Consider the following 122,484-nt stretch of genomic DNA (forward strand, 5'->3'; position numbering starts at 1 on the left):
CACAGAAGCAAGAGGCTGTAGTTATGCCAAGGAATGCAGGCAGCCTCTAGAAGGTAGAAAAGGCAAGGAAGTGGATTCTTCCCTAGAGCCCCTAGAAGGAACCTGGACTGCTGATACCTTAACTTTAAACCAGTGAAACCAATTTCAGACATGTGGCCTCCAGGACTGTAAGAGAATAAATCTGTGCGGTTTTAAGCCACAAAGTTTGTGGTAATTTGTTATAGCAGCGATAGGAAATTAATACATAAAGTATTAGAACAAGATTGATGTCTGCCTCATCTGGGTTTTAAAGGATGAATAGAAATGTTAAGGCATGGAAGAACAGTCCAGAGAAGACTGAACTGTCCATTTTTACTGACTTCCGAGTCTCAGAAGATAGGGAATTGGACCATAAAATTTATGATTTTCCACTCCAACTTTTGTGACTTATGCCTCAGTTTTTAAGCAATAAGAGTTGAAGATTTCCAACATTTCCACCTCACCTCTGGCTTTTCATTTTCAAATTTAATCTTTGTTTTCACAAAGTTTCCTACATCAAGAGAGAAGAGACTCTCTAGGAAAAATATTCTTTTTTTTTAATTCTTATTTTTTATTGACGTGTAGTTGATTTACAATGTTAATTTCAGGTGTACAGCAAAGTGATTCAATATATATATATTCTTTTCCATTACAGCTCACAACAAGAAATTGAATATAGTTCCCTGTGTTATACAGTAGGTCTTGTTTGTTTACTTATTTTATATAGAGTCATGTGTATGTAATAATTCCAAACTCCTAATCTATCCCTCCTCCCACTCTTCCCCCCTCCCCTCGGTAACCACAGTTTGTTTTCTATATCTGTGAGTCTATTAGCCTATTTATGGTTTGTAAATAAAATTATTATTATTATTATTTTAGGAAAAACATTCTTAAGAGAGTAAATGACAAAATTAGAGAGAGAATCTGATAAGGACACTTTATTATTGGAGGAAGCTTGGAAAGAAAGTGACAAAACCCTCTCCAAGAACAAGAAAAAGAACTCCTTGGCTGATTTGTTTGTGACTAAGAGAAACAAAACAGTGAAAATTAAAAGTTAGTAAGAGCTCTGGAATACTACTTAGCCATAAAGAAGAATAAAATAATGCCATTTGCAGCAACATAGATGGACCTGGAGATCGTCATTCTAAGTGAAGTGGGCCAGAAAGAGAAAGAAAAATGCCATATGATATCACTTATATCTGGAATCTAAAAAAAAAAAAAAAAAGGACACAAATGAACTATTTATTGTTTACAACTTAGGTGATTGATTTCTTGAATATGTGTAAGCACATTTGACTACCATTTATGACTGGATTACTGCATTCTGTTGATTCTTATTTTGTGGTTGGCTTTATTCCTTTGATAACTATGTAAGTTTAAAAAGCTAGAGCTCTAAACTCTTCTTAGAAACAATGAACAGTACATATATGTAAATTTTTAAAAATATGTGCAGTTAAAGAAAAAGTAAGAGCTCTAAACTGGGTATAATTGAAGAGAGAATAAATTAATTCACCCAAAGTGCAGCACAAAGATACAAGGAGATAGTTAAGAGACAGGATAAATGGAGAGCCCCAGCACGTATAATGAAAATTCTAGAAGGAAATAAACAGAATGATGGTGAAACGGCCTTTGAAAACATGAGATAAGAATTTTTAAATATTATTGAAAGACATAAGTCCTCAAATTTTAAAAATAAGTTTTTAGTGCTAATAAAATAAACACATGCTGAGGCGCATTATAGGGATATGTACACATTAAAGAGAAAATTGTAAAAGCTACCAGTGATGAGAGGAAAAAACAGATTACCTACAAAATAACAGTAAGAATGATAAAAGACTTCCCTGTAAACCTAGAATTTTATCCTCAGTCAGAATATCATTAAAGAGTGAAGGCAAAATACATTTTGATATACCAGAAACAATTAAGGACTTAAAAAAAATTACCCATGCAGTCTCACTGAAAAAACATATTTATAAATAACAATTTATAAAATTGCTTGGCAAAACTTCCACTTCTGGCCATGATGGTGCAAAAGGACCACTTTCACCCTCCTGCCTTAATCATCTAGAAAACTGGACAAAAAGTATGAAGCAATAGTTATCAAATATTGGACAACAAGCAGCACAGGATAGTGATCCCTGAGAGAAGGGAAACAAATGAAGTGAATTCTACGAGTACCCCAGCTTATAGCTGAGAGAGAGTTTTCAGGCCACTTTGTAGAGAGAGGAAACACAAATAGAGCCTGACAGTCTCACTGCATTGAGAAGACGGAGTTCAGGGAGGCCAAGGTGGCCAACATTTTCAGGGCAAAGTGCCAGAAAGGATGGAGATACATACAGAGAACTATGAAGCTCTGCAGAAGGATCCTCTTCAGATCTTGGCTGTGTACTAAGCTAAACATAATCATCATAAAACTATCAAGGTTGAGGAAAGAACCATTTGAGAGGAAAGAACCAATGAGCGAGCCATTTTGGTGGACAGGGTAGCAAGATTCCAGCTAGCAAGTTTCCTATTACTGCTGTTAGTTCTTTAGTCCCTAGGCAAATCATAGAGCCAAAAGATTACAAATGTAAGGCCATTCATTACTCTGAATGTGAGCCTCAGTTAAGAACTTTTGCTCTTGTGGTGACTACAAGAAGCGGCAGTATTTTTCTAAGCAATACTCTGTTTTTCTTGGGCCAATCTGTCAATTCTCAGGAGCCAGTAGAGCAAAGGAGTTCTCTTATTAAAGTATTTTGAGGAATCCCTAAGGAATGGGTCAGTGTGCCACAGATCCTCCCTAGAAATTACTATTGCTTTTGCCAGCTATCCCTGCTCCAAACCGCTGCAGCTCTTGAACTTTGCCTGCACCTCATTCAGGCTCTACACATGGCCCCATCCCAGGGGACATAGTTCTCCTCACTTGATCCCCCAAAGCATAGCTCAGTCCAGGCTACTTAACAAAACAGAGGCAGAGACATTACAGAGAGTAGCCCATAACTGCCACTAGAAGTGGCTATTCTTCAGATTCCCAGTAAGGCAGAGCCAGCTCAGCCTACCCACTATCCCCACAGGAAACTCCAGCCTGTGCCACATCTTGAAGTCTTAATGCCAGCAACAGGCATGAGTCCAAAGAGAATCTTTCTTTTCCAGTTCAAAGCCTGCTTATTTTCATTCTAGAGCAACTAAATGAAGGACTATCATTTTCCTGAGAGGGAAAAACACCTCCACCTTGGCCTGGTTGCTGCAATCCCAGAAATCATGGGCACTTTCTGGGCTTCAGATAATTTGGCTCTACGTAACACCACTTTGTGAGACACCAGCTGTTCAGATCAGTCTGTCCTTCTGTGTGAGGTGTGGAGATAAGATTGGCACATTCCTCAGGGAGGCTCCAGTTTTGTGATCACCTGTGAGCAGACACTTGCATAAAAATATACGTAGGTCTCCTAACAACAACAAAATATTTGAAGAAACATTCCAGTCTATATTCTTATTTAGGGGAAAAAACAGATCTCTCTCTCCCTGCAAGGTCACAATCCTGTCAAAGACACAGTTTATAATACTAGTAAATACATTAACCCCAGCAGCTCCATATGAAATATTTGAATTTTGGTTAATGGTCATTTCATGATTTTCTTTAGGATAAACATGGGTATTTGCTTTATGTATGTGTTGGGGGCTCATTCTAGTGACTTCCCTAAGTAAAGGTAGACTGCTTCAAAATGAATTTGCATCTTGCCTTCTAGAAATATAAAGCTGCAACTGTAAAATATAACACTTCTCTGACTTTATGTTATGAGTATAACAAGGAGTATAGGCTGGACCAGAACTTCAGAAATGGACTCCTTCTCTTTTCTAGTAACTTTGAAGTATCTGTATTCCTTCTTTCTTAGCCCTAAATTTTGCCCCTACTCTTTTTTTCCCCCTCCCTGGACCAATATGTCATCTTTAATCACACACAGGAAGGGAATAAAGCATAAAAATACTGAGCTTCCAAAGGCAATCTTTTAGGAATAGTATAATGTCATTAGAAATTGGATATAAAGGAAATATATGAATGGTAAAAAACAGAATTAGGAACCCTAGGAAAAGCCTGGGAGGACTTAGGTTTCAACTTATTACCCTTCTCTCATTCTCTCCTCACTTAACATCTTCCACATGTAGGTTAGGTTTCTCAATCTATGGTCTGTTACCCTCTGGGAGTTTTGAATTCTCAAGGCACTCTGAGACTTCTATGAGAAACTTTGTGCTTTAAGTTTTATGATATAAGCATGTTAGCATCTTCTGGATCACCTGGATTATCATTTTACATTTTGGGTTGATCTAGAGGTTATGTTTAAGTTTACAATTTAACTGGTGGCACATACTACTACGGAGTTAGCATTTAACTTAAAGCAATGTTGCCCAGCCTGGGTAGGGGGAGCGGTGTGTCCCTTAAATCCCTTGGGATCTGCAGGTATGTCTCAGTGATACAAAATTACTCATGCTTGAAAAACAGTAGTTTAAACCACCTGTTTTCTTCTTTCTCTTATGAGAGGTAACTGGAAAGAAGTTCAAGAGGGGCTAATAGAAACAGACAAAAAGGGTTTTAAAAAATGACAAGTATTTGTTATTTTCAATGTTTGATTAATTTGAGGGACAAGAAAATGTAAGTAATCTAACTTTAATTATAAAAATCTATTATTTTTTGAAAGAAGGCAACAGTAATACTGGGATATAATTGTGAATATGTATAGGACTTACCAAATGCTTAGAATTAGTTGTTTTCTATGCACAACAAACCAGCTCCATGCCTTTATCCCTTGTTGTTGAGGAACTTGCTATATATTCTAGAGACCCTTTATTCATTTAGGCCAGCCCCTAAAGTACATATTCAGAAGCTGCTTCTGCTACCATGTTTGATTGGTCAGATTTCCAAAGCTCAAGACAGACTCAGAAAAGTCAATCTGTTAATACAATGTTTTGGGGTATTTTCACTTAAATTTTTTTTCGCTATCAAAGCATGAAAACTTAGCATACTCATAAGTGTAACACAGTGGTTTTGGGGAAAATAGAAATGGAGTAAGGAGAGGATAATCTTCATATTCTTTGCCTCTTTCCCACCTCTTTTCTTAAGATCCCTTAATATCTTCATTTTTCCTGAGACACCACTGCCCTCCCAGTGCCTTACTTTTTCCTAGAATCATATTTTCTTTCCCACTTTTTTTCCTCAAGTTTTCTCCCACTTTGTTTCAGGCCATCTCTCTCTCTCTCTCTTTTTTTTTTGTGAACATAATGTTATTTTCATTCCATATTTACCTTGTATATGTATATATATTTAATAAATAGTAGACATTTGTTTGAGTAATAATACAACATTTATGCAAGCTTGGCATTTTATACTCAGCTCCCCTTAGCCTTAAAGCAATCTGGAAAAGAAGATGCTGTATGTCTGCTTTATAGATGAGGAACTGTTAAATTGAGTCTGAGAGAGAATAAGTAACTTGTGAAAAAACCACATAGGTAATATGTATCAAAACTCGTGCTTTTTTTTTTTTTTTTTTTTTAACAATGTCATATTCCATTCTTAGAGGAATGAAGGGGTCAGGGCTGAGTAATTTCATGCTCCCTTTACACTGTCTTGGTCAGAGATCGGATCCAGGTTCATGATGACCAACAGGCTTAATTACCATCTTCTACCCTTATAGTCTAATTTAGGGCCAATATTTTCAATGTTTGTATACCTAGTTGTCACCTTAACCCAACCTATCATTTCCTCCCAAAAGTAGCATGTACCTTGCCCTTACCCCCTCCAATACACCATTTTCTGTTAACAACTCCACCAATTTTTGTAATTCTGGGTCAAACTTTGGTGACATTTATTCAACAAGTATTTAAATGCTATTGAACACTGTGCTAGGGATGCTGGAGTATACAATGGTAAGTCTGCCAGAGTTTCCACCTTCCTAAAGGCTTATAGTCTAACAGGAAACAAACAAATGGGGACCCAAACCAGTGTAGGGATATTAGAGAAGACTTCCTCAAGGAAGTAATGATGAAGGTAGCTGGGTGGGAAGGTGTTTTCCATGGGTGAAAGCATAGGAAGAGAAAGCATGGCTTTGGAGGAACCCAAAGACATATTGCTGAAGCACCGAGTTGTAGAAATGGAGAGAAAATGGGAGAGACATGCAAGAATTGGTTAAAGCATGAAGGGTCTGGTAAACTGTGTTAAGGAATTTGTATTGTCTGAAGAGCAAGAGAAAGCCATGATTAGTTTTGTATTTTAAAATAATCAATCTGCTTAACCTTTGAGAATTTTCCCTTTCCTTTCCAATTTATTCCTAAATCCTGTCAATTTCTTATTGCCTAATTTGTTCCTTTATCTGTATTCCCAGTGCCACTACCTTAATCCCAGCCCTTATCTCATGCTTAGATGAAGAGCCCTTTAACCAGACTTTTTTCTCTCCAATCTACACTGCACACAAAGACTAGACCAACAGACCCAAAATGCTACACCAGGATAACAGTGAAGTCCAAGTTCACCCATTTTGGCTCTTAAGACCATCTCTATCCTATCTAACATTACCACTTAAAATCACTTTCCAACGAGACCAGCAGCTTCCTCAAAAACCCTCCCAAATGCAGTTTGCTTTCATTCCCGCAACTGCAACCTTGTTAACATTATTTCCTTCTTCCCCTGGCAAAACGCATGCCTGGGGCATCCTGAGGACGTCAAGCCACAGCTCTCCTACTCTCTTTTGATTTCTTCTGAGTGGGTCACAGATCAAGGTCTTCATTTACTTCTGTCAAAAACACTCTCACATCCTACTCGCACAGGCCTCACAAGGCCTGGCCAGGTACTTCATCAGCTCAGAACAAATATTAGTCAACTTTAACTGAACCGTATCGGGCGGGGTTTGCGGTATCTGAAGGCGCGGTGGTGAGAGGGAGCTGACACGCTGGAGGATAGACCGGAAGCGCCAGGTCCCACACAAAAGAGCTTCAGACAAAACGCGAGACGCCGGGGTAGCGGAGCGGAGGCGAGGGACAGCAGAACAGAGGTACAATGTACAAGAAGCTTGCTGGGCCGCCGGGAGCCTGCCGCGGCCGTTGGTGGGCGTGACCGCGCCAATCTCGCGGGAGCGACGGTTGGGCGGGCCGTTGTCCCCGCGGGCGGGGCGAGTTGCTAAGGAAATGACTGCCTACAGCGCTGCGCGGCGCCGCGCTGCGCCGCGCCGGCCGGGCGGGGTCTGAAGCGGCGCCGTTTCCGCTTCCGCTCCCTCTGCTCCCGTCCCGTTACCGCCTCCTGGCCCGCCTCGCGCCTTGCACCGGCACCTTGCGTCGGCCGCGCAGCCCGGCCCGCTCCTGCCACGAGCGCCCGCGGGGCTCTGGCTCCGGCGCCGGCACGGGTCACGCCTCGCTCACCTGCCCCTGAGGCCACCGGCCAGCCGCCGCCATGGGTGCCTACCTCTCCCAGCCCAACACGGTGAAGTGCTCCGGGGACGGGGTCGGCGCCTCGCGCCTGCCGCTGCCCTACGGCTTCTCCGCCATGCAAGGCTGGCGCGTTTCCATGGAGGTGAGGCGGGAGCGGCCCTTAGGCTGGCCGCTGCAGGGCGGGAACCCGACGGAGAAAGGGAGCGGGGGGATGGGGTCATCCCCCGGGAAGGGTCCGAATCGAGAGCCTGCGGCCGCAACGACAGTTTGAATAGACGACAGCGAGAGCGGGGCGTGGGGCGGGGGGAGAGGGAGCTGCCGGTGCTAGGGGACCGTGTGCCAGGGGCCAGCTTGGCGGGGAGGGCTGGGCCATGTGGGGAGAGGCACCTTCCGCCCACTGACCGACCTCCCCGTGCCTTCGCGCCATTCTCTTGTACCATCCCAGCCCTCCAGGCTCATAAACGGTGTGAGGTTTAGTGTGGGAGTATGAAAAGAGGGACTGTTTACCCAGTTATTTGGCTAGAAAGAGGCGAATAGGTGTGAATGACTGTACTTTTTTTTTTTTTTTTAATATGTGATGTGCGAGGTCTCTGGGCAAGGAGTTTGACAGTGAAAGGAAGCCCGGACATACAGATTGTTAATACCTAGTTGCCTGGCCGTGGGCAGTGCATGTTAATTTCAGAGGTTTGCCCTGACCTCCAAGAATTGTCACTAGTTTGTATTCTCTCAGGGCCTTTTTTTGGCCTTTGGAAAATTTGAATTGTGTCAATTATTATAATTACATCTTTATTTTGATTTTTTTTCTCACTCGGGATTTCTCTAAAACTTAGTAATTGTCATTTGCCTGTGCTTGTTGTAGTTTATAGTTTTCTTGATTTTCAATCATTTTATCCACTTTTTGGGGGGATCTTAACGTACAGAAAGCTGACTTTTCTTTTATAGTAAAATTCACTATGTATAAAGGGAAAATACAAAAATTCTGGATAAAAAGGAATAGTATTGGGCAAACGGATGTGAAACTACAAAGGAGAACAGAGAAAACTATGATGGGAAGGAAAGGGAGAAAGACATATGTAAGGTGCGTTTTTGTGAAGAGTATTGTGAGATCTAGGCAGAGGAGCCAGGGAAATGCTCTAATTATGGCTGGGATTGAGGGTTTATCCACTTACTAGGTGGGCTTCAGGTAACAGCCAAATACTATCTCCCTCGAGAATTTCTTCAAATCCCTCACTCCTCCCTGTGGTTAGCTCTGGAATGACAGTATAAGCTTAAATGGTTTGTCCTCAGACTCAGATTTCACACCCACAGCAGACTTTTATCATTAGATGTAAAATTTCAAGAATGGAGAAGATCCTATAGTTCATCTCACCAAGTTTGGCTCCCAAGTTTTACATCTCAGAAATTGAGGCCTGGAGGGGTTAGGATACTTGTGACTTGGAAAGAATCTGTAGGATGAAAATTGTTCAGGACACATGTTGAACACTGTTCTCATCTGTGTCAACCTGAGGTGAAGCATCCATATTTCACTGTGGTGTCCAGTATAGAGCTTACTGGGTGCTTGGTAAATGTGATGTCTGACTGGGAGAAATATCTGGATATAGCTTCCTAAGGAAAGCCATAATGTAAGGCTGGGGTTTGGGTTTTTAGGTAATTTAGAGATTCCATTTCTATGGCATTTTCTGTTAAAATTGTAAGATTTGAGGTGACTGTCTCATCTCACAGTAAGGCTTTTCCTTTAGGTTTCTCATTCCATATTTTCCACTTTCCTCTGCTGTGGTTTTTCTATTTTATTCCCCCATTTCTTTGGTACTCTTTCTAGTTTTCTTTATGAATTGAGTTGCCTGGATATTCAATTTTCCAAGTCGTCGTTTGCTCAGTGATTCTGTACTGTTTGCTTCTTGTCTGCAGGACACTTCCCTTTATTTTTGGTTTTTCCTCTGGTAATTAGAACATGATTGTTTTCATCAGGGGCTGTTTGGTTTGTACAGCTCTTGCTAGGCTATTTCTTAGATCCTTATCTTCCTCCTGAGAGATAACCACTTAGGGTTTTAAAATCTTATGTGGACTCTGAATTTACCTTTGTTTGAATAGTTAAATGTACCTAATCAAATCCTCTTGAAGTCTTGTTTGGGATCCTGTTCTGCTGCGCAAATACTTTTCCTTCTGGCTTTGTTTCCTTTCTCCCTAAAGTATAACAGTTTATTTCCTATGGCAAGAAAATAACTGACTTCTAGCTCTTGAGTGAATCTTATCTTTTCAGAAAATGTACTCCTGTTCCTCTTAACCTTTAGGGCTTTAATTCCACCAACTTATTAATTTTATTGACCTTATTTGCTTGATCCTAATGATTCAGTTGAGGTAAGTTTATCACGCTGGTACACATTATAAAGGCTGCTAAAATCCTGACTGATGCATAGATTCAGCCTTAGAGAGCACTGTTTTATCCCTTCTCTTGAGGCAAGGGTGACAACTATCAATAGCTGGCATTTTATACTTTCTGCCTCTCCAGCCCCTCTTGCTGTGGAACCTCAGGGTGTTTTGAGGAGGGGTAATCAAAATTCCACAGTTGATGTTCCCTTCTCTTCCTTCTCCATGATTTGGAGGGACCTTCAAGCTGGTTGAGGTATATATTTTGGGGGTTAACAGGTAGGTTGTGGAAGGGTGCCTGAGAAATACATATGGAAAGGCTCTAAGATTTTGGTGGCTAATGAGAAGTCCAATTTGAAAACAGTTTTAGTTGATGTAGTTTTAAAGGGACTAGGGTACTTTTAGTTTTTGATTATGAGGTTCTATGGAAGTGCTTCCTATGAGGAGTTAGGATTTTTTTCTATGAAGTTTTTTTTTTTTTTTGTATATTTGTCCCCTTTTAAAGGCAGCATCAATACCTAGAGTAATTTTGAGTAGGCTAGCTGTTTATTGCCACATAGAAGCTTGCTTATGAATGGTCAGAGGGTCATCTAGAATTAAGTATGGATAATGCTGAGCAGAAAGTTCTTAAGATACATGCATGACAGTTTCAATCATTATATTAATAGGGGAAATAGAAAATGAGGTATCACAAACGTGCTGTGGGGTTCCACTTGAGACAGGGCATCCGAGGCTGAAGAGCATGTATTGTCTGATCCTCAGCTTAGTGTCTCATCTCTGTAGCTTAAAGAACTTTTTGCTTGCTGAACCAGATCAGAAATCCTTTGTCTAGGATGTAGTTAAGCAACTTTCATAAAAGGATATCATTTGATTAGCATGCAGTACCTATTTTTCACAATTCAAAGGTAGTATGAAATGATATCAAATGTATGTCCATGAGTATGGAGAAATTGTTTTCTACTGTACTACTCCTTTATAAATTTTCAAGGAGTTACAATCAGAACTTATTTCTCAAGATTTCAAGAATATTTTACTTAAATTATTTCCATTGCTCAATCCCCTAGCAGTTGTTAATGCTACTTCTCAACCCCTGACTCTCTGTTGGGTTATCATCTTGGAATTGTACTTTGGGAAGTAAGGGCTTGAATCTGAGTGTAGAAGTTTAACTTTAATTTATCAGTAGTTCTTGCCATTGTGTACCTGCCATCAAAATTGTGCTGTCTGGAGGCACAAATCTTTTGATCTTAGAGAATCACTGATGTTTAATGACACACTATAAACTGAATACCAATTCTAGTGGAGATGTTTTCTGTTTACCTCTAGATCTAGTTGCAAGATGGGTTATTACCAACTTTTAATCGTATATAGTAATTAAAAATGTATATACATATCCCTTTGAAAACAACTTTATTGAGATATAATTCACATACCATATCCATTTAAAGTGTACATTGTAATCTTTAACATATTCAGAGTTGTGCAGCCATCACCACTATCAATTTTAGAATATTTTCATCACCCTCAAAAGAAACCTTGCAACTATTACCAGTCATTCCCTATACCCGCTCCTCTAACCCCTGGCTACCACTCATTTACATTATGTCTCTATGGATTTGTCTATTCTGAACATTTCATTAAAATATCTCACCTTTTATGTCTGACTGCTTTTACTAAGCATAATATTTTTAAGGGTCATCCATGTTGTATCTTGAGTCAATCAGTACTTCATTCCTTTTTATGGCTAAATAATATTTCATTATCAACCAGTACTTCATACCCTTTTATGGCTGAATCATATTCCATTGTATGCACATTTTGTTTATTCATTCATCATCTGATGATGTTTGGATTTCCATATTTTAGCTATTATGAATAATGATATTATGAATATTCATGTTCAAGTCTTTGTGTGGAAATAAGTTTTTATTTCTCTTGAGTATATACCTGAGAGTAGAATTGCTGGGTCATTTAGTGACTCCATGTTTAACGTTTTGAGGAACTGCCTATTTTCCATAGTGGTTGCAAAGTGGTAAGTGTTGTTTGTTTGTTTGTTTAATATATTCTGGACACAAGTCCCTTATCAGATGTGATTTTGCAAATATTTTCTCCCATTCTGGGGGCTGCCTTTTTGCTTTCTTGTTGGTGTCCTTTGAAGCACAAAAATTTTTTATTTTGATGAAGTCTAGTTTATCTATTAAGAGTTTTATAGTTTTGGCTTTTACATTTAGGTCTGTGGTCCATTTTGAGTTAATTTTTGTATATGGTATAAAGAAAGGATCCAACTTCATTCTTTTGCATCTGGATATCTGGTTGTCCCAGCATCATTTGTTAAAAAGCCTATTACTTTCCCTCATTGAATTATCTTGGCATCGTTGAAGATCAATTGACCATAAATATGAGAGTTTATTTCTAGACTCTTAAATTCTCTTCCACTCATCTATGTACCACACTGTCTTGGTTACTATAGCTTTGTGGTTAGTCTTGAAGTTGGGAAGTATGAGTCGTTCAGGTTTGTTCTTTTTCTTGTTCCTCCTTTTTTGGGTGCCTTGTATTTCCATATGAACTTTAGGATCAGCTTGTCAAATTCCATACAGAAGGCACCTGGGATTTTGATAAGGATCGCACTGAATTTGTAGATGAATTGATGAGTATTACAAAGTCTATAGTTTTCTTGTGATGTCTGGTATCATGGTAATACTGGCCTCATAGAATGAGCTGGGAAGTATTGCCTCCTCTTCTATATTTTGAAAGAGTTTGTGAAGAATTGATACTAATTCTTTAAATATTTGGTAGAACTTACCAGTGATGCCATCTGAGACTGGGCTTTTCTTTGTAGGAAGTTTGTTTATTTGTGGTAAAATGCAGATAACAAAATTTATCATCTTAACCATTTAAAACATACAGTTCGGTAGTGTTAAGTACATTCACATTGTTGTGCAACCAGTCTTCAGAACTATTTTCATCTTGCAAAACTGAAACTCTGTGCCCATTAAACAACTCCTCCACCCCTCCCCACCCCAGCCCCTGGCAACCACCATTCTACTTTCTGTCTCTATGAATTTGACTACGGTGGGTACCTCATATAAAGATAGATTTATCTTTGTGATTGGCTTTTTTCACTTAGCATAACGTCCTTAAGGTTCATCCGTGTTGTAGCGTGTGTCAGAATTTCCTTTCTTTTTAAGGCTGAATAATATTTCATTGTACGTATATACCACATTTTGTTTACCCATTCATCTTTTTTTTTAATCTTTTATTGATTTATAATCATTTTACAATGTTGTGTCAAATTCCAGTGTAGAGCACAATTTTTCAGTTATACATGAATATATATATATTCATTGTCGCATTTTTTTCTCTGTGAGCTACCATGAGATCTTGTGTATATATCCCTGTGCTATACAGTATAATCTTGTTTATCTATTCTACAATTTTGAGATCCCATCTGTCCCTTCCCACCCTGTTTACGCATTCATCTGTTGATGAACACTTAGGTTGTTTCTACTTTTTGGCTATTGTGAATAGAGCTGTTATGAATGTGGATGTATAAATATCTCTTTGAAACCCTGCTGGGAGGTTGAAGATCAGGGAGTCTGGAGGGGGCCCACTTCCTGGTTCATAGATGGCTGTGTTGATCTAGCTGTGTCCTCACAAGGCAAAGGAGCAATCTGAGGTCTCTTACAGTGGCACTAATCTCATTCATGAAGGCTCCTCCCTCACGACCTAATTACCTCCCAAAGGCCCCACCTCCAAATACCTTCACATTGGGGATTAAGTTTCAACATGAGTTTTAGGTGGACACAAAATATTCAGTCTGTAGTACAGTGGTAATACATGCATATAAATTTAAAAGTCAGCTAGTATTACTTGACTTTTTAAAACTAAAAATGTAGCTCCTTTGCCAACCACCTTCAAAGTTTTTGGTCTTGAATTGTAAAGACTTAGATAAATTTATGTATCATAAGTCTAAATGGTTGACCAGTGACATAGGAGCCTTTGTGGATGTATTTATAACCTTAGGAGACTTGACATCAGAAAGGATAACCAAGCCTTTATTAATACGGTTGTCTAGAAGGTCAGAAGGAACTGTGTGATATACAATTTAGTAAGGCAAGACCTAAGAACCCTGATTCAGGTGATCTATGTACTCTGCATCATCTCTTCCAGACCATCTCAATAGTTGTATTATGGTACATGTCTAGGTTTAGGGTAGTAAATGAAGGAGAAGTTATCCCTAAGATACTTGTTCTGAGGCAGCTGGGAACTCACCACCATAAGCAAGTGTGGAAGTCCTGCTATGTTACAGAACATAGTGTTAGGCCCCAGAGCTGTAAAGAAATTTAAGACAGTCTGTCTTCATACTGTTTTAGACTTAGGACTCCCCTTTCCCCTATGGGATGTTGGATTACAATACAAGATAGCATATGCTGAGGGCCAAGTTATTGGTAGAGGCAATAAATATTAAAACAGTTTAGAGTGGGGAATGATCACAGTATTAGTATGATTAAGAAAGATCTCTTGGAGGTGGTGAAACCTTAAGGAAATAATATAAATAAATGGGGAGGAGGAGAGTGGGAGAAGAAAAAAATATTAGAAGAAAAGCGGGTAAGATTGAGGCAGGCACACTTACAACTTTGCTGGGGTAGGGTGGTCAGTGTTGAGTGGAGTAGTGTCTTTCAGGGAGTGGTATCAGGTTATAGAGATGGGTAGGAATGTTGATTGAGTGCCTTAAATTGCCAATAAGTTGTATGGAATTACTCTAACAGTAGCAGTAGAATCCATTGAAGGGCATAGCAATAAGATATTATATTAGGGAGATTAATCTGGCAGCTAGATGTATGTTGGTTAGATTATAGAGGGCAAAGAGTAGAGACAGGAGAGGAGTTAAAATCCTATTTAGAGTAAAGTAGTCCAGGATCATAGTTATGAGGGAAAACTCAGCAGGACTCAGTGATGGGTGATGGAAGACAGCCCAGAAATCAAGGAGGACTGGTATTAGGTGTTGCCTGGGAGAGTTAAGATTCCATTGACAGAAATAAAACCTGTAGGGGAAGCTCTGATTTTTTTGGAGACAGCTGAGTTCCTGTTTACATATGTTAAGTTTGAGGTGGAGAAGGGACATCCTGTAGAAATAGGCATTTGGAGGTATAAAACTACAGTTCTTCACAGAACGCAAGAGAACTTTCAAGAAAGCTGACATGATTGGTGCTGTTTAGTACCAATTTATACAACGGTTGGGGAGAGTGAAGCCTGCAAAATGGCTGTTTGGATTGTTGTTATGGTTATTGCCTGCTCTGTGAAGTATGATCTTGGAGGAAAAGTGTTTGAGATTAGGAGTTTAGAGGAAATGTTAATCTGGGAAGAGAGGAGAAATACTACTTTTGAGGCAGAAGTGAAGGAGAGGTTAGATAAAGCTATGGAGAAATTTTGAGTTAGAATAGGGAAGATGAGGTAGATCTTAAAATATGAGCTTGATCTAAGTAAAGTAGGAGGTTAGGTTAGCTCATCTGAGTGAAAGAATAATAGCTTTGAGAACTTGAATAGTGTGGGAAACGTTGTGACTGGTTGTGGCTAATATATTTAAGAGTCAATGCAGAATAGAGAAAAAAATGCTAAATGGAAGTAGTGACTACAATCAACATGATTTCATGACATTTTATGTCTAGTAATACTTAGTAGCTCTGATTCAAGGGTAAAGAAAGCAATTGGTCAGGTTATACAAGGTTGGATGAGTTTTTCTAGATTGCTGAGAGACAGTGTTAAAATACTTAGCTCTGGCTCAGAAAGGGTCAGAAAGACAGACAAGGGTAAAGGTAGGGAGGCTATGATCCAAGATATAAGAGGGAAATTGAAGTACTTAGAAAAGGTAGAGCAGTTCCAGTGATACAGATCCAAAGCCTCACCAAGAGGTGGAGGAAAAATGTAATGTGGAGTAGTTCTGGGAACTGAGACTTCAAGGCATAAGGTGAATCTTTATTCTGGGCATTCCTCTTTGAGAAAAAGGAGAGAGAAGGAAAATGTGAACCAGTGCTTAATTTCAGAGCAGAATATATATACTTATATAACATTCCAGTTTACAAAGAAGTTTTACATTTTACATCATCCTTTCAACAGTCCTGTGATGATGTTAGTAATGTAGCTACTCTTATTCTGTATATTAGAGGGTAAAACAGAGGCAAACCAAGAGATAGCTGACCAGAGATCACACAGTGTATGGTAGTTTGGCAGTGTAAGGATAATTCATAGGTTTGTTGTGTTGTGGTCATTATTCAAAATGGAACAATACAGCTAGCTGTACAAAAATAAAAATCTTGAAAAGTAGGAAATAATTATTACCCAAATCTCACCCTCCACTAAATGTGATATGTGATTTTCCAGACTTCTAACATATACATACAGATTTTTTTATTTTTCGCTTTTTATCACTTAATATATTGTGAATTCATTTCCAAATGAACCCATATTCATCATTTCTAACAGCTGTGTATTCCATTGGAGAGATGTACTGTCTGTAATCCAATCTATCCATGGAAATTTAGATGGTTATAATTGTTTTTTATTATAAATAAGTCTGTAATGGACATTCTTTTTTCTTTTTTTTTTGTAATGAACAGTCTTTCATATCTTTGTATCCTTGTGCTATTACTCTCATTAAATAAACTTTTTGGAAGTCAAATTACTAGATTAAAAGATATACACATTTGAAATTTTGATACATACTACCAAGTTGTCCTCTGGGAAACTACTAATTTATATTCCTGTTCATCAAAATGTGAGAATGTTTTTATTTTCACTCTTATTACTACTGGGTATTGTTAATCTTTTTCATCATTCTAATTTACACAAAAGGATAATTCCTTGTTTTTTTATGTTCATTTCTTTGATTACTATTGAGGTTAAGTATTTTTTCATATATTCACTAAGGCTAGATCTTCTGTTTCAAAATCACATGGTCTTGTGAGGAATAGATGAGAAAGTCAAAAAGTTTTTTTGAATAGAGGTGTAGGTTCAAAAGAAATGGTACAGCTGTGGTTTAGAATGGCATTGCAGGGCAAAGAAAGACCAGTTGATTCTCTTGTTCCACTGGGAAGTAGTCGACAGGAAGGCTCCTCCTCTCTCCTTTACCAAAAAGGTAGAATTAGTTGGACCAGCATCTCAAATTTTGGTGTATATTGAGTCTTTTAAAAAATATTTAAATTACATTTGAAAAAGCTAAGCATTCCCATGGGTGTCCAGCTCCGATCCGTCTGTCTGTATCCTCATGCCCTCCCACAGTTTACTGCTTTTATTACTTTTCTGTGTATCTTTGTATCTATTCCAATGCTCTCTTACACGAAAAGCAGCTTACTAAATATATTATTGGGTACTTTGCTTGCTTTATTTAACAAAATATCTTGGAAATCTTCCTTTTTTTTTTTTAAGGAAGGCAGTATTTGTGGAACTCCAATATTCACTAAAATGATTTTAATTTAATGTTACTTAAATGTGTGCAAACATAGGACTGAACATAAATTCCATGCCAACAAGTCAAACTGCAAAATCAACAGAATTAAAATCAACATTAATGTGACACAACTGTTTTGCTGAAACTGATTAGATACTCACAGCATGACCTAGGTAGTGACTGCTAAGACAGTTTCTTATGGGTTTGGCATGCCTGTATTGAGCTGTGTCCTATGCCGATTCCCCAACTGCTTTTCTGTCATCCAGCTCAGTCCTCCTCACTTCGTTCTACTTTTTCTTTATTCCACAGCACTACCATTTTTCTATGTGAATTATACCATCATTCTGTATGATTTACCTATTTATTGTGTTTATTGTCTACATCCCTCACTAGAATGTTTTTTATGAAGCACATGTCTCTATTTTGTTCACTGATATATCCTGAGCACCCAGAATAAATACCAGCATATAATGGATACTCAAATATTTGATGAATGAGTAAATGAACAGATGAATTCTTAGGCACATTCAAGTCTGAGAACCACTGGTAGAGGATGCTGGGGCAAAGGACGATCATAAAAGAAAAGAAGGTGCTAAGATGTTGATGAGAGGAAAGGAAGGCACAGAAGAGGGAAGGGATGTCAGCATGGCTGGTTGTGGAGTGGTTGGAAAAAGGAGAAAGGGAGATGACCTTTGGTATGTGGTGCTCTCTAGATCCTGAGGATGAGGCTAAGAGGTAGTTGGTGATGATGGTCTTAGGCCATCAAGGGCCTTCTGTGGAAGCTTACTAGCTTTGGGGGCACTTTCTCCTTGAGACAGAGGGAGATACAAAGATAGCTTTTTTTTTTTTTTTTTTTTTTTTTTTTAATGAAGTCCAATGTGCTATCCATTGTGCTATGGAGCCACCTTTTTTTTTTTTAACTAGAGGTTAGGACTTTTTTTTTTCGCATGCGCTAGAGCTTGCCTATTTATTTGCATTCTTTTATTGAAGTATAGTCAAGGAAGTAATGTGTCAATTTCTGGTGTACAGCATAATGTTTTAGTCATACGTATACAGATATTCGTTTTCATATTTTTATTATAGGTTGCTACAAGATATTGACTATTGTTCCTTGTGCTATATAGTAGAAACTTGTTGTTTATCTATTTTATATATAGTAGTATCTGCAGATTTCAACTCCCAACTTATCCCTTCCCACCCCTCAAAGGTAGCTTCTTTTAAATGCTCTCCTTCCATACCTTAAAATAACTAAGTTCTTTTCTAGACTTGTATAATGATGGCATAGTCTTATTTAGGGACAACAGAACTATTGCACTCAAATCTCTTATCAATATAATTAGAAAATTTTAAATGCTAATACCTGAAAGACCAAGAAGAACTATTAACTTTACATAAGGATACTTAATCAAAGTAAATAGCTAATTATATCCTTTTTGTCTGTAGAGAGTACTTGAAGGTGGGGTAGTTTTCCAAGATGAGGCAGAGTAAGCTGTGGTACCCTTTTAACTAGGTCTGATGGTCTTGGCTGAACTTTGGCTTAGCCTGGAACATTAGTTTAGGGTGGCAGAGTTTTATTATTAGAAGAATTTGATCAAACACAGCCTTCCAAACAAAATGTTGATGTGGCAGGACCATTGCATATTTCTCCTCAGGTGTGCTGTGCCTTCAGAGTTGAATGAAGTCTCAGTTCCAGGTGGGGGTAGAAGGTGGGAAGGCTGATTACATGGGGCACTGTAAATTCCAGTTAACAAGTACTAAACAGTGTAGTTTAAATAACTATTTGTTGGAAGGATATTTGTTCTCCTGTAGATGTATCCTCCACCTAGCCTAGGGGTAACTTCTTAAGTGAGTTAAACTTTAAGAGAAAATGGGAATTAATTGTTTAGATGGTGCTTTTTGTTGGGGAGAGGGGGTGTAATTAGTGTATATCTTTTCAAATTTCTAGTGCTTTCACTCAGGCTGTCTTAGGACTCTAGAAACTTTTCAGGTTGGTGATGCCCTCTGTCACTTTTTGCTATCTTCCCTAACATTTTCTTCCTTGAAGTTCACTGATTCATAGAATGGGTCTGGAAGTGACTTTAAAGATCCTTTATTCTGGTTCTTCCCATAGTTGCCACAAATCCAAAAGGGTCAGGTCTAGAGTTCCAACATCCAAACATTCTGCCATCTGGACTGAGATCTCCTAGGCTGAGGCTGCTAGACTGCAGAGGTAGTGACCTGATTCATCTCTCTCTCTCCCTTCTTCCCTTCCTCCTTTTCCTTTTTTCCCCTCCCTTCCCTCCCTTGCCCCCCTTCCTTTCTTGTTCCCCTGTACTGTTCTCATTTTATCATCCCATCTTCCTTTCTTATTTCTAGGCCATGTGGGGCAGCCAGGGAAGGGTTAGTGAGATTAAGGTATGAAGGTGATCCTTATGACCTGAATGCACAAGGAAGAATATCCTTTGACTCTCAGAAATGCTGATCATGCTCTTCTTTTTCCTAGGATGCTCACAACTGTATTCCTGAGCTGGACAGTGAGACAGCCATGTTTTCTGTCTATGACGGACATGGAGGTAATTTCAGCAGATCATATTAGTAATATTTTAGGAACCCCCCCTCCCCCCAAATTTCAGGTCCTTTGTTCTTTTATTTTCTAGGGTTCTGGTCCTCAGATATCATTTCCTGCCTGGTGCTGTTTTTCTGTTCTGCCATTCTTTCTTCCCAGTAGGGTATTGTATTAGTAGGCCTTGGTTTAGTCTAAGAAGCTTCTTCCTACATTAGCATTTAACTTTATTTCACTGAAAACTAAGTATACAGGTGAGAAGAGCCAAGGGATGTATTAGCATGGCCCTGAGAGATATGATGGTGAAATCCATTTTCTGGGTCAGAACTTCCCAAAACATTGTCTTTCAAATAGGTTTCAGTTGTGCTAAGATATTTTATCTCCCCAACCCTTGGAATTCACTCTAATATGGTATATTGATACTATATCACTTTCTATGTGTGAGAAGCAGTGCTCTCTGGGTGACCTTACCTTTCTTCTAGGGGAGGAAGTTGCCTTGTACTGTGCCAAATATCTTCCTGATATCATCAAAGATCAGAAGGCCTACAAAGAAGGCAAGCTACAGAAGGTCTGTCTTCCCACACTGTTCATTCTCCACTTCTCTAGACTTTCCCTTGTTTTCCAGTCCTTGGCTTTTCCTTTTTCATTGCCACCTAGCTTCTCCTTACTGTACTTCCTCTTAAAGAATTCTGTGCCTAAAATGAGTTACTCCCACCTGGGCCTTTTTAGAGCTGCCTTATTGATTCCCAAGTCTCTGAGCTGTTTTTTATTTACCTATGAGTGTTTCGTAGTGTGGCAGATCATTCTCTAATTTGCATCCCATCCTTGTGCTCAGGATTGTATTTAGGCAATTGATTTTGTACTCCTATGTAATTTTTCCTACACTTGCCTCATATTATTTTGCATATATTCAGGCTTTGGAAGATGCCTTCTTGGCTATCGATGCCAAACTAACGACTGAGGAAGTCATTAAGGAGCTGGCACAGATTGCAGGACGACCTACTGAGGATGAGGATGAAAAAGAAAAAGTAGCTGATGAGGATGATGGTGAGTGTGGTGTCCCTTGTTTGAGAGGAAATCAGCATACTAAAGAACTATTCTATTTTTAGTTAAGCAGTAAAAAATTTTTTTCTTTAAAAAAATTTTTTTAACACTTTTATTGTGGTATGGTTTCTGTACAGTAAACTACACATTTCAAATGTTAAAGAACTATTCTTTAATATATATTGTTTATGTGCCAATACTGAGAGAAGATGGTTTCCTAGGGACCTGGGAAGTCCTCATGTACTACACGTGGTTATGAAAAGGAGAGAGAGAATTAACCTTTGTTGAGTGCATAGTGTAGTTGTGAGCATTTCTGTATACATTATCTTTTGTCTTTGTGATTGATCTTTCTGGTTCCTGTTAATGTTTACGTGATCTTTTTTCAAGACTGTATGCGCCAATACCCATAGCCGTCAGTCGTTAAGCCTGGGCCATAGGCCTGGACTAGTACTGTGGACTTCCTGGGTCCTCAGCCAGAGTAGGATTTCCACCTTACCAATAAAAAAATGAGAAGTGATAGGGAACATGTAGTAACTAGTGTTCCTTTGACTAAGAAGAGGGGTGAAAGACAAAGACCCAAGGAAGTCTCTGGAGGCTGATATGGCTTGAGAAGGAAGCAAAAGGGTATTCTTCTGAGATTTGATAAATGAGAGGAGGCTTAGGAGTGGGAGGTGGTGGGAAGTTGGAACTCAGGTCTCAAGGGCTGTGGAGGTAGTGAGGGACTGATTCCATGAGGAGTCTGGCATGGGGGCGCTGATTTAGCCTCTTCCCTACAGTGGACAATGAGGAGGCTGCACTGCTGCATGAAGAGGCTACCATGACTATCGAAGAGCTGTTGACACGCTACGGGCAGAACTGTCATAAGGGTGCTCCCCACAGCAAATCTGGAGCTGGGACAGGCGAGGAACCAGGTTCTCAGGGTCTCAACGGAGAGGCAGGACCTGAGGACCCATCTAGGGAAACTTCTTCAGAGGAAAATGGCCCCACAGCCAAGGCTCACATGGGCCTTTCCTCCAACTTGGAACGTGGGACTGAGGCAGGCCAAGGTGGTGAGCCTGGCACTCCCACTGGTGAGGCCGGGCCTTCCTGCTCTTCAGCCTCTGACAAGCTGCCTCGAGTTGCTAAGTCCAAGTTCTTTGAGGACAGTGAGGATGAGTCAGATGAGGCAGAGGAGGAAGAGGAAGACAGCGAGGTAAGGACCTGTTACGGGCAGATAGATGTTGAAGTTGTAGAGGAGGACTTGTTGGGTTGCCCTCTATAGCTTTGTACTCTTTTCTGTCTTTTATTTTGACGTCATCCCCCAACTATATTCTAAGCTTTTCTTGAAGTCATTATCTCCATCAACACAGGTACCATTAGCCCTCTTAACCTCTTCCTTTGTTCATATTATAACAAATAGATCTAGTTCTGGCCTTTCAGAGTCTGTATCCTAGATAGAAAGCAAGATGATGGTTGTTACTTTGGATATTTGGGTGTTTCTTTATGTGGGCAGTTTATTTTCGAGTCCTGTTGTTTGGAAGCTGCTTTTAGCTGACAGCCCTGACTTTTCCTATGGTTTCCTGCTAGTGAATTGCTGAACCTAGTTCAGGTTGTACCATCCTAGTCCTCTCCTCCTTCCTCCACATTTTCCCATTATTATCATATATTTGCATCTTTCTGTGGTTTGAGAATCTGTGTTCAGTCAAGGCCTCTTGGTTTTGACTGTGAGTTGGGGGAGGAGGGGAAAGGGGGTCAATCCCAGTCTCAGTAGCCTGGGATCGTCTGGCAGGAATGCAGCGAGGAAGAAGATGGCTACAGCAGTGAAGAGGCAGAGAATGAGGAAGATGAGGATGACACTGAGGAGGCTGAAGAGGATGAGGAAGAAGAGGAGGAGATGATGGTGCCTGGGATGGAAGGCAAAGAAGAGGTGTGTGGGGAACAGGAGCAGTGAGTCTGGAAAAGCTGAGAGGCCAAATGTGAATCCTCTGATTGTGATTTTGGGAGAGGGGTCCCCTTCCTATCTTATCACTGGAGTCATACTCATGAGGGGATTTATCCTGCAAGGGGGACCGGGTATTTCAGATAGAATTGTCTCTGAAAAGGGAGGGAATGTGCTGTAGTTTCAGAAGAGATTAAATCTATGCTCCTCTTGTCTGTTAAAGCTCTCTTGGTGGTCCTTGTGAGAGGAGAAAGCATAGGGGAATGGTTTGGGGAGCACTGATAAGGAGCTGGTGTCCAGAAGCTCCCATCATGCTCCCTTTCTTCCTTTTAAGCCTGGCTCTGACAGTGGTACAACAGCAGTGGTGGCTCTGATACGAGGGAAGCAGTTGATTGTAGCCAATGCAGGAGACTCCCGCTGTGTGGTGTCTGAGGCTGGCAAAGCTTTAGACATGTCCTATGACCACAAACCGGAGGATGAAGTGGAGCTAGCACGCATCAAGAATGCTGGTGGCAAGGTCACCATGGATGGGCGAGTCAACGGTGGCCTCAACCTCTCCAGAGCCATTGGTAAGGGCCAGGAAACTATTGGAAATACTTCCGAGGTCTTGTTCTCTGTTCCAGTCTACCTATAGTAAATTGTAACCTTCATAGCCCTTGTGTCTTTCCAGATACCTTTGTATCTACTACTTCTGCCCCTTAAACATCTGTGAAATAGGGAAGATAGGTATCATTTCTGGATGATGAAAAGTTTAGTGACTTAAGGCTCAGTAACCCAAGACAGGACTGAAAGCAGAAAAACTAGAACTCAGTTCTCCATTCCATTAAATTATGGAACTTTGTTAAGAAGGGAAGGGAATAGCAGGGTTTGACTGGCCTTGAACACAAATCAGTGCTCAAAGTATACATCAACCAACCATTCCTTTATTTCAGGAGACCACTTCTACAAGAGAAACAAGAACTTGCCACCTGAGGAACAGATGATTTCGGCCCTTCCTGACATCAAGGTGCTGACTCTCACTGATGATCATGAATTCATGGTCATTGCCTGTGATGGCATTTGGTGAGCACCAGCAGAACACCCTAAGATTCCCTTTTTTCCCCCGCAGCATTACTTCTCTTTTAGGGCTCTTAGCTGCTCTATCATCCTTCTAGTAGCTGCATTCAGTCCCTTTTCTTAAGCTGCTCTATAATGAGATCCTAGATAGGCAGCTTGGTGTCAAGACCCCCAAGCCTAAGGCAGAGCTGAGGACATTCTCTGTGGGTGTTTACCTGGCCCTGGCCATCTGTCACCTCTATCCATACTCCCCTACTCTGCCTTGGTGGGACTAAAAAAGATTCTAACTGTTGTTTTTGACCCCAGGAATGTGATGAGCAGCCAGGAAGTTATAGACTTTATTCAATCAAAGATAAGCCAGCGTGATGAAAATGGGGAGCTTCGGTTATTGTCATCCATTGTGGAAGAGGTAAGTCCTAGGGTGGAGGAGAGAGGGTATCTGGTCTGCGTATGCAAGTTTTTCTCTTTTGACCTGAGTTAAGGCCAGAGCCTGCGAGAATCACTAATTACTGACAAATACTAAACCCTGACTAGAAAATTCCACCTTCCCTCATTTTCCCTGACTTATTCTTACGCCTCATGGACTAGCAAGTGGCTTATTTTGTGATACCTGTTGCCCATTCCCCTCCTTCTGCCACCCTGTTTCAGCAGGGCCAGCCCTCTTGTGGGACTTTAGATTCCCAGAAAGGTATTCAAACACTGAAGCTGAGCTACCCCGTCCTTTTTGTAGCTGCTGGATCAGTGCCTGGCACCAGACACTTCTGGGGACGGTACAGGGTGTGACAACATGACCTGCATCATCATTTGCTTCAAGCCCCGAAACACAGCAGAGCTTCAGCCGGAGAGTGGCAAGCGGAAACTGGAGGAGGTGCTCTCTGCTGAGGGGGCTGAAGAAAATGGCAACAGTGACAATAAGAAGAAGGCCAAGCGGGACTAGCAGTTGTCCAGACCCCTGCCCACCTAGACTGTTTTCTGAGCCCTCCGGACTGAGACTGAGTTTTGTCTTTTTCCTTTAGCCTTAGCAGTGGTTATGAGGTGTGCAGGGGGAGCTGGGGGGCTTTGCTCAGCCCATTCCAAAGAGGGCTCTCCCTCCACACAGCAACCTGGGAGCCTCTGCTGTCCTCCCCAGCCTCCTCCTTGCTCTTTGGGGCTCTTCACCGGTTCTGTGCCTGTGCTCTGTTGTGTTGGAGGGAAGGACTGGTGGTTCTGGTTTTTACTCTGTGAACTTTATTTAAGGACATTCTTTTTTATTGGCGGCTCCACGGCCCCCAGCCGCTTGCACCTGATCTGTTGTACACTTTCAATCAACACTTTTTCAGACTAAAGGCCAAAACCTAATCGTGCCCATGGTGTCCTTTTTTCTCTCCTGCCATTTCTGTCCAGGCCACTCACCCAGGGTGCCCTGGCTCCATACTAACCCCACCCCCCCATCTACCTAGTGTATGTGCGCGTGTGCATAAAAGTGAGAGGGGGCCCGGGTATTGTAACTCCTCGAGACGCTGCCAGGCTCACGCCGTTCACGGCTCATCCTCACACAGATCAGGGATGATTTCCTCGTTACTGAAGTGAAAGGTTAGGATCGGATCGCCGCCCTTGTAAGACTGAAGCCAGGGCTGGGTTTCTCCTGCTCTCCCTGCCAGCCTCGTTCTAGCTGATCCCTGATTGGTTCGTCCGCTTGCTTTCGTCACAATCACTTCCTGGTCACGCTGTGGACGCTTTCTCTGCTTCTGCTTCCCACGGACTACGCGTCCCGTGTGGCTCTGCGGCAGCGGAAGCGGAAGGGAGTACGGAGGTACCAGCTGGTCTCCGTAGGGGGGGTAGGGGGCTCCATGAATGGACGCGGCGGTGGCGGCGGCGGCAGCGGGAGCGGCCTGAGCTGGGCGCCGGGGCCGGCGCCGGGGGCTGCCCGGGGCCCGCGCCGCTGCATGGGGGCGGCTCGTGGGCCCTGAAAGGAACAGCGGGCGGGCCGAATTGGGAGGGGCGGGGCCGGGCGGCCGCAGGCCGGAGGCGCGTCGGGCTGGAGCCGGTCACGATGCCCCGAAGGAAGCAGAGCCACCCGCAGCCCGTGAAATGCGAGGGGGTCAAAGGTCAGGGGTCAGGGGCTTCGAGGTGGGGAGGAGCAGGGGTGGGGTCAGTGGCGTGGGTTCAGGTCGGGGTGGAGGGGGGACTCTTGAGGGATGAGGTGGGCGATGTGGTCTCCTAGTTTCCTACTAAGGGAACCCGAGAGGGTCTACGAGTGTGGGAAGTACGGTCTGCGAGGGCGGGCTCGCTGGGTGCGGATGATGGGCACGGTTCCTGAGGGGGAATCTTCAAGCCCCTTCCCCTCTTCAGTGGATACCGAAGATTCCCTCGACGAAGGACCTGGGGCCCTGGTATTGGAAAGTGATTTGCTACTAGGCCAGGATCTGGAGTTTGAGGAGGAAGAGGAAGAGGAAGAGGAGGAAGGTGACGGCAACAGCGACCAGCTCATGAGCTTCGAGAGAGACTCTGAAGGTGGGTTTGGGGGAATTAGTTAAGGAATAATGACTGCTTTAACCCCAGCCTTTAGGTGGCGGTTTAGGGGTTAGTGCCAGTAAGCAAAACACCGTTTCCTACCACAACCTAGGGCTGCTTTAGTTTAGATTTGAGCTAGATCTCTTCATTTGCCTATTGGTCCATAACTTTGTTGAGAGGTAGTCCTGGGGCCTGGTCCAGAGGTGGTATGAAGTGGACAGTGGCAGAATCACATAGAGCAACTGGTTAAAAGTAAATGCTTTTTTAATAACCTTGCCCCACTCCTTAGCTCATTCCTTATATGAGTTTACTTTTAAAAAGTTCAAGGAAGCAACCTCATTAAAGCTAGTAATCTAGTACTGTCTAATCTAACTCTTTTACCTGCAGCATAAGCCCCTTCTGTGTTGAAGTTTTAGTCTCTACCCTTAAGTAGCCTTCCACGTTCCTCTTCCCTGTGATCTTAGCATCACCCCATCCTAATTTGCTGCACTCCTTAACCACTTATGCCACTTACAAAGGTGTTTTTGAGTCACTGAGGGAATCCACGTGAAAAAGAGAATCCATCCTTTAGGCTTAAGAGTGATATTACATGCATTACTCTTTCCTTTTCCCTCCAAATAATTTTTATTTTATCATCAGCTGCAAGAGACCGTGCTGTATGTAGCTTAGAAAAAAATCTCAGGTGTCTGTCTTGTGTATTTTTACTTTCTTATCCCAAGAATCAGTTAATTACTTAATTATTGATTCCACTGTGAACCCATGATCTTTTTCCTTTCACTGGACTTATATATAACTGTCATCAGTAGGTCAGTCCAGGCTCAGAGGTAGATAATTCACATTGAATTTTTAGGATCTCTGAAGCGAAGGGTGGATCCAAGCAAGTAGGGAGACCACAAGCGAGAAAGGGAATTTGGAGCCTGGTCCTACCCTGTGTTGATGTCTCTTCTCATGTCTGTCTCACCAGGAGACTCTCTGGGGGCCAGGCCTGGGCTTCCCTACGGGCTGAGCGACGACGAGTCTGGGGGCGGCCGGGCACTAAGCACGGAGAGTGAAGTTGAGGAGCCAGCCAGGGGTCCAGGGGAGGCCAGGGGTGAGAGGCCAGGCCCAGCCTGCCAGCTGTGTGGGGGGCTGACAGGTGAGGGGCCGTGTTGTGGGCCAGGAGGGCCGGGTGGGGGGCCCCCGCTGCCCCCACGGCTACTATACTCATGCCGCCTCTGCGCCTTCGTGTCCCACTACTCGAGCCACCTGAAGCGGCACATGCAGACACACAGCGGGGAGAAGCCGTTCCGCTGTGGCCGCTGCCCCTACGCCTCAGCCCAGCTCGTCAACCTGACGCGACATACCCGTACCCACACTGGCGAGAAGCCCTACCGCTGTCCCCACTGCCCCTTTGCCTGCAGCAGCCTGGGCAACCTGAGGCGGCATCAGCGCACCCATGCAGGGCCCCCCACTCCTCCCTGCCCGACCTGTGGCTTCCGCTGCTGTGCTCCACGTCCAACTCGGCCTCCCAGTCCCACAGAGCAGGAGGGGGCAGTGCCCCGGCCACCTGAAGGTAAAAAGCCAGGGACCAAAGAACCTGGGACATGGGTGGGTGGCCTTAGGAGTACTTGGATTCATAGTGCAGGTCTCGTTGTTCCCACAGATGCTCTGTTGCTTCCAGATTTGAGCCTCCATGTGCCACCAGGTGGTGCAAGTTTCCTGCCGGACTGTGGGCAGCTGCGGGGTGAAGGGGAGGGCCTGTGTGGGACTGGATCAGAACCACTGCCAGAGCTGCTGTTCCCTTGGACCTGCCGGAACTGTGGACAAGAGCTGGAGGAGGGGGAGGGTAGTCGGCTGGGAGCTGCCATGTGTGGGCGCTGCATGCAAGGAGAGGCTGGAGGGGGTGCCAGTGGGGGACCACAGGGCCCCAGTGACAAAGGCTTTGCCTGTAGCCTCTGCCCCTTTGCCACTCACTATCCCAACCACTTGGCCCGGCACATGAAGACACACAGTGGTGAGAAGCCCTTCCGCTGTGCCCGCTGTCCCTATGCCTCTGCTCACCTGGATAACCTGAAGCGGCACCAGCGTGTCCACACAGGAGAGAAGCCCTACAAGTGCCCCCTCTGCCCCTATGCCTGTGGCAACCTGGCCAACCTCAAGCGTCACGGTCGAATCCACTCTGGGGACAAACCTTTTCGATGTAGCCTTTGCAACTACAGCTGCAACCAGAGCATGAACCTCAAACGCCACATGCTGCGGCACACAGGCGAGAAGCCCTTCCGCTGTGCCACCTGCGCCTACACCACAGGCCACTGGGACAACTACAAACGCCACCAGAAGGTGCATGGCCATGGTGGGGCAGGAGGGCCTGGCCTCTCTGCCTCTGAGGGCTGGGCCCCACCTCACAGTCCCCCCTCTGTTTTGAGCTCTCGGGGTGCAACAGCCCTGGGTGCCACTGGTAACCGTGCTCTCCATACAGACTCACCCTGAACTAGGTCTTTCTCCCCCAGGCTCTGCGGATTAGCCCTGACCCTCCTGTATGTTTTATACAGATGGACCAGAAGCCACCTTCTTCCTCCCCCGCTGGCCAGGGGCTCCTCACAGACTAACCTAGGCACTATATGGACCAGCCCAAACCCCATGGGCAGGGGGCCCATATGGACCAGGGGGCCTTGCCTTGACTGATGCACATCATAAGCTCAGTGGGAAGGGCCCTGCATTCACCTCCACTGCTCCCAGGGGCAGTGGAGGAACTGGCTGGGGGACTGCCCAGCCTCACACCTGTTTATTTAACTTATTTCAGTGCTTTATAATAAAGGAGACACTAACAAAGCCATGTCTATGCTGAGTTGGCAATGGCAAGCACAGCTCGGCCTCACCCTTAGCATAGCAGTCCATGCTGGGATGGGAGGAGCAGGGGCAGTGAGAGGGAACCGGAGGTAGGCAGCAGTCAGGCTGAGTTTAATGAGGGGGAGCTGGGCCAGACCATACACAGACCTCTGCCCATCCCCTTGGCTCATGGCCCCAAGAAGCCAGAAGCAGCCTTGGGGGAGCTATAGTTCCTCCCCAGGCAGGTAGCCATGGTCCCGTGGACTTTGTGCAAAATACTAAATGCTAATTTGGCATTGAGGGCCAGCTCTGAAAAGAGGGGACGATCCTGTGTGTAGCCAGCCTCAGGGTGGGGAAGAGGGGGAGGCCCCTGGCCAAGAGGAGAAAAGAGGAAGATAGAAAGGAAGATACCCCCGGCTTGGGGGATGCAGGCACAGGGCAAGTTTCTAAACATTCCTCCGGGATAGTGGGCAGACATCCAAGCACTGGAGATCACAGATCCTCATCTCCAATGCCCTCGAAGGCGAAATTGCCGTGGACATCACTGGCACTGGCATCTGTACTGGGAGTGCCAATCCCCCGCAAGCTCACGGCACTCAGCTTGCTCTGTAATAAAGGCAGGGTGGGGGGTCAGAGGGCTCAAGCCTCCCTGAAATCCCCTACAAACACCAACCTCACCAACCCTCGTGGGAAACTCACTGAGAGTTTGACCATGGACTCCCGGCTGGCATCAGGTGACTCCTGAGGAAGAGGAAGCAGAAGTGTCAGGGATTCACTGGGGGAGGTGAGGCACAGGCTGGGGGCTGGGGGCTGGGTTACTGACCAGGGAGAAGTACTTACAAGCAGTGGTGGGGACTTCACTGCTTGCTGGCTGTCTGAGCGTCTCAGAGTGCCTCCTACCCGCCGGCGCAGCATCTGAGGATGGAGATGAGATGCTGATAAGGGTGGGTTCACTCTCTTTGGGATCCCAATCCCTCCCCCTCCCTCTCAGGAGAAGCATCACACCTAGGACAAAAGGCAGGGAGAGCACAACCACTAGGTGCTTGGTCCACACTTGTACTTACCTTCCTGATACTGCCACCGGATTTCTTCACCATCAGTTCATCTACCATGGACTGCAAGCAGATGCTCATCATGATAGCCTGGGGACAAGGAGCGAGCTCAGCCTGACTAGAGTGTCATCCTGAGCCCAGCACCCCTAAGACAAGGGCTCCCACTCACATGGAGTCCTGGAAGCCCTAAACTTGGGTATCTAAGAGAGATGGTGCAATGGGCTCCAGAGGAGGCCTGAGGGTGGGCTCACACCTGGGGGCTGGTGATGGTGACCCACTGGAGCCGGTCCTTGCTCATGAGGTATTCAAAAGCCAGTTCCAGGCGTACTTCACCTCGGCCCCGGCCTGGGCTGCTTGTGCCTCCACTAGGCAATGGCACCTGGGAGACGAAGGGAAATTTGGCTGAGTGCAATCTGCCTCTCTCCCTGAAACTCAAGCCTTGCCAGGCCTCCATCCCAAAGGCCTTCCCCTCCTACCCCAACTCACAGAGGAAGTGACCCGCCAGCATCGCATGCGGGTGACCCGGAAGGAGCCTTCACGGAGTTGCTGGCCAGGCAGGCGGAGCTGGAGGCTGAGTTCACTGTTGCCTGCGCTCACCACCACCGGACAGTCCTTCTCCGGGAAGTCAGCCACACAAGCATCAAAGCGCAAGTAGCCGTAGTGCCGCAGTGTCTGGGCCAGCCGCAGGAACTGAAACCCAGTCGCCATGTAGGATGGGTCAGGAGGGGAAGTAGGGCAGACCAGACCTCCCTTGGAGGGAGACAGGGAGGCAGGGCTCACCTCTTTCTTGGAGACCTTCTCTTGCAGTGATTTGAGCTGTCGGTGCTGCTCCTTGGTGACCAGGATCCACCCACGCTCAATGTCTGATACTGTCTACAGTGGAGACAAGGGCAGGGTGGTTCAGGGCTCCCAGTCAGAAGTCCAAAGAAAGTGTCCAGTTATCTCTGGCCAGCCTGACCCCTAACCCTACATCTGAGCATTGAGTCCTTGACCATATCAGCTTACAAAGTAGGGAGAGTAGAGGTTGTGCCAAATGCCCTGAGAGTAGTCTAGGAACTTCCCCATGAACTGGGAGTAAAGACATGAAAGAATTTTTTTGGTTGAGTGGGACATTCAGAATCATTCTCAGGGGAAGGGTTCTGAGGCAGCTCCAAGCTCACCTGAGCATAAAGCAGGTTCAGGCCAACCCGGTTCTCCATGACATCGTCATCATAGGCAGAGTCCCAATAACTGTGAGGCCAAGGGGTGGAAAGGGGTAATGGGGCTAAGCTGGGGGAAGGCAAAAGGTAGAATGGAAAAGGGGCAAAACAGGAGCAATCTCGAACTATCAGGCCAATGGTGATACAGTGGGAGGAAACTTGAGAGGCCTGGTAGAAACACCCAGCACTACCCACTTGTCCAGATTATTCTGTCTCAGTACATGGCCCCATAATGCAATCCAGCACCTCCCTCCTCCAAGCCCAGCCTGACCTCTTCCTTAGCACAATCTTATACTCTTGACTCCGAAGACTGGTAACAGACACATAAGGCAGCTCAAACTCTTGCAACTTCCGTACAACTATGATTTAAAAAAAAAAAAGAAGTCATGAGACTCAGGAGAGGGAAATCAAGACAGAAGCCCTGAGGAAATGCCACATTACTAGGGGAGACAGGGAGGCAAATTCACTACTGGAAACAGAGCAAAGCTGTAAAGTCCAGAGAAACTCACACGAAAAGGCTCCATCCTCTTTTTCTCGAACTAGAAAGAGACTAAAGTATCCAATCAAATCATCTGGAAGATCCAGCTTTGCAGCCACAGCCTGGGGACAGGGAAGGAAGTACGCTCATTATACTGGGTGGTTCCAATCACCCCAAGCCTGGGACCCTGGGGTGCAGGGGGTAGGAGGGGCAATGCAAAACAAGCACCTCACCTCCAGGACGTCCTCAGTCTGATCGGAAGTTAGCACATTGACCAGAACTTTCTGCCCGTTGCTGAGCAGCACTTCCAAGGAGACCTCTTCTGTGGGGACCTGCTGTGTCTCCTGGTTGTGAGCATACACAGAAATGGTTGGCACCTCCTTGTTAACAACATGTCCACCATCCAGCTCTGACCCCTTCCCAACTCTCTACTTCTAGGTCCCTCTGGTGCCTTTATTCTCATCTGCTTAATTACAGGTTGGGTTTCCTTGATTTAATTGGTACAGCAGAAGCCCCTTTCCATTAAAAAAAAGGTGCCAGGGTGACTCTCCTGTAGCCACCTCATTGAAATGTGGCCCTACAGAGAAATCTTTCCCTTAAATCTTTGTCCTACCCAAACCCTTACCTGCTGTGCCCGACGCAGGAAACTATTGAAGGTCTCACTGCTCCCAAGCAATGGGTCTTGCCGAACTGTGGGGACAAGAGAATGATGTTCTAGTAACTTAGGATTTTCTCTTGGCTTCCCCCAACTCTCTTCTTGGTTTGTCCCCCAGACCTCATTTCCTGGGCTGATGGTGGCCTGCCACATCTCCCAGTTGGCCTCACCTCACTCATTGTTTGCATAAATTCTTCACCTGCCCTGCCCTTGGCTACTATGTAGGTGAGTCCAGTCTACAAAACTAGGGAATAAGGTTCACCTAAAGTACATCATACAAATTAAGTTCTCCCCACTGATCGAAATTGCTTTAAGACTATTTAGTGTTATACTACTATTTCTCATAGATGTCAGTGCCCAAAATGCTTTCCTAGTACCTAGAGCATCCTTGCCTGCTATTTACTTTTGCTAATTAAATAATAGACCAAACAAGAGGCTTCCCAGATCTAGAAATTACTTTAGAACTTTCTATAGAACAGTGTCAGCCTAAAGTCCCCTCCAACCACTCACCAGCTTGCATGTACTTCTCTAACTGCTCTCTCCTCTGTTCTACCTCGGCAGGTGTCAGAGAGAAAAGCTTCTTTGGGGGAAATGCAGGAAGCACATTGGCCCCATATTCCTTCCGAAGCTATTTGGAGAAAGAGATACAACTCTTCACACAACACAGCAAATGAGAAGAGGCACTCCACACTCAAAATGTTCTCTTGGGCTCCCCTTCCCTCTCCTCAGTCCCTGCTCCCCTGCCTACCCTGGTCATCCAGGAAATGATTCCTTTGGCAGAGGCAGCATCCCAAGGGAGCTGTTCTTTCTGGTCTACAGTGTATAAATCAGCCCCTTCACAGCATAGGGAGGGTTTGTTTAGGCCAGGGCCTAGGGAACCCCTTGATTATCAAGCAAGGCTTTGTTCATTGAACCCTCACAGCAAGCAAAGGGCTTTGTAAGGGAAGTTTATGTGTACAAACAGTTAAGTAATAGCTAAGTATGTTCACAAAGTATCTTAGGACTTAAAGGGACTTTGCAGATCAAGGAATCCATTTTTCAGTTGTGGAAACTGAGGCCCAAAGAAATCAGGGAACTTGCTCAGGGTTGCACAACTAGTTATCAGTAGAACCAGGACTCTGTATCAAGTTAAACAGAGCTCACAATCTGGTGAGAACAGAGAAACATTACATCACAGACACATAAGAATAAATGAAACACCTACACCCACTCAGGTGAGTCAAGGAACACAGAAGGAAATTGGTGAATGGTTTGTATGAGCAGGGAAAAGAGTTTCAAGTTGCAGCTCAGATGACAGAAGGATGTTTTGGCAGCGGAGGGAGGAAGGTTGTCGTTTCCTCCATGCACAGGCAAAGGCAGTGTACAGGCTGTGTAAGATGGGAGCAGAGAAGCAGGAAGGAGGACGTGAGTATAGGGAGGAGCAGTTAAGAGTGGCAGACATTAAGCTTCATAGGGAGTTCCCCGGAAATGTCAGACGATAAGATAAAGCACCAGATCCTCCCCTGTGGCAGTGATTAAAGGGGAACTACATCCTACGGGAAAGCGACGAGGGGGAAAATGGAAACACTGATGCCCAGGTGTAGGAAAAGGCTTGAAGCTGCCTCAAGGCAGGGGTGCTAGTCCCACCTGCTCGTGCAGCCCCAGGAGCTGGCTGTAGCGCACCCGACAGTGCAGAACTCCATTCACGTGAATGTTATAGGCCTGAGGACACAAAAGCAGGCAAGCATTTTAGGGTCGCGCGGTCTGGGCGACCCCCTTGAGAACCCTGGCCGGAAGTTGCTTGGCACAGCTCTTCCTGAGTAACGTGCCGAGATCTTCCAAATGTTTGCCAGTCTGTTTTCCCCGGAGCCAGGTCCAAAAGCGGAAGGACCAGTCGAGAGGGAACCCCGTGCGCTCGAGCTGCAGTCTTCCTCACCAGGAGGCCCGCCAAGTCGCCGCGGCCCAGCCGGGGTAGGCGACGCGGCCAAACAAAGGACCTACAGGAGCTGGGGCGATCTCTGGACGAATATGAGATGTAATACAAGCTCCCGGTGAGGCCGTCGGGGTCGGCGGCCTGTGACCCAGGCCCGAAAGGTGGTGGCCAGACCTCGGAGGCCACTCAGGGCTCCGGCCCGTTATCCCCGCCCCTGCCCCGCCGGGCTCCGGCCGCTCCTCACCACGTAGGCGGAGCCGCCGCTGTCCCCGCTGCGGGACTCGGTTTCAGGAATGGAAAAGTGCATGTTCCCTGCGGCAGGGCCCGGCCGGGCTCCGGACTGTGAGGGCCGCAGCGGCTTTGCACGCTCGCCTCCGCTACTCAGGGCGTCCCCGCAGCCTCGCTCGCCATTTTGGGGGGGTTTGGGATCGGAGGTGGGAAGGGTGGGAAGGGACGTCGGCTCTGAGGCGTAGCGCCCCCGGTATCCTGGGATCTGTAGTCCAAACGGCTTGCGTTGACTGTCGGGACTGCAAGCCCAAAGCTGAGATGGCGCTTATCGCGACCCGTAGCCCTCGACGGCGCCCCAGTGCATGTCGGGGCTTGTAGTCCTTGGGGCTGCTCGCCGCGGGTGTCGGCCCAGGGGGCGCTGTAGTCCCTGGGACCGCGGCGGGCGGAGCTTAGGACGGAGGGTGATGGCTGCCGTGGCTGTGGCTGTTCGCGAGGGTGAGTGAAGGGCCGGGCACATAAGCAGGTACGCGAGCTGACGGGCTCCGGATGGCTATTGCTGGGCTCTGAGCCCCTCTGGGCCCTGTCGTTCGGTTCCCGCGCCACGCCGTTCTCTGGCCCGTACTGCCTCGGGCGCACTCCGCGCCACCCACTGGCCTGTTCCCGCGGGAATGGTGCGTTCTCCCTTCTCTCCCCCTCCCCCTCCCCTTTGATCTTGTCGCGCACTGCGTCCCCACGCGGATCCTTGGCTCGCCTCCCACCTGGTGGCGGAGCCGTGGTCATGCCGACCCAGCGGCCAGCTGCGCGGAGTACGAGTCCCCCTAAACCCTCCCGGAGTCTGTCCGGCTCACTTTGTGCCCTGTTTTCTAATGCAGACTCGGGATCTGGGATGAAGGCGGAGCTTGCTCCTGGGCCTGGGGTAAGTGAGGGTGCCCTCCTAAATCACCTGTTAAGCGCTACGCAGTAGGCTGTGTACTTGATTCCTCCACAGCCTTCATCCCCGCTTCACTTTATTTCTCAGTAAAGTCGGGAGATTTTACAGAGTTTTTTTCAACCCTAACGGTATGATTCTGACCCTGGAGGAGAAGCTTTGATTTCTGTGGGTTGTAAGCTTTTAACAGGTAGCCGGTGACAGGGAGGATTAAGGACCTTGTGGGAATCTTGTAAGTATTCAGTATTGTTTATTCATTTTTGGAATTGTTGGGGAAGAGCATTATTCTATGTCTGTGTCTTAGGCAGGAGGGAGGGAGATGACCCAAGAAGAGAAGCTGCAGCTTCGGAAAGAAAAGAAACAGCAGAAGAAGAAACGCAAGGAGGAAAAGGGGGCAGAACCAGAAACTGCCCCTGCTGTATCTGTAGCCCAGTGTCAAGGTGCGGCGGCTCTTTTAAAGGGCTGGGTGTGGAGCTGGTAAAGGAATATGGTGGGAGAGAAGAGGGAGAGATAGGACAAAGTTGGTTTGAGCAAGTGAAGAGAGAAGAAGTTTAGATAAACAGGAAGAGAAGCTTTGGCTGGGCATAGATATTACCTACCTGGGGCTGGAGCACTTCTTCCTGCTACCTTTAGTAGGCCAGACCAAAGACCTGCCAAGGCTGGACAGTCAGTTGGGCCCTGTCAAGGAGAAAGTTCCAGCAGGTCGGAGTAAAGCTGAACTTCGAGCTGAACGTCGGGCGAAGCAGGAGGCTGAGCGGGCCCTGAAACAGGCAAGAAAAGGAGAACAAGGAGGGCCACCTCCTCAGGCCTGCCCCAGCCCAGCTGGAGAAACCCCCTCAGGTATCTTCCCTTCATTTCAAGATCTTTGTTGATCCTCATTCCTATGTTAGCTCAGGCTTCCCCACAGCAAAACAGCTCTCCTCTCCTATTCTTCACCTTGGTCCCCAGAGTTCACAATTCTGTCCTCAACCTCATCCTACCCCTGTTTCTTCTAATACTTCTTTCTCACCTGTCTTCCCACCCCGAATCAAATTTTTCTTGGTGTCCTTTATGCCCTGAAAGTAAACTTCTCCTTATCACCTACAGTGTCTTGAAAACATGATTGTTGTCTTCTAGAAGTGAAGCGTCTACCTGAACACGCTCAGGCTGATGAACTCACACTTCTGAGAAGGCTTGTTAAAAAACCAGAGCGACAGCAGGTAGGAAGTGGCTTTGATGTGTGGCCAGAAAGAGCCTAGGGAGATGGGATAGAGGGAGGAAAGTTGCTTGGGGCAAAGTGGGATCCTGGAAAAAACGGGTATTTGGGTCAATGAGGACTGATTGTTTACTTCCTTCCCAGCATCATCCCATAGTTGTAAACTCTGGGCTGTTGGTCCTATTCCTCTGTTTTGTCAAGGTTCCTACACGAAAGGATTATGGATCCAAAGTCAGTCTCTTCTCCCACCTACCCCAGTACAGCAGACAAAACTCTCTGACCCAGTTTATGAGGTAGGATCTTATGAAATTTTAATAGCTTTTAAGTTCGAGAAGTTTCATTAACTGTTTTGAAAGTGACTGGAAACCTGAGATAGGATCTGTGGGAAGAAGCATGAACACAAGGCAGAACTAGAGGAAGTGGGGGTGTCTGTGCTAGTGAAGGGAGTTCCTTTTCATCGGGGGCGGGTGGGCAGTAGGTGCTCAAGTTCCCTTGCAAAGTATGTGACACCGCCATCCCATCAGCATCCCATCCTCTGTGATCCACCCAGCCATGGTGCGGCTCGGCCTGCAGTACTCCCAGGGCCTGGTCAGTGGCTCCAATGCCCGGTGTATTGCCCTGCTTCGTGCCTTGCAGCAGGTATGTCCCGCCCTGTTCCCTCTTATGACCCAGCCTCATCTTCCCCACCACTACCCCGGCTTCTCTCAGCCAAAGTAATTTCTGGGGGGAAGAGGGAATGACTCCACCCTCGGAAGACTTTGCTCAGTGAAGCTAACCCTATCCCCCTTTCAGAGACTCTTCTTAGAGGGCATTTTGCTGATCAGTTTGTGTCCCCCTATAGGTGATTCAGGACTACACAACACCTCCCAGTGAAGAACTCTCAAGGGACCTAGTGAATAAACTGAAGCCCTACTTCAGGTAAGGAGAACCACTGCATGTCTACTCCCATCTCCCACCTTGCTCAGTCCTTTTCTTAGACCTGTTTTCTTGCTCTTCTACCTCAATTTTCACTTTCCTGTTTTCTGTCTTCTTTTTTAAGAAATGTTTTTGAATGTGAAAGCTTTGTGAGTTGTGAAGAGTTGCACAAATGTAAGGTGTTGTTGTTGTAGCTTCCTGACTCAGTGCCGTCCCTTGTCAGCGAGCATGTACAACGCCATCAAGTTCCTTAACAAAGAGATCACGGGTGTGAGCAGCTCCAAGCGGGAAGAGGAGGTGATGAGTATGAGGAATGAGCAAGGCATGCACCCGGGGGATAGAGCTAGAAACATGTTCAGGACTCCCAGGAAGGGGCCACGCTCTGGTCTGCCTCGTCAAGGGTTAAGGAGGTGGTTGGACGATGTGACCTGGGCCCCCTTTAGGCCCATCATTAGACATATATTCAAGAATCTGAGGGAAAAAATGTGTCCATTTCTTGTCCTCTAAGTATCTTACTTCATTTAGGCTAAGTCAGAACTTCAAGCAGCCATCGATCGATACGTGCAAGAGAAGATTGTGCTTGCAGCTCAGGCAATTTCACGGTTTGCTTATAAGAAGATCAGTAATGGAGATGTGATCCTGGTATATGGATGGTATGGGCCAGGCCCTATGGCTGAGAAAATTGGGGAGTGAAGTGATCTGAAGAAGGGACTGCCCCTTTGCCCTTCAAGAATGAGCTGATCATCAGTTAGTGACATTTATAACTGAATCCTCCTCTCCATTCACTCCAGCTCATCTCTGGTATCACGAATTCTTCAGGAGGCTTGGGCTGAGGGCCGGCGGTTTCGGGTGGTAGTGGTGGACAGCCGGCCACGGCTGGAGGGAAAGCATACGCTACGTTCTCTGGTCCGTGCTGGGGTCCCTGCCTCCTACCTGCTGATTCCTGCAGCTTCCTATGTGCTCCCAGAGGTGAGGGCAGAGGAAAGGGTCTCCAAAGTTGGAGTAAAAGGGTGTTATAATGATAGACATTATCTCAGTTTCCCAACATTGTGATTATTTAGAAATATTAGAGTTTTATAGCCGTGTTTAGTAGGAAAAACATCTATGGCATATTATACAACATGTCTAGCTATTACAAAACATTATATTAAACTAGCAATCTTTAGAAGGGAACAGGACAAAAGTAACTTCAGAGTTTAGTTTTCCTGTGGGTGGTCCTATGGATCAATGTCAAGTGTTTTCCAAGGGCCATCGTTAAGATTTGTTACTCATTGTGTTAATATTGCTGTCGTGGGTAGGAGGTGGGAATCTTATTCTGTATTGATCACACATGACATTTTTTTTCCCCTCTCTACTCTCCAAAATAGGTTTCTAAGGTGCTATTGGGAGCTCATGCCCTCCTAGCCAATGGGTCTGTGATGTCACGGGTAGGGACAGCACAGCTGGCCCTGGTGGCACGGGCCCATAATGTGCCAGTACTGGTCTGCTGTGAAACGTACAAGTTCTGTGAGCGTGTGCAGACTGATGCCTTTGTCTCTAATGAGCTAGGTAAGGAGGCCCAGGAGGCAGAAGAGATGGTTCCAGGGACCTGAGAAGATTTGGGAGGGAGAGGGGAGGTTAAACTACAGATTGTTTTATGAAAGGACATAAAAGGGTACACCTCCCATTGCAGATGACCCTGATGATCTGCTGTGTGAGCGAGGAGAACGTGTGGCCCTGGCTAACTGGCAGAACCACTCATCCCTACGGTTGTTAAATCTGGTCTATGATGTGACCCCCCCAGAACTGGTGGATCTGGTGATCACAGAGCTGGGGATGATCCCTTGCAGTTCTGTGCCTGTTGTCCTACGAGTCAAGAGCAGTGACCAGTGAGTGGGGAGGGAAAGAGGTCAATAAATGACATACTCCCTGCACTCAGCATCTCTGCTGCCTTTTATCTCTTTTAGCATCACCACCACTTAGGCTAGGAGTCCACACTCCTCAGCCCTTCTTAGCACGTGCTCCCCACGTCAGACAAACCTTTATGTAGATGCTCTCAAGTGATTAGCTCCATGCCAGTGCTTTGGGGCCAAAGTGAAGGTCAGTAGGGAGACCAAAAACTATCCAAGTCATACACCATTTATTGAGCATCTGTGTGCCATCCGCTGAGTTTGATATGAGTAGGAGTATGATAAGGACAAAGAAGAATCCTGTCCTTAATATTATTATTATATTAATATTTATACTAAACCAATACATTGATGTTTATATTAAATGATTACGTGTACTTTGTATCCTTAGTATTGAGTACTTACTGCATATCAGAAGGTATTCTAGTCCCTTTCTTATACATATAGGAAGATTAATGCGACTCTATGAAGTGAGATTTTACAAATGAGAAAACTGAGGCACAGAGAGGTTGTTATTTGCCAAGGCAACACAGCTAAGGCACAGAGAGGTTAAGTTACTTGCCTAAGGTAACACACTAGCTAAACTGGCATGTGATGTCAGGCATTCTGGATCTAGAGACTGCCCTTAATTTTTATGCTACCTGCTATTAAGTAGCAGTCATGATGGAGGAAGACAGATTATGTCCACACAATGAGATAAATTCTACTAATAGTATGAATAGAGTTCCTTGGAAGCAACCAAGGATGATGCCAGATCTAGTGAGGTTGGAGAAGACTTCACAGGTAACCTCTGACCTAGTCCTTGAGGGATAAGAAATTTCCCAATTGGAAAAGAACCGGAAGGCAGATCAGCAGAGGAAATAGACAGAATAGGCCTTACAATGATTGGCCAATTCCATAATATCAAGTAGTGTGGTAAAGCTAGAACTGAGGCTTATGTGGAGAGTGAGTGATAAAGCTGCAAAGGTAGGTTGGATTGGGTCCAAACTGTGAGAGTCTAACCATGTGCTTAGCCTAGAAAAAGGAGAATCATCTGCTTTGTGTGTGTTTTATTAAAAAATTTTAAGCAGCACGGAAGTACAGTGAACTATACAAAGAATCCCCATCACTAAATGCAGTAATTACCAAGATTTGCTACAAATGCTTTCTTTTTGTTTCCCTTTTTTTCCTTGCTGAAGTTACCTTAGAGCAAATCCCAGTCGTTACATTATTTTACTCCTATAAACTTCAGGGTGTCTTTAAAAAATATGGAAATTTACCGTATCATTATTACACTTACTAAATTCTTCCTTAGTGTTGTCCAAGCTGTAATCAGATTTCCTTGTCTCAAAAATGGCTTTTTACAATTGGTTTGTTTGAATCACGATCCAAACAAATCCTTACATTACATTCGGTTATTATGTCTTACATTTCTTAATCAAAAGCAACCTCCCCAGCCCCCTTCTTTTCTCATGACATTGACTTGTTCCAGAAGCTAGGTTTATTGTGTTTCATACTGCCTCGCATCAGGTTGGTTGGTTCATTTTCAGTGATGAGTGGGTCCAGGTGTTTTAAAGATTCCCAACAGACTCATTTAGTGGTTTCATCCACTGTTGATTGTTGCCTGAATTACCTCATTAGAGGATGCAAAATGGTAATTTTTCCCCTAATTCTATCATTCCGTATTTATTAGCTGATAATCTTCTATAAAGAACTCCATCTTATCAGCTATTATTCTGAATTACAATTCATACTGGAAAGGCAGAATAAATGCTTAATTCTTTCCTTTTAATTGCCAGTTTTCAAGAATTGATCAGTGGTTACTTCCAGTGGCATATAATGAGTAGTTGAATTTTTGGCTTTCTCTGTCTTTATTTAAAAAGATCATTATGAATTCATAGTTTTTTCTTTTTTAATATTGAGTCTACCACTCAATCATCAAAGTTAAGCAGAGGTTCAGTGGGGTTAGCTCTGTGCTTTAGAAACTTAACTGGTAGAGATTAGAGGCAGAGAAACAGATCAAAAAAAAAAAAGATTGTCTATCAATCAAAACCACAAATGCACCTAACTTTGGTGTAGCAATTAATATAGGAATTTATGCTAGCCATATAGTTGCACATTTGAAGTAAGGTAGATACAGGGTTATTTATAGCAGCCTTGTTTATAATTGCAAAAGACTGGAAACCACCTAAATATCCATTCATATTAACAAGGGACTAACTAAATTATGCTACATCCATGCAATTACATACTAAGCAGTCATAACAAAAAGTAAGGTTTTTATGTACAGAAACGGAACAACCTCCAAGGTATGCTCAGTTAAAAGGTCCAGGACTGTGTATAACTGCTGTTTGAATTAAAAGGGGAAAAGATATACATGTATTTGCATGTGTATACAGAAAATGTCTTGGGCCTGTAACAAAAAACTGATTGCCTTTGTGGATGTGATCTAGGAGACTGGAGACAGGTGGAAGGGAGTCTTCACTTCATACTCTGTATTTTTGAATTTTGAGCCGTGTGAGTATCTTATTCCAAAAATAAATCCAAGTATTAATACAAAAAAGGTTTTGGAATAGTTCACATCAAATATAGTCTAATCTGAGGCAACAGAGTGGAGAGGAGTCATATTTGTTGATTACAGAAGTAAATGCTTGAAGCTGACAGCTGTCCATAGGACAAATATTGAAGATACGATTTACTAGAGGAACTGCAGCCTCAACAGCGCCCAGTTTTGCACTCTCACAAAGGAGTCGGTCCTAAGCCACAGCACAGCCTTGGCTTGTCTTTAAAGGCCCCTTAAAGAGAATGGGATGGGAGTCCTTTTGCTCCAGCTTTTAAATCTTAGCTAGCTCTTCCCATGCTTTTCTTTTAAGTTTTATGGAACCAGGGGGATTTCATAGGTGAGATTTGGGAAGAGAAAGATTGGTTTACCCCAACCCTTTCGTGTCCAGGTATATATTCACCCTGAACTCTCCTACGGCGTCACCATGCCAGGCTTTTCTACTCCTGCTCCTTCCCCTGCCCGTCCTCTTTCCAAACCCCCTTTTATTGTGTTTCTGTCTCGGATTCATCTTTGACTTCACTAGTGGCTGGATCTGCTGGGGGCTGCTCCGTGGCGGAAGCCATAGTCGTCCTCTGACTGCCCGAGGCAAGGATTCCTTTGTCTCCCAGTCTGTCTTCGGCTCTGACGGCGCCGGGGTTGCCGATAAAGACTCACATCAGCCCGGCCCTGCCCGCCACGGGCCTGGTAGTCTTGACAGAAAGCCAGGAGTCAGCGCTCGGGAGCAACACCCAGGCCTGGGATCCTACACTCGAGGCTGGTGTAGGGACCGCGTGGGAACCCTGGGGGCGCGACGACCGTCAACGCGCAGGCGTCAATCTTCCCTTCAGGACACTGCAATTCCCATAAGGCCGTGCAGCGTCCCCGACGCCACTAAGGCCCGAGAGCTGCGCCCACTCCAAAAGGGCTCGAGGACGCTCGCCGCACTGCATTGTGGAACACCCAGTCTAATAGAAAACGTCCTGGGGCACAAACTCCTCACCGAGCCCACATATTTACCTAGTGCACAGGGCGGGGGGGGGGGGGGGCAGGGAGGTGGGAGGGAGTGAGGGACGTCAACGAAGAGTAGCTACCAGATTTCGTCATAAAACGGCGACCAGACAGGCGGCGCCATCTTCGAACTTGGACTTCCGGAAGGACTTTGGTGAGGGTGAGTGTACCGCAGTGGGGTGTGCGGGGCCCCGCGATTACTCCTCCCCCTTCTTTTTTGGTAGCACTAAGATGTTGGGAACCAACTCCCGACTCCGCTTTCCCCCCCCTGCACAGCATCGCGACCTCCAGTCCCTGAGCGCCTACGGAAACCGTCATACTCCCCACCTCCTAATCCACTGGCAACCGTGCATCCCCCATCTCTGCTATCCGCGGGTCTTGCCTTCTTTCCCCACGCGGTGTCGGTAACACTGCATCCTGTGTCCCGGCCCCGGCGCTGCTACATTGCGTCCCTCGGACTCTGCGAACCTACTGTAGTCCTCAACCTTAGAAAACTCTGGGCTTGCCCCACTCACAGGCTGGTGGTAAAAGCTACCCCCAAGCCCAGGACTGAGGAAGGGCAGACGGTCACCCCTAGAGTGGTAGCGGGTCAGTCTCCTCATTCTGCTATGTTCCAGTCTCTTCCTCCTTGAGACTCTTCTAACCTTGGGGGTTGTGCCCCGCGCGCTGCAACCCCATTGGCGCAGACAAGGGCCAGTTATGTTTCCCTGTCTAGTCCTTTTATCCCGCGGCAAGTTGGCTTTCTGTTGGTGAAGTGAGAGGTGGTGACTTCAGCCTCTCCGTGGTAGCTCTGTTAATGGGTTGCAGGGTATGGCCAAGCGTCTTGGCCCCAGCGGCATATTGTTACACAAACTCAAGTCATTCCTATGCCTTCGTCCCTTTTTGCCATCACTTCTTATCAACTGCAGTATTTAAAAAAAAATAATTTTCTTTAAATTCATATAATTTTAAGGTTTAAGTGCTTTAGTCTCGATCTAAGTAAGCAACAGCAAACCCATAGGTTTCATGGGCTGATTATAGTTTTTAATGCAAGTTAAAAACACAATTAGTCAAATAAAATCGTTCATTTTTGTATCACAGAAATCATCTTTCATACCACCAGTTGTACCATAGGAACACTTTGGGAAACGATATATTAGACCAAACAGTGTGTGTATAGTAAAGTAATTCTGTACTTGAGGAACAATGTTACCTAGTCATTTTCCTTGTTTGGGAAGATCAGGCTGGCAGCCTTGGAGCAGCATGAGAACCAGACAAGTTGGGGGGCAGATGTAAAATTTTATGAACTCTAGTACACATTTACTTAACATCCTTTACTTGTGTGCAGAACGTGTGCTGTAAAGTCATAAATGGAAATTCACCACCACACCCTGCTGCTGCCTTCAGTGAGAAGTGATTCTTTATAGAGATTCTTTTACCTTGAGAAGTTGTTCGATCAACACAGGTTAATTATTGGACTTACCATGTACCAGATTCTGGAAACAGTAGTGAATCAGATAGGCAAGATCCCTATCTTATGAAACTTTCAGGGAAGATAGATATGAAATACGTAAATACTCATATCTCTTATCAGAAGGAAATTCCAGATGGACTAAAGCGCTACATGTGAGATTCAAAACTAGAAAAATTATTGGAGGAAAATAAAAGAGGATATGTTTGTATCAGTGGGGTAGGAAATGCCTTTTTAAGACACAAAACAAACAGAAGCCATAAAGGAGAAGATTGAGAAATTTAACTTATAAAATTCAACTTAAGTTTAGCAAGAAAGATTATAAACAAAGTTTTTTTAAAAAATAGATATGGAGAGAAAATATTTGCAATGTAAATAACATAACATAACTCCACAGATCAGTGAGGAAGAGATCAATTTGTCCTATAGAAATATGGGCAATTTATGTGTACAGGCAATTCATAAGAGACATAGATGTCCAGCATATAAAAAGAAGTTGCTAACTTCAATTGTTATCAGGACAGTGCAAATAAATACAACAGGGAAGAATTCTTTCACCCATCAGATTGGCAAAAATTAAAGATTGACATGTGTATGGTAATTAAAATGGGTAAAACCCATTTTTACAGTTAGTGGAAGTATAAATTGATTTTCATTTTGGTGAACTCTTAGGCAATATCAAATTTTGAAACATGTATACCCTTTAACCCAGTATAGTAATTTCACTTCAAATGATTATTTTAGAAAAATTTTAAAGAAATTTGAGTATGTAAGAGTTATTGTTTCTATTAAAACTAAGTCGAAACATGACAGATACACGAATGTGTTTTGTTTTTGTTTTTGTTTTTTTAATGGAAGTACTGGGATTGAACCCAGGACCTTGTGCGTGCTAAGCACCCACTCTACCATTGAGCTATACCCACCGCCACAGATTTTATTGTTATTCTCTATATTCTACATATATTTATTAGTATTTTGTATCAACTAAAAATTTTATAAAAACAAGTCTAAAAAAGAAAGCAAACTAAATTGAATACTTTGGAAAGACAAAAGTGGTGAGTTCGCAAACAAGCAAAGAAGCTGCCAAATTGATGTAAGACATTAAAAGATTGAGGAAATTTTGTAAAAATCTGGGAAGTTACTGCATTTCAGTTGCTTCTCAAGAAAGGAGAATGTTTCAAAAAATGAGTGCTAAATAGCCTTGGTTCTGCTGAAAGGTCAAGTTGAAGGAGAATGAGAAATGTCCATTGGACTGATTGACAGCAATTATTGAGTTGGGAATGATATCCTAGTTAGGATGAAGCAGGGTAATTAAAACATCAAGAGCAGGCAATTCTTATAGTTTCACTGTGAGGAGGAGGAGGATATTAGCTGGAGGAGAAATATGGGTTGAAGGATATTGTATTTGTGTTAAGATGAGAATTAAAAACGTATTTAAATCCTATTTGGAAGGAGCCAATGGAAAGGAAAAGGATAAACTACTCCAGTTTCCTTGGGTGGGCTGGAAGGGGACATGGGGCTAGAACACAAGTGGAAGATTTGGCCTTAGAAAGTGGATGAGGGGCTCAGAGGCAGGGAGTGTTAGGTTACTTGACAAGAAATTGAAGTATATTTTTTTGTTTTTGTTTCAGAAATCTCAGGCTAAGTCACCTGCTAAGAACCAGGTGATCAGACATTGGAGGATAAGAGGGTATGGGAGCTAACTAGAGACAAAGTGTAATTGCTGGTACTCGACAGCTTAGATGCACACATGGAGAAGACAGGTGGTTTGTTCATTCAGGGCTTGAATTTTGCCATGCCCGTGGAACAAAAAGGCAAAAAGAAATGAAGGTCATAATATGAACAAGAGTCTGATTAAAATAAAGGAGTCTAAGCTAGTGGGATGTGACTGACATAGGGAGAGATTGAAGAGATCAATGGTTGGTGTATTAATCCAATTGAGGAATAGATATAGTGATAGTAGTTGAGCAATCTAGCTATAATGATGGGAGGTTGTGATCAGATAGTGGATGTCTTAGTGATTTAGAGATTAAAAGGTTTTATATGATGACACGCTACAGGGGTCACAGTGGAGTGAATAGCAGTATTAGCTGAATGTTATGAGCTTCAAAGGAAAAAGGTTTTTACTAGATAGGGAGGACAATTGGTCAAGAAGTGGCACTGGAGAGGAATTGAGAAGACACTGATCCCACTTTCTACCCTGTGGTAAGTGGAGTATGAGAGAATGAGCAACCTCCACTTGAGAGCCTAGAAAGCTAGAAATTTCATTCTTGGAATTTTTCTATCCAAGATTCTGAATATGATTTAGATCCTGCCAATCAAATATGCTCTTGAGGAACTCATATTTGGACCTGAGTTTAGAGGGGAGGCAGGCCAGAAGACATGTATTTTCCTGGTGCAGATTGTGGCGGTGGTATGGTTCTGGGTATGGTTCTGGGTCTGAGCCAGAGAAGAGTCTCAGTTAGTCACCTGATTATTGCAGAGGCAGCTTGTTTATGGAGCCATCATCTACTACAGAGGCTTCTTGATTCAGCTGGCGGCTCCCCATCACAGCATAGGAGAGGCTATGTGGTTCTTGAACCAGCAGCTGTAAACAGCTTCTCAATTTGATGAGCACTTGTTCCTAAACTTTTTCCCCCAACCCTTCCAGTGATCCTCTATGCAGATCATTCTCAAACCTGAGTGTGCATCAGAATCATCTGAAAGGCTTGTTCTAACACGAAGTGCTGGCCCTATCCCAGAGTTTCTGATTCAGTAGGTCTGGGGTAGGGCTGGAAGTTTGCATTTAACAAATTTCCAAGTGATGCTGATGCTGCCAGTTCTGGGACCATACTTGAGAACCACTGATGTGAACCATTTGCTACATTGTAATAAATCCCTTTTGGCTTGAGCTGGCTAGAGAAGATTCTGTTCTGTGCAACTGAACTGTGACCAATATGGAGGTCAACAATCATTCACATCTTCTCTGTCCTTATCTACTTATCTCTCAATGATTGAAAGAATGATTAGGTCTTATATTTCCTGAATATTTTGCTTTGCATATTTGATGGTATGTTATTTAATGTTTAAAGGTTCATGGCATATATTTATATCTTTTATAGGATTTGAAGTTTTATTCATTATAAGGTACTCCCTTTTTGTCCCATTTAATACTTCTCCCCTGAATTCAACTCTGCTATTACTATAAAAACTCCTCTTTTCTTTTTGTTTACATTTACGCTATATATTTTAATTCATCATTTTTCTTTCAGCTTTTTGAGTTCCTTTGTTTTAGACATCTCTTAAAAACCACATAATTGTTTGGCTTTTTAAACCAATCCAAATCTTTATTCTTTCTGTTAATGGATGAGTTTATCTGATATGGTTATTGTTATAATGCATGTTTTATCTTGTTTCTGTCACCTTGTGGGTTTTTTCCCCCTTGTTCTTTTATCTGTGTATTTCCTTTATTTTCGATCTTTTGTTATGTGGTCTTTAAAAAAATTCCTTCTGGTTATTATTTTACTGGATATTTTGGAAGCAATATAGTATTACTGTTTTTAGTTCTATTAAACCCCTAAATGGTATTAATAAGCCTATATTTTTCAATTTGTCAACCTTAGAAGTGATATTAGAATACTTCTTTTGCCCTGATCTACTACAGTCAGAATATTGGCATTTTTACATTGTGGAGCATTGAAATTTTTTGGTTAGAATCTGTTTTATATCTGTTGTACCCACAGTTATTTAAACTCAAATGTTGTATCACTGGGTTAAATCCTTACTACAAGTCTTTTAATACTACAATTTCTTCATTGGGAACTTCTTTATATTGATTTATCTTTCATTGACTAAATTAGGTTTTCAAGTGGACTTTTATTTAAGTAAGTGGGCTTAAGTCTTGTAATTCCTAGCAACTTGCATATTGACAATGTCATCGTGTCTTTACATGAATGACAGTTAAGTAAAGAATTCTCTTGATCCTCAGTGTTTCTTTATCTTTTGGCATCAAATGTTTCTGAGAATTCTGAGGCTGAACTGATTTTTTTTTCCCCTTTTGTGGGAGAAATTTAGTATCTTCACTCAGATATTTCTTGGTCTTAATGATTCTTTATTGATTTTTGTTTCCTTTTACATCATAAGCCCTTTTGATCTATAGTCTGAGGTCTTCCTTTATTTCAGGAAAGTATGTATTCTGTTTTTCATTTTAGGAAGTTTTCTTTTGTTAGGTTTTTGAACATTTTTTTCCTGTTCCCATTTTTCTTCTCTCTTCTTTGTCTCCCCACTTTCTCTTTTCCATCTGTATCATATTCTCACTAATCACCTTATTTTCTCTCTTTGCAATCTGTGTGGTTTTTCTCAAACACATCTTTCATATCACTGATCTGTTTTAAGTAGTATAGTTTCAACATTTTGCCTCTCCTCTGGTTTTCATTTCTTTGATTTTATTCCTTTATTCTTTTTTTTTCCCTTATGACTGCCAGCTCACTTTTTACCTTGCCATTGTTTTATCTCTTCTTTGATCTCTCATTTCTTGGGTTCCATAGTCTCTTTGGCCTTTTTGAAAATACAGAAGTTTTTCTTGGAAAATTTCTTGTTTTCTGGAGTATTTCTTTGAAAGAGGATTTTTCATCTTCTTTCATTTGTTTATATCCTTTTTATTCTTTCTATAGTAACTATACATAGGTCCCTTTGGATCCTTTTTGCTTATTACTAATTTTGAATGGAGTAGTTCTCTCAGGGCTTGCTATTTATGGAAGAACAATGTAGGTGGATTCTCAGTGACCACTGTTTACTTTGGTATTGTTATGTTTTGTCTTTAGCACATGATGTTTCATTATATCCTTAGCACCTGAATTAGAGGGTTGGCTGTTGTTATAGTTTATAATCTGCTTAGACTGTAGCTTATTCAAGAGAGAGAGTTAGGAACTTTAATTTGTATATTTCTTGTGGTATTTGTATTAGCTCGTTTTCCCACTGAAGTTGATAAATTCTTTATCCTTTATAGACCTGTGGGGGTGTTCCTTTCAGAATCTGAGCTTTCTCCCCTTTTATTACAGACAAGTAGACTATTGTGGACCCAAACTGGGCCTTTGCAGAGTTCTGCGTTGCTTGGGTTTTTGGTTTGGTAATCAGTGCTTTGTGTATCTGTCAGTTTTCTTTGGATTGTGGTTGCACAGCTGATTTCCTGGGTTTGAAGAAAATGAAGATTCATGACCATTTTTTTAGTCCATTCTTCAATGTGGAAACGGTCTCTTAATGTAGTAGGATATTCCTTAACTCTCTCATAGGCTTCCACCTACCTCATCCTGCTGGAAGATTGCTGGCAGGACACTAAAGAACTCTTTTACTTATTATTTTTTTGTTTGTTTGTTTTATTGAAGTATAGCTGATTTACCATAGTGTGTTAATTTCAAGTATACAGTGAAGTGATTCAGTTATCCATATATATATTTATATTTTAGATTCTTTTCCATTATAGGTTGTTACAAGATATTGAATATAGTTCCCTGTGCCATACAGTAAATCTTATTGTTTATTTTATATATGTATAGTCATATTTTATTCTTAAATAAATCTGTACCTTGATTGATTCACAAAGATAGATGTTTGCTCAAGTCGTCTACCCTCCTTCAATTTGATCTAAACTTTATAGTATCTGGCAGCTATTCTTTATGGTCTATTTTAGAAACTTGTGGCCCTTCCCTAGATTCATAACAGGTGATCTTTTTTTTTTTTTTTTCTCTCTCTCTCTTTTTTTCTTTTCTTTCTGTTTTTTAGTTTTTTTTAAGTAGGAGATGGTGATTCATTTCATTGGGTTTCAGGGAGAGGAATTAAATAATTGTCCATTCACTTTAATATCCTTACAAGAAACCTTATGAGCTTTATTTAAATTAAACCATATAAATAAAGCAGTTAGTACAATACTTGGTACGTAGTAAGCGTTTACTAAGTGGTAGCTTTATTATTTATTGTCAGCTCCACTAGCATGTAAGTTTCTTGAGGGCAGGGTCCTCTTCTGTCTTGCTTACTGCCATGTTACCAGTTTCTAGAATAGTGCCTGACATGTAGAAGATGTTTCATAATTATTGTTGAGTAAATGACCAGGAAGCTTGGGTTTCTGGTTGGCAAGGAAGGTGGAGGGAGGTTGGGGGTGGGGGGTGGTTGTGAGAAAAGACAGGAAAGTAGAAAAATCTGAACTAGTGCAAATAGCTTTTATCTTCTACTCATTTGTATGTCTCTGTATGCAGGGGTGGCCATTTTAGGGGGTGCTGATGGATACCTGCGGGGTCGGCTGTGTTGCCCTGGGGGAGGCCGGCCCCGTGGGGAACATGACTGTGGTAGACTCTCCCAGACAAGAGGTGCTAAACCAGCTTGATGTCAAGGCCTCTTCAGAAACAACCAGTGTGGAGGCTTCCATAGAGATGTCATTACCTACCCCTTTGCCTGGATTTGAAGATTCTCTTGATGAGAGGAGGCTCCCTCTGGAGCAGCAAAGCTTCTCCAGACTGGAACAGCAAGGTATGTACTTTGACCCTTCAACTTTTTATCCCCCCAAGCTCAGCTTAAAATGAATGAGAGCAGGGTAACCTCATAGGATCTTACAAACCTGGTGTGGTGTAATCTATTCCAAAAAGGTCTGTGTTCTGGTCGCATCTCACAGATCCATATTCTTCTCTACAGATCTTTCTTCAGAGATGTCAAAGGTCCCAAAGCCTAGGGCCTCAAAGCCTGGCCGGAAGAGAGGTGGTAGGACACGGAAAGGCCCCACAAGGCCCCAGCAGCCTAATCCTCCATCATCCCCTCTGGTTCCTGGTCTCTTAGACCAATCCAACCCTCTATCCAACCCCATGACTAAGAAACGAGGTCGAAAGTCCAAGGCAGATGTGTTACTGCTGAAGTTGTCAAAAGACCTAGATCAGCCAGAGTCTCCACCTCCAAAGAGGCCCCCTGAGGACTTTGAGACTCCTCCTGGGGAACGACCCCGCCGAAGGGCTGCCCAAGTGTAAGGATTGTGGGGCACAGCTTGATGGAGGGGGGCTAGGGTGAAGGGATCAGGGTGGGGCAGATGTTGAAGAGATGAGAGGACTATGATGAGGTCTCAGGTTAGCAGGGGTGGTGTCTGGGTTCTGGGGACTTGAGCAGTCCTCTAGCTCTTACTGTAGCAACTTTTATCTGTTTCTAAATTTGTCTACCTAGGAGGTTTCTTTCTGTACCTCGTATCCTATCACATTTTTCACAGTTTCCTCTGAGTCTTCATTGCAGTTTTACTGCCTAGTATATGTCAGTACATATGTGCCTTTCCATTCTTTCCCTTTACCCTCAATGATCTTTGACTGTGGTAGGGTGAAAAGTGCTTTGGACTTGAGTCAGAAGACCTGGGTTCAGATTCCACAGATGTAATGTGAATCATCTTGGCCATGTCATGTAACTTTCCTGGGTTTCTGTTTCTTCATCTGTCAAAGGGGAGGGGGTATTAATAGCTGCTTCACAGGGTTACTGGGAAGGTCCAGTGAGATAAGGATTGGCCAAATGTCTGGCAAAGTGGGCTCTCGGTTAAGTGTCTATGAGTATGGCCGTAACTCTGCCCTGTCCCACAGGGCACTTCTGTATCTTCAGGAACTGGCTGAAGAGCTCTCAACAGCCCTGCCTGCTCCAGTGTCCTGTCCTGAGAGCCCCAAGGTGGGCAGCCCCACCAAACCGAAGAAAAGCCGGCAGCAGGCAGTCTGTCAAGGTAGGGAAGTAGAGGAGGACACCACTCGGGATGAAGACTTCGTTCTCCAGGTTGAGGCTGAAGATGGAGAAGAAAGTGAGGCCCCAAGTGAGAGCTCATCTGACCCTGAGCCTGCAGTTCCCCGAAGCACCGCACGAGGATCCACTTCAGGGGTAACCTGAACGGACATGAAAGTGAATGGGGAAGTAGTTAGTAGGATTATTAGGTGGTCAGCAAGGTGCCCAGAAGGAAAGCTTTGGCTTAGTACCTAGGATGGCCAAAATAGGTTAAAAAAGGAGCAACTTCAAACACAATCGAGATTGCGGGGGCTGAGGGTGTAATTTAAGATTACTTGTTCAGATATTGAGCATCTACTCTGTGCTAGGAAACAGAAACATGAATAAGACAGAGTCCTGCATCACAGAGCTCACAGTGTGACAAGTGCTATACCAGGAGCAAACAGAATGCTTTGGGCATATAGAAGAAGGATGATTAACTGCTTAGATTTCACCAAGAAACAATAGTTGAGCTAGGTCTTGAAAGGAACAGAAGTTTTCTGGAGAGGATGGTTTTCCCAGAAATTGGTTATGGCTGTGGCATAGGGCGGGGGGTAAAATGGTGAGGAAGATTAAATTAGAGAGGATGAAAGGACTAAAATTGGTGGGAGCCAACAAAGGGTGTATGTGTGTGTTTAGTTATGGTAAAATAGATGTAACATAAAATTTACCATTTTAAAATATACAACTCAGTGGCATTCAGTGCGTTCACAATGTACTGAAACCATCACCACCAGTATCCATTTCCAAAACTTCAGTCATGCCAAGCAGAAACTCTGTACAACAAAGGTTTTCAGAAAAGTAACATAATCAGTTAGGAAAATAGGTAAATTTGCAGTTGACGGTTGAAGACAGCTTCAGTTCTCCAAGTGAGAGGTAGTGAGAGCCTAAATTAAGCAATGAAGGGAGAGAAGGTGGGTGGCAGAAACGGGATGTATAAGAGAATTAACAGCACTTGGGAGCTGAAGGAAAGGAAGGAGTAGGAATTTCTAGCTTAGATGGTACTCTCCAACACTGAACTTGGGAAAATGGGAAGAGTAGGGAACACAGGACGGGTGAAGGTGATGAGTTTACTTTCTGACATGTTGAGTTGGAGGTACTGGTGGGTCATGGACTATCTTTCTGGAGATGTCTGGTTGCCAGTCGTATGTACGGGACCTGTGCCTTACTTCTCCCAAGTGTACCATTTCAGAGAACACCAAACCCCTTAGTAATCAAGATAAATACCTCAATACAGCATTTTAAAAACCAAAAATACTGTAACAAATCTATGATAAAGAAAATATCAAAATTTTAAATAAAGACAGGAATTGTATTACTGATACTTCCTTTTACCTCAGGCTCTAGTGTGGCTCGGTACCCAGTGTATGGGTCTAGAATTTGTAGGAAAGTTGAAACTGAGTAAAGTTTATATTTATTAAGATGTAAACTTGATAATCAGGCATAAAATTGGTGGTCAAAGCCATGGGACATGGGATGAGATTACCAGGAGTACATGTATTGAGGGTTGAGAAGAAGACAGAAGAACTCTGGGAAATACCATCACCTACCAAACCTATTAGGAGGGAGAGCCCGTGAAGGAATATTAGTGAGGAATAATATTATATTATAATACAATAATATTAGGAATAAGGAGAGACTATCCCATGGGACAGGAGTTTCAGGAAGAAAATGGGAGCCCTCTGAATCAAGTGCCATGGAGACATACCAAGGAAGATCAACAGAAAACAGGTTAACAGGTTTTTGTAGTTGGGATAGAGGAGTATGAGCAGAAGGTGGAGAAGTCATTGTAGTAGTTGAGATATAAATCTTTTAAGGGAAATAGGGAAAAAGTTAGAGAGGAAGTAGTGCGCAGAGAAGTAAAAGCTGGGAAAGCTGGCTCCTGGGGACTTTCTCCAGCCTTTGAAATTCTCTTTCCTTAACACTTTCTTCAATTTGATCCTCAGAAGCAGAAGCCACACTGCCGGGGAGTGGCTCCCAATGGCTTACCAAATCACATCATGGCTCCTGTTTGGAAGTGCCTCCATCTCACCAAGAACCTGTGAGACTTGGGGGGTGGGGGCTGGGGATGAAAGGGTGGTGGTGGAGTGCAAATGATGATCTAGGAGTGGGGCTGCAGAAAGGCGGAAAGGCACAGGGTAGAACACTGTAAAGACATTCATAACTAAACACACTGCTCTAAAGGCAAGAGCTCTAGAGCTGTGCTGTCCAATATGGTAGCCACTAGCTGCATGAGGCCATTTAAATTTAATTTTCAATTAATTAAATATAATTGAAAGTTTAGTTTCTCAGTTGCATTAGCCACATTTCAAGTGTCCACTTGCGGCTGGTGGCTAGTGTCTTAGCACAGATAGTAGATTGCTTCTATCATCACAGAAAGTTTTACTGGGCAGCACTGCTCTAGAATTTCACTCCTCCTTCATTAATGCTTCTTCTGTTCCTCCAGCCGAGACCAGAAGTATTCATACTGGGAGTTTGCAGAATGGATTCCTTTAGCCTGGAAGTGGCACTTGTTATCTGAACTGTAAGTTGAAGAGACATCTCTGAAGTCTAGAAGTGGGTGACATCACTGGAGATGGAATGGTGACAGAGGACTCTAGATTTATAATGGGAATCTTGGGATGGGTGAAACTCTTCCAGATTCAGGCTGTTCCTTTTGCCTACCCCCAGTGAGGCAGCTCCCTACCTGCCCCAGGAGGAGAAGTCTCCACTGTTTTCTGTACAACGTGAAGGACTTCCTGAAGATGGAACACTCTACCGAATAAACAGGTGAGGATTGCATCTCTTTTTCTCACTCTGGGAGACAGAAATAGGAAAAACGAATGTTGAAGGGGATGATAGTTTGGCCCTGTTCTTGCCTTAATGCTGGCCCAGTTGGTCCGAAGGGTAGGAGTGCTGGCTAAATCTGGTCAACCCCCTCTAACTTGCAGCACTCATCACTGTTGGCCAGACTGAGGGAGCCTAGGAAGACTGAAGGTTAAACTAGTGTTCAAGGTCACATCTACTCAGATAGACCTGGACAGACTGGCCCTAGAGAGAACACTGTAGTAAACCAGAATGTACAGCCTATCATCTTTGAAGATGAGCCTAGAGCTAGACAGACTTTGGGAAGGGAAGGAGGAAGATACAGACGGTGGCTAGGACTGTTCTCACTTGTGGACTGTGGTATCCTGGCTCTTGCTTAAGTTAGTTTACACTAGCTCCCTTTCTGTCTGCATTACCTTTTTTTTCCTTCAAAATTTTAAAGACAGGTTTTTTTTGTTTTTTTTTTAAAGAGTAGTTTTAGGCTCACAACAAGCTTGAGAGGAGGTACAGAGATTTCCTATATACTCCCTGCCCCGTACCTGCACAGCCTCCCCCATTATCAACATCCCCCACCAGAGTGGTACCTTTGTTACAGTTGATGAACCTATATTGACACATCATAATCAAAGTCCACAGCTTACCTTTGGGTTCACTCTTGTACATTCTGTGGGTTTGGGCAAATGCATAATGACATGTATCTATCATTATGGTATCATTCAGAGTATTTTCAGGGCAGTGAAAATACTCTGTGTTCCACCTATTCACCCCCCACCTTCCCCAGCCCTAACTCTGTCACTGATCTTTTTACTGTCTCCATAGTTTTGCCTTCTTCAGAATGCCTTATAGTTGGAATCATACAGTATGTAACCATTTCAGGTGGGCTTCTTCTACTTAGTAATATGCATTTAAGCTTCCTCTGTGCCTTTTGATGGCTTGATAACTCATTTCTTTTTAGTGCCAAATAATATTCCATTGTCTGGATGTATCACAATTTATTGATCCAGTCACCTGCTGATCCTTAGTACCTTTTATTAACTCCTTTGTTCATCCCATCTCTGACTTTTCTCTAGATTTAGCTCTATCACAGCACACCCAGAGCGGTGGGATGTGTCCTTCTTCACGGGGGGACCGCTCTGGGCTCTGGACTGGTGCCCAGTGCCAGAAGGGGCAGCAGCCTCGCAGTATGTGGCCCTTTTCTCCAGCCCTGACATGAATGAGACACACCCACTGAGCCAGCTTCATTCGGGCCCTGGGCTGCTCCAGCTCTGGGGCCTTGGGACCTTGCAGCAAGAAAGCTGGTGAGGTGGGGCTGGGACACTGCCATGGGAGGGTGGTTGAGGGGGAGAGAAGGATGGGGCTGGGCAGGGAACAGGGGAAAGACTCAGATTGGGTTGAGGCAAGGGGAGCACAGGCTTTGGCAGCTCCAGGCCCCTCCTTCCTACCCATTCTCCCCACATGCTTTCTCTTCTCAGTCCTGGCAACAGAGCCCACTTTGTCTATGGGATTGCTTGTGACCATGGCTGCATCTGGGACCTCAAGTTCTGCCCCAGTGGAGCATGGGAGCTTCCAGGCACCCCTCGGAAGGTACCTCCCAGTTGACTGTGAGAAGGCCCTAGGACTCAGAGCCAGAACAAAGAGGCCCTGGGTATTCCCAGAGTTGGAGAAGGGAGGTTGGAGAGTGGTGGGTGGAGTTTTCCCAGCAACTCCATATTGTCAGAGACCAGAACCTCAAAGTGTTCTGAGAGATGCCTGAAGGCAGCAAGCCTCAGCACAGACCTGGTTTTTCTCTCTCTAGGCCCCTCTCCTGCCCCGCTTGGGTCTCCTGGCTCTTGCCTGCTCAGATGGGAAGGTGCTGTTGTTCAGTCTGCCCCATCCTGAGGCCTTGCTGGCTCAGCAGCCCCCAGGTGAGTAGCACAGCGGGGAGAATGGGGCTGCTCTAGCTGTGGCCAGTGCTGAGTGGGGTCTATCTGTCTCCCCTGGAACTCCTCCGGGCCCAGTCTCTCTAGTACAAGGCCTCAGCCAGTCACTTCTCCCACTCTGACTTCACACACGTTGTTCTTGACCTCTCTTGGGCAGCCCTCTTGTGCTGTTCTCTTTTACAGTCTTCTAACTGCCCCCTTTCAGCACACTACCTTTTATCTCCCCTTCTTCCCTGCTCTCCTGTGCTCTCTGGTCTTCCCCCTCTTGCCACCACAGTTAACTGGATGTGTAAAGAGCTGCCGAAGGCTGAGGCTGGAGGCTGGGCCTTGACTCCCCTGCCATACCCTTCATCCCCCTAATTCTGTCCTCAGCCTCTTCTGCCCTCCCATCACACATAAACACTCTCTTTGTTGTGAAGAGAAGGAGAGAGTATAGAGCTGAAGATGAGCAAGAAGAGGCAGGGGTCAGGGAAAGGCAGCCCTTATTTGTTGAATTTATTTTTCAACAGTACTGAGGATTTAAAGAAGAGGGCACCCAGATTTGAACCCTGAGAAATCCCGTGTTTGGTGGTCAGGTGGAAGAGTGGGCTGAGGAAGGAGTGGGAGGTTGAGGAAGTGAAGACAATTCTTTCAGGAAGTTTGGCTGTGAAGCGGGTCATATAAATGAGGGTGGAGGATGGAGGTGAATAAGGGTTAAAGAAGGCTTTGATTTGTTCATTTGATTTAAATGGAAGACAAGAGTGCATGTTTACATGAGCATATGAGAGTGATCCAGTAGGCAGAGAGAAAGTGGACAGTGCAGGAGAAGGGGAGGATAACCCTATGAACCACACTCTGGAAGAGGGGAGGATGAGAAGAAAGCAGAGTGACATGATTAGCCATTCTGATGGGAGGAAGGGTAGAACAGGAGGAAAGAAGATTTTGGGGGGCAGATATAGGCAGGTTCATACATTTGGTGGTGGCAAGATAAGAGCGTAAGGGAAAGGCATTATTGAAAGGGTGGGGGCTGATCTAAGAGCAAGGCTTGATTAATTAGGACCTCAGTCCTCTGGACCCAGAGCTCTTCTTCAGTTACTGCTCTTCTTCCCTCACAGATGCAATGAAGCCTGCCATTTATAAGGTGAGTGAGGAACCTGCTACCTTGGCTGAGGCTCCATCTTCTAGAGCCTCCCTTACTGATTCCACAGTAAGTCTCCTTCTACCCCTGAAAAATCTACCCATCCTGCTGGATTAGTCACTGATTTGAGCCTTCGTTCCAAACAATAGTTATCCCTGACCCTAGTCCTGTCTCTTCTGTCCCTACAGGTCCAATGTGTGGCAACCCTGCAGGTGGGGTCTATGCAAGCTTCGGACCCCTCTGAGTGTGGTCAGTGCCTTAGCCTGGCCTGGATGCCTACCCGGCCCCACCACCACCTGGCTGCTGGATACTATAATGGTAAACAAAACAAAACAAAACGTAAGGAGCAATTGCTCTTTAAACTTTTATATATGCTTGTTTTTTGGCTGTTGTTTCCTTTTTGGTTTAGTGTTAGACATTATATAGTTACATGATTATTATGGTCATATATTCATGCAATGTGAAAAAACACAAAGAAGAAAGAAAAAAAGTCCCTAGAATTTTTCTGCTCAAAAAATAATTATGAGTTGATTTTATGTGATTCTCTATGCATGTATAAAGATAAAAAAATTAGATGGAGAGAGAACAAATTCTATAAAAATGGGATCATACTCTAGAAACTGTTTTAGATTAGAAAGTATTAAATTTAGAGGGAAGGGTATAGCTCAGAGGTAGAGTGCGTGCCTAGCCTGCACAAGGTCCTGGGTTCAACCCCTAGTACTGCCACTAAGGATAAATAAATAAATAAATAAAAACCTAACTACTACTCCCCCTAAAAATTTTTTTTTTTTAAAAAGGATTACATTTAATTATACTTCAATTTTATAGAAGAAGAAGGCAAGTGAAACTGAAAGGTTAGCTAAGCTCTCCATGAATGTTCCTTCACCATAGAGACGTTGTATAAAGATACTTTTAAGATTAAAAAGGAAAAAATAGAAGGTTATAAATAACATAAGCAATTGGCATTATTAGGTTGTAGTTGTTTCTAAATGACAATTTCACTTCTAGGCACATCAGTAGACTTTCTGCTTGGGAGGTAGGGAAATTAGCACTGCTTCCTGTCATCTGCCTCTCCATCTTCTAATTGTGTTTCTTTTGGTGGTATTATTCTTACATTGTCAAGGGATGTGATTCTCGATGCTGTTTTCCTTCTTAATTCCCAAAGTTACTTATCTTAACTCTGTATTGAAGTGATTGCACGTCTCTAGCAGTCCTTTCATCTCAGTCTCCCCCTCCATTGCTGAATTACCTACATTGCTTAGCTGTAATTTACTGTCAAGTTTTTTCAAGAAAGGCTCTTAGGTTCTACGTTTCCTGAGTTTATGTATGAAGAGAGTTTTAGCTTCACATGTTTTCTCCAACTTTTGTTTATTAAATTCTTACTGTTCTGTAATTTGTCTTTTATTTTTATCAGAGTTATACTTTTGATTACCTCATCCTCTGCCAGTCTGGTCAGGGGTCAACTTGTTTTAGGTCAGCTGAGTTAGTTTCTATTTGTCCATTTGTTTTCCTTTCCATTCCACTCCTTTTGGCTTACTTTTGGCTCCTTGCCTGTTCTCTTTGCCTTGGAGTGAAATTGGCAAACATTTCTGTAAAAGTTCAGGTGGTGAATATTTTATGCTTTGCAGGCTGTCTGGCCATTGTTGCAACTATCCAACTCTGCCATTGTAAAATGAAAGCGGCCACAGACATTGGGTGAACAAATGGGTGTGGTTGTGTTCTAAACTTTGTTTGCCAAAACAGGCAGCATGCTGTATTTGGCCCATGGGCTGTAGTTTGCCAACCCTGTCCTAGAGGGTTTATGCTTTAAAAAAGAAAAATCCCTTTACTTATATTTAGTAGAGAGTAGAGGCTACTGGGTGTATTCAACCTATCTTTCAACTGCAGATCCCAGACTGAGCTATTACTTTTTTGTTGATGAGAATTGGAACTGAAAATATCAGGTTGAGTCTTTAAACCGTGGAGGGAATGTTGGCTAGCTAATCATGGTCTCTATATCCGTTCCTAAGGGATCAGATCTAAGAGACCCAGAGGGCAGAAGACATAGATCCTAGAAGCCAGAGAAAGAAATTAGAGCAAGGAAGAGAGAACCTGACATTAATACCTACACATTCTGTCTCTATCTCAGGCATGGTAGTTTTCTGGAACCTTCCCACAAACTCGCCTCTGCAGCGGATACGGCTCTCTGACGGCTCCTTGAAGCTCTACCCCTTCCAGTGTTTCCTAGCCCATGACCAGGCTGTGCGCACCCTTCAGTGGTGCAAAGCTAACAGGTATCAGAGAATTGTGGAGGTGGGAGGTGAAGACTGGGACAGGCTGACTCTTCCAGACTTGTTCAGATTTGATCTTCTCCCATCTTCCCACAGTCATTTCCTAGTCTCTGCAGGAAGCGACCGGAAAATCAAATTCTGGGACCTTCGACGACCTTATGAACCAATAAACTCTATCAAGCGCTTCTTGAGTACAGAGCTGGCCTGGCTGCTCCCCTACAATGGTGTCACTGTGGCTCAGGACAACTGCTATGCCTCGTACGGCAGGGTGGAGAGAGGAGGGGCTCTGGGGACAGGCCCTGAGGGCTGGGGTGCAGTGTGCAAGATTATTTTGGGGAGAGAACGGTTGAGGGTTGTCTCACTGAGGGAGTTTGAATTCTGGGAAAAGAAATGAATCTTAGGAAAAGGAAGTTTTTTTTTTTTCTTTTACAGTTATGGACTCTGTGGAATTCATTATATTGATGCTGGTTACCTTGGTTTCAAGGCCTACTTCACTGCTCCTCGAAAAGGCACTGTCTGGGTGAGCCCCTCTCTTCGAAACCTTCATTACACAGGAAAACAGTTCCTTTACTCACCTAGTGGTGGTCATAAAGAGGCAGTAGTTTTGGATAGAAAGAGAAGATAGGTGTGTGGTAACTGTATCAAGGATATGGGTTATGATAAACTCATTTTTGTTTGTGTGAATGTTTCCCTCCCCAGACCAGTTCACAGAACTGAATGTATATGAATGAACGACTGAATGAATGAATGAATGAAAAAAAAATCTGTCTCTTCTTATTAGAGTCTTTCAGGATCCGACTGGCTTGGGACAATAGCCGCAGGAGATATATCTGGGGAGCTCATTGCAGCTATATTGCCTGATATGGCACTGAACCCAATAAACGTCAAGCGACCGATAGAGCGGAGATTTGTACGTATATGAATACTTAATAGCAGCACCATCTGTTGGGTCCTAATCCACATGACCTCCCAAATTAGTGCTACCAATTAGCAGGAGAGTACAAATTAGTACTAGGGCTCCCAGCCCTGATAGTCTTTCTGAAGTCATAGCACAGAGTTATGTATAATTTTTCCTACCCTCGTGCATCTGAACGTATGTTTAAACATACTACTTTCTTCCACCTTTGAGTCTCTCCTGCTCCAAACCAATTTTCTCTCTTTAACTTGTATTCAGTTTTCAGTATTATATAACCTAATCTCACGGTTTCCTTTCTAGCCTATATATAAAGCAGATCTGATGCCATATCAGGACAGTCCTGAAGGTCAAGACCACTCTTCTGCTTCATCTGGGGCCCCCAACCCTCCCAAGGCTCGAACTTATGCTGAAACTGTCAACCATCACTACTTGCTCTTTCAAGACACAGATTTGGTAAGTTGAGGCCAGGAGAATGGGTGTGGCATTAGAAAAAGTAGAAAATTTGAGTCCTTGTATAGTAGGAGTTCCAGCTCAAAGATGCAAAACTAAGAAGCTGCTTGCTTTCTCTCTCCTATCACACCCCTCCTTCCCAGGGTTCATTCCATGATCTGCTCCACAGAGAACCAATGCTGCGCATGCAGGAGGGAGAGGGGCACTCGCAGCTCTGCCTGGACAGGCTGCAGCTGGAAGCTATTCATAAGGTGAGAACCTTGTCTCATCTTCGCCATCCTTCGTCTCATTTTCTCCCAACTCTGGGCCTGTGATCAACGAAATGGGAGATGAAAAGGTAACCGAGATGGCAAAGGAGGGAAAACAGCTCCAGCAGCCTCATCCTCCAGAGCACGATAGACATACCTCATTCATGGTCTTCTCATTCCTACCTCTTACCCCATCGTGGTCCTGTCCTTTCAGATTGTGGCCCATTTTTTTTTGCTCTTACAGCTAGGACTCACCCTAAAGCAACAACTGTGAGCATCTCTCCTGTTTTTCTATTCTTTTCCCAGGTACGTTTCAGCCCAAACCTGGATTCCTATGGATGGCTGGTCTCTGGGGGGCAGTCAGGGCTGGTTCGGATTCATTTTGTCCGTGGACTCACTTCTCCACTGGGCCACCGTATGCAGCTTGAAAGCCGTGCCCACTTCAATGCTATGTTTCAGCCAGCCTCCCCTACTAGAGGGCCTGGCTTTTCTCCAACCAGCCATCGCCTTCTGCCCAGTCCCTAGTTGTGGTCCCCATAGGACCCTTGGAATGAAATCTGCCAAGAACAGTTGGCCCCAAGCACACAGCCATAGGAACTGGGGCCTTCCTGGACAGTGATGCTGCCAGGCCTGGACCTTTAGACCTGCCTCCCCAGGACTCCTTAGATCCCTCTCCTTCCACAGACTTCTCCTGTCATCACAGCTCCCCGCGGGCAGGGGGGCTCTCCCTCTGCTAACTCTCAAGGCTCCTCAGCCTAGAACCATGACTCACAAGAAACACTCAGGCCTGACCTAGGCTTGGGAGTCAGATTGCTCATATTGAGCATATTGTGAAGTGGGTAAAGCTAAGTAAAGGTACTGGGTGTTTTTGAGACCACATGTGAGTGGGTGTTTGGAGAACTGGAAAAGGTATCTGCATGAAGGCTCCTGTCTGACTGTATTCCAGGATCCAATATTACTGCCTTCCCAACTCTTTTGAGTACCCAACACACAGGCCCACAAGGGGGTGATAGTAATTTATTGGACTGAAGCTGCTCATAGTGCTTCCTTAACTAAGGAACACCGCAAACACCCTGCCAACAGAACAGTGGTTCAGATCTTAACTTGCTCCTGCTTATGAAATATTCCCAATTACTGGTCGTCTGACCCTTCTTGAACACCCCCAGTCATGTTTTAAAAAAATCTTCCTTTATATCAAGTCAAAGAGCTTACCTCTATAAATTTTACCGTGGGTGTTAGGAAATATAGTCATTCTTCCCTGTGATTGCCCTTTTAAGTATTTAAAAATAGCTATCATGTTTCCCAAGTCTTTTCTTCTGTAGATTAAATATCTTCAGTTACTTTAACCATTCTTTACACGTCATGATTTTTGATCCTTCGTGATACTATGGCATTGTTGACTTATTAAACATGGTTAGCTACTTTATTTCAACTATATAGGAGATGTTGAGAACCCAAGTAAAGTAGTGTATTATATCTCATCTTGTTAGAGCCCTCTTGTGAGATGTTGCAGATTCACAGTGACTGTAATATTGCCTCCTAAGCAAGGATAGACACCAGCAAGGAGTAGGCAAACCATAGTCTTAGAATGTATGAGTACAATCTGAGGTTTTGGGGGGAAGTAGTCAGATGACTTCAGGAAATAGAGAAAAACATGCAGCCTGTTCCTATTGAAGAGAATGGAGATTAGTTCAGTGCCTACCTGGAACAAAACTGGCACTCTAGACTGATTGGCCAAGTATCTGGAAACAGCTTTCTGCCTCTCCAGTGTAGGGAACTTATATGTTAAAATATCCCCTTTAAGAGGAAAAGAATCAAGTAGTTAAATTTCTTCGCTGTATGGAAGAGGAAACAGACCTGGAGGCAACCTAGTCTGTTAGCAGCAGAGTGACTGCAACCCACGTCAGTGCAAAGGAGCCAAGTATTGCACCATCCTGTTGTGATCCAGCTCAGGTTATGCCAGTTTTGTTTTTGAGAGGACTAGTGGGAAGTGCTTCCCATTGCAGAGCAGCTTTGCTCATTCTACACAGAGGCCCCTTGACACTGCATCATGAAATCCCACTCTCAGAGCTAGAAAAGATGGGACCTCAACATTTCACACTGTTGAGGTGGAAGGTTGGTGTAGGCAGCCCTACACCTGCTGCCGAGTCTCTGCCCTAATCTCAACCTCCAAAGGAAAATCAGGAAGATGCTTTCAGCCCTTGCACTTTTTCTCTCCCATAAACCCTTTTCTCCCCAGGCCACTCCCCATCCAATCTTCCCTCCCAATATATCCACTTCATATTATCCAAGGGTTCTTGTACTTCTTTGTGCCTTTGCTCACAATAGTCTCTCTTGGAGTGTACTTTTCTGCCATCTCCACCTAAATCCTATTCATCCTTTAAGGTCCCAGCTGAAATACCACCTTCATCAAGGAGCTTCCCAGATATCTCTGGTAAAATTAGTCTCCCTCCCATGTGTTCCCAAGAGGAAAGGAAGGAAAAGAGGATAAACAAGTGTTTATTAAGCACTTGATCTACTTCAGATACTTTAGCATATGTTATTTAATCCTATGAAGTTGGTATTGCTCCATTTTACATCGTAAAGATAAGATTCTGAGAGGTTAAGCACTTTGAATGAGGTCATATAACTACTGATTGGTGTTGTTGGGGTTTGAACCTAGACAGTCTGACTTCAGAATACAACTTTCCAACATAGCATATTTAGTCTCCTATTACATTTACTACTGTAAATTCACTCCTCTAACATGGTGTTTTTCATACAGAAACCTGTGGCATCGAATTCCCTTGCTTCCTTACTAGGTTTCTGCAGTGTCTGTGACGGGATTCTCCCTGCCTTAATCATACAGGGATTGAGTACATTGGAGCTGGAGCTAACCAGGTAGAGAGCCTGAAAGAGTCAGATATGGCTGTCTCCTAAAATGTGGGCTCCCTGGAGATAATTAGGCAAAGGCTGCCAGCCTGACAAATCTACTCCCAGGAGTTTCCACCACCCTAGAAAGGATGTTGCACTATATTCACAAAATTTTAAAATGTTAGAGCTGGAAAGGAAGTCACCTAACCTATTGGTTTCCAAACACTTTTAGTTGTGGGCCCCTTTGCTTAAAAGTGGCTCTTTATAGAAGCATACACATTAAAAGAAAAAAAAAGTTGAGGTAAAGAAGAACCTGTGATGCTTCCTCTCCAAACCTCTATAAACCTCCAAAACTGAGGAGTCCAGTTTCAAAAAATGCATAGTCCGACCTTCTCATTTCACAGGTGAGGAACGTTAAGTTCAAGGCTAGTGATGACGAAAGCTGCACAGCCCACTAGTTATGAAACCAGTACCTAAATGTGCTGAAGTTCAGTAATTCCAATGCTTTTATTGGAGGAGTCATCTTTACGCAGCATTTCTAAAGACTACTGTGGACAAAGCATTGAACTAGTTGCTGTGAGGATGACAAATACGAACAAGACCCAGTTCCACCCATTCGGAGCTCACAGTTGAGGCTAGTGAAGAACATAGAGACACTTAAAAAAAAAAAAAAAACCCACCCATACGCACGCAATTAACTATGGCTAATCATAGTTTCCAAACTATGATTCTTGAGACCGAGGAGGATGTCAGGACCTTGGCCAGTTCCGGACGCGGCAACAGTGAGGGTCTTTCTAGGTTGAGGCCCTGGCACTGGGGAGAGAAGGGGCAGGGGGCAGAAGTCGGACCCAAGTGGGAAGTATGGCAGGCGAGCCCCACACCAAGAGCCGGCGCACACCGAGCGGAGCCGCCCTCCGCAGGTATTAGCGGCGCAGTCCACTCCCATTCCTGCTCTGGATGCAGGGGAAAGCCTCGCGAGCAGCCTAGCGGAAGGGGCGGGATCTGGGGCGGAAGTCCCTCCCGTTCAGGTCACGTGGTAGGGGCTGAGCTCGCGCACAGGTGAGTAGCGGGAGATCCGCAATGACCGGCTTAAAGCGCCCCACGCACGGGGCTCCTGCAGCGCGGGTGACCGTTCCAGGCCTCAGGGAGTCAGAGGCTCTATTTCCGGTGTGTAGTTGGAGTCAGGGAGGATGCGGTCTGGTTCCAACTAAGAGTCTGAATTTGGAGACCGACCAGGCTCTGGATGAAAGCCAGAGCAAACCTTTCCTCCTGTGTGTCTCGGTCAGGACGGAGGCCCCAAGAAAACCCTGCTTCGGGGCTGGGGGTGGGGTGGGCGGGTGGCTGCCGTTGGGATTCCATAGCCGCCCACAGGCTTCCTCTCTTCCCTGATTGTCTAAGGCGACCCCTGTAAGAGGAACCTGTACAGGAAGCCTCTGCCCCTTAGGACTTACTGGAAACGGAAAGGGGAGAGGAAGTGGGCAGAAGGGAAAGATGAGTGTTTCTTTAATTGTAGGGAGGGGCAGTGAGTGTGACCCCCATCTCCTCTCGCCTTGACAGGAAGCATGGCTCTCTGGCGGGCTTATCAGCGGGCTCTGACTGCTCACCCATGGAAAGTACAGGTCCTGACAGCTGGTGAGTGTCCCTGTGAGACCTGAGTGGTACCGGAGCAGGCTGATTTGGGAGGCAGAAGCTTGCCCCACAACACCTCCCTTATGTTTTGCTTCTATTTAGCCCACTTGAAGGATTAGCTCTCATCCCAAGCTGTACCCAGTCAGTTTTGGAGGGAGGGTCCCCAGGGCTGTTCTTAAGGAAAGGGGTATGCATAGGTGGCCTAGCTGTAAAGTAGGATCTGAAAAGTCCTTAAAAAGCTGAGGAGTCATCCTTTTAGGATAAAGGCATTGCCCCAGGAGGCCTTAACTTAGAAAACAAACAAAGGCCTCTTTAACACTTTACAGTGTGCAAAACACTTTCAACACACGTTATCTCATGGGGTCCCCACAAAAGTCAGTAGGCTAAGATTACTTAAGTCCACATTAGATCACACACCTAATAAGTGCTGGAATCAGACTCTGACCCTAGTTTAGTTTTCTTAGTATTGTTTTTATTGTGAAATATATCTTAACACACAAAAGAATGGTTAAGATACGTAAGTACCATATGAGTAACATAAAAGTGAATACTCCTGTATCAGCACCCAGCTTTGAGACCCCTTGAGTGCCTGTCCTTAATTCATACACCCCCAGAGATAACCAATTTCCTGAGTTTTGTTTACATCATTATTTTGCCTTTCTTGTAGTTTTACTGCCTATGGATTGTTTGGATCCCCAAACAATATACTAATCAAGGATTTATATTTACTATAAACCCAGTAATTGAGAGGCAATCTCACAAAGGTAGCCCAGTGATTTACCTGTATTTGTTACCATTTTCATTTTGCAGATTAGCTAATATGAGAGAGGATGGCACAGAGATAAGTTTTACAGGGGAAAAGATTAGAAGGTCTATAACTACTGGGACAATGCAAGGGTGATCAGGTTCAGGCAGGGATCTTGCCTATGTTTAGAGGAAGGGAACAGGATTCTAATGAGTACCATGGGCTTTTGAGAAGAAGACTGTTGAAAGGGGTGGGGGAGCTAATGAAAGCCAGGGTGCAACAGCAATCCTGTTACTGGAATAGCCACACATCAGCACCAGAAACTTCACTGTGTGACTGGCCAGGGGATGGACTCTTTTGCCCCTCCCTGGGCCCCTCTCCAGCCTTCTGTGCTCATCTACCCCACGTCCTGTCCTTAGAGTGTCCGTCAGCCTGCATGACTCACCTGGCTGCGTGTGTGGTGACTCATGCTGGATTGTGTGGCTGTGATGGGAACTGACACGCTGGGCCCTTTGCCCAGCCTCAGATTCCCTTAGGGACCCTAACTGCCGGAAGGAAGTTTCCCCCTTGTGGCCATCAAGAATAGGGAGGGAAGGATAATCCTTGTGAGTCCCTTCCCAAAGGATCTGCAGCTGACAAAGGTAGGAGCTTTAGCTCCAAGGGGCCCAAGTGCAGATATGTGATTGGACGGGAGTGCTGGTCTGTGTGTGCTAGAGCCCTGTGACTTCACCCCCCAATCCACCCCACCCATCTTCCTAATGCTGTACCCTCTCAGCCCTGAAGCAAGCTCTAGGTAGCATTTTTTTTCTCTAGACTTTCCGAAACCTTTCAGAGTTTTCCTTCCCTGCTGCTCAGTGTATTCAGATAAAACTACAAATAAAGGGAGGAGGTGAATTTAGCTCGCTGAGCTGTCTTTAGATCGCAGCACAGTAGGTCCTAAGATCCCATGGGATAGCTCATCACACTGGAAAACAGAATAGAGATTTCAGACTTGGAATTAGAAGACCAAGATTTGAATCTCAGCCATAGCACTTATGTAAATCAAGACAGGACAATAAACCTCTTTGAGCCTCAGTTTCCTCACTTAAGAGTTTGAGTTTAGTTATGTGACCTCACAGAGTCAGTGTAGAGATTATCTCTATGAAAATGGTTTAGAAATCAAAACACGCTTAAGCAACTTAAAGGCTCCCGGAATTGGCTCTTTCTATAAGTATTGGCAACCCAAATGCAACAAGCTATTCTTTTTAAAGTGGTGTTTGGGTTGGGTTTGTTCCACTTGCCATAAATCTGAATGTGGATAACTATCTTAACCTTGGTTCTCCAAAAAACAGAGCCTGAAGCTTCTTTGCAGGTACTTTGTGAGGGAGCAGGAAGTAATCCCATGAGGGGTGGGGAGGGATAGCCAATATAAGGCTGCATTATCAAATTGGGTACAGCTTAGGGCACATGGCTGCTCAATCCCTTAAAACTGACTGAGAAGCTCTTTGAAATGCCTCTGAAGACTCTATGGGTAAGTAATCTTTTCTGGAGAAAAGGAGAAACCTTTACCCACCAGCTTTATCCCAAATTGGTCAAAGGTTTGCCACATGGGATGTTAACGTCCATGCTCTACCAGGTTGCACATGCATAGTTTCCGGGCAAAGCATCAACAGCTCAGCCCCAGGTAAGGCATAGGCCTGAGACAAGGACCTATCAGGTGAACTGCAGTTGTGGCTGGAGTAATAGATAAGTGAATCAAAAAGATCTGAGATAGTTTGAAAGAAGTGTCTGATACACCCAGTTTTGGCCACGCCAGAGTCAGGAACAGGGCATCTTGGGCAAAGGTCTGCTGTGTGTTCTTCAGAGTCTGAGTCAGCTTTCTCCCATCCTTTCTTGAGGGCCCAGCTCCATCCCTCTTAGTCCACTCTGGTCCTACTGTGGAAGCAGCTGAACTTCTGCACACACTGGTTTCCCTGGAGTCTGAATTATGCCAGAATATGAGAGCTAAACAGGCATTAGAGACTATCCAGTCCAGCCCCTGATACTACAGAGAAGGAAACTGAGGCACAAGGAGGGAGTGACAGGCATGAGGCCTCATGGTCAGTGGTGGAGTTGGCATTAGAACCCGGACTCTCCCCAGTGCACTGCCCTGCACTTGAGACACCTTTGGCCTCAGAATGCTGAGTGTAGCCCCAGCTAGTGTAGGCTTAAGATACCTGACAAGCTACAGAAGCCTTTGCTTGGTCTCATTTTCTAGCAGGAGGATGGGTTCAGGGCAGGAGTGGGGAGAGCGTTCTGACCAATCCCAGAGGAGGCACTCCCCTCTCACTGCTGGGCTTCAGTGACCTCCAGGCTCTGCCAGACCAAGCCCCTGTCCCAAGGGGCTGTTTAATTGTTGGAGACTTCTGGAGAGAAATGAGGCAGTACCCTGGCCACATGCCAGCATCTGGACCTGCAGACCCAGGCCTCCTATAGTCAAGGCCACGCTTCCTGCTCTTCATTCCAACTTCCTGTCCCCTAGCCTTCTCATCTTCCATTGATATTTTAGTTTCTTGGATCTGAGAGTCCACACACAAAAGCCAGGAGAGGACTACAATAGGAGAAGGGGAGAACTTGCTCCCACCTGTGCCTAGGGAGAGGATGTGGAAGTTGGGGCTTTTCCACTAGTGGGCATGGGGTGATCCCAAATAGATCTGTGCTCAGGGGTAGGCTCTCCCCACCCCCACCTCAACCCCGTGCTGAATCTGGTTGCAGTGACGGCATGAGAACTGGCACCTGCCCAGGGGCATGATGTCAAACCTGCGCCAGTGTCTACCCGCTGGGCTCCTCGCCCAGCCTGGCATTGGGGCATTACTACCCAGCAGCCCCTTTTCCTGCCCCATCAGGGCTCAGGCACTATGTCTCGGCTGGCCTCCAGCCCCAACCCCCTGGAAACAAGTCCAAGGAAAGGAGAGTCAGAACACTGGAGGGTCCAGACCAACCAGATCTGTCTAGGAAGACCCCCAGAGTCTAGAGTGGTTTGGGCGTGTTTGGGCTCTGGGTTAGGGAAGGTGGGATGAGGAATCTGAATGTCAGTCCTTCCTGCTCAAACAATCACCTGGACCAGAAATGCAGGTCTTGCTCTATGCTTGGATCAAAGCCTTAGACCACCCTGGAGCTGCTGCAGGCCCCTGATGATCTGTGGGCAGAGGAAGACCTGGGCAGTGTTCTGTCTGAAAGGGACAGAACTGGCAGGCCTGCAGGCTCCACACCACCTACTCACTCCTGCTGCTGCCCGTTCACTTGGTAATCTCTCCGGCCTGATGGGCATGGTTTGGGGGCCTGGGATCCATCTTTCTCAAAGACTGCAGGCTTCCAGGGCTGTGGGACTTGAAGTCAGGCCCTTTGGTTTTCATTCCTGCTCTGCCTCTAGCTCGTGTGTGACTGATGGTAAGCCTTGAAGAGGGAAGACACACCTTTCTTTGTGACTGTTTCCCTCCCAGGAATATTGCTCCTTGCCCTCCACAAAGTGACAAGGAACAAAGGAACACATTCTGGGGAATCAGAGAGGAAGTACCTTAGTCCAGGAAGTGTCTTTGATATGCAGGCCTTTGGGACCTTGTTTGGGCAGGAACCCCCTGTGAGTAGCAGCCACAGGAGCCTCTTGGTGCCACTGCCCCCTGAGCCCAAGTTTCAGCCTGTGCTGGGAATTCCCTGGCCTCCGGCTGGCTTCCCCTTGAGAGAAGGCCTGGTTCAGGCCCCAGCTCACTCCTTACCAAGTCACCTCATCTCTCCAAGACATTAAAGGGAGGTGTGACCTCTACCTTCCAGATCTTTTGTGAGGATTAAATGTGTGAGAGCCCTTTGTATACTGTAAATGTCTTGCCAAAGTAGAAGGGCAAACTGTTAGTTCCTTCACTTAAGCAGTGGCTGTCTTTCTGTTCCACCCTCCCCAGGCCTTCTCAGGGTCAGTCTTTCCTTTATGCGTGCCACAGCCGCTCACTCCCCTCCCTGGGCTTGCAGCTGGTGACCCCAAGTTGTTAGGGCAGGGGGATATGGAGTTAAGTGCTAACTGCGTGGAGCAAGCCATCAGTTCCCCTGCTCCCACACCATGAGCCTGAGTGCGGTCCGTTGGGCTAGACAGCATTCTCAGTGCCCATCCTGGGACAGTCCTGTTTTCTGGGATGATACATTTGACATTTCTCCTCAGTTTATTTCTGAGCATCTTCCAGGTGCTTGCTTAGGTGTGGTGGGGGATAAAAGAACAAAGATGTCCAGGATTCTGTACTTGCCCTCTGGGAGGCCAAGTCTAGCTATGTTCTAGAAAGAACCTCCACCACTCTGGGAGTTTCAGGGAGAGGAGAGGCAGGGCTCCCTTGATGGGTGTACTGAGGGTCCCAGAGCTGTTCCACGGCTGGGCATGCCAGCAGCCTAGGTCACCTGTGGGTGTCCTGGCCCCAGCTCCAGCCCCAGCCGCAGCTCTCGGCCTTACTCAGCTGCCTGTGACGAGGCTGGCCAGGGGCAGGGCTGTGCAGAGGGTGCGGGGGAAGAGCAGTGAGTGTGCAGCCAGCACCGACGTCAGAGCCAGCTCTGGGCCAAGGAGTGGGGTTGAAGGATGAGGATGTGTTTGCCCAGTGCTAATTGAGGGCACAGGGACAGTGGTGGCTGCTGGGCTGGAGGGGGCTCTCATTACTCAGTGAGATGGACAGGCAAGCCAGAGGTCACACGGTCACTCCCAAGCGGCCCTAGAAGTATGTGTTTGCTAGAAACCATCACACCAGCATAACTGAGTGGGGGCTCTGTAAATAGTGGTAATTTTTGTCTTGGTTTCTAGGTGTGGGTATCCAGCTTGTGCCACTTGGAGCCGGGTATCTGTGCAAGTGAGGGGAGGGGAAGCGGGGGCAAAGACCTGGAGAGAAATGGCCATAATACCTACTGGTAGCTCAGTCTGGGTCTTGAATGGGGGCCTGGGTTTACCTGATCAGGCCAGGAGATGACCGGGACTCTTCCACACAGGAACTCTAACTCAGCCAGTCATGCTTCTGCCTGGGACCATTTGAGCACTCATGTTTTAGAGTTATTCTTGCTGTTCTCCACAAAGAGAGACCCCAAAACCAAAGGGAAGGACATTGGCCAGGGTCTTGCTTTGAGCTGGGGTAAAAAACCCTCAGGATCCCTTACCATTCTACGCGTGATCTTTTCATAGTACGGTGTCCTGGAAAGAACACCGTCTAGGAAATCAAGCCACCTGGTTCTTGCCTTGGCTTAGCCACTTACTGACCTGCTGGGATATTAGATCCCAGACCTTCATTTCCATACCTTTAAAATAAGGGGTTTGCACAGAATTATCTGGAAGGCTTTCCCAGTCCTGACAGTTGGTGCTTCTCAGCCCCTGGCACCTTAGATTCTCCTTCCTACCTGTGGCTTCTGACTCCGACTCCCCTTCACTGCTCAGTGCAGAGTTCTTGGGCCCTGGCCTGCTCAAGGCTGCTGCTCCCAGTTTCTAACAGGACACATATGAGGTGTCCTGTTAGACACCTTAAGGCAGCAGGAAGAGACTGGCCATTTGCCCCAAAATTAAGCCCTTGGGCTCAGAGTGCCAGAGCCTCATTCAGTCAGCAGACTTACCTCCCTTCTTGAGATGGCACCCTGCCCCTGGGAAGTATCCTGACACCTGTGTACCCTGCACAGGGTCTCTGATGGGCCTGGGTGACGTTATCTCACAGCAGCTGGTGGAGAGACGAGGTCTGCGGGAACACCAGACTGGCCGGACCCTGACCATGGTTTCTCTGGGCTGTGGCTTTGTGGTAAGGGCTGCTGGTGGATTGAACAGTGGTCTTAGTTCCCTGTCATCCTTTAGTTTTTCTTGGCCCCTCTCACATCTTAGCCAGCCTTGAGTGTCTGCTTCCCAGGGGTTTGGTTTCTAATGCTCAGGGGAGGAGCTTTGTTATATGAAAGCCTAGATCTCCCCTCTGCATCCCTGTTCCCTTCTCTGGGGTTTACTTTCAGGGCCCTGTAGTAGGAGGCTGGTATAGGGTTTTGGACCGGCTCATCCCTGGGACCACCAAGGTGGATGCACTAAAGAAGATGCTGTTGGATCAGGTGAGCAGAAAGAAAGGGAGTTGGGAAGGGTAAGCCATGTTGGGGGAGGGCAGGGGTTTAGGTGCTCACAGGCCTTTTAATTTCTCTTCCCTAGGGGGGCTTTGCCCCATGTTTTCTAGGCTGTTTCCTCCCACTGGTAGGGACCCTCAATGGACTATCAACCCAGGACAATTGGGCCAAACTCCAGCAGGTGAGCTGGGCAGGTGTGGGGACAATCTCTGGCTGGCAGACTGGCAGGCCTGGGGGAATGAGGCAGGCTTCATGGGGATGGGAAGGGTAGAGGCACAAGTAGGGGAGGGGAGGAGGTGGTGGGGTCCTGAGGGGGTGGGGTGCAGGAGTGTCTCCTTTGAACAGAAGTCTGTATGAGATACTCAGACTGGGAGGTGGGAGCCACTTGGAAATGCAGGTGTTCACTTGTTCCTTCTCTTGTCTCCTCAGGATTATCCTGATGCCCTCATCACTAACTACTATGTAAGAGCTGACCCCTCAGTTGCCTGTTCTCCTGCCTTCTTGAGTCCAGAAGTACCCAGGGATTGGGGGTCCTCCTGACACAGAAATCCCTCAGTTGGGATTACTCTCTCATTCCCGGTGTGGGCACTGTACTCAGGGAAGCACTCACCTGGTTGTGCAGCGTGTTCTTGTCTGCAGAAGTTGGAGTAAGGCCAGGCAGGGCAGTGAGCCTGGGTCAGGTGATGGAGGCAGCCCCCCAACCTTTACCTTCTCTCTCTTATAGCTCTGGCCTGCCGTGCAGTTAGCCAACTTCTACCTGGTCCCTCTTCATTACAGGTATGACAGATCCCCGCCCCACTCTTCAAGGAAGATGTACATTATGAACAATTAGAGACAAATTGATTCTCATTTTAACTTACTTAGACCCTCCAGAACACTCTGCCCTGGTCAGAGGTCCTCAGACTCCTGAGCATTTTATTCAGAACCTCTCATCTGTTACACAGCTGTCCCAGTGTCTGCCCATTGGCCTTCTTTCATCTTCCTAGGAAGACTCTTGCTCCACAACCCTTGTCTCTAACTTTTGTGGCATATCTGCAGGGACAATGCCTACTGTGCTTCAGCCTAGGTTAGGCAGAAAGGTAGACTAGTGGGAACTTGGTCAGGTTAGTGCACAGCAAAGTATTATTTTACCCTACGTAATACAGGAAGTTGCTGAAACCATAATAAAAAATATAGTGGAACTCAAGATGAGTGGTTAAATTATTGGAAGTGGCTTTGGGAACAGGAAAAAAACAGGAAACTCTTCAGAGGGAACAGGATCAAAATTGACATGAATAGCATAGCTAAAAGGAATACAGGCTTATGAACCAAATCCTAAGCTTTAGGGTCCTTGCAGTGCTCTTTGAAACTAGAGCAAGGTAAATTTAAAATAAAGAAGAGGTACTACTTTATATGGTGGGCAGCCCATTTTTGGAAGATGAGATCTGTACAAGATGGACAGACGTGTATCTAGAAAGAGCCTGGACGGGAGTATGAATAACAGCCATGCATGGAAAGATGGCTGCTGAAGGGGGTTAACTCTGAGGCTCTTGTCTGGGAGACAGAGCTCTGGGCCAGCACCAGAACCTGAGCTGGTGGTCCTCTGGTCTGAACCACACATCCCTTCATGGGGGCTGAAGGAAGGAGACCTAAATCTGGATGTTCTTGGAGGTAATCCCTCCTTTTGCACTGCACTTCGCCATCTCTCCCTGCTTGCTTGCTCCTTATTCTTCCTCTTCTTCATGATGCCATCCCTGTTCCTTAGGTTGGCTGTTGTCCAGTGTGTTGCTGTTATCTGGAACTCCTACCTGTCCTGGAAGGCACATCGGCTCTAAGCCTGCCTCACTCTATTGTTTCCACCTTGCAGTGATACAGCTTGACCCTGGAAGGGTCAGACCACCTCCTCAAAGTGGGCACATCAGTTTTCACGGGGTTCGATGCCTGGGCAGAACTTGATGGGATTAACACTCTGAAAGGCAATTTCACTCTAAAATGTAACCTGACTCCTACTGAAATCACCAAAACCTTGATAATGGTCTTATAGCCACCACATAGTAGGCACTCCATAAGTACTTGTTGAACTATATGAGTTTGTCAACTTTGGTTTATACTCATATCCTTGCAAATGCCACTCATCCCCATTCTTCATGGGCACACATTTGTTTTTCTAAACCTCCCCAGCCCTAGTGTAGCTCCATTTTGGGAGATCGCCTCAAACCCTTTATATGGTGCCTCCATAAATATGTTACTAAGTAGGTCATCCACAACCTACAGAGGCAATAAGTAAGACTTAGCAGAAAACTACTGGGGAGTTGAATTTTCTAGAGCTTGGAAAGAAGCCTGGAGAACACCAAGCCCAGTCTCCTGTTTTAGATGAGGACACTGGGGTCCACAGAAGTGAGGTGACCTGTTGACACCACGAGTTTGTGGCAGAGTAGAAACTTGAACCCATGTGCTATAGATTAAATGTTCATATCCTCCCCAAATTAGTATGGTGAAAACCTAATGCCCAAGGTGATGGTATTAGGAGGTGGGGGCCTTTGGGAAGTGATTAAATCATAAGGGCAAAGCAAGAGTCCATGTGAGGACACAGCAAGAAGATGCCATCTATGAATCAGAAAGCAGACACCAAACCTACTGGCGCCATTATCTTGGACTTCCCAGTCTCCTGAACTGTGAGAAATAAAGGTTTGTTGTTTATAAGCCACCCAGTTTATGGTGTTTTTGTTACAGCAGCTCAAACAGACTGACATCAAGTTTCCTTACTTCCTACCCAGTGATCTTAACCTGGAGGGACAAAGATAATGCTGCTGTTGTGATTCCCAAGAGAAAACTTAACTTGGCTAAACTTCTGCCTTGTGGCAAACCCACAAAAGCAGATGGATTAGCCTTTTGTTGTCTGAATGTACCCTGAGTGTAGAGACCCTCTTTTTCATGGTACCTCAGTCAGACAGCCCTAGAATTCAGGTCCTGGGGCTTGAATAAGATCAAGAATACTGGCAGCTCAAGCTGCTTCAGCTGCCTCTTGGGTGGCTACCATGGTAGTAGCTGAGTGCCAGCGGTGCTGTCCTGATGCCTCCATTTACAGAACTGATTGCTAGGGCAAGGGACTAGGTCTGAGCAGCACAGCGTTTTCCCAGTGCCTCTGGCCTCTTCTGAGGCTAAGGACAAGGTCAGCACCACGGACAGCCCCACGGTCCAGCCTCCCTTTCGTCTGCCAGAGAAGGCTGGAGATCTGGACTAATCTGGTCTGGGGATGGGACCCCTAGTCACTGCCGGCTGTTCTAAGCGGGTGAAAAACTCATGGCTCCCAGAGCAATTTTTATGCCCTAGCTGGCTTCTCGCTTTCTTGAGTCCGGTGTCACTTCCAGAGACGCGAAGAGGCTAGTGTCCTGAGGCGCGCCCCTCCGGGTCTTCACAGCCGCAATGGATCGGACTCGAAGCTGCGGCCGTTTATTGTTCTACAACCAGTGCATGTTCCTCGCTGACGTCAGTCGGAGCTGTCCTGGTGCTATATAAGGCTGGCGGCGGTCCCGGGACAGACCCTGTGTTCCCCAAGGCGCCCTCAGCCCGCCCCGAGGGTCAGAGACTGGAGCTCCGTCCTGCACCGTGCAGACGCTCTCCGGCAACCTGTGAGTGGCTCTGAGCATCTGCCCAGATTCCCTCAGCACCAGAACTGCGCTCAGCTCACCTACCGCGACCCACTAAGAGGGAGGGAGGAAGAAAAGGGTGGCAAAGAACTGGGCAGCGGCCGGGGCTGGAGAGAAGGCTGTGGGCACCGGGCGGCAGTCTCAGGGGCCCGGCAGGGGCGCTGGAAGTGCGCGGGAAGGGGAGTGGCACCACCTACAACTGCCCCAGACGCACCTCACCCTGCGCTGCTCCTGTGTGTCCAGGGTTGGTGGCACCATGAGGCTGGCGGGACGCGCGGCGCTGCTGGCTGCGCTGCTGCTCCTGGCACAGCTGCGCCCGGGGAGCAGCCAGTGGAACCCGAGGACGGCGGCGGCCGGGGTCCAGGACCCGAGTCTGCGCTGGAGCCCGAGGACGCGGAACCACGGTGGTGGGGCCCGCGCGCTCCTCTTGCTGCTGGCGGAGCGCTTCCCGCGCCACGCCGGACAAGGCGGTTGGGGACCCGGGATCGCAGGCGAGCGGCCGCGACGGGACGACCCTCCACTCTCCATTGACCTCACCTTCCACCTGCTGCGGACCCTGCTGGAACTGGCGCGGACGCAGAGTCAGCGGGAGCGCGCCGAACAGAACCGCATCATATTCGACTCGGTGGGCAAGTGATCCGCGGGGTCTGGGTCCCCGAAAACCTCGACCCCCATCCTCTATCCCCAAGCTGGGACATGCGTGTGACAGGAACTGATCCAGTTCCGCGGGGCTAGCGCGGCCTAGGGATACCCTGAGCACTCTCCGTATTACTAGTTTTTAATAAAAGTGCTGAAGAGCCGTTGGCCTCTGTTGCGGGGAAGAGGGGAACCACAGCAGGGTGGGAACCCGTGGGCAAGTGGGGCCTCCCAGGCCAGCGGGAGGGAACCAGATGCTGCCAGAAGGCTCCGCAAAAAAGGCTTTCTGCCAGGGTCCTGGGGTCTCCGTCATCCCCCATGTCTCCCAGGAACTCAAGCCCTGGTGGCGCTGCACCACCCCGACCCTCATCCCTTGGCACTGGGCTGGGGAATCCGTGCCTAATATGACAGAGGTGCCCAACAGGGGTTCATTCCACTTCCGCCGCCAAAATGGTCCCAGATTTGGAGAGGGCGGGATGGTGATGCGATCGTCTGCGAAGCGAAGGCTGACAGCGAGCAGTGAAAGGAGCTGCGGATTGGGACGCATTAGCCCTTTATTGAGCCCCTCCCCCGCGGCGTGGCGTCGAGCTGTGTGACACGGTGGTCTCTGCTTAAGATCTTTCACGACTAGAGCGCCCGACCCCGGTGCCGGGCTCCCCAACAAGGGCGGGTCAGTGCAGGCCTGTGCCTAGGAAAGAAAGCTCAGTGGGTAGGCACTACAAAGGAACTAGGCAACTCCGAAGCCCAAGTCACCCCCATTTCCCCGCCACGAGGGTTTCTCCTTCACTTCCCCGCCGGACCTGGTCTCCCAAACTCCCAGAGGAATGGATGGTGGGAAAAGAAGTTGTACTCCGGCAAGCGCGCTAGGGGGCGCGCCCCTCCTGGTTGAGGTTGGGAGTAGGGGCTACAAGCAAACCTGATGCAGCATTCTGGGGTATAGCTGGAGGAGTGGGCTGGAGCGTACCAGCCGGGCCCCGCCATGGCCACACTCACCTTCCGGCCCACCTGGCCGCTCTTCCTCTGGTCCTGCGCTGCCTTCTTCCCCGTCCGGCGCTACCTCCTCCTCTTCCTCCCTAGAAGCGCCTGGGTCGAAGGAAGGCCGGGTAAGTTGAAGTCCCTGATTCTCTGGCCTTCATGCCCCTCCCTGCCCCGACCCGGAGGGTCTGGACGCCTGGTCCCGGCGGCCCGCCTCCCCCTACCTTCCTCGCTCCCTCACCCGGCTGGAAGTCGATGGTCCTCAGCATTTCGGCCAAGTGCTCCACGCTCACGGTGAATTGCTCCATGCTTTCATAGCCCGGCTCTGGCCGTCCAGCCAACTCCACCTTCGACATTGCCCCGACCCTGAAGCGGCGGCAGCGGCGGCGGCTCAGCTAGAAATTACCAGCCCCTTAGCCCCCCCCCCCCCCCCCGTGGCAGCGGAGCCCCCGCGGCCCCTTCTTTCCCTTCCCGCTCCATCTACTCACTTATTGATCAGTTCCTTGGCCTGCTGCAGGGAAGAAAGGAGGGTGAGAGTAAGCACTACGTCAGCCTCTGGCGGTCCCATTTCTGATCCCCACCACAGTCCTGCGGGGTAGGTGGGGATGCGCGTCCCAATTCGTTAAGGAGAAAACGGACTCAGAGGGGGTGCCTTGCCCAAGGCTGTGGGTCAAGTAGGTGCCAGAGATAAGACTTGAACGTGGTCTCCTGGTGCCAAGGCCCCTACTCCAGCCACCAGGCAGCCTGCCACCCTCCCCCAGGGCCCACCTGCAGGTAGAGCGCCATCTGCGGCTCCTCCATGGACTGGATGGCGGACTCCACCAGCTTAGAGGAGGCCTCCAGGTGGTCTCCGTACTGGCGGATGAGGCCCCTGACGCGCTGCAGCTTCTCCTCCTGCTCCCGGGCCAGCGCCTGCAGTAGCTCACCCTTTCGCTCCTCCAGCACCGCACACAGGGCCTCAAACCTCTGGTTTAGCAACTGCTTCTGCCTCCGGCTGTTGTCCTGAAAGACCAGGAGCAAAGATGAGACCTCACAGCTGAGAGAGCAGCCGGCTGTTTGTCCCACCCTCCTCATTAGAGAGCCAAAAAGAAAAGTGACTTCTCAACTATACCTCAAATTAGTGGCAGAGCTAGAACTCTAGCCAAGGGCTGCTGATTCCCAGATTTTTTTTCAGTAATAATAATAAAATGATATATATTTTTGTTGAGGTTTAATTGACATATAACATATTAGCTTCAAGTGTACAACGTAATGATTCAATATTTGTATATATTGCAAAATGATCACAGTAGGGTTAGTTAACATCCATCACCACACATAGTTAAAAAAATTTTATTTCTGCTTTGAGAAATTTTAAGATCTATTCTCTTAGCAAATAATGATATTTTAAAGAAACTTCATGAGTGCTGTCTATATCTCTGGCCCTAGTTTTCACTTGTGTTCTCTCATTTAATTATTAAAAAGATCCAGTGAGGTAGCCATCATATCATTCTCACCATCACTATTTTATGTATTTAAAATCAAGCCAATCCAAATACAGAGAAGTTAAGTAACTGGACAAAAGTCACAGAGCTAGTGAGGGACAGACCTGCGATTCAGCAGCCTGGGTAAGCCCATCCCACTACTTGTGATGCACCTCTAAGAGCCCAGAAACTTTCCCTCCCACCCATCCCAGGCTCACCTCAATGGTCTGGCACACCTCCTCCATCTGTGTGATCACTGCTTGCACACGGTCATTGCCTGCCACCAGCATTGCGATGCCATCACTGAGCTCACTCTGCCACATACACAGGCCAGCAATTAGGGCTGGAGGACCTGGTCTAGAGCTTGCACCCCTACCACCCCAGCCAGGGCTGCTAAGAGAGGACTACCCCCTCTGCTCCACCATCAGAGCATCTTCAGGGCAGTTTTACAGCTATCTAGAGAGTTTGAAACCATCCAAGAAGTATGAAAGCACATTCTATGGATTCTGGAAGGTGGTAGAGAGAGGAAGTCCTGCACCACCAAACGAGAAAGGAAGAGACATTCACCAAATATCTACCAAATGCCAAGTACTGGGCTAGATGCTTTATCTGTAGATTCATGTCTTCCATCAGTTTTGAAAAATTCTTTGTGATTATCCATGAGGATAATATTGCCTCTTCTCCATTCTCTTTATTCTCTCATTCTGTGACTCTGATTAGATATATGTTAGACCTTCTCATCCGCAACCTTCTCATCTCCCAATGCTGTATTCTAGGTTATTTTTTCAGTCTTCTCTTCCTGAGAGAAATCTGTCATTTAATTCATCCTTTGAATGTTTTATTTCAACAATTATATGTTCATTTCTAAAAGTTCTATTTGGTTCTTTATTAAATCTGCATTTTTGATATAGTCTATTAATGCTCATTTTTAAATTCCATTTTTAAAGCATTTTATACACAGTGACTTTCAATTCTTTAATAATTCTAATATCTGAAATCTTTGGGTGTCTAAATCTATACTTTTTGTTTCTGCTGACTTCACTCATGAGTATATTTCTTTGTGTATCTTCAGTCATGGACTAATCTTTCATTGTTCTCAATCCAAGGAAAACCCAAGGCCTAAATGGAAAGTTTTTCCCTCCAGGCAGAATTTATATTTGCTTTTGTCAAAAGCCACGTGGCACAACTGACCACTTTAGGGATTCCTGGGATTCTAGTTTAACCTGGGATCCTTGGGTGGGTCTTCATTGCAGGTCCAACTTTTAGGATTTTGGAGGCACAGTCTCATCTCTCAAGTTCAGTAATAATTTGCCTTCAGGAAAATCCTGCCTTTTCTGTGCTTATCACTCAGGGTTCTGTTCTCAGCTAACTCCCCCTCCTCTTCTTCCCACCCCTCCCCTACTTGGAGATTTCCTTTACTCCTATGTGTGTACCAATTTTTAAATTATGTTTTATGTAGAACTTAGTCTTGTGACAGTGAGATGGCCTTGATAGTACCTAGTCCACCACACTGAAGTCTCTGCTTGGATCCATTCCTCATTTTATCCTTACAACTCTCAGAAGGAAGCATTTTCATCCCCATTTTACAAGTGAGGAAAGTGAGGGCCAGAGAGGTCAAATGACTCACCCAAGGGCACACTGAGTCATGCATAGAGCTGGAACTTCAGCCCTGATCTGCCTGCCTTTAAAACCAAGTGGAATAAGAGGCTGCAGTTTGAGACCCTGTCCTATGTCCCCACACCCACATGCCTACTAGCTTTGCTTCTTGATACCTTCTGGCGTTTGTAAATGGTGGGCAGTGGGGCCACCTCACAGTCCTTGTGGGCACCAAAGACCTTGCAGAGTGAGCAGGTGGGGACTTCACAGTTCAGGCAGTAGATATTGATCTTCTCGTCTTCATGCTCCTCGCACATGAGGTGCTGCTCAGCCTTGGAGTGCAGTGGCCTGGAAGGGGGCAGGCAAGGTGGCAGAAGGGTCAGGGGCCAGGCTGGTGGGGGCAAGAGTATGAGGCCCCATGAATGCCTTCTCTTCAGCCTCCACCAACCACCACCACCTTCTTTGCCTCCGCAGCTGGTGCTGTGGCTGGACAGGAGAGCAACTTCCACAGTGCTCTTCATTTGAGGAATAGAGCTATGGGGTAGAGAAGGCCTAGATCCAAGAGCAGTTTCTGTTCCAGGGGGCAGAGAAGGCCCACAGGGCAGGAGGTCATGGAGGGTTGGCAAGGACCTTGCTGGTGGACTGCCAGCCCCTCCCCATGTGGAGAGGGTGAAGCACTGACCAGGAATCAGAGGCCACCTAAGTTGGGTGAGTTCCAAGCTGGGGGCAAGTCCCTCCTCCTTTCAGGGTCCAATCCTCTCATCACTAATCTGAAGAGTCAGGTTGGTCATTTCAGCCCCTCCCTTCTGGCCCTGATGGGCTCCCTGGCTGTGTCCCAGGCCCTGCACTTTAGAGAGACAAGAGGCCCTAACAGCTCACCGGGAAGACTCCTGCTTGTAAATGTCGATAATGTTTTCCACTAGCAGGTTTCGCTGCAGGCCGTAGACGCCGTGTCGGTCCAGGACGACCTCATGCCTGCAAGATGGGCAGCGGAAACGACCTCCCGAAGACACGGTGGTGGAGCCCCGGGATTGCCACAGGGGGTTCGAGGCCTGTGGGACACAGAGAGTGAGAGAACAGGCACAGTGAGTCATGGGGGAAATGGGACGACATAGGGGGAAGGTCAAGGGAGCTGTGGAACAGGAGAGGGGTGGAAGGGAGGCATCATCTCTTTTCTGTGGCTGGGTGCTCCTCTGAGAGCAACTCAGGGTGAGTGGCCATGGAGACATTTCTCAGCTTTGCCTCATTACTCGGCCCACCTCCTTAAGTGTCTCTGATGTGCATTTAGAGCCTAGCTTTGATCAAGGCCTAGTAAGGGCACAATCTCCTCAAAGGGGCCCAGCTTGGAGCTCTGGGGAGACATTGACCTCAGCAGGAAGGCTGAGGTAGGAAATGGACTCAGTGGTGCAGCCAATGTCCTCCAGCCTGGGGCTCTCCTGTGCCATGTCTTGGGGAGATTCTCTGCAGCCCTAGACAGAGGCACAGAGACAAGTGCTGAATAATGGGGCAGGCACATCAAGCTGATTAATTCAGGGAAATCACTCCAGGGACTGGGAATCAGGAGTCTTGGGTTCTTGTGCTGCCCTGATGCTGCGCTATTATGTGAATTTGGGCAAGTATTCAACCTCTGTAAAATTAAGGACCAGATTGGATTATTCATTCCACCACAAATATTGAGTGCGTGCGGTAATTGGTAGGCTCCGGGGATAAGATAAGAATAAGTACCTCCCTGCCCTAAGGAAGAGCAAACTGACAACCACATCCAGTGGGCTGGGTGTTGTAACAGGAGGAAGCTCAGAAGGAAGACTTAGCAGAGATGCTCACCTTTCCTCCCACTTACACCTCATAGAGAACTTGTTCCACCCCAACCTATAAAGGAAAGCCCTACTGTGACCCAAGCCACAGACGGCTGGTTCAGAATTGAGGAGGTGATCACCTGATCCAACAGGACCAATCAAATTTTCCCTCTGAGAACTTGGAATCAAGACCCAGAGGCTGAGTCTGATCATGTGTGGCTTTAGAACTGAAATATGCTTTGTGGAGTTGGGACAAGAGCTGACATTGTGGCCAGTCTGTGTAAGCAGAAGTAGAAAGTGTGAGGGGTCAGACACTGTGAACAGAGAAGGCTGGTCAGCAGGAAGAGAAAGGGTCAATTTGGGGAGAGCCACAGAGATGAAAGACCAGTGGAGACAGCTTGTTGTTTCTTGACATTCCCCCCTTCTCCTTTTCCTTCTTCAACAATAGAGCCCCTGAAGTTTTAGCAAGACACAGGGAATAAAGACCATGTGTCCAAGCCTCCCTTCCCGGCGGGTGTGACCAAATGACTGCGTTCTGGCCAGTGGGATATACATAGAAATGTGCTGTGCAATTTCTAGGAAGTATCTTGGGATGGGCATGCCCTATTTCTCCTCTTTTCTCCTTCCTGCTGTCTAGAATGAAGATGGAATGGCTTAGGCTGAAGCAGCCATCTTGAACCATGAGGTAGCCACATGTTGAGAATGGCAATGAGATAAAAAGAGTGAGTCTCTGATGAGGTTGTCCAGGACTGCCTATCCACACTTTAACTTGTGAGAAAAAACAAAGTTTTACCTTCTTGAAGCCATTATTATTTTTGGTTTTTTGCCACTTACAGCTGAACCTAATACTAAGTGGATGGAAGACTATTCACTCCTGGAGAGTAATGGAGAGCATAGTCACCTGTGACTTTGTACATTTAGGTGTATTTCCTACAGTTGGGTTCCCTGAAATTCTCTCAATCCTTATGCTATACATCAGGTGGTAAGGGCCGGGAGCAGAGGGTTGTACCTCTGCCTTCTTCACACTTCCGTCAAGGGCTGGTGCTGCTCCCTGGAGCAGCTGTCATGGCTGAGCACAGCTTTGTCATTCATCCTTGGGTCCTAGAGTCCCCTCCCTCTTCCAAGCTCAACTCCTCCTGTCATATTCTATCTCTGGCTGGCTTTCCTCCTAACCTCTGGGATACACTTTCCTTTCTGTGTTTGCTTCAGTGATGTTTCTCCCATCCAACTCCACATGCCACTTCCTTTGCTAGTCCCAGGCATGTATGTATGTATATATACACACGGGTGTGTGTTATATACACATATGTACGTATATGTAATATATATGACCTTTGTTACTAGGGTTAAATTTGGATAGTAATAAAATAGTTAAGTTTACCCTTTGGATCTTCTGGGCCCTCTAACTCATGGTACAACACTCATGTTGCTTAGAGGCCTCACTGTGCTGCCCATGTGCTCACCATTTCCCAAAATACGGTACACATACTGATGACAAGCATGAAGACTTTCAGTGGTATAAGGATGGACATTTAAACTTTTTATGTGTTTATTTTAATGTATTTTAGAAAAAAAAGCAGCCTATAAAAAGTGATTTTTTCATGGATTTTGTCATGTAGAATGGTAATATTTAAGCTCTAAAAGTGAGTTCTTTTAGATGAAAATATTCAATGATAGTACAGGTGGTACATAGCTATGGCAAAAATCAGGAAGGGGAAATCAAAATGAAGTTTGGGAAGTTTGCTCCAAGTCTTTCCTGACTCCCTTCCCGTATCAAAACATGTGTGTCTTGTGTCCCAAACCTTTTGCTGGACGGCTATCATGAAAAAGTCATCTGTACCGGTGGATAAAATTGTTATCCCTTCTTGATAACGTCCCTTAACAGAAGGCATTCAAGGCAGCATGATATAGGGAAAGTACCACTGGTTTGAAGGTCTCTTTTGGGATTTGCCATTTATGACCTTGGGAAAATAATTCTCTCAGGGCTCAGATTCCCTCAGATCTAAAAAGAGGCTTTGTACTTAGCACTCAGGCTGACGTTCTGTGTGCAATGAGCCTTAATTGATATATTTATGATAAGAATACTGACCAATGTGTATTTGCCTGTGGGATGGGGGAAAGGGAGTTGGTGGTTTTTATGACCAACTTCTCCTCTCATACCATGCAGGCCACCATCTCCCTCTCTCTAACTTTCTGACTTCTGTGGTCCAGTATCTCACAAGTTTGTGCCTCCCCCGATCTGTCCCTGGAGCGCCCTCTTCCTGACTGATGTCAGCAGTTTCTGAAATCCCATCTCCTCTGAAATAGCTTTAGTACTTTTAGATGGTTCTAGATGGCTTAAATGTAGATTTATACATTCTACAATTTGTGTTATCTGTGAGGTTTAAATTTTACATAATATACCTGTATTATTTTTGCAATCAGAATAAACAATAAAATTGTTTTTTCAGATAGTTAACGTGCTAGTCATTTAATCATAAAGATTAAATGAGTTATTACAGTTGAATTATTATGCAACTATCTTAACAGTTCTTAACATGGGGAGAGATTTGTGAAAAAAACAGGACATATGTTTATAGAGACAGTGGTATCCCCAATTTTCAATGGGTGATGGAGTTTACAGGGTTTAAGATTTTCTTCTTTTAGTCATCTACATTTCCCAAATTTCTCTGTATAGCCCACGAATTACTTTATAAAGTGCATAAAATAAAAATTAAATATTTTTGTAATAATTTCCATTGGGTGATAGAATTGTGGGTGATCTTCTCCTTTTTTTTTTGTTTTAATATAGTTTCCAAACTTTGTAAAAGGACTTTGGGGTTTGAGGGGGAAAAAAAACTTTACTTTCTGAAAATGCAATGCTCAGTCCTGCCATGAATGAAAAGGGGGCGCTAGAGTGCCAGAAGCGTTAACGAGAGAAAACAGTACTTAGGAGGCCTGTAAAGAACTATGCTGGTTCAAGGGGGAAGATGTTTAAGAAGTTACCATTTGAAGACAGAATAGACAGCATGAGGCCACAGGGACTACAGGAGTTTAGGTTACAGTCAGAGGAGTCATGAGGGGAAGCTAGAAAGGTGGGTTTTTACCATGAAGGGCTTTTTTTTTTCATTTGTGGTAAAATCATGGAGGGCTTTGAATCCAAGGGTAAAGATCGAAACAATTTTGTAGGCAAGGTTTCTAAACTGCGAGAGGAAAAAGAGAAAATTGGAGTGAATATTAATCTAACAGAAGTGATCTGGATACATGAGAGGGGAAAGATAGGCTAAAGGCATAGATCAGAAGCAAGGGCCACAGTCAGTGCAAGTCACAGGCCTACAATCAGGCAGAGGCAGCAATCCTGCAAAGACTAGGGGTGCCAGAGGTGGAATATGCCCTATCACTTGGATGTGGCTGGGCTGTGGGGAGAGGAGGGAGCCAAAGGCAATTTTGGCATTTCAAGCCTGGATGCTTGGGAAGATGCTGGTCATACAGGAGAACTTAACTTGGGGACCGCAGCCCCCAAAAGACCTGTGACTAGAGTTCAGAGGGTTCTGTGAATCTGGATGGGGAAGAAATTACATCTTCATTTTCACTAACATCTAGCAGAAATTGAGTGCTTTCCCCAAGTATGAAGGTAGGCAACAAACCACATAGGTTTAGTAGTACCTGTGACTTTGTCACCAACAGAAATCACAGCCATTTTCATATCACATTACAGTTGTTGATCAAATCTCCAAAAACAATTTACACTTATCACTACTTCTAAATTATAGTAATCAGGCCCACTGTTTCATCTCATTATTTAATGTGTTCATCGAGAAACACATATATTACCCTATCAAACATGTTCTAATTATTTTGGTAATTATATTCCAGTGTTTCTCAAGCTTTTTTTCACTCCTGCACCTTCTAAGAGTGTTTTAGACACTTTTTGCCCTATATGGCTAACCCCCCCCCAAATAAATTTTAATACCACAAATCTAAAAATGTCAAACTCACAGAAGCAGAGAGTAGAAAGGTGGTTGCCAGGGGCTGGGAGATGTTGGTTACAGGACACAAACTTTCAGTTATGTAATCAGTAAGTTCTGGGGACCTGATATATAGCATGATGACTATAGTTAATAATACTATGTTGTATATATTTGGCACTTGCTAAGAGAGCTGTAGACCCCACCCCACCCCCACACACGAGAAACTATGTGAGGTGATGGATGTCTTAACCAGCTTGATGTGTGGTAATCATTGTACAGTGTACTCATACATCAAATCATCATATTGTATAACTTAAATATATATAATTGTCAATTATACCTCAATAAAGCTGGGGGACATTTTTTACATGAACACGAAACATAAATAAAAATTAAAAAGTAAAATCACAATAAAAATTTTAAATACCACTGATATACTCGAGGTAATATCAGCCCCACTGAGAACGCATAAGAACGCACACTGTGTTCTAATGCAGTCGGCTTTCTTTATAGTCATATGTATTATGTTTTATGCATTTAAAAACACTGTACTTAAAAAAAAACCACACACACATTGTCCCTAGAAAGGATCCATAGGCTTTACAAACTGACAAGGAGGTCTATGGCACAAAAAGAGATTACTTCCTGCCCTGATGGTGAGTCCCTACATGGTCTCATCACAAACAGGGATTTTATACTCTCTGGTGCAGACGGCAACTTCCTTAATACATCTCCATAGCTGAGAGTCCCGACCTTGGGCTGAAGATTTCTCAGCTGACAATATCCGGTTAGCAAAACCTATCTTCTGCTACTGTTTATCTTTCTATTTCAAGACTAAGCAGTAACTGATTGGCTCTATTGTACACATAAGTGTCTGTGTTCTTTCCTTAAATCTTGCAGTTACACAAGGGAGCCAGCCCCATAAAGTAAAATTTCATGGGTCAGTAATGTGATGTGTGGAGAAAATCCCATCACTCAAAAAACAGAACACCTAGACTTATGTCCCTGCTCTGTCCCTCTGGGTGACTGTAAACTGTTTCCTGTGTTCTCCCCTGCAAAATGGAAATGACATCGATTCTAACTCAAATGGAATCATGCACGAGGAGGTACTCTGTAAATTATAAAGCACTGTGCAGGGGGTTATTAACAACCCTAATCTAGACCTTACAAATACATGACCACACAGAGCTGCAGAACATAAATAACTGTTCTTTCTTAACTGTGAAGGATAAAATGGAATGGAATAAACACATGGAATTTAATTCTAGGCCATGTTCAGGACTTTTCTTTGGCACACATGCCATGAGCTGTCTCTCTTTTAGGCTATATGGTGCTATTTCCTTCATAATGGTCCATAGCATCCAGTAGAAATGTTCCATCTAGAAAGATGCTCTGTGAATGCAGTTCCTCTATCAAATCTGTACTTATCTCAGAATGTTCTCCCTCTTTCCTGGCTACCCACAGTGATGCAGATTTGCGATACTGGCCCAGGATGCAAGGGCAAGTTTCTGGAGGCTATCTCCCGACAACTGATGGCCTGGCCAAGGATGAATAGTGGCCATGCAGGTCCTCTGAGCCAGATCCTCAGCATATACTGGGGAAACTGTGGGGAGATGGTGATGGAAGACCAGACATTTGGAGAAAAGTGTAAAAGCCTTAGAAGAATCTAGGTGCGGCAAAAGCTGAGCTGTGGGTGGGAGAGGGACTTTGGGCAGAGGGCTAGCTCTGCCTGACAGGCCAGGCACTGAGCGTGACATAGGGGTTTGTGCAAGGAGGCTGGCTGAGAGGACTGGTGAGCAGAAGCATGAGCTAAAGGTCGAACTAGAGACAGAATGCAAAGCCCTTCAACAATGGCAATCCATAATGATATTTCTCGAATTTGTGAAATCAGATTGTTAGAATTACAAGGACGTTAAAGAGCAATTTAAAACATCCTTTTCACCGGTATGTGTGTCAACAACAGGCTTGAAGAGGTGAAAACTGCCCGGTTTAGATCACATGGCAAATTAAAGAAGAAACTGGTGGGACTAGAGCCCAGGAAGGCCGAGCCTCCCTCTACGATCTTGTTTCCCACTAAACCCAGCTTTTTCCCTAAAGTAAGGAAGATCTCTAACCCTGCTACAAGGTTAACACAAGTCACAAAATTTTAACAGCCCAATTTCTCCTAGGAGGAGACCTGCTCAAGGCTGGGTTGGGAAGGGGACGTCCCGGTGCCTTTGGAAGCAGGCGGAAGCGGCCGGGGAGGCGGGCTGTGTAGGGTTTCACTGGCTGGCCTGTACGTGACGACAGCAGATCCTACCAGTTAGCCCAGAAAGAACTGGAATTTGGGATGAAGTGAAAAGGGCCATCTCTTTCCCAGACTGCCCTTTATTAGAGGAGGATGCCCCTTTCTTGCTACTTCCATCTCTGCACACCTCTCCCTCAATGGACACCCTCCAGAAGAGCTGTTTCTGAACAACATCCTTACAAGGCCTTCTGCTTGCCTGTTCGGTTACAACAGGTTGCAGCTCAAAACAAGTGCCCACAGGGAAGCGGGGGCAGGTTTAAAAATAAACTGAAGGCTGTTTTAAAGGAGTTTAGGAGTGAACAGAGTTTATAGATTCGGAAACACATGGGAAGATGTTTGTGTCAAATTCCCACACTGACAGCTTTCCTCTAGTCAAAATGCCTGGTAGCTGAGTGGGTGCAAGTGTGCGAAAGAGAGAAATGAGAGGGGGTTAACGTGGTGTTTTGGTGTTTTGTTCTGTTTAAATTCAGAGGGAGAGAGAGCGCAGTGTATTACAGCTCTAAAGAGAGCTAGTTAAATTGTGATGGCAACTATGTAAAAATATATGTGGTGACAAGGGCTTGAAAGTAATCTGCAAACATGAAAATAATTGTGTTGGGGGAGGTCTGAGTATGGATGATTTCCTCCCAAACCCCCAGTGCTGTTCAACATTTTCAATGAAATATTTTAACTTTTCACAATTTGCTTCCTGGCTCCCTAGTTAACCTGATGTCTTAAAACCAAAATTCCCTCAAATTCTTGTTTGTTGTTCCTCATAGCGGGTTTCAGGACAGCAAGACACTGGACACCATCCAAATCTTTCACAGGACTGATTAAATAGACTGTGGCCCAATCATAATAATGGGACACTATGCAGCCATTAAAAAGGAAGATGTGGGTCTGAATGTGTGGGTATGGAACAACAGCACAGAGAGTGAACAAAGGCAGGTATATGGTGAGTCTAGTTTAAATACGTGTGTGTGAGTGTGTGTTATACTGGTATCACTTTTCTAAGTCCTGTGAACTTTCTAGGCAATGTTCTAAGGGTGTTCTTCCTAAGTAGTTTTAAGATAGAGAAACTGCAAATCCTATTCTTGTCCCCATACTTAGAAAACAGACAATCTGATTATGCCTAGAGTTGTCAAAATGTGGAGGCAATGTGTGAAAAAACTAAATCTGCTCATCTTTCAGAGGGAGATCTACTGAGATGTATATATACATAAGTGCAGCTGAAGAACTGGGTCAGCCTCCCACCAGGCCGTCCCAAATAAAGCAGCAAGGAAATGAGCTGTTCACTCCTCTCTCTTTGGAAGGTCCAGGGGTACCATGCACTTTAAAAGATACACATCAGTACAGATCCACAGAACCGTCTCCAAGCCCTGGGAATCATATTATCTCCCCAATATTCTGCACAGGGTTTGACCCAAACAATTCCCAGGTCTCTCTGGGCCCAGGTCAGTATTCTAGAGCTTCAAGGAACCAAAGCAATGTGCCTGGATACAGAGGACTGACTTGAACAAGGGAGGTCACTTAAACATCCTCCAGTCTCCATATATAGGACCCATCCCTGGGTCCCTCTGCCCAGTGATACTGTGTGTTGTGCACTTTAATATTCTGGCTGTCCCTTTTTGAAAAATAGAACATGATACCTTCACTTTCAAGACTTCTCTTTCCTTTCACATACTTCCAGCTCTAATGAAAGGATGTTTCACTACAAATTCATAAGAAGGGATGGCAAAATCTTTTTGTCATTCCCTCCTAGGCATCTCAGCCTGAAAGAAAAAGTTCAGGGTTACTCAGACCAAGGGAAACACCAAGATGGTGGGCAAGGTGTAGCTTCTTATACATGACCTGACGCCCAGGATGAGCAGACATGGCCATCAGTCCAGACCCCCAGAGAGGAAAAATCACTGGCTCTGAGGGTCTCTGGAGCCAAAAATGGCAGGTTTGGACATTCTGAGGAAAAGGAGATGGGAATGGGCCTCGTTGGGAAGATGGCAGGAAAGACCATGGGGCTCAGCGCTCAGTGAAGACGGGAGACAGCAGACAGAGGGTGGGATGCGGGGCACAGCTGTGGGATGGCCTGAATTAGCCAGCCCAGTATTTTCCCCCAAATGTGCTGTCTCCAAAGAACTTAAAAAGGAAGCATTTTCTTAGTTTAAAAATCACTGGGTTCAACACATCTCATAATTTCTGATACAGATGAAGAGTATGTGTTCATGATGTTCCTTATCGCTGCCATGCCTACCAAGGCAGCCAGCTCTGTTCTATTCTAAGTTTTTACTTCATTTGGAAGGACTTTGTGTGTGCATGTGTGCGTGCGCGCATGCGTGTGTGCTGTTACCCCTCACTTGACCTGATCTTTGTTCCATTTTATAGATTACTAGAACCTACACCAATGGCATAGGGCAAGAAAGAAAGCCCATTTACAGAAACCCTTCTGGTATGTGCTGCTTTCATTTTTGAAACCAGTAGCTAAAATGATATCTGTGAATTTGATGAGCTATGCTTTGTTTGCCCCACAACCACACAAAACCCAAAACTGGTTACATTTCTGGGAAGCAAAATTTCTTCTCTGCCTTCTCCCTGATTAAGTGACCTCAGTCCCTTTAACCAGCAAGCTTCCTTTACTGAACAATCTGGAGTGGGGTGCAAGTGTGAACTTCAGTTGGGGGAGAATTCCCAGTCTCCTGCCCACTATCTAACTCTGCCCCCTAAAGAAGGATGCATTCCAGCCTTGCTTTAAATATGAATAGTTTCACTGTCATTATGGACCTTTCCCAACAGAGTTTATTTTTTAATGTTTCATTATCTCATTGCTATTTTCCCCAGACTTTCCATATCATTCTCGAAATCTTAAACTCCAAACTGGAATGCAGGGTCTAGCACGGACTGTCACACAGCCTGGGGTAGGATTACTTCCTTCCCGGTGTCTATGGGGGTCTTCTGTCCTCTGTAGATGCCAGCATTCCGGCTGCTATCCATGCACAGGCTGTACTCGCCAGCCTGCAGAGCAGCTGCTGACTCATGCTTACTTTGGAGTCTGCTAGGACCCCCAGCTCGTCTGCCCTTCAGACAGGACAGCACCACCCACGTCATAGAGCGCTCCACCCATCACCTGCTGGGGGCTCAGCGCCCACCTGATGAGAAGCCTCCCACAAGTCTGCACTACATCTCCTGGCCCCGGCCTACCTGGAAGACGTCATTGGCACACTTGCGGCACAGGTTGTGCTGGCAGGGTAGGATCACCACCGGTTTGGAGAACATCTCCAGGCAGATGGGGCAGATGAGCTGCTTCTCCAGGCTGTCCATGCTGTGTGCATCCCCTAGCAGCGGCTTGAAACCCACTGTGAAGTTCATCCCCTCAGCGATTGTGCCTACCCTGGCCTTGGCCCTGGTCCTGGCCTTCTCTCACTGCCCCTGGACCCTTCCTCGTTTACTTCGGACAGTCTGGGGGTTCTTGTGTTCCCTTCTGTTGCTCACTCCTGAAATAGCTCTGCTATCTTTCCTGTCCCTTCCTCTAACAATTCGCCTCGTCCTTAGATGGCTGTTTTCAGACACTTCTCTGTCTCTCGTTACTCTTTGTCCTGCACCCTGGCCAGGCACATGGAGCTTTTCCTATCCTTCCCTCCCTGAATGGCTTGGTCCCTGGAAATTTCTTCTTCTGTTTCCCAAACGTCTCTTGGTCACTCTCTGGGCAGCACTGTTTGTCTCGCACTCCCCAGAGAGGAGATTAATTTTAACGTGGGGGTGGGGAACAAGGGGCATCTGTGGGACATTCCAATTCCCAATTTAGCTCATGTAAGGCGAGCCACAGTTGTCACTGAGTGAGTGACCCTGACTCACTCAGGAACGGGTGACTCCCTTGAGCAAGAGCAGGGGTGAGCTTCACTGCTTGTGGTGGAAGTCAGAACAGCAAAGGTGCTCTCACTCAGAGGGCTCCTGTGGGCCTGGGACCTTTGTCCAGGGTGGTGACACACAATCTGAATCAGCCTGAATGAGGTACCATACATGGGTTGGGGTGGGAGGAAGGATCTTGCCAGAACTACAGTCAGTGAGAGTTTCTGACTCTGAGGCTTAGCCAGTAATCTTGGCCCTCTTCTTCTGAACCCTATGATTCAGAACAAGGGCACCAGAGATGACAGAGAGAGGCTCTGGTCCAACACTTCCGGTCCATATTTGTTCTTGCTCAGACCTTCCTTCTGTCCCCCTAGGAAATGAAGCCCAGGAGGCTAGAGCCGGCAGGTGTGCCAGGGCCTGGAAGGACCCCATGAGCGTGCCCCTGAGGAAGTGTGGGACTCTGGTCCATGAACACGTCACTGGAGCCACTCCAAGGACATGAAATTTGTTAGGAAATCTAGAGAAGCTGAGCTGGGCAGAAAGGACCTGAATGCCAAGGGACCTATTTTGGGCACCAGGGGAATTGGGTCTCCAGCGAAATTTTAGAGCAGTGACAAAGTCATAATCACAAGGCTCTGGGAAGCCTCTGCTCCAGCTCCACAGTTGTCCTGGACTCCTGCTCTCCAAGGCAGCCTGGTCTCAGACGTGAGCACCAGTCCTCTCTCTTTTTCTCCTACAGGATTTCTTCTCTACCCCAGCACAATTTGTTTTGGGGGACACCCAACATATGCACTGGGACTGGACAAAAGTTCTTTTATTTACTGGCATCCCTTAGCCTTTCTCCAAGTCAGGAGAGGTAAGTTGAGGAGGTACTAGGCTCTGACCCTGCGTAGACGGGAAACGGGGTGATGAGGACACCAAACAGACAGTGTGAAGAAGCACACGTGGAGAAAGGGTCTATGAAAGCCCGGTCTTTACCCTATCACATGTTGCATGCCCCTGTTTTACGAACAAAACATACAGTGATCAGCCTGCGTAAAAAGGATGGAGGTGGGCAGGCTCTGATGTGTGGACTTCGGTCAACCCGCAGGCCCCATGCTAATGGGTGCTGTGCTGGTAGCTGCAGTCTGGGAAGAATCCAAAGGTGGGATAAGTACCCCAAAGACTCAGATGCATTGATACTTTTCCTGAGTTGTCTCATGGTGGCATGGAATGACGCTGGCAATGTGCACGGGCACCAGAAGAAGCTGAGACCAGCCCCAGAAAGGTGTGCGTGCTTAGGAATGGGGCTGACACTAAGAGTTCTTGGTTCACAGAGTGGCAACAGAGGAGGGTTAGCTGGTACAGCAGATCTGGGATAGGATCTACCATGCTTGGTTATCAGGATCTTGATGGAGATACTGTAAGGGGCCGGCCCTACCAGGTGACAGTGGCTCAAATCCCAAAGAAGGCACAGGAAAAATAATGCTCAGGAAATGACTGTCACTACTGCCTGAAACCTCACAAGGGTAGGGATAGGAGGGCTGTTCTCTAACAGATTAAAGTTGGGACTGGTGCTAAAAAGAAGAGTAGCTGGGTGACCCTGTGTGGCCAGGGTCAATGATACCATCAAGAACAAAGATGTCATCCTCACTGGGATGGATGCCATCAATGTTTTTGAATATGGGATTCTTACAAGAAGAGGAGAAAATCAGGGTCAATGTCAGGTCAGGGCTACGTGCTCCTCTCTTCAGCGGGTCCAGTGGACTGGGCAGCAGAAGACACCCTCACTAGGTCAGCACCTAAGAGTAAAAGAAGTTGGCATCTTATTAAACCAGAAGAAATGATCACCCAGAATTCAAAGCAAACCCCCTATAGGTAAAAATATAAACACCTGAAACCCATACTAAAAGGATATAAACTTTTCCACTAATGCCTCATCTGAAAATTAGTGTCTATTCTTATCTTACCGTTTAGTTATTGCAGTATTTCAGTTTTCTTACCTCACTCTTCTTCATCTTTTTTTAATCTTCACTAGAAGTATCTTCCCCTCTTCTAAATCTGTGTCCTATGATGGAATTGAAAAACATATATAAACAATTTAAGTAAGAATGTTTTAGCCTGCGGGTGAGAAAACAGTTACTTGAAGTTATGCATTCATGTCAGTAGGTGGCATTGGTGTGAACTTCAGTCAATCGACACTTTAGGGGATAATCTCAGACATTATCTTTCTCTTGAGTAAATGCAATGAATTTGTCTTCAACTACTGCCTTTTCGAGGCATAGTCTCCCACCCCATTCCTTACCTTAACACCCACTCCATTCAACCAGCTTAACAGTCAGGAGAAGCCAACGTTACACTCAAGCTGTCAGTTTGTGGCATAAGTCCCTCAGAAACCAAGGGTATCCCCTTCTCCTTCCTCACTTTGCCCCAATACTGACTTGAGACTCCCATATTTGGGAGTTCACAGTTTCACCCCCAACCATTTCTTCCATCCCTAATCCAGCTCTTACCCCTGTCCCTTTTTATGGTTCTCACCTGACCTTGGAGGTTGATACTGGACGTTCGGCTCATATTTTTTCTTAGCTGCTTCCTCGGGTGGTGGCTTAAGTGCTCCACAGCAAAAGCAGCAGCAGCAGCAGCAGCAGCAACAGGTGAGCAGAGCACACAGGATGACAAGCGTCTAAAAGGTAGGAAAGAACAGCTTCCGGCCAGCAGTTCCGTATTTCCATTCAAACTCCCATCCCGCAATCTTCCAGCCCCCGGTATATGAGACCACAGAAGCATTTGTCCTAGGAAAGGAGGATTAGCTGTCCCAGGAGAGTAGGCTCACCCCCTCCTTCCTTATTCTTAAGAGACTAGGAGGAATTGTGTACCTTGAACCAACAACTATTCATCGTAAAATAGTATGTGACGCCTTCTTCGCCAAAGTGGTCATATATATATATTCCCAATGAGCCATGCCGATCGTAAATTTTCCGCTTCTTAGGGTCACTCAGTACGGAGTGGGCTGTGTTGATCTCTTTGAATATTTCTGCTGCTTGAGGGTCCCCTGGATTCTTGTCTGGATGATACTTCAAAGCCAGTCTCCTACCCAAGCAATACCCAAAAGGAGAGTGAGGAGAGCATGGGGGGAATGGCTGGGGAGGGACGGTTAGGATGAATGACAGGGATAGGTCTCTAGATAGTGAAAAAAGAATGCATGAGATATGGTACCAAGGATGGAGGCAAGCAGCCCAAGCCTCAATTCCTTCCCATGTCACACTGAAGAGGATGCTGACCCCATCTGGCCCCAAAGTGAAGGCCTGGGGATTTAAAAATGGGTCAGAAAGCAAGAGAAAGGAAAAGGGCTTAAGGGGGAGAATTCCAGGGTTTAATAAAGGGCTGTGTCTGAACCTGTAGGCCTTTTTGACGTCTTCAGGTGAGGCGCCCTTCTTAAGCTCCAGCACTGCGTAGAGAGTTGACCCAGATTTGGACAATCGGCGGGCTGCTTCGTCCACATGAGTCATGATCTGGGTCAGAGCAGAAGAAGCATCTGTGAGAACTTCCACAGGTGGGGCCGCAGAGAAATGAACTTCCAGTGACTGGAAACTCACCACCTTCAGGGGCTGGGCAGATAAGTGACTACAGTGGACAAGTATAAGACAACAGTGAGTGAGACCTGTGACTAGCAGGAGAGTGCTGGTGACCAGAAAAGACATTCAAATTCAGATTTTAAAGAGGAAACATCTTCTCCTCACATGTCCTAGTGTCCTTCAGATACACAGACCTCCAGACATCCCATATTCTACAGAAGGGAAGCAAGGGGAGGTCTAAACCCTGGGAAAAGACTGATCTTGTCCAGAGCTATTAGTACCTTGAATAAACAGCCCAGAGCTTGTTCTAGTTCCTTGCTGGGTTTGAAAGTCCAGCAGGGCCCCAGCCTCTTTATAGATTGGGTCAAGAATTCGGGAGGTCCTCAATTTCCAAGGGAGAAACAAGTCAGACCAAATCCTGAGCCGTCTAAAGAAGTCAGATGTCCAAAAGCCAGGCCAGAAGGCAGTGCCTGCACTAGGCCAGAGACTTTCTTCCTCCTAGTCCCCCCTCAAACCATCCCACCCCAGCCCCTCGGGGAGAACAGAGGGATGAGACAAGGGATAAAGGAGGAAGTGGAAAAGGGGCGCTGTGGGGGAGACCAAAGAGGGAACTGGGAGTGGACCCCAGAGAGTTGGGGAGAGCTTGAGAGGCTGTGACCTGGGATAATCAAGCCAACAAGCTCAGAAGGGAATGCTCTAGTTCCCCAGGTCCCTCTGGCTCTGTGTGGAGCCTCCACCCAGCCTGCCGTCTACCTCGAAGTCGTTCTCTTCAGCCTCAGAAGCCTCAGACAACCTCCATCAAGGTGCCAAACTTCACACGGCCCGTGGTCCAGTGGCCGCCTGCGCTTGCGCACTGTGTCGCCACTCCAGGTCGCTTTTTGGCGCTGCCGGAAGGTCTGGGAGGTGAGGCTACATCGGCCCTGGGACTTATTTCACTCGGGGGACGCATGAGCGTAGAGATCTACCTGGCTCCAGCCTCTAAGGGCTGCGAAGCGTCGGTTCCAGCTCCATTCTGGGGTGTAGCCTCCCGGGGATATCCCTTCTCCGGTAGGAGGGGACTCATCCTGATTAGGGTCAGGGCTCATCCACTCACTTAAGGAAAGATAACAGCGCTTGCAGACCGTGGCTTTGTAAGAGGTATGGTTGCTGCAAACCTTTCTCAAGAGGTATATTCTCTCCCCAGTCTTCTTTTTCAGCATTTAGGTGTCTCCACTTGGTCTGCTTTTCCTTTGCGCCTGCAAACTCCTAAGCATGCTTTAAGACCTGCATCATATGTCAGTATTCCTAGAAATCTTTCCTTCATTCCCTCAGTTGTTCCCACCTTGCTCTGTAAAAGCATTTATCCTAATAATTACATACTGTAGTTATTAGTTTCTTTATATGTTACCTTAAAATCTCTTGAGCGTTTCCAATCGTCATTACTGTTCTTCAGAAGCTTCCTTTGAATATGATTACATTGTGAGGATGTACCATAATGTAATTATATAATCCAGATTGGATAGTTGTTTCTAATCATTTGATAGTGTAACGACCTTATTATGAAAATTCTTATATATAAATCTTTAAATAAATCTTTTTTTTTTTTTTTTTTTTTGCTTTAGGGTAGATTCCTGGAAATGGAATTACAGGGTCAAAGCGAATTTTTTTGAGGCTTTTAATCCATATTGCTAACTTTCTTTCTAGAAAGTTACCAAAAGTACCAGTTGGCCTCCCTAACCAATTTACATGCCACCTACAGGGAATGAGCGCACCTACCTCTACTTGGCCTCACTCCCTGTGATCTCCTACAGGAGGTTTGCACCACTTACAATTTACCACTTCATGATGTTGGTTTTCTTCACAAAGAAGCACTCAGTGTCTCCTATAACATGCAATTGAAAGAGCTTTATTGTTTCGTCCTCACTCTGTTACTCCTCTTGTGGCTTTTATTATCTCTTCCCTTTATTACAGTTACTTGTGCACATTTACCTCCCCTTCTAGGTTTTTGGTTGTAAATCAATACCTCACCCCAAAGATGTGAACCATCTGAGCAAACTAACTGAGGAGTCCATGTGCAACAGGTACAGCGACCACTGTGTTGATTTATGTCCGTAGATCTGTGATCAGTATAGGGGTGGGGATGAAAATTGGTGGCATCACTCATCCAGTTCATAGGTTCTGGGTTAGATGAGTTGTGAGGTTTGTCATCTAAAGGAGCTAAAGCTGACAATTTTTTGATGGTTTGTACTAGGCCAGATTTCTCTAACTGACCTCCAGCCTTTTGTCACCATTGTGGAATGACAGAACTAGCAGAACACCCTGAGTCATTTCTTCACTAGCCCTGGGAAGAGAGCAGAAGGCATGGGAAGTGCAGCACATGTACAGTGAGCTCCTTACCTCAGTCTGCAGGCCCAGCGTGGTCCTCTCACTCCAGCTTTATTGAGTACTGCTGTCTTGCTTGCTCTGGTCTCTGCTGCACTGCTTCTCTGTCAGTTCTCTGAAGACACCATGTTCCCTATCACTCCTCTGCCTGGAAGACCCCTCCCCAGGCTACTGGCGTGGCCAACTTCTCATCTGTGTGGCTCTCAGTTTCGTGTCAGAGTGTCTTTCTAAATTGAGTTCCACTCCTCTCTCCCCATCTCCTAACACCCTCACCATGATTTGTGAATATATATATATATATGCATGTTGATTTGTTTCAGGTCTGCCTTCACCAGTAGACAGTCAACTCCATGAGGGCAGGGACTTTGTATGTTTGTTCGCCATTGTACCCCCAGCATGGAGAACCATGCCTGGCTCACAGGAAGTGAATTAATGATTTGCTGAGTGAGCTATAGCAGAGGGAGCCCTCTGCTGGTCCAATGGAGGCCCAGTGTTTGCGCCGTAACAACGATTCCCTGGGACAGAAGCACTTCGCTGGGGCATTAGACAGGACTACAGAGCCCCTCTTTCCTCATGCGGTCCTAGACAAGAAGAGACACAAGGGGCCAAGAAGACAGAAGGCGCTAATGGAGATAGTAATGGCAATTCTGAGCTCCTTGTGTCTTGTTTGTCTTAGTTTTCCTCCAGTTCCTAACACAGTTCCTGCAATAGTGTAGGTGCTCAATAAATGTTGGTTGGTTTAATCAACAAGCACACTTTTGTGTATGTACTGTTTCAGAAGCATTTTAACCTAAATGTCTCCTTTGATCCTCACCACAACCCTGGAAGGTGGTGTGATCACATCCCTGCTTTATAGAAGTGAGCCGAAGAGAGGGCAAATTAGGTTCTGAGAAGAGTTAGTAAACATCTTTCACATCTTGCCAGAGGCTCCAGAATGCTATTACTTCTTATCGCTGCCCTCTGACATTCTAATTAATTCTAATCATAGTTCGTGGCTCTTGAAATAGCCATTATCTTTGAGTCTTCTGAGCCTCTGCTCTGAAACAAATGGCAGGGCAGCCAGCAGGTTGCGGGGATGGGAACAGAGCAGGCAGGTCGGCCTGGCTTCCTCTGGCAGAGGCCCTCCACTTGGCCTTCACCTAGAAACAGACCCCTTTTGACTCCATTTTCTATGCACAAGTTCTCTTCTGACACCTAGCACAGAACTGGAAAGAGTACACAAGCCAGGAGGTGGAAGCCCTAGTTCTTAGTTTCAGCTCTGGATTTTAACAGGCTGTGTGATCTTGGACAAGTCACTTAATCTCTGAGTCTCTTTTCCCTCTTCTGTAAAATCCTGTGTCATTTCACAGGGTTGAGGTCAAGATTAAATTAAATTTGGTTGTGAAAATAATGGGAAAAAATGAAAATAACCATGCTAAAGAATGATTACAGACTAAAATATTTTCTGGAATCATTTGCCCTCCCGCCGTACCTTGAGTCAGTGATCTTAGTGTTTACTACCTCACAGAGCCATTGGTCTCTCCTAGAGAAAACCGAGAAGCATCCCTTATTTATCCACAAACAACTAAAGTTTTAGTCATATAACTGGAATATACACATACAGACAGCAGACATTGGCATATTTATACCCAAAATATCATGCTCTCAAACATATGCAGTGGGAGAGAGGGATCATAATTTGTCATACCCAACTACCAGGTTCTAGAATTGTACAGTTTTTGAGTTGGAAGAGACCTCAGAGAATTCACTCTTATCCAGTGCCTTCATTTTGTAATTGGGAAAAGTGTGACCCAGAGAAAAGGATTAACCTGCCCAAGGTCAGCCAGTAGGGTCTAGACTTAAGTCTTCTGACTCCAGGTTCAGTGTCTATACCCTGACTGCTCCTTATACACACCAGCTCCCTTCCCATTTTAAAATCTAGGTGTAGAGACGGACCAAAGCTGTAGTTGATATTCACCTCCTTTCTTGGTGATGTCAGGTAATGTCCTGCTTTCCCTTGCCTCAGTTGAAGGCATACATACTACACGTGACTAAAAACACCTCCGGCCCAGTTTGTTGGCCCATCCTCCCCAGGGCAGATGTCTCGTGGTGGGAGGTGGTGGGCTTCCAGCTAGAGAGGAGGCTCTATACCCCTAGCCTCTCTGCCCTGCGACCCCAGACTCTGCAGACCTAACAGGGCACACCTGCCTTACCTGTAAAATGGAGATAATAGTCTCTGCCTCTTAGGGTTGTTAGGAGGATGAAATGTTTAATTTGAACAGTGCTTGGTATGTGATAAGTGCTATGTCATCATAATCACCATTGTCATCACTCTTTCTGTCCTGTCTCCTCCCAATTTAGTGAAGAGAAAAATTGCTTTCCATCCTGTCTCTGGAAAGAAGGGGTAAATCAGGATCCTCCCTCTAAGAAGATTTGGAAATTGTCATTGGAATCCTTTTATCCCCTTTCTACATCCTTTCGTGAGCCTCTTAGAACCCCATTTTCTCATTCCTCTACCCAGTGCCCTCATGCTGCCCTCTGGCTACCCATAATACCACCCACAGTGTTCTCTGAGCAGCAGAACTCCAAAATTACCTTCTTCACGTCCTCTCCTTTCAACATTTCTAATAAAAAAGATTAACCTCCATAAAATGATCTCATCCCTAAGGGTTAGGTGGAAAGCAGTCTGATTAAAACACTGTAATTCAGGTTATAGTGAGAATGACTATTAATACCTCACCCTTTTAATTCTTACACAAAAGGAATAACTGGCAGAATTTTAGGCAGTATGACTAAATGAAGTGAAAATAACAGGCTATGTTTTGGGAGGAGACTTTGGGCCTTAAATCACTTCTCTCCTTTCTGTTCAGCTCCACCAGTTTTACATCTTTTCAAGTCTGTGGCTCTGCATTGTTCTGATTCTCCTCCTCCATCTCTGGTAAGTTTCCTGTGCTCCTTGCTGGCCTCTCTCCCTTTCACCTCCTGATTGTGGATATTCTTCTAAGAGTTGGTCTTAAAGCTTCTGCTGTCTCCTCTCTACTTCAGAGACGCAGCCTATAGGCATGGCTTCAGCTGGCACAACTCTGCTTTAGCTCAGTTTAGTGTCATCCATATGCCAGTCTCCCAGTACCTCAAAACCATGCTCTGAAATATGAGCTCATGACCTTGCCCGCAAACTGGTTGTATCCGTTGCTTTCTCTATGTACATTAATGTTATGACTGTTTCCAAGGTAGTGCTGCTCAAAACCCCAACATCAGTGGGCTTTGGACTCATTATTTCCCCCAAATTCAGGCCAGAAAGTCTTATTAACTTCTTTTCTCAAAATTGCTGTTTCACTTGTCCCTTCTTTTCAGCTCCCACGGCCTTGAAGCACCTCAGTTAAAAAGATTTTCATGATGCTCGCCTAACTGCCAGTCTCGTCCTGGATACTGCTGCCAGATCAGTGTTCATACAGCAATGCTCCCATCATTCCCACTTCTTTGCTCATAGCCTGCAGGATGCAAAACAACCCTTTAAATCTGGCAATGAACTCTACAACTTCATACCTCCAAACACATTGTCTCCTATTGCCATCCAGTAAACCTTCCATAATGATCAGCCTTTTTTTCCCCTTCTAAGTTTTCCTGTTCTTTCTCACCTCTGTACCATTGCCCTTGCACCATTTTCCCTCATGAATTATCCTTTTAATCTGTTCACTTATTCAACAGATATCTATTAAGCATTGCTATATGCCTGGTACCTTGGATATAATGACAATCGACTCTCATAGATCATAGCTTAAGTGTGGAAGACAGACATTCATTAATATCGTCAGGTGCTAGCATGTGCCAGGCACTGTTCTAGGTGCTGGGGATATAGCAGCATAAAAAATAGACAAAAATTTCTGCCATCATGGAGCTTTTTTGTGAGAGGACACAGATAGGAAATAAAATAAGTAAAATATACAGTACATTAGGTGATAAAAATTGCTATGGAGAAACATAAAGCAGGAGATGGAGATGGAGATGGAAATTTTTTAAGAGAAGACTGCCGTTTTTAAAAGGATAAGCAGAGAGGGCCCACCACCAGAGAAGGTGCTATTTGAGTCGAGACCTGAAGCAGGTCCTCAGGTGAGTCGTGAAGACATCTAGCAAAGTGTATTATAGGTGAAGAAATGAGTAAATGCAAAGGCCCTGGGGTGGGAGCATACCTGGTGTGTTGCAGGACGCCTAAAGGCCAGAGTGGCTGGGGACTGAGATGGGAGGAGTGTGAAGTGAGATCAGAAGGGGCTGGGTTACATTAGACTTTGCAGACCTGTGGAAGGACTTTGGCTGATACTGAGATGGGGAGTGATGAGATCTGGCCTAGTTGCCTAGCCTGGATTGAGGATAGACTATAGGGCAGCAAGCGTAGAAAAAGGAAGACAACCTAGGAGGCTACTGCAATAATCAAGAAGGCAGACGATAGGGGCTGGACAAGGGTGGGAGCAGGATCTGCTGACAGGCTGCATGTGGGGTAAAAACAGAGAAGTCAAGGATGACGCTGAGGTCTCTAGTCTGAGCAAATGGAAGGATGGAGTTACCGTGTTCTGACATGGGAGGACTGCTGGAAGAGGAGTTTTGGGATGGAGGTGACAATCAGGAGCTTAGTTTTAGATGAAGCTTGAGATGCCTAGTAGACATTAAAGAGGAGAGGTCAAACTGATACTTGGGTATACAAATTCAGAGTTCAAGTGAGAGATCTGGGAATCACTGTCATCTAAGATGCCATTAATTTTTTTAGTTTCCTTTTAATAGAAAATTTCAAGCACATACAAAAACTGAATAGTCCAATGATCCCCTGTGTACTCATCACCCAGCTTCAACAATCATTGCTTTCTGCCGTTTCCAGATAGTACTTAAAGCCTTGAGACTGGATGATATCTCCATGGGAGTGAGTGTAGAAAGGTGAGAGAAGAGGGTGCCTGAGTCCTGGACTATTCCAGCATTAAAACATGGGGCAGATGAGGAGGAACCAGAAAAGGAAACTGAAAATAAGCAGTCAGTGAAATAGGAGGAAAACTAGATTATGGTATCCTGGAAGCCAAGTGAAGAAACAAAGAATCCCCAAGCAGCAATTTTTAAAATTTGCATTCTTTTTTTTTTGCATTCTTTTTTAATTGAAGTCTAGTCAGTCTACAATGTTGTGTCAATTTCTGGTGTACAGCATAATGTTTCAGTTATATATATACATACATATATTCCTTTTCATATTCTTTTTCATTATAGGTTACCACAAGATAGTGAATATAGTTCCCTGTGCTATACAGTATAAACTTGTTTATCTGTTTTATATATAGTAGTTAGTATCTGCAAATCTCAAACTCCCAATTTATCCCTTCCCATCCCCTTTACCCCCTGGTAACCATAAATTTGTTCTCTATGTCTGTGAGTCTGTTTCTGTTTTGTAGATAAGTTCATTTGTGTCCTTTTTTTAAGATTCCACATATAAGCAATATCATATGGCATTTTTCTTTCTTTTTCTGGCTTACTTCACTTAGAATGACAATCTCCAGGTCCATCCATGTTGCTGCAAATGGCATTATTTTATTCTTTTTTATGGCTGAGTAGTATTCCATTGTGTATATTTACCACATTTTCTTTATCCATTCACCTGTCCGTGGACATTTAGGTTGTTTCCATGTCCTGGCTACTGTAAATAGCAATTCAATTACAGTATGTTAAGTGCTGAGGAAGATAAAGAAGTGTGCAATGAGAATGTATATCATGCACTAGCCTGGTTTAGGAGGTCAGGGAAGGCTTCCCGGGGGAGGTGACATTTAAACTGCAGCCCTCCCTCATCCTTTCTAGCTTTGACTAAAATACTACTTCCTCCATCCTGCTTCCACTCTGACAATCAGCTCCTCCTTTCTGGGATGGCTTTATCGAGGATTATCAAGGACTGTGTATCAGGAACCACAGGGTACTGGTAACACAGTGGTGAGAAAGACAACATATGTCTTCAGGGAGCTTGTACTCTAGTGAGGAGACTGACAAGCAAACAATTTTGTTACAGAGTGGTGAGTGCTACCATCACCTAAGCACAGCAGGTCTTGAGAGCACCGAGGAAGGGCACGTAACTCAGCCTGGGGGAAGTCAGGAAAGGTTTTCTGTGGTTAACACCTCTGAATGTACCCTTCAGCCTTGCTTGGACCTTTTAAGTGTTAACCCTTGCCCACGTGCTTGGATCCCAAATCTTGCCTGAGATCTCCAGCCCAGCCTAAATCACCACTGGGCTTTGCTTTCCTTCTCTCCAAATATGTATTTGTTGAGCCTGGGTCTCTCTGAAGCCCCTTTCCGACCTGCTCTGTCACCCTCTGCTCTGGAAGCTGGCACTGACCTGTCCTCCCAGGAACATCCAGGGCTTCCTGCCTCCATAACACCTTTGGGACTAATAGGGGCCCAAGGACTCACCTTAGGGAAAATTGGTATCTGAGGAAGGAGCATGTGGGTAAACCATTAACCCAAAATTGCAGAATAGAAATTTCTTGCAATGACGTTAAAGCCAGGAGGGGAGAGAACACATCTATCTTATGCACCAGGAATCCCCAGCTAGGATAGCAAGGTGCGTGGCAGGAAGTAAGAGCTCAGTAAATGTTGAATGAATTGTTCTTAGAAGACTAGAGTTCCATATAGAGCACCAGCCCTAAGCTGTCCTTTCAACATCTGCACAATTTTCCTGGCTCGTATCAGGTGCAGAATGCCTTCCTCAGACCTGGCATTTAAGAGGACCCTTTGCAAAGATTTTCTTAGGGCCACTTGATGGTTCTTTGAGAAACAGGTGCAGTCTGTCTCACTGCCAGGCTTTTCTTGCATTAATTTCCAGGCAAAAGGAACTGTTGGTATTCTCGCCAGTGCTCTCAGCACGTTCCAAGGCCAGGGAACCGAGGCAAAGGGCAGCCCTTTTTATCTACCTGCTCCGACGCCCCTTTCCCTTCCCTGCTTTCTCACTCCAGCCCAGGGGTGGTGGCGGGGCAGCACGTGCCAGCGTCTGCGCCCCCTCTCGGGCACCCGGCGCTGCCGCCCGTGCGCCACCGGCTGCCAAGGAAGGGAAATCCCGGAGGAAGCCATTGTTGTTATTATCACGTCCCCTCTTGTCGTCATAGGCTGAGGCGTGCCTAGAAGCTCCTTTCCCGCATAGGGCTCCGCAGTTTCTGCCCGTTTTCGAGGTCGCCCGCCCGGGCGGCTTCGGGCGAGGCTACCGCATAGAGCCCTGGATTGAGTGGTGGCCCTCGTGTCCCAGCTCCAAAGCTCTCAGAACTGGCAAAGCCTCAGGCCCGGTGCGGAGCTTCGAAAACCGACGGCGTCAGGCAGGACGTGACCCGGGCCCTGGCATCGGCGAGCGGGGACATGAATTCCACCCCGTCTCTGAGACGGACCAACAAGGTGACCTTAGCCCGGCTAGTGGCTTCCCCTCTCGCCGCTTCAGTCTGTCACCCTAAAACCCAAGGAAGGAGCTGAGGCCCCAAGCCACTAGAGGAGGTTGGAGGACGAAAGCCACCCCCTCACCCTCGCTTTCTAGCCCCACGTGGACTTGGGGCTAGGCCTTGGGCGGGGAGTTGCGGGGACCGTGCAGAGAAGAGGCTGGAGTTGGCCCCGAGCGGGGCGTGGGTGGAGGCGCGGCGCCGAGGGCGCGCGCAGACCCTTTCGTTCTTCCGTTCTGCACCGCTACCCCGCGCAGAACGATCCGTTAGCACACGCCGCCCGCAAACCTTGGCATCAGCCGCACTCTCCCCCGCCAGAACAGCCAGCCCGCCGCCCAGCTTGCCTAATCCGTTCAAGCCTCACCTCCTCCGCGAAGCTCTCCCGGGTTAACCCCATCACTTCCAACCACTCTAATTGGCGCGTTCTCCAGTTTTTTTTGTCTGTTTTTGGAAGTGCACACTCAGTCTCTGTTTGGAAAAACAATGTTGGGGGTAGATGTCTATCACCAGAACCCTAAATTCATTCTGAAGGGTATTCTGAAACTCAGGGTATTCTGAAGGGTGGGGTTGTTGGGTTTCTTGCCTTGGCTCACTAATCACTCCCACCCTCCAAGCTTTCCCATCCATGCTCACTATTTCCCCTCCTCCTACGGACCCTCCTCTTCACAGAGTGTCACAGCTTGGAGTGCACAATCCAATCACCACCCTCTTTTCATCCTACACTGGCGGCAGGTGTGAGAGGCAGAGAACATTGAGCATTTGAAGCTTCGATTCCAGGCTCAGCCACCGACTTTGCTCTAAGTCACTCCTGCCCCTGGGGGCTTTCTTAGAACAAGGCAAAATCAGGTAATACCCGGGAAGGTGCTACAGGTTTGGAGGTAAGGAATCACCTGCCGACAAACTGACTGCAGCCTCCCTCCATGAACTTGGGGCTTGTGACTCCAGAGAGGTGGCGCCGCTCTTCCCTCAGGCTGCCCCAGCTTCTGAGTGACAAAACTAAGGCGCGCACTCTCTCCAGTGCGGCGCCCTGAACCGGAGAGGGAGAGAGAGGATACAATTCCAGTTCCAGCACTTTACTTACTGGCCGCACGACCCTGGACGCTTCTTCCTCTGGAACTCAGTTTACTCATCCAAAAAGTAGGGATAATGATGGATCGAAGGAGAGCAGGAACCTTTTTGTCACTCCATGTCTCTATATAAATAAATAATAATGAGTGGTAAAGTACTCGGCAGCAGATTTTCCTCGCGAATTCCGACCCCACATCCTTCACAGAGGGGTTTCTGGCGGGAGTCCCTGTGGTTCTCCTGGATGTGTCACACTGCTTGCCCACATTCTTTGTGGTACTCTCCTCCACACCCTGCTTCTGTCTCCGTGTGAGGGGCTGGGGCCACGAGTGACAGGTGGCGGGGGGACGCTCCGGTGTGGACGTGCACGGGGCGGTGTCCCTTTGGCGAAGATTGGTCCAGAGGTTCCTAGGCTTGAGGAGCTCGGCTTGGAACCGGTGGGCGGGGCTTTGATGGGCGGGGCTAGACCGCCTAGGGGTGGGGCTGTGGATATCTAGAGTTCTCCAGAATCCAGCCGGGGCGTTAAGGGCTCCTGCCACCCCATCTTGACTCTGGCACCAGGAAATGGGGCTTTGGTCAGGAAGGCGAGGCTCCGGGGAAGGGGCTTAGGCGTGGGGGGTGAGGCCGAGGAGCGTGGAGGCGGGGCTTGGGGAGCTCGCCCCACTCGGGGCGGGGCTCCAGCGGCCGCGGGATCTGCAGTTCGTACTACCCGCGCGCCACAGTCGCCGCAGTTCCCTCCACTCTGGTGGCCCCGCGGCCCTGCGGGGATTCCGGGGGTCGGCTGGCCACTCGGACTTGGCGCGGGGCTGGCCCCTCCTCTCCCTCCATCTGTGGGGTCTAGACGGTCGGGGCCTGGGGGAAATGGAACCCTCTGCCACCACTGGGGGATCGGAGACCACTCGCCTGGTGAGCCCCCGGGACCGCGGCGGCGCCGGAGGCGGCCTGCGTTTGAAGAGGTAGGACAGACCTGGGCCGGCCCTTGGCCTGGGGCCGCCACCCTCCTGTCTTCCGTCCATTTCGTTGTCTCTTTCGGCGCGGCCCCGGCAGGCGGCTCCAGCGCCCCGCGACCCCCTCGGCTTTGTGGCGCTGGGCTCTGTCCCCTTCGGCCCACAGAGACGCCCCCGGTCAGCCCAGCCAGCCCGGACCCCCGCTGCTCAACAGTCTGCTCTGCCTCTTCCCGGCCACCCTATTTCTCCCGGTCCCGCGAAACAGCTCCCCGGCCCGCTCCACAAGCTTCCCGACCCCTCCGCTGTCCCCGCCGCATCGGACTTCCCGGCGAGCTACTGCCCCTCCGTCGGGCCGAAGTCTGCGCCAGGTGCCCCGATGTACGCATTGCCCTGAGGCCCTGACGATGGGAGCACCTCACTGCCCAGGCTTCGGGGCCCCAACTGCAGGCCCCCGGCCCTATCCAGAGGCCAGCTGTGGGCACCCGGGCCCAGGATGGGCCCAGGCTCCGCGGCGGGTCTTCTGGGCTTCTAGGGGGCAGGTGGCCGCGGGGAAGCGAGGGGGCGGCAAGGAAGGAGCAGGTGCGGTCTGGGCGGTGGGGGTATTCCCGGCTCTGCACAGACGGGCCGGGGGCGGCGAGGTGTGAAATGAGGCGCGCAGAGCAGTCGGGACAGAGGGCCGGGGGCGGCCGGAGAACCGCCTCCGCATCCCGCTGGCCTCCCGCGCCCGGCGCCCGCTGGCTCTGTGCGCCTTGTCCCTCTGAGCGGCCGCGCCAGGCCCTCCCTGGCCACCTCCTCTAGCCATTTTGTCTGTTGGCCCACTGTCCGTTTATCTCGGGAATTTGACAGGGTCTCCAGCTTTTCCTCTTTCCTCATCTCTCCCAGTTTTCCTTTTTCGTCCCAACCCCTTTCCCTTTGTCTCTGATGTGGTGCCTATGTGTTTCTCGCTTTCCCTGAGTGGGGGCCGTAAGCCTGGGTGGGTGGGGAGTGGGTGAACAGAAGGGAGGGAAGGCTACCCGTCTCACTCCTCCCTGCAGAGGACTGCAGACGCCGGCAGCTGTGGGGGCTCCTGCCCTGGCCTTGGCATCTCTTCACATACCTTTTAAACTCTGCTTCTGGCCAGTCTCCCCTTTCTGCATCTCCCCTCTACCCTGCTCAGTATTATTTGTTGTTTGTTTATCAGGGGTTTTAAAGGGCCAGAAAACTGTCTTTCCTTCTCTCTAAACAGCAGGTAGTCCCCCCACCACCATTCACACAACACACCCACACATCCACAATGAGGCTTCTTTAGTGCCCAGTTAATGCAGAACAAAAGGGAGCAGCCTGTTGATGGGTGGCTACCTTGATGCCTGGCTGCACTGTGTCTTACAGGGCCTGGAAAAGCATCTTGCCCACTGCCCCAAAGCTACCCACATCTGTTTGCTCTTCAGACCGGCATCTCTGACTCCCAGCTTATCTTCATTCTCATATGACCATTAGTCACCAAATCCTGCAGTATTTTCTGGAACAGATTCTTCCCTACCTACCTGCCCCTCCTCTAAAATTCTGTGGAGGGAGCCTCTGGCCTGGTCTGTTCTCAACCCCTCCATCTCCTCTCCTCTTTTCCTCCCAGACTAGTACATTAGCAAGGTCATCTATCCCAGGGCGCAAGAAAGATGAATCATTGTATCTCCCTTTATGTTCATGTGAGCCCATCACTTTCCTCTTCAGCCCTCAGCCCTTCTTCCGGTTTCTCACACTTAAACTCCAAGCTGCTTATCTTGTCATTGGCATTCATGCGTCTGGAGCCCCCTTCTCCACCTAGGTCTTATCTTAAACATCGCTCCCTCTGTGAAGTTCTCCTCATCCCCTTTAGAGTTGGCCACTCCTCCCTTGTGCTTCAAAGTCCTTTGTTCATAGCCCTCCTGGTCCCAGCTTCTCCTTGCAGAGTAAGTCATTTGTGACACATCTGTCTCTCCCACTAGACTAAGCTTCAGTATGTGTACACTGCCTGATACAGCTCACTGAAGAATAAGGATGGGTTTCAAAGCCACCCTCATCTCCCATCTCTTCTGGAAACACACCTGGAATCATACACATCCAGATTCTAAGTCTTGAAAGGGAATTCCAAGAAATTTATCTACCTGCTAGCACATGAATTTTCCCCAGAAGCCCCAAATGTGCCCCCGCCCACCTTTCACCTGAATTCATTCACTTGGCAGAGCTTTCCTCAGCCAGAAGGCCCCAGGCACCCCTCCCCACTTTATTGCTGTGATCACATTTCTATATGGAGCCTTAATTTTCTCTAAAGGGTATTCTTGTCACACCCTTGTGAGTATTTCTAGGACTGTACTTTTCTATTTAGGTTCTTTATGCTGTAGAAGATTCTGTTCTTGCTGGGGTTCAGGTTGGGCAGTAGTAGGGGTGAGAATTAGGCCATAATGGACCTAAAACTCAGCCAGCCTGAGCTTAGCCTCTAGCATCCCCAGGTGAGGCCCCTAACCCTGTTCATTTGTCAAGGTAGTTTTATGTTATTGCAGTTAAGGTGGCTTCTGCTGGGTGCTTATGGTCAGACTGAGGTCCAGCTAACACGTGGCAGACTCCAAATCTGGTGCTCCTATTGCTACCATCCCCAGCCACAGCAGTCTGCTTTCTCTCCTCCCCATGACAACCCAGCATTGGAATCTGGACACTAGTTCTCTGTGCCAGGAAATTCAGACTTTTGGGGTCTCAACATTCTACTCTTCTCTTAAAGGGCCACATTCAGCTGCATGTCTAGAGAGGGAATGTGAAGGACCTGTGAATGAAGGCACTTGGAGATAGGTCTGGGAGGGGGCACTGAAGTTAGGACCACGTGCTGAGCCCCACCCCACACTTTCACACCACCTCCCCTTCATAGTGCCTTCACCTAGCATGTGTACCTCCCATTTATCAAAATCCTTCCCATCCTTCTAGGCCCTTCTCAGGTGCCTCCTTCAGTTGTTTTCTTGATTTCCTCATTAGAGGCAGCATTATTCTTCTATCTGAGCCCTGGTAGCACTTTGTTTTAACTGCTCTCAGGCAATAGCTAACTTCTGCTACATCCCATGGTATTTAGGTTCACGTTTGTCTTATTCACCAAAGGCTCCAAGAGATCAGAAAGGGTATCCTGCTCATTTTGTATTCCTGTGATGCCTATCATGAATTCATTTAGCTGGAGTCTAACCTCAGTTCGACCACTAACTAGCTGTGTGGCCTCTATAAGTCCTCTCCCTCTCTGAGCCTCATACTTCTAATTCTTTAATAAGCAGTAGACTAAGGTGATTTCCACAGGTTCTGTGAAATTCTATGGCTCTGTATATGAAAGGAAAAGGAAGGCTGAGATCTGAGCTGTCCATTTAGCCCCTCTCTCTCATGTGGCCCTCTGTCAACATAGCTCCTGGGTTTGATCAGGCCTGGGGAGGGAGCAAGAGGTGGGACATAGGATGAAGCCAGTCTGGGGGACCCAGGACCTGGGAGTGAGGAGCAGGTTTGCCTGTGAACCAGGCCCCAGATTCAAATGTGTTGCCTGCTTCAGTCTCTTCACAGAGTCCTCAGAGGCCCTCCCTGAAGAGCCCAAACCTGTGGAGATGTCCTTCCACCACTGCCACAGGGACCCCCAGCCACAGCTGGGTCTCACCCCTGAGAGGCTGCAGGCGCAGAGGCAGCTGTGTGCCGCCTGTGCTGTGTGCTGCATCTTCATGGCCGGGGAGGTGGTGGGTAAGTTGGACAGCAGCTCCTCCAACCTCATCCTCCAGACTCCTGCCTAGGCCACTTTCCACCCGGAGTCCCAGGGATGTTCCTGGGTAGAGGTGCAGAGAAGATGGGGGTGGCTGGGATGGGGGAGCTGGGTGCCCAGGACTCAGGGTGAGGGACAGTACCAATGGGATTCAGAGCAAGGTCTGGGGCCAGGGCTGGCTTCTCAGTAGTAACTGGTCTTTTAAACAACCCTACTTTCCTGTTATGAAAATATGTTATTATAAAAACACTAGAAAATGTGAATAAGTGAGAAGAAGACAATGGAAACTCCATGTAATTTCGTCACTGGAGAAAAGTTGTAGTTCACATTTTGGTATATGTCCCCTCGACCTCTTTTCCAAGCCTCTACACACGCTGCATATTTGCTGAATGGACCAGAGTGTACCTCTCTTTGCCCTTGCAGGTGGGTATTTGGCCCACAGCCTGGCCATCATGACCGATGCCGCCCACCTTTTGGCAGACGTGGGCAGCATGATGGGCAGCCTCTTCTCTCTCTGGCTCTCTACCCGTCCGGCCACCCGCACCATGACCTTTGGCTGGCACCGCTCAGGTAAGGCCCTTCCAATCCTCCAGTGGCCTGATGACCCTCCAGTCTTGGTGCCTCTCAGGGTCCTGGGCAGGTCTCTGATGGCTTGTCTCCCCCTACAGAGACTTTGGGGGCTTTGGCCTCTGTGGTCTCCCTTTGGATGGTCACTGGCATCCTCCTGTACCTGGCCTTCATCCGCCTGCTGCACAGCGACTACCACATCGAGGGGGGTGCCATGCTGCTGACCGCCAGCATCGCAGTCTGTGCCAATCTTCTGTACGTTCCGGTGTGGAGCAGGCACCATGTGGGATTCAGGGCGAGGGGTCCTCCTCCAGGGTGGGGGAGCTTGCTCTCCCCTCCCGACACACCTGCAGCACGCACACACAGTTCTCATCTGTCTGCCCTGGGGGGTGCCTGAGAGGGGACTGGGGTAGAGGCCTAAAATTCAGAGTCAGCAGAACTTTATTGAAGGCCATGGTGCTGGGGCTGTCATCAGTATTGTCTCATTTAAAGGTCACAACCACTGCACGAGGTAGGTACTATCACTCCTAGTACGTAGTTAATGAAATAGATCCTGAGAGGTGACCAGGTGACTTCCCCAGGGCAGACAGCTATTTCAGCAGCAGGGCCAGGATCTGAACTCACATCTCTGGCACCAAGTCCAGTATTCATGCCCCCGGGCTGCACTATTTGTCTCTCTTGGGCAGTATTAGCTTTTTCCTGGGGCTGGGAAAATAGGGAGAAAATAGGTGGAGAAAGGGCTCCTGGGTAGGTGAGAGGAGGAGGCGTGGAAACAGGCAGAGGAGGCTGTGAGCAGGCGGCCTGGGCTGAGCTGCTCTGCTTCCCCCTCAGAATGGCCTTTGTGCTGCACCAGGCTGGCCCCCCTCACAGCCACGGGTCTAGAGGGGCAGAGTATGCGCCGCTGGAGGAAGGGCCCGGGGAAACCCTGCCCCTGGGGAACACCAGCGTCCGGGCAGCCTTTGTGCATGTGCTGGGGGACCTCCTGCAGAGCCTTGGGGTGCTGGCTGCCTCCGTCCTCATCTACTTCAAGGTACCGTCTGTGCAAGCCTACCCCAGCCTTCCTCCCCCAACTCTACACCCCGGCCCTCCTTTCCCGGACCCCCAGCCTTCCTCCTCCCACTCCAGCTTCCTGCTCCCCAGGACTCCTGGCCCAGGGTTATGGTCCCTTTACCATTCCCAAGCAGGGTCCTCAGGGGCCTCTCAGGGCCTGTTTGTCCAGGATGCCCCTAGACCTTCCTCTGAAAGTCCCCGATTCCCAGGCTTAGGGCTTTCTTTCTCTACAGCCTCAATACAAGGCAGCTGACCCCATCAGCACCTTCCTTTTCTCCATCTGTGCCCTTGGATCCACGGCTCCCACCCTCCGAGATGTTCTCCGCGTCCTCATGGAAGGTGAATCAGATACCACTTCTCCCCACCCCCGGGGCCCTCTCTGACGTCACTCCAGCAGTAGGCACCCCTCTTTTCTCTGAAGAGAGTGTGAGGAGAAGGCCTGTTGCTGGAAGGAGGATTCAGGGATGGGGTCAACTGTGGGCATCGATAGGGAGAGCGGTATAGGATGGGGAAGGTGGGGTCCTGGCCTCCGGGCAGGAGTGGCCCTTGCAGTAAGTCGTGGCGGGTGCTGCTTGCAGGTACCCCCCGAAGTGTGGGGTTTGAGCCTGTGCGGGATGCCCTGTTGTCAGTGCCAGGAGTCCGGGCAACCCATGAGCTGCACCTGTGGTCCCTTACGCTTACTTACCACGTTGCCTCCGCACACCTGGCCATTGGTGAGTCTGCACTGGCCCCAGCCAGTGATTTCCTAGGAACATTTTTCCCTTCCCCTTCCACCCTTCAAACATAGTAACATGGTCTGAATTACTGGCATTGTTTCCATCTCTCCGCCTTTCTTAATCTCTATCTCTGTCTCTTGTATCTCTCTCTCTCATGCACGTTGGAGGCAAGAAGCCCTGGACAGGGTATTCTGGGAGAGGTTTCACCCTCTCTGAAGTGGCACAGGGAACCAGCAACCCTCTAAAACATCATTAGTACCTATAGGTCTGGTGATGGGGCAAAGTTAGGTAAATTATGGCTCCTCCACTTGGTGCAGCATCTTGTAACTATTAAAAATGATGATTATGAAGACTGTATGGCAACTAGGAAAAATGTTTATGGTATAATGCTAAGAGAAAAAAGCTGAATATAAAATTATAGCTACATTATGATTCAACTATTTAAAGTATATATGGTGACTCACAAGCTGACAAAGGATTTTTGAGATTCTTCCAGATGCAAGAAGCAATCAGAGACATGCAATTTGGATGCCAAAAATATTATACTTTGTAGAATATTTGATGATAACTCTAGAGGGACAATGGGACAGAATATTTAACATCTGGATTGTCCTGGAAAATCAGGGGTATGGCTGCTGAAACACACAGCTGTGTACTGATACTCAAAGAGCAGAAGAGAATAGAAAAATAAGAACAGTTTAGTGTGTTAGCTTGATTAGAGATGAGTCTCTTCAACCTTTTCTTGGACCGTTTTATACTGTTCATATAATACAGAAAGAAAATAAAGCTCTTCGTTCAATCCGGCTTTCATGCCCTGCAAACCCCTGGGTCCCCCTTCACTCGTCCTTATCTGGACCCCGCCTGCTTCCCGACTCCCCTGGGAACCTGCTGCCTCTTATCACTCCCCTGCAGACTCCACGGCTGACCCTGAAGCTGTCCTGGCTGAAGCCACATCCCGGCTCCACTCCCGGTTTGGATTCTCCTGCTGTACCCTGCAGGTCGAGCAGTACCAGCCTGAGATGGCCCAGTGCCTGCGCTGCCGGGAGCCCCCCCAAGCCTGAGGCCCAGCCCCATCCCCACTCCACTGCCAGGCCCAGACTCAGCCCTGGACTCTCAGCACCTGCCTCCCTGCTCATGGACAAGTAATGGAGTTGGGCCCATCCTCCTTCCTCTCTCCTCGCTTCCACCTGTCAACCCCTCAGCCCCAGTGGGCAAGACCAAAGTGTGTGTGGGGAGTGGGGCCAGAGTCAGGCCAAACAGGGAAATCAGTGCAGTGGGGGTGTGTAGAAGTCCTGTGGTCCCCACTCCCCACGGTCTGCGGCGCCCCCAGCCTTCTTTCCAGGCAGTTCATTTGTCTCTGTGGCTGGCTGGCTGGGGGCATCTGCCTGTCTGTGCGCTGTTGGTGTGCCTGTGCCTGGGGGAGGTCAGCAGGGGCCCCCTCCCCATGTGGCCCTCGCTCTGTCTATGCAGGAGCCCCAAAGCCCGCACTTTGTCCGTGTGTTCTAGCCCTGTGGTTTTGTGTCTGTGCCTCTGTGTGTGCATTTCTTGGTGCTGTGGCCTGTGTGTCTCTGTGCCTCTATGGCTGTGCTGTGGTCTCTATGAGTCTGCACCATCCATGTGTCCGTCTGAGGGTCTGTCTGTCCATCCCTCTGTTGGTGCTGTGTCCTCAGCTCTCCCTGAGAAAGGGAGGACTCCGCCGTAGCTCCGCCAATAAACTTGTGTCTAAATGCATCTTTCAGCCTCTGTGCTGACTGCTTAGGAGGGGGAAATAGAATTGGTCATCTGCGAAGTGTTGGAATCCCTCAGCCAGAATGACTTTCCATGACTCTCCTACCCCATTCCCAGTCCCTCCATCCTCTCCTCCCTCAAATATCCATCCTGATGTAGTTGAAAACCTCCAGTCCCTTTACTACCTTCCACTATTTCACAGTGTGCTTGAGCTTGGGTTCTTGGCTCAGGGAGATACCCATGTGTTCTGGGTTTGGTTGCCAGAGAAAGCTGGATGGCAGGGAGCCAAGGGATCCTGGAGAGTCATTCCAAAAGGCTCCTGCAGGCCCGAGTGGCCGTGGGCTGGTTGGACGGAAGCTCCCCCTTCGGGGGAGAGTGGTTGGACCACAGTGCTGATTCGGCTTTGTTCTCAAGCTTTGTGAGGCGCCGGGGGAGTGGCTCTCAGTCCTCACTGCCCCAACCCTGGCTCACAACATCCAACTGCAAGTCCAGGATTAGGCTGTGGACACCAAGGTCCTCTTTTTACAGTTACTCCCCCCTTTGCCTTAAGAATTGTATATTTTGACAGATTTGACCTTACACACCAGTCTCATAAAGGGATTTCTCATCTGCTCTTTGGAAAAAAAAATCAAACTCTTTGTGCTTTATTTTGGATCTAGTGCTCTGGATTAGCAGGAGTCCACTGGCCTTCCTACCCTAGGTTGATATAATTCCAGCCTGAAGCAAAGACACGGAGTGTTTTTATTAGCCCATGCATGTTTCTGCAAGGCTTCTCCCCCCACAGTGGGAAATATCTTTATTATTAAATTATCTTCATTTTTTTAAATTATAAAAGCTTGCTTTAAGAGCCTATCAGAGGAAAGTACATAAAATAGAAAGTGAATGTTTCCCCTCTAAAAGATTTTATTCCTAGAGATAACTGCTATTCACAGTTTGGAGTCTCTCAGCCCATATTTTCATGTGTGCACAAACACTTCTACGTAATAACAAAGAGATCACTTTATATCCGAGATCATGTAACCTGCTTTTATGGTACAGCCGTACATCCCGGATGCATCCTTCCTGGTCAATACCCATAGATTTCATTACTTGTTTTAAGGTGAGGCTTTTGGACTCGTTGAAAATAGGCCTCCCCACTCTGATCTCCAGCTGGCCCAGGCTGGGTGCGTAGCTGCTGGCCTGCTGGCCTGAGTTGGGCGTGAGAGGCTGGCCCAGGCGCAGGGCTAGCAGTCCGTCACACGCAGCGCCAAGGCTGCCCCAGCTGCTCTCCATGCTTTGCTAGTTCCCGATACTTTCTCATTTTACGACTCATTGATTACAGGCCCCAAGTGGCAGGATGGGGGTGGGGAAGAGTGAGGAAATGGAGAGTCGGGAAATGAAGACTAGATTTTCACCCCATGAATGGCCTTAAGCTGCAGCCCTGCCCTGTATGCATGACGCTGGGTCCCTTTGCAGCATCGGAGGGAACAGAATGTTCAGGGCAAAAAGAGATCTCACAAAGCATGCTATCCCTCTCTGCCCCCTTCCCTGAAAGATGAGGATGAGGAAGCTGAGGCTCAGAGAGGGAAAAGGACTTCCCCCAAGGTCACCCAGCAAATGACAAGGGCAGGTGCAGAGCCTGGGCTCTAGCTCCCACTCAGGCCCCTCGGAAGCTCTTGCCCAGTTGAGTTTCTCAGCAAACCTTGTCTCACCTCCTTCCCAGCAACTTGCAGCCAGTGGCTCCCCAATCCTGGGGCTCTGTGCTCAGGCTCCTTGGCTCTGTGTTGGTTCTTCTACTAATACTCTGGTCCTTGGTACTCTCTCTGCATCCCAGCTTTTCTATTATAGAAAGTGGGGCTACATGACATTGTGGGTGTGAATGTGCCTGGTGTAGAGAGGGCATGTAGGGAAGGGTTACATTTTGGGTGGAATCTAGGATGTGGGGGAAGAGAGTTCATGGAAACAGGGTTGTCCAGCACCCTGACAGCCGGGCCGGAGCTGACATTTATTGAGCTTATACTTGGTGCCCGGCGCTGTGAGGCAGATAGTATTATCTGCGCTTTACAGATGGAGAAACTGAGGTTTACTTGCCCAAGATCATGCAGCTAGTAACTGTCAGAGTTGAGATTCAAACTCAGTTCTGGCTGCACTAAGTCCCCAGCCCTTTGCCACGCCACCCTGCTTTTCCACCTGACTCCAGGCCTTGCTCTGTCAGGGACAGGGAAGGACAGAAGGATCAGGAGCATTCTCCTCCATTCACGGGGCACTCCCGAGGGAATCCAGGAAATCCTTATCTGCAGGAGCTGCCTGCACAGCTCTGTTATCTCCCCAGCCCACCTCTCCCTTTGCTTATCCAGAAGCCCCTTTCCTCCTGGTGTCCTTCCTTGATGATAAAATAAGTGGTGGAGGGAGAGGTGAGGAGAAAGGGCTGGGAAGAGCATGGAGTGGGGGGTGACAAAGGGGAGGCCTGAGGAAGAGCAGAGCAGGGGAAGGACCCATCCATCAGCCCAGCCCTGGCAGCTCTTTACACAGCTGGTTAACCGGGAGAAGATCGCCCAGAGAAAAGGGAAAGCCAGAGGAGGATGAGGTGGACAGGCGGAAGGGCTCAGAGTGCAGCTGTAGGAGTGTTTGAGAGAAATTGAGGAGCTGGATGGAAAAGCCAGAAGAGGAGGCTGTAGACTGGAGGGGCCTCATGCTGCAGACACAGGGCGGGGAGTGGGGGAAGGGAGAAGTGGGGAGGGAATAGGGCAGCTGGGCAGGCCCCGCCCCCCTTACAGAGCTGCTCACCTAGGGGGCTGCCTGGCCGGCTGGCCAGGGACGGAGCCCGCACCTTCCTGTGAGGGCTGTGAGGGCTGAGGACCCAGTGGATGAGGGGAGCAGCCTGTCTGGGGTCAAGAGCAAGCTCAGAGTGATAAGGCAGTGTCCTCCCCCACTCCAGCGACGCTGCCACCACTCCTTCGGCGACTTCTGTGAGCTGTAGGCCCAACCTGACTGCCTTGAGCCACACCGTCAGAGGTGGAGCAGTGACCCCCTGAGGCCGCCGCCGTGCTTGCAGCCCAGGCAGCCAGAAAGGCTGTGGGAGACTCTCAGGACCTAAGTCAGGCTGGGAAGACCCCTGTCCCTCTTCTTGACAGATTCCTCCACTCTGTGGAGAACTGCATCTAGGGAGTTTCCTTTATGCTTGAAGGACTCCTTCTCCCCAGCTCTGGGAGCTCCCTGGGCCTCCCTGCCCTGCTCTGAGCCCCTGGGCCGTCTCAGCAGCACCTGGTCAACACCTTCCTAAGGGCGCTGGGCAGTTTCCAGGCACCTGTGGGACAGAACCTGAGGCTGTACATGCAGCTGTGATCACAAATGGTCCCACAAAGTGGGCCCTGCTGCCAGGACTGGCCAGAGAAAGTGGGTGGGGAGCATGGGGAGGCGGGGGGCCCAGGGTTGCCAGAGCCTATGCCCCTCTGCTGCAGCCCCACTCTCCACCCTCCTTCTGACCCAGCCTCCCTCATCTGCTCACTGGCTACAGCATCCTGAAGCCCCAGGAAGTAACCCCTACCTGGCCTGGGTGAAACTCATTCAGAGGACAGGTCTCCTTGTGTCTGGGCTGACCCTCTGCGCTGGCCACCATTCTAGAGGCCGTTGTGGCCACCATGGGAAGGGCACATCTCATCCCAGTCATGAGCTATTTCTGCCTCTCCTGCACCAGAACTTCCACCCTCTCTGTTACCGAGTCCAAGCTCGTACTGTTTGAGACACAACAAGACAATAAGTTGAGAGACAAGTTGTTGGGGCAAGGAATAGTGATTTTATTCAGAAAGCTGGCAGACCGAGAAGATGGTGGACTCGGGTTCCAAACAACCATCTTACTGGAGTTAGATCCAGGCTTCTTTTATACTAAAAGGGGAGGGGGTTGTGGTTGGTTCTTGCAAACCTCCTGGTGCCACAGTCCTTTGTTCTTTCAGGTCTGGTCACAATGTTCCTGTAAACCTCCAACAAGACAAATGTTATTCTCTGTTCTGTACCTTTTTGTCTCTATATGAATGGAAAAGTCTTAATGCCTTTAAAGGTCAGAGCCTTGAGAATGGGCTATCCTGTATATTTCAGGCTATAGGCAACATTCTTAACTTGTAGCAAAAGCAATAGAATATAAAGGTTAAAGTAAAAGAAACAGAACCAATATGGAGTCAGATTTGTTCTTTCCTATAACACCTCTGGAAGACCTTATGGTCAGTTCCTAAGTGGATACCTCACAATTGGAGAGGAAGAAAGTGCAGCCAAGGTCAGCCTCCCCTGTCCTAGCCTAGAGCTATCTCCTAGGGAAGGCTGCAGCCTCCTTGTACAGAACAGTTTCCATTCTTAAAAGAAAACATAAAATCTTCCCAGAATAGAACAGGAAAGCTTTGAGTAGGTGGGTCTCCAGGTGCCCCCCTTCTGAGTTTTCGTCTATGTTTGGTGCTGTGCTCATGGCACCTGGTCCCAGGATTTACTGCCTGAATTTCTTTCTGACCCAAACAGCCTGAACATCCGATTTCATTCTCTTGTTCCCTTTGGCTCAACTGAGATAGTCTATAAATTTAAAAAGGACTGTTGCCAAAGGCCTAGGGAGAATCAAAAGGGAACCAAACCAAGGAAATAAAAGACAGCTAAAGCTTACCAAAATAAGCAGGTTTCAGATGTTGTAATAGCAAACTTGCTCTTCCCTGACCATGGAGTCTGCCCAGACATCACCTCCTGGCTCCCTGCCATCCGCCCACCTGCTGCACCAGACCCGGTCACACAGGACTTCTGGGAGGCGTAGCGAGGGGGTGAGGTTGCCCTGCAGATCACATGGCCCTTGAGGGAAGGCATCGTTCCCCTCATGTTTGTCTCCCCGGTGACCAGCTCACAGCCTGGCACTTAGGAGATTCTCAGTAATGACTGCTGGCGAAGGAATGGAAAGAATGAAAAGACACTGAAGGAATGGATGTGGGGTAAATACAAAGCCCATAAAGTTCCCTTTAGTCCCTAGGCTCCCACCCATGGGCCAACAAGCCAGTGCTTTACAGGCTGACTCCCCAGGGCAAATCTGCAGCACCATTTGGTGGTGACTAATTAGGTACCTGTCAAGGAGGAAGTAATTGATATTTCTAGGGCCCTCCAGGGTGGGTGACGTGCCGAGACCCTGCCCTGGATGTTGCCTCCCCAACTCTACCACAAACTCACCATTTTTAGCTTCCCCTTGAGTCCTGCTTGGTGACCATTTTATTTTATCTTATTTTATTTATTTATTATTTTTTTAAATTGAAGTCTAGTCAGTTTATAGTGTTGCATCAATTTCTGGTGTACAGGATAATGTTTCAGTCATACATATACATACATATATTCCTTTTCATATTCTTTTTAATTATAGGTTACTACAAGATATTGAATATAGTTCCCTGTGCTCTACAGTATAAACTTGTTGTTTATCTAGTTTATATATCGTAGTTAGCATCTGCAAATCTCGGACTCTCAACCTATCCCTTCTCACCCCCTTTCCTTTTTGGTAACCATAAGTTAGTTTTCTATGTCTGTGAGTCTGTTTCTGTTTTGTAAAAAATTTCATTTGTGTCTTTTTTTTTTTTAGATTCTACATATAAGTGATATCATATGGTATTTTTCTTTCCCTTTCTGGCTTATTTCACTTAGAATGACAATCTCCAGGTGCATCCATGTTGCTGCAAATGGCATTATTTTATTCTTTTTTATGGGTGAGTAGTATTCCATTGTATAAATACACCACATCTTCTTTATCTAGTCATATCAATGGATATTTAGGTTGTTTCCATGTCTTGGCTGTTGCAAATAGTGCTGCTAAGAACATTGGGGTGTATCTTTTCCGCAAAAAGAAAAGATATATACCCAGGAGTGGGATTGCTGGATCATATGGTAAGTCTATTTTTAGATTTTTAAGGACTCTC

At 46.6% G+C, this 122,484-nt stretch overlaps 10 protein-coding genes across 19 annotated transcripts; 7 read left to right on the forward strand and 3 right to left on the reverse strand.

Annotated features, from left to right (window-relative positions):
• Positions 1-7,245: 7,245 nt before the first annotated feature.
• Positions 7,246-25,124, forward strand: PPM1G (protein phosphatase, Mg2+/Mn2+ dependent 1G). The gene is made up of 10 exons (XM_031466761.2): positions 7,246-7,552; positions 19,704-19,773; positions 20,246-20,331; positions 20,678-20,810; positions 21,584-21,999; positions 22,576-22,713; positions 23,060-23,294; positions 23,658-23,787; positions 24,088-24,190; positions 24,512-25,124. Exons 1-10 carry the CDS (start codon positions 7,433-7,435, stop codon positions 24,716-24,718), a joined length of 1,638 nt encoding a protein of 545 aa, XP_031322621.1. The 5' UTR covers positions 7,246-7,432; the 3' UTR covers positions 24,719-25,124.
• A 511-nt stretch (positions 25,125-25,635) lies between these two features.
• On the forward strand, positions 25,636-29,085 carry ZNF513 (zinc finger protein 513). Of its 2 annotated transcripts, XM_010991246.3 has the most exons (4): positions 25,636-25,868; positions 26,113-26,274; positions 27,239-27,826; positions 27,917-29,085. In XM_010991246.3, the coding sequence occupies exons 1-4, from the start codon at positions 25,814-25,816 to the stop codon at positions 28,741-28,743; spliced, it is 1,632 nt and encodes a 543-aa protein (XP_010989548.3). In that variant the 5' UTR covers positions 25,636-25,813; the 3' UTR covers positions 28,744-29,085. The 2 variants fall into 2 exon arrangements, with proteins under 2 accessions (XP_010989548.3, XP_064350726.1); XM_064494656.1 differs by lacking the exon at positions 25,636-25,868 and having other exon boundaries at positions 25,930-26,274.
• Positions 29,086-29,193: 108 nt separating this feature from the next.
• Positions 29,194-34,908, reverse strand: SNX17 (sorting nexin 17). The gene is made up of 15 exons (XM_010991247.3): positions 34,623-34,908; positions 34,093-34,167; positions 32,977-33,094; positions 32,437-32,501; positions 32,045-32,155; positions 31,843-31,933; positions 31,605-31,692; positions 31,295-31,364; positions 30,915-31,007; positions 30,621-30,824; positions 30,388-30,513; positions 30,147-30,224; positions 29,923-29,997; positions 29,782-29,823; positions 29,194-29,688 (listed from the first exon to the last, which is right to left on the reverse strand). The coding sequence occupies exons 1-15, from the start codon at positions 34,683-34,685 to the stop codon at positions 29,575-29,577; spliced, it is 1,413 nt and encodes a 470-aa protein (XP_010989549.1). The 5' UTR covers positions 34,686-34,908; the 3' UTR covers positions 29,194-29,574.
• A 113-nt stretch (positions 34,909-35,021) lies between these two features.
• EIF2B4 (eukaryotic translation initiation factor 2B subunit delta) lies at positions 35,022-39,557 on the forward strand. 5 transcript variants are annotated; one of them, XM_010991244.3, is made up of 13 exons: positions 35,022-35,101; positions 35,479-35,522; positions 35,839-35,974; positions 36,168-36,374; positions 36,651-36,733; positions 36,931-37,022; positions 37,254-37,368; positions 37,571-37,647; positions 37,839-37,941; positions 38,170-38,297; positions 38,436-38,613; positions 39,012-39,192; positions 39,317-39,557. In XM_010991244.3, the coding sequence occupies exons 1-13, from the start codon at positions 35,071-35,073 to the stop codon at positions 39,514-39,516; spliced, it is 1,575 nt and encodes a 524-aa protein (XP_010989546.2). In that variant the 5' UTR covers positions 35,022-35,070; the 3' UTR covers positions 39,517-39,557. The 5 variants fall into 5 exon arrangements, with proteins under 5 accessions (XP_010989546.2, XP_031322619.1, XP_031322618.1 ...); XM_031466759.2 differs by having other exon boundaries at positions 36,171-36,374; XM_031466758.2 differs by lacking the exon at positions 35,022-35,101 and having other exon boundaries at positions 35,323-35,522; positions 36,171-36,374.
• A 3,575-nt stretch (positions 39,558-43,132) lies between these two features.
• Positions 43,133-75,968, forward strand: GTF3C2 (general transcription factor IIIC subunit 2). 4 transcript variants are annotated; one of them, XR_010384252.1, is made up of 23 exons: positions 43,133-43,222; positions 50,743-51,013; positions 51,176-51,497; positions 52,093-52,378; positions 54,208-54,302; positions 54,708-54,785; positions 54,932-55,030; positions 56,137-56,364; positions 56,539-56,650; positions 56,862-56,970; positions 58,080-58,105; positions 58,291-58,420; positions 60,231-60,375; positions 60,442-60,630; positions 60,805-60,892; positions 61,154-61,282; positions 61,589-61,741; positions 61,882-61,989; positions 66,397-66,471; positions 73,181-73,273; positions 73,368-73,463; positions 73,712-74,059; positions 75,027-75,968. XR_010384252.1 is itself a non-coding variant. In XM_064494657.1 (19 exons), exons 2-19 carry the CDS (start codon positions 50,767-50,769, stop codon positions 62,509-62,511), a joined length of 2,763 nt encoding a protein of 920 aa, XP_064350727.1. In that variant the 5' UTR covers positions 43,133-43,222; positions 50,743-50,766; the 3' UTR covers positions 62,512-62,863. The 4 variants fall into 4 exon arrangements, 3 of the variants coding, with proteins under 3 accessions (XP_064350727.1, XP_010989545.1, XP_064350728.1); XM_064494657.1 differs by lacking the exons at positions 66,397-66,471; positions 73,181-73,273; positions 73,368-73,463; positions 73,712-74,059; positions 75,027-75,968 and adding an exon at positions 62,293-62,863; XM_010991243.3 differs by lacking the exons at positions 66,397-66,471; positions 73,181-73,273; positions 73,368-73,463; positions 73,712-74,059; positions 75,027-75,968 and adding an exon at positions 62,293-62,863 and having other exon boundaries at positions 60,469-60,630.
• MPV17 (mitochondrial inner membrane protein MPV17) lies at positions 66,402-75,968 on the forward strand. Its single transcript, XM_031466764.2, has 7 exons — positions 66,402-66,471; positions 72,863-72,978; positions 73,181-73,273; positions 73,368-73,463; positions 73,712-73,744; positions 74,007-74,059; positions 75,027-75,968. The coding sequence occupies exons 1-7, from the start codon at positions 66,402-66,404 to the stop codon at positions 75,094-75,096; spliced, it is 531 nt and encodes a 176-aa protein (XP_031322624.1). The 3' UTR covers positions 75,097-75,968.
• Positions 75,969-76,972: 1,004 nt separating this feature from the next.
• On the forward strand, positions 76,973-78,007 carry UCN (urocortin). Its single transcript, XM_031466765.2, has one exon. It carries the CDS (start codon positions 77,168-77,170, stop codon positions 77,546-77,548), a length of 381 nt encoding a protein of 126 aa, XP_031322625.1. The 5' UTR covers positions 76,973-77,167; the 3' UTR covers positions 77,549-78,007.
• A 70-nt stretch (positions 78,008-78,077) lies between these two features.
• Positions 78,078-93,303, reverse strand: TRIM54 (tripartite motif containing 54). Of its 2 annotated transcripts, none has more exons than XM_064494659.1 (9): positions 92,786-93,303; positions 82,461-82,633; positions 81,758-81,929; positions 80,204-80,299; positions 79,291-79,524; positions 79,011-79,030; positions 78,764-78,888; positions 78,541-78,630; positions 78,078-78,235 (listed from the first exon to the last, which is right to left on the reverse strand). In XM_064494659.1, the coding sequence occupies exons 1-9, from the start codon at positions 92,951-92,953 to the stop codon at positions 78,219-78,221; spliced, it is 1,095 nt and encodes a 364-aa protein (XP_064350729.1). In that variant the 5' UTR covers positions 92,954-93,303; the 3' UTR covers positions 78,078-78,218. The 2 variants fall into 2 exon arrangements, with proteins under 2 accessions (XP_064350729.1, XP_031322626.2); XM_031466766.2 differs by having other exon boundaries at positions 79,011-79,033.
• Positions 93,304-95,139: 1,836 nt separating this feature from the next.
• Positions 95,140-96,921, reverse strand: DNAJC5G (DnaJ heat shock protein family (Hsp40) member C5 gamma). The gene is made up of 5 exons (XM_031467380.2): positions 96,809-96,921; positions 96,289-96,502; positions 95,951-96,095; positions 95,416-95,480; positions 95,140-95,214 (listed from the first exon to the last, which is right to left on the reverse strand). Exons 1-4 carry the CDS (start codon positions 96,919-96,921, stop codon positions 95,437-95,439), a joined length of 516 nt encoding a protein of 171 aa, XP_031323240.2. The 3' UTR covers positions 95,140-95,214; positions 95,416-95,436.
• Positions 96,922-108,490: 11,569 nt separating this feature from the next.
• SLC30A3 (solute carrier family 30 member 3) lies at positions 108,491-116,585 on the forward strand. Its single transcript, XM_010991233.3, has 8 exons — positions 108,491-108,790; positions 112,314-112,495; positions 112,938-113,084; positions 113,183-113,336; positions 113,913-114,111; positions 114,365-114,470; positions 114,710-114,844; positions 115,760-116,585. The coding sequence occupies exons 1-8, from the start codon at positions 108,696-108,698 to the stop codon at positions 115,906-115,908; spliced, it is 1,167 nt and encodes a 388-aa protein (XP_010989535.2). The 5' UTR covers positions 108,491-108,695; the 3' UTR covers positions 115,909-116,585.
• The last annotated feature ends 5,899 nt before the right edge of the window (positions 116,586-122,484 follow it).

The sequence above is a fragment of the Camelus dromedarius genome, chromosome 15 (assembly GCF_036321535.1).
Source record: "Camelus dromedarius isolate mCamDro1 chromosome 15, mCamDro1.pat, whole genome shotgun sequence".
NCBI classification, from domain to species: domain Eukaryota; kingdom Metazoa; phylum Chordata; class Mammalia; order Artiodactyla; family Camelidae; genus Camelus; species Camelus dromedarius.

Coding starts and splice junctions, on each gene's coding strand:
- GTF3C2 (XM_064494657.1), top strand. CDS start 50,767: ATGGATACCTGCGGGGTCGGCTGTGTTGCCCTGGGGGAGGCCGGCCCC. Junction 55,031..56,136: donor ACACTCTACCGAATAAACAG/GTGAGGATTGCA, acceptor ACTTTTCTCTAG/ATTTAGCTCTATCACAGCAC. Junction 60,631..60,804: donor CAGGACAACTGCTATGCCTC/GTACGGCAGGGT, acceptor TTTCTTTTACAG/TTATGGACTCTGTGGAATTC.
- ZNF513 (XM_064494656.1), top strand. CDS start 25,959: ATGAGGTGGGCGATGTGGTCTCCTAGTTTCCTACTAAGGGAACCCGAG. Junction 26,275..27,238: donor CTTCGAGAGAGACTCTGAAG/GTGGGTTTGGGG, acceptor CTGTCTCACCAG/GAGACTCTCTGGGGGCCAGG. Junction 27,827..27,916: donor AGTGCCCCGGCCACCTGAAG/GTAAAAAGCCAG, acceptor TTGTTCCCACAG/ATGCTCTGTTGCTTCCAGAT.
- PPM1G (XM_031466761.2), top strand. CDS start 7,433: ATGGGTGCCTACCTCTCCCAGCCCAACACGGTGAAGTGCTCCGGGGAC. Junction 7,553..19,703: donor GCTGGCGCGTTTCCATGGAG/GTGAGGCGGGAG, acceptor TCTTTTTCCTAG/GATGCTCACAACTGTATTCC. Junction 22,000..22,575: donor AGGAAGAGGAAGACAGCGAG/GTAAGGACCTGT, acceptor ATCGTCTGGCAG/GAATGCAGCGAGGAAGAAGA.
- SLC30A3 (XM_010991233.3), top strand. CDS start 108,696: ATGGAACCCTCTGCCACCACTGGGGGATCGGAGACCACTCGCCTGGTG. Junction 113,085..113,182: donor CTTTGGCTGGCACCGCTCAG/GTAAGGCCCTTC, acceptor CTCCCCCTACAG/AGACTTTGGGGGCTTTGGCC. Junction 113,337..113,912: donor GCAGTCTGTGCCAATCTTCT/GTACGTTCCGGT, acceptor CTTCCCCCTCAG/AATGGCCTTTGTGCTGCACC.
- UCN (XM_031466765.2), top strand. CDS start 77,168: ATGAGGCTGGCGGGACGCGCGGCGCTGCTGGCTGCGCTGCTGCTCCTG.
- MPV17 (XM_031466764.2), top strand. CDS start 66,402: ATGGCTCTCTGGCGGGCTTATCAGCGGGCTCTGACTGCTCACCCATGG. Junction 73,274..73,367: donor AGAAGATGCTGTTGGATCAG/GTGAGCAGAAAG, acceptor TCTCTTCCCTAG/GGGGGCTTTGCCCCATGTTT. Junction 73,745..74,006: donor CCCTCATCACTAACTACTAT/GTAAGAGCTGAC, acceptor TCTCTCTTATAG/CTCTGGCCTGCCGTGCAGTT.
- TRIM54 (XM_031466766.2), bottom strand. CDS start 92,953: ATGAACTTCACAGTGGGTTTCAAGCCGCTGCTAGGGGATGCACACAGC. Junction 82,634..92,785: donor GTGCCAATGACGTCTTCCAG/GTAGGCCGGGGC, acceptor TGTGTCCCACAG/GCCTCGAACCCCCTGTGGCA. Junction 81,930..82,460: donor TACAAGCAGGAGTCTTCCCG/GTGAGCTGTTAG, acceptor GCCCCCTTCCAG/GCCACTGCACTCCAAGGCTG.
- DNAJC5G (XM_031467380.2), bottom strand. CDS start 96,921: ATGACTCATGTGGACGAAGCAGCCCGCCGATTGTCCAAATCTGGGTCA. Junction 96,503..96,808: donor GACGTCAAAAAGGCCTACAG/GTTCAGACACAG, acceptor TTGCTTGGGTAG/GAGACTGGCTTTGAAGTATC. Junction 96,096..96,288: donor TGAATAGTTGTTGGTTCAAG/GTACACAATTCC, acceptor CCTACCTTTTAG/ACGCTTGTCATCCTGTGTGC.
- EIF2B4 (XM_031466757.2), top strand. CDS start 35,385: ATGCCGACCCAGCGGCCAGCTGCGCGGAGTACGAGTCCCCCTAAACCC. Junction 38,298..38,435: donor GTGATCCTGGTATATGGATG/GTATGGGCCAGG, acceptor CATTCACTCCAG/CTCATCTCTGGTATCACGAA. Junction 39,193..39,316: donor CTTTGTCTCTAATGAGCTAG/GTAAGGAGGCCC, acceptor CTCCCATTGCAG/ATGACCCTGATGATCTGCTG.
- SNX17 (XM_010991247.3), bottom strand. CDS start 34,685: ATGCACTTTTCCATTCCTGAAACCGAGTCCCGCAGCGGGGACAGCGGC. Junction 31,934..32,044: donor AGACTGAGGACGTCCTGGAG/GTGAGGTGCTTG, acceptor CCCTGTCCCCAG/GCTGTGGCTGCAAAGCTGGA. Junction 30,225..30,387: donor TCACCATCACCAGCCCCCAG/GTGTGAGCCCAC, acceptor CCTTGTCCCCAG/GCTATCATGATGAGCATCTG.